Source organism: Neofelis nebulosa, chromosome 2 (genome assembly GCF_028018385.1).
Source record: "Neofelis nebulosa isolate mNeoNeb1 chromosome 2, mNeoNeb1.pri, whole genome shotgun sequence".
NCBI classification, from domain to species: domain Eukaryota; kingdom Metazoa; phylum Chordata; class Mammalia; order Carnivora; family Felidae; genus Neofelis; species Neofelis nebulosa.
In genome coordinates this window covers 129458725-129602903 of record NC_080783.1, presented here as the reverse complement: position 1 = coordinate 129602903, position 144179 = coordinate 129458725, and the positions used below count along the sequence as shown (strand labels likewise).

At 39.3% G+C, this 144179-nt stretch overlaps 1 protein-coding gene across 2 annotated transcripts; it reads left to right on the top strand.

The window, feature by feature from the left end:
- Positions 1–36247: 36247 nt before the first annotated feature.
- On the top strand, positions 36248–138805 carry EEIG2 (EEIG family member 2). Of its 2 annotated transcripts, XR_009257892.1 has the most exons (12): positions 36248–36716; positions 87166–87286; positions 98005–98034; positions 103878–103994; positions 108158–108204; positions 117282–117385; positions 126289–126384; positions 126525–126714; positions 126813–126940; positions 128117–128186; positions 134600–135019; positions 136255–138805. XR_009257892.1 is itself a non-coding variant. In XM_058716344.1 (11 exons), the coding sequence occupies exons 1-11, from the start codon at positions 36580–36582 to the stop codon at positions 134640–134642; spliced, it is 1083 nt and encodes a 360-aa protein (XP_058572327.1). In that variant the 5' UTR covers positions 36248–36579; the 3' UTR covers positions 134643–138805. The 2 variants fall into 2 exon arrangements, 1 of the variants encoding a protein (XP_058572327.1); XM_058716344.1 differs by having other exon boundaries at positions 134600–138805.
- Positions 138806–144179: the final 5374 nt, after the last annotated feature.

The following is a 144179-nucleotide window of genomic DNA, read 5'->3' as shown; positions in this document are numbered from 1 at the left end:
CCCAGATTAAATCACAATCAAGATGACTATGAACATGGGATTGAAACTGTTAAAAACATACAGAAGTTAAAGTAGCTTCAGCATTTTATATGAAACCAATATATTCAAAATATGTTTCACTGTTACATAAATCCACATAGTAACTATATTTATGAGACAAAGAACTTTACAAAGTAATGAAAAATAAAGACTACTATAATTGCAAAAATTGCCTCAACATTTTATTTATCCTACTGTGCTAAGCAGTAGGCTGGCTGCTAGAGAAACAAATATAAGTAAGTGTCTAACTTTTACTGAGGAGCTTGCTGACTAATAGTAGAGAGAAACATAAACATATCATTTGCACATACTTATTTTCAGTATGATTTTTTAAAATTCATCATCAGATTTTGTAGATTTAGCAAATAAACAAAAATACATTTTTTGGTCTTCAAACAAGAATCCTCTTTGGCCAAGGAAAACAGCTGAATGTAATTTGGCTCACTGATCAGTAGAGGGTGATAGAACATCAGAATGATAGCTTAAGAATGCCTTTATGAACCATGTTGTAAGCATTTTTCTATAGTTCATTCAATTAATATTTTCCCCCAGACTCAGTGACATATTTAACTGTGAATATACAAAGTATATAAATCCATTCTGGATAAAATTCATTCATCACCTGGAAACACTTGGGTGAGAAAAACAAACAATTTTCACCATTCCTCTTTTATTTATCATTCCTTTTTACATTTTTTCTCTATGTCCTACAATAAAAAGTTCATCAATCAAGGAAATATATCACATCATTTTTTTTCTCATAAGTGTTGCAAATATAGTTTGTCTTATCAATATCTTTCTAAGAGTGGTCAAATTAATGAAACCCAATGTAATGGGTGAACTGAGCCACCTGTGGTGGTAACAGAAGGTAAATGATAAAATCTTTATGTTATCTGTGGGTAACATCATTCTGAAGCATGAAATTTGATCCCCTTCATTTATGTCTGTTTCTTTGACTATAATTCATATTATATAATATTAACGAGATCAAAATTTTCAAAATGCAATTGTAGTAGGCATTTTATATTAAACTATAGTGTTTTTGAAAGAAAGAAAGAGAAAAAGAGGCTTTTCTGCATCATAAAGTGTTTTGTTTAAAATTTTGTACAAGTGCCTCTCTTGTTCAGTTATTATAGTCTTAATTAATTTTCCCTTATGAAGGATATCAACTGGCAGTTATTTATGGAGTACCAACTAGATGCTCAATTTGTGTTTTCAATAATTAACAAATTACCAAAATCTGGGTGGCTTAATACAACAGAAATTCACAGGATTTACACATCCTGTAATTGTACAAATGATATGTTTATTTACATATCATTTGTACATACTTATTTTCAGTATCACTTTTTAAAATCATTTAAAAATACTGTGAATTTACACAATTCAAGACAGAGTCTGAAGTCAAGATGTAAAGAGGGTCAGCTTCTCCTGGAGGTTCTGAAAGGGAATCTTTTCCTTGTCTCTTTCTCAGTTTCTAGTAGTATCTAGCAATCCTTGGCTTCTAGCTGCACCATTTCAATCTCTGCCTCCATCATCACATGGCTTTCTATGTGTCTTTCTGTGTCTTTACAGGTTTTTTTTTTTAAGATTTATTTTATTTTTAGAGAGAGAGAGAGCAAGCAGGGGACATGGGCAGTGGGGGAGAGAAACAGAGACAGAAACAGAGACAGTATCCTAAACAGATCCCACGCTCTGCATGGAGCCCTACACAAGGCCTGGTCCCACAACCCTGGGATCGTGACCTGCACCAAAATCAAGCATCAGACACTCATCCAATGGAGCCACCCAGGAACCCCTATTGGCTTTCTTAAAAAGATACCAGTTATTGGATTTAGGGCCAACTAGTATGGGCCCTAGTATGCCCTCATCTTAACTAATTACATGTGTAAAGACCCTACTTCCAAATAAGATCATCTTCTGAGGTTCTAGGTAGCCATAAATTTCAGAGTACTACCCAGTACATGTAGTAATGTTATTTCATATATCTTCAAAGAAATCTTAAAAGAGAAAAAATAAGATGGTTCTCTTTTATGGAAATAATATGGAAACTGAATATATTATATTCAGAATAGACAAATCCCATTCAAATAAGTCTTTATTTTACTTTATTTTCACATTCATGTGTATATAACTTGCCTTGTTCTATAATAGCTTTGAGGTATCTTATAATAAAAACACTTAGTACAGTGCACAATATAAAATGTGTGTAGCTCACTAATAAATAGTATATACTTTTTGTTGAGACCCAATAGAATTAGAGATTTAGTAATAAAGGAAGATAAAAATCCTCTCTATAAATGCAATCCCTAAAATTCCATCACATGAAATTCATAGTCACATTATTGCAGTGTAAAAGGAAACAACCCTTTTCAATTAATCTTCCAATTACCATGTGTTTAATTTATTTGTTTTCATTTATGAGATGTGTAAGAAACAGACCAATTATTACAAAATGTGCATCATACACTGAATTGAGAAGGCCCCAAATAATCACAAAGTCATTTTCTGACACTTTACCCTGCAGGAGATAATACCATTAACTGGTTCCTGGTTAAAAATTGTGGCCAGGTGAAGGATGGGAGCCACTTGCCAATTCAGTTCTATCTGAATTCACATTTTGTCAAAGACATTATCACAATTTTAAGATATAGTGGAAAGTCAAGACCAGAGAATGATAAAAACATAGATAAGGGGAAACACAAGCTGTTCCACAATTCTCATTATCAGACAGGAAAGAACACATCAGCTCCATGGGAGAGACATGGAACTAAAGTTTTATGTAGCAATGAGTTGTTCAAAAAATGTCTCACTGAGTGATGAAGGAAAAGATAAGGTCCTTTAAAAATTCCTAAAGTAATTGCAATAAGAGATGCTGATTCTCATCAGCAGTTTGTTAAAGTGGAAGCCATAATGCTAAAACACACTTAGCAAAGGCAGTTTTGAGAATGGCTAAGATAACACAATTCCAGTAATTGTGTCAGCTTATTCCAAGGACAGAAATTAAAGTAACTGGAAGAATGAGGTGCCTGGGTGGCTCAGTTGGTCGAGTTTCTGATCAGGTTATAATCTCACGTTCATGAGTTCAAGCCCCACATCGGGCTCTGTACTGACAGCTCAGAGCCTGGAGCCTGCTTGGATTCTGTGTCTCCCCCTTCTCTCTCTGCCCCTCCCCACTCATTCTCTGTCTCTCTGTCTCTCTCAAAAATAAATAAACATTTTTAAAAAATTAACTGGAAGAGTAACTGAAACAAATATCCTTCAAACACACCTCCCCAAATATTACTCCCCAACCTGGCCTTGGGGAGGTGTTGAGTGGAAGACTCTGCCACCTTGTGCTCACTGATGAGAATCCAGAAACCTAATATCTGAGATGCTAGATCTAGACATTCTTTAAAAACAAGTAAGCAGAGAACTTCTGGGAAAGATGGCAGAGTTGGAGAATTTTAAGCTCACCTATTGCCACAGATACAACTAGATAACACCACATCCACATAAATAACCCAGAAAATGACCCAAACACTGGCAGAACAGGCTTCCCACAGCTAAATATAGACAAGAAGCCACAGTGAACAGGGTAGGAAGGGCAGAGACATGTTTGGGGGTCAAACAAACATGTGGGACTGCCCATGGGGGAGAGGGACATAGCAGGCACAGAAAAGGGAGAGGACCAGACCCCACAAAAGGCATCCCAGGTACAGGGTATCTGCAGAGGGAAGAAAAAACCCTGTAACATCTGGCTCTGAAAAACAGAGGGGCCTAACAATCAGTGCAGCTTAATACCTGGAAATTTCTTGGAGAGCCAAGAGGGTAGAGTTCCTACCCATAAAGAGACAGCATAATAAACAGCCCTTCTGAGATACAGCATAGAAGCAGCAGTTTGAAAAAAACGTGAAATACATCAGAAAACTTACTTACTAATCTCAGAGCATGTGCTGGAGGGACAGAGATCTTTGGGAGACTTCTCCAAGAATAAAAGCTGACAGGCACCACTCCCCTCCTCTGCCTCCCAGCATAGATACATGGACATGTGCAGGAACCAGTGTAGCACCAACACTCTCCACCTAGCTTGCTAAATAACAATGGGCCCTGCCCCCATGAGCTTCAGTGATCTGTCCCCTCCATCCATGCCTGAGCAGGGATTTTCCCAGGCAGCTGCATGTCACTTTCTGCAGTGGACCAGTGCAGACCTTAGCACCTTGTGCCCCACCCCCCACAGACCTCTCTACAGACCTGCCCCACCAATATTTTCTTGGTCTGAGCCCATCCAAAGTGATGCCACACACCTGGCCGTGTGAAAGCAGTCCTAACAGGGTCCAGCACTACTCCACAATGACTACTGTCCCAGGGATAGGGGAAAGTAACCATACATACTAGTTCAACTATGGCCCCACCAGTGAGCTGGGGGCAGGCATCTGGTCTGACTACAGGCCCTGCCCACAAACAAAAGCTTTTCAGGGGAAAATACAAGGAAAGCACCCTGGAATTCGGTGCTACTACATCTCTGGCAAATACCAGGTATGACTCAACTCAAGTACAAGGTGGCACCAGACTGGCCCACTAACAACACAAAGACCAAACCCTAACCACAAGAGGCAAAGTGAACTATTACAGATGACTGGACTGAAAGGAAAGGTGGCTCAGCCACAATAGCAAGTCACACACAACACATATGGAAGATACACCTGGAGCACCAGGCTCTGACAAACAGGAGACATTGCACTGCAGGGCACTACAGCTCCTTTTCTTCATAAGGCCACTATTTTCAAGAGCAGGAGATGTAGCTGACAGTCCTCTTTTTTTAATGTTTATTTGTTTTGGGGAGAGAAAGAGAGAACACAAGCAGGGGAGGGACAGAGAGAAAGAGGGAGATAGAGACTCCCAAGTAGGCTCTGTACTCAGCACAGAGCCTGATGTGGGACTCAATCCCATGAACAATGAGATCCTGACTTGAGCCAAAATCAAGAGTCAGATGCTTAACTGATTCCACCACCCAGGTGCTCCCAATGTAGCTAACATTCCTAACACATACAAACACAGAGGTAGACAAAATGAGGAAACAGAGAAACATGTTGCAAATGAAAAAATGGAAAAAAATCACAGCAAAAGAGCTAAATGAAACAGAGATAAGTAATATGCCTGATAGAGAATGCAAAGTAATGTTCATAGAGATACTCCATGAACTTCAGAAAAGAGTGGAGGACAGCAGTGAGACCATTGACAAAGAGATAGAAAACACAACAAAGAGATAGAAAACAAAAAAGAACCAATCAGAGATCAAGAAATCAGTTAAAACTATACTGGATAGAATAAATAGTACACTAGAGGAAGCAGAAGAACAGATCAGCAACCTGAAGGACAAAGTAATAGAAAGCAATCATGCTGGACAGGAGAGAGAATAATAACAAAAAACAAAAAAAGACTAAGAGAACTTAGCAACACTATCAAGCATAATAACATTCACATTATAGGGATACACAGAAGAAGAGAGAGAAAAGGGGGCAGAAAATTTACTTGAAGAACTAATAGCTGAAAACTTCCTGAATCTGGGGAAGGAAACAGAAATCCAGAACCAGGAGGCAGGAGCCCCTCAAAAAATCATCCAAGGAGGTCCACATAAAGACACACAGTAATTAAAACAGCAAAAAGTAGTGATAAGGAATTTTAAAAGCAACAAGAGAGGGGCATCTGGGTGACTCAGTCAGTTAGCGTCCAACTTCAGCTCTGGTCATGAGCTTGTGGTTTGTGGGTTTGGGCCCCACATCAGACTCTGTGCTGACAGCTGAGAGCCTGGAACCTGCTTCAGATTCTCTCTCTCTCTCTCTCTCTCTCTCTCTCTCTCTGCCCCTCCCCTGCTCACACTCTGTCTCTGTCTCTCTTTCAAAAATAAACATTAAAAAAAAATTTGAGTAACAAGAGAAAAGAAAATAGTTACATACAAAGGAAACCCCATAACTCTATCCCCTGATTTTTCAGAAATCAGAAACTGATTCTGCAGGCAGAAGGGAGTGGCATGATACATTCAAAGTGCTGAAAGAAAAAACCTGCAAATAAGAATGCTCTCTCCAGCAAGGTGCAAGACTCCTTCAAAATAGGAGGAGAGATAGTTTCCCAGACAAACAAAAGTTAAGGAATTTATCACCACTAATGCAGCCTTACAAGAAATGTTAAAGTGGACTCTTTGAGTGGAAAGGAAAGACCATAAGTAGGAGTAAGAAAAATAGGAAGCACAGAAGCAGTAAAATTAAGTATAGCTATAAAAACCAGTCAAGGGATTCACATAAGAGGATGTAATAAGAATAAGAGGATGTAAACTATGACACCATGTATCTAAAATATGCAGGGAGAAGAGTAAAGAATGAATTCAAACTTAAGCAACCATCAATTTAGTATAGACTATCGTATGCAGAAGATGTTACATACAGACCTAATGGTAACCACAAATCAAAAGCCAGTAATAGATATGCAACAAGTAAAAAGAAAGGAATCTAAGTATATCACTAAAGAAACCAAACAAAACCATGAGAGAAGAGACCACAAGAAGGAACAGAGAAGAACTGCAAAAACAAGCATAGAACAGGTAACAAAATGACAATAAATTCTTTCCTATCAATAATTAATTTGAATGTAAATGGACTAAACACTCTAATTAAAAGACATAGGATGATGGAATAGATTTTTTAAAAAAGAAGACTCATCTATATGCTGCTTACAAGAGACTCATTTTAGACCTAAAGACACATGCAGATTGAAAGTAAAGGGATGAGAAAACATTTATCATGCAAATGGAAGTAAAAGAAAGCCAGGGTAGCAATACTTATATTGGACAAAATAGACATTAAAGACTATAACAAGGGACAAAGAAGCACACTATAGAGGCACCTCTGTGGCTCAATCAGTTAAGTGTCCAACTTCAGCTCAGGTCATGATCTCACAGCTCTAGAGTTCAAGCCCCGCACTGGGCTCTGTGCTGACAGCTCAGAGCCTGGAGCCTCAGATTCTGTCTCTGTCTCTCTCTTCCCCTCCCTGCTCCTGCTCTGTCTCTGTCTGTCTCTCTCTCTCAAAAATAAACATTTTTAAAAAGGACACTATATAATAATAAGGGGAACATCCAACAAGATGTTTGGAAACATCCAAATACGTGCAAAATTGTACCTATTTATGCACCCAACATGGAAGAACCCAAATACATAAAGCAGCTAATAACAAACATAAAGGAAGTAATAAATAGTAATACAATAATACAGGGGACTTTAGCACCCACTTACATCAATGGATAGATCATCTGAACAGAAAATCAACAAGGAAACAGTGGCTTTGAACAACACATTGGACCAGATGGATCTAACAGATATATTCAGAACATTCCATTCTAAAACAGCAGAATACACATTCTTTTCAAGTGCACATAAAAACATTCTCCAAAACATATTAAGCCCCAAACAAGGCTCAACAAATTCAAAATTATCGGAGACATACCATACATATTTTTTTAACCATAACACTATGAAACTAGAAATCAATCACAAGAAAAAAATCTGGACAGAATGCAAATATATGGAAGTTAAATAACATGGTACTAAACAATGAGTGGGTCAACCAAGAAATCCAGAGAAAATCAAAAAATACATGGAGACAAATGAAAATGAAAACACAACATCCAAAATCTTTGGGATGCAGCAAAAGCTGTTCTAAGAGGGAATTTTATAAATATACAGGCCTACCTCAAGAGGCAAGAAAAATCTCAAATAAACAACCTAACCTTATACCTATGGGAGCTAGAAAAAGAACAACAAATAAAACCCAAAACCTGTAGAAAGAAGGAAATAATACAGATTAGAACAGAAATAAACAAAATAGAAACTAAAGAAATAATGGAACAAATCAATGAAACCAGGAACTGGTCCTTTGAAAAAATCAGCAGAATTGATGAAACCTTTACCCAGACTCAGAAAAAAAAATGGAAGGAGAGCTCAAATAAAAAAATCAGGGGGCACCTGGGTGGCTCAGTCAGTTGAGCATCCGACTTCAGCTCAGGTCATGATCTCACAGTTCGTGAGTTCAAGCCCCACATTGGGCTCTGTGTTGATAGCTCAGAGCCTGGTGCCTGCTTCAGATTCTGTGTCTCCCTCTTTCTCTGCCCCTCCCCACATATGAACTCTGTCTCTGTCTCTCAAAAATGAATAATTATTAAAATAAATCAGAAATGAAAAATAAATAACAACCAACACCACAGAAATACAAAGGATTATAAGAGAATATTATAAAAAATATATGCCAAAAAATTAGACAACTAGAAGAAATGGATAAATTCCTAGAAACATATAACCTCCCAAAACTGAATCAGCAGAAAATAGAAAATTGAACAGAGTAATTATCAGCAAGGAAATTGAATCAGTAATCCAAAAAGTCCCAACAAACAGAAGTCCAGGACCAGAGGGCTTCACACATGAATTCTACCAAACATTTAAAGAATTACTATCTATTCTTCTCAAACTATTCCAAATAATATTAAAGAAAACTTCCAAATTAATTATGTGGGCCTACATTACCATGTTACCAAAACCAGACAAAAATACCATAAAAGAGAACTATAGGCCAACATCTCTAATGAACATAGACGCAAATTCCTCAACTAAATATTAGCAACCTGAATCCAACAATACATAAAAAAAATCATTCATGATCAAGTGGGATTTATTCCTGCGATGTAAACATGATTCAATATTCATAAATCAATGTGACATCACATCAACAAGGGAAAGGATAAAAACCATATGATCATTTCAATAGATGCAGAAGAAGTATTCTACAAAGTACAACATCCATTCATGATAAAAGCTCTCAACAAAGTAGGTTTAGAGGGAATATACCTTAAAATAATAAAGGCCATATGTGAAAATTACACTAAAATTATACTCAATGGTGAAAAACTGAGGGCTTTTCTTCTAAGGTCAGGAACAACACAAGGATGCCCACTCTCACCACTTTTACTCAACATAGTCTTGGAAGTCCTAGCCACAGCAATCAAATAAGAAAAAGAAATAAAAGGCATCAAAATTGTTAAGGAAGAGTAAAACTGACACTATTTGCAGATGAGAAGGTACCATGTGTAGAAACCATAAAAATGCCACCAAAAAACTGCTAGAACTGATAAATGAATTCAGTAACATCTCAAGATACAAAATCAATGTACAGAAATCTGTTGCTTTTCTACACACTAATAATGAAGCAGCAGAAAGAGGAATTAAGAAAACAATCCCATTTACAATTGCACCAAGAATAATAAAATACCTAGGAATAAACTTAACCAAGGAGAGGAAAGACCTGTACTCTGGGGCACCTGGGTGGCTCAGCCATTTAAGTGCTTGACTTGATTTCAGCTCAGATCATGATCTCACGGTTCATGGGATTGAGCCCTGCATCTAGCTCTGTGCTGATGTTACGGAGCCTGCTTGAGATTCTCTCTATCCCTCTTTCTCTCTGCCCCTCCTCCACTTGCTTGCACTCTCTCAAAATAAGTAAATAAACATTTTTTTTTAAAAAAGAAAGAGCTGTACTCTGAAAACTATAAAACATTGATGAAAGAAATTGAAAATGATACAAAACAAATGGAAAGATATTCTGTGCTCATGGATTAGAGAAAAAATACTAAAATGCCCACGCCACCCAAAGCAGTTAATAGATTTAATACAATCCCTATCAAAATACCAACAGCATTTTTCATAGACCTAGAACAAATAATCCTAAAATTTGTATGGAACCACAGAACACTGTAACTAGACAAAGTAATCTTGAAAAGAAGAACAATACTAGAGGTATTATAGTCCCAGATATCAAGATATACTACAAAGCAACAGTAATCAGAATAGTATTATACTAGCACAAAAATAGACACATAGATCAATAGAATAGAATACAGAGCCCAGAAATAAACCCACAATTATATGGTCAATTAATCTTCAACAAAGGAGGCAAGAATATGCAAAGGGAAAAAGACAGTCTCTTCAACAAATGGTGTTGGGAAAATTGGAGAGCTACGTAGAAAGAATGAAACTGGATCACTTTCTTACACCATTCAAAAAATAAACTCAAAATGGATTAAAGATCTGAATGTGAGACCTGAACCATAAAAATCCTACAAGAAAGCATAGACAGTAATTTCTCTGACATCAACTGCAGCAACATTTTTCTAGATAGGTCTCCTGAAGCAAGAGAAACAAAAGCAAATATAAACTATTGGGACTAAATCAAAATAAAAAGCTTCTGCATGGGGTGCCTGGGTGACTCAGTCGGTTGAGTTTCAACTCTTGATTTTGGCCAGGTCATGATCCCAGGGTTGTGGGATCAAGTTCCAAGTTGAACTCCACACTGAGCATGTCGACTGATTGGGATTCTCTCCCTCTCTCCCTCTGCCCTTCTCCCCAGCTCACTCTGTCTCTCTCTAAAAAAAAAAAAAAAAAAAAAAAAAAAAAAAAAAAAAAAATTAAAAATTAAAAAAAAATCTTCTGCACAGCAAAGGAAACAATCAACAAAATGAAAAGACAGCCTACTGAATGGGAGAAGATATTTGCACATGATATATCCAATTAGAGGTTAGTAGTCAAAATATATAAAGAACATAAAAAGATGCTCAAATCACTCATCATCAAGGAAATGCAAATCAAAACTACAATGAAAGTGTGCCTGGTTGGCTCAGTCAGAAGAATATGCAACTCCTGATCTTGTGGTCATGAGTTCAAGCCCCACATTGGGGGTAGAGAATATTTAAATAAATATTTTTTTAAAACTACATCTGTCAGAATGGCTAAAATCAAAAACACAAGAAACAAGTGTTGATGAGGATATGGAGAAAAAAACCCTCATGTGCTATTGGCAAGAATGCAAAACTTGTGTAGCCACTGTGTAAGTATGGAGTATGGAGTCTCCTCAAAAAAATTAAAAAAAGAACTACTATATGACACGGTAATTCCACTACTGGGTATTTACCTAAAGAATACAAAAACACTAATTTGAAAAGATATACACACTCCTATGTGTTTGCAGCATTATTTACAATAGCCAAATTATGGAAGCAACCCAAGTGTCCAAAGACAGATGAATGGATAAAGAAGTGGTGTATATGAATGTTACTCAGCCATAAAAAAGAATGAAATCTTGCCATTTTGCAATAATACGGATTGATCTAGAGGGTATAATGCTAAGTGAAATAAATCAGAGAAAGACAAATACCATATGATTTAACTCATAAGTGGAATCTAAGAAACCAAACAAACAAAGGAAAAAAAGAGACAAACCAAAAAACAGACTCTTAACTGTAGAGAACAAACTGATGGTTACCAGAGGGAAGGTGGGTGGGAGAATGGGGGAAATAGGTGAAAGGGATTAAAGAGTACACTTATTGTGATGAGCACTGGATGATGTATGAAATTGTTGAATCACTATATTGTACATTGAATCATTATATTGAAACTAATATAATATTGTATGTTAACTATCCCGGAATTTAAAAAAAAAACCAAGTAAGCAGATAGTAAAGTTATATTCTTAAGAAAGTTAAAGAATCTAAATAGAACTGTGGACAAATACTCAAATGGTCCCTGCAAGAAAACTCAGGACTTTCCTCAAGAAACAGTTCTGGGGCCTCAGTTCAATACACTATATTTCAAGAAAAAAAAAGTTCTATCTTCCCTACCTTCCTACCTTCTGAGACCTAATGATAACACAGGAACAAATGCAGAACAGTAAAGAGAACACAAGGAGAGTTGTCAGTGTGTGAGAGACTAAAGCCAATATGTGGAAAATGGAAAAAGACTAAAAACCTGTGGTTAGATAAGAGAGAATAGGCACTCCAGAATATGCAGGAAGGACATTCAGAGTAGGAGAGGGTGAATCTCCATGGAAGAAACCCACAGAAGCTTCAGACAGAGTTGGCAGGTGCCTCAGAGGGCAGGAGGCACAGGGGAGGCAAAAACAGAGGGATTATTTGAAATTGTGTCTAATACATGACTGCATCGGACACCAACTAACATTCCCCACCCTCCTTTCCCATTTCTAAATACACGGAATACTAACTAGCATCTACTCCTACCCATTGCCCCTGCCAAAAGTTGCCATTAAAAAGCTGAATAAACTGAGGAGAAACAGGAATGCTAAGGCTGGATGCCAGTGTCCCAGGTAAAGCTCTCTCTAGTCTTGCATTTTGGAGTGCCAAATATCCCCCCTAAAACAAAAAGACTCCAGAACTCTTACCCTAAAATGAAGACAACCAGTGGTTAAGTCTATTTATAGAAGCAATGGCTGACTCTGCACCAAAAATTTGTGCTCCTCATTTCTTAGTGTGACATACTTCTTCTGGGAAATAGGTACCCAGCCAGGGACTTCATTTTTCAGTTTTCTTATACCCAGGTGTAGTTCTCTAAGTAGTAAAAGGTAAGTAGAAGGGATGTATGACACTTTTCGCTTTCTTATTAACCCCTCTGACAGCTGGAACAAAAGGCACCAAGGCTCAAGGAGATGCTAGTGGAAAGATTCGGGGCCTCTGAATTATCACATGCAAGATAGCCACCTACCGGTCAGAGACATTTGCTTTGTACTGTGACACAGATGAGAAACAAACCTATTGTGTAAAGCCATTGTAATTTGGAGGTTTACCTGGGTGACTGGAATTCCCATAATCAATGATCCCTCCCATGTACACAGAGCCATCCCACAGGAAGACAGACCTATATATACTACAGCAGTAAACTCCTAAAAGCTATCTAGAACAGTCCCATTCTTAAACCTGATGGGCAACTCAAGATGCCTAGAGAGAAAACAATAAAACAATAAAAGAGAAAGACTGAGATAAATAGTACATGTACTGATCCTAGGGAAAGATTATTGGAAGAGAAAAATAAGCTTTAAAATTTTTAAATTAGCATTTTCAAAGAAATGTGAAAACATATTACTTCCACAAAGTTCAAACTAGATGCTCCTTTCTCACATCCTGACCTTGAGTTATATATATATATATATATATATATATATATATATATATATATATATATATATCCATCCCGTGAGGAAAGACATAAGTATTCCCAATAAAGGAGATAAAAGGAGTGCCAAGTCAAGCAAAATGAATGGAAAAAGATCATCTAGACATAACTTCAGAAAAATTTTAAATACCACATATTAAGAAATTTTTTTTTCTTTCTTTCTTTTTTATTTGAAAGGGAGGGGGGCACCTGCATGGTTGAGTTGGTTAAGCATCCAACTTTGGCTCAGGTCATGATCTCATGGCTCAGGAGTTCAAGCCCCGCCTCGGGCTCTGTGCTGACAGCTCAGAACTGGAGCCTGCTTCAGATTCTGTGTCTCCCTCTCTCTCTGCCCCTCCCCTGCTCATGCTCTATCACTCTCTCTCAAAAATAAATAAACATTTTTAAAAATTAAAAAAGAGAGAGAAAGAGAGGATGCACAGGGGAAGGGCAGAGAGAAAAGGAGAGAGAATCTTAAGCTGGCCACACTGCCCAGTGCAGAGCCTGTCAAGGGCCTTCATCTCATGACCCTGAGATCATGCCCTGAGTCAAAATCAAGAGCTAGACATTCAACCAACTGAGCCACACAAGCATCCCAAGAGATTTTTTAAATTAACTTTTTTATCATGGTAAGAACATATAACATGAGATCTCTTAGCAAAAATTTTAATGTACAATGGAATATTGTTAACTATAGGCACAATGTTTTAAAACAGATCTCTAGAGTTTGTTCATCTTGCATAATTGAAACCTTATACTTGTTGGAAATCAACTCCCAATTTTTCTCTCCTTCCAGCCTCTGGTAACCACCATTCTCTCTGCTTCTATGAATTTGACTATTTTAGATACCTAATAGAAGTATAATCATGCAGTATCTGTCCTTCTATGACTGACTTACTTCCCTTAACATAATATCCTCAGTATTCATCCATCTTGTCACATATGTCAGGATTTCCTTTTTTTTTTAATGGCTGAATAATGTTCCATTGTATGTCTTTTGGTTTTTTTAGGGTTTTTGAATCCATTCATCCATTCATTAGTGGACATTTAGGTTGTTTCCACATCTTGGCTATTGTGAATAATGCTGCAATGAAAATGAGAAGAGAAAATCTTTTAAAGCCTTTAGATAAGAAGAGCAAAAAAGTTCACTTACCAAGGAACAATAATAAACTAACATCAAACTTCTCATCAGCAATTCTCATGCTAGAAGATAGTAGAACAAAACCTTCACAGTTCTGAGGGGAATAAAATGTTTGAATACAGAATTCTGTGCTTTGCCAAACTATAAATCAATGGAAGAGCATACTAAAAACATGTTCAGATTTACAGGTACTCAGAAATTTCATCTATTTGTGTTTTCTGATGAAAATTTGTTTAATATATTCCAGACAAATGAGGTAGAAACCAACAAAGAGGAAGATAATGGAATATAAAAAAGGTGAAACTAACCCAAGAGTCTAATGAAAAACAATTCCAGAGTGAAGCTTTGCACAGGGTTTACAATCTAAATCAGAAGAGGAAGTCAGTGGGCCGCGACTAGAATGTCTTCAAGAAGAAAAAAGAAATGTAGTCTGTGCAGAAGATATAATGACTATAGAAATGGATGGTATCAGCTATATGGTAAAGAAAACATATTTTTTTTCTCAAAAAGATACAAAAAAGACAATTGGAAATTCTAGGGGGAGAAAATAAGAATTACATTTTTAAATGATTCATGATTTTTTAAAAAAAAGGAAGGCAGCTAAAATGTAGGATAATTTTAAGCAACTTTTGAAATTATAAAAGAAAATTTATTTAATTTGGACACTGGAACATTCTTCTTCAAGGAGCCCAGAGGCCATGATCTTGGATGTATTTATGTTTAAATGTAATTTTTCCATATTATTTGGCTATGCAATAAACAATAATTAAATAGGAAAGGGTTGATTGTTAACTTTCAGGATCAACCTATAAAGAACACATGAAAGATTACAATAACGAATGAACTTGGCATTAACCTTGAAAATGTAAAAACAAAAGTATGATTGACAGAATATGGTAGAAGAGTATATAAAATGGAAGAAAGGGGAAAAGAGCTGATAGTCTCATCAAAGTATATCCAGAATGTGACTACCTCTCACCAACTCCACAAGCACTCCCTACTCAGAACCACCTTTATTTCTATGTGGATTACTGCAGTAGCCTCCCAACTAACCCCTGTTTCCACCAACACCTTCCTATACTTATTCTCAACATGGAAGCTATACAAATCCTTCTAAATACAAGTCAGACCATGTCACTTCTCTGCTCAAAACCTTCCAATGGCTTTCCAGTGAACCCAGAGTAAAAGTGAAAAGTCCTTCTATTGGTCCATATGGCACAATGTCATGTCACCTTCTGTTATCTCTCTGACCTCAGTGTCCACCACAGGGCTCTTTGCTCACTCCATTCCAGCCATACTAGCCTCCTTGCCAATCCTTGAACGTGCCACCACACTCCTGCTTTGAGGCCTTTGCTGGTTTCCTCTGCCTGAACTCTCTTCCCTAAGATATTCACATGGATAACTCCCTGCCTGCCTTTAAGTCTTTGCTCAAACATCACTTCTCATTGAGGCCAAATCTGACCATCCAGCCTAAAATTGTTACTCCCACCTCCCTACCTCCTGATTCCTCTTACCTTATTCTCCTTTTTTTTCCCCATTAAACTTGTCAATGTCTGCTATATAATTTATGTGTCTCAACACCCCCTCCCCGACTAGAATGTACAGGCCAGTGGGGCTAGGATCTTTCTGTTAATGACTGAGCATGTGGAATAGTGCCTATCATCACAGTAGATACTCAATAAATAATTGTTAAATGAATAAATATAGCTTAAGAATCAAGAAATATTATATAAGGCTGTTGAGACAAAACCCAGAGCCTGAAGCATATTATTTAGAAACATAAAAGCAACTGATAATAAAACTGTAATATCTATAATATCTATCAAAATTCAAGAAAGTATAGCTAAATCCTTATTTTTCTTATAGGCAGTGAATAGATAATGTCTTTTAAATTGAAAAGTCAAGAAATGGCACCAACAGCACATAATTGAAAGTTGAAAAAGAAAAGAAAGTTGAGAGGTAATTAATGGACTACTAAAAATAAAAAGTTATTAAAAGTAGCTGCTACTACTATGTGTGTATATGTTTGTTATAAGCATAGAAACAAAGACTTGAAGGATACAGACCAGATTACTGCCAGTTGTAACTTCTTAGATAGTTTACAGGAATAAAAGAGTAAAAATCAGTAATTATTAAAAATAATTTGAATCTTTATACCAAATAAAGGAAGGTTGTTTGCCTTTGGAAAGTGGTACTGAGTAGTAGATGGTAGTGGTACTGAGAGAGATGTTGTTTTTCAGTATAAATTCCTCAGTTCTGTTTTATTTTTGCCATGTGCATGTATTACTTTGACAAAAATCGAAGAAGGGAAACAAATTTTGAAAAAAAATTAATTTTTATTTTTGAGAGAGAGACAGAGCATGAGCAGGGGAGGGGCAGAGAGAGAGGGAGACACAGAATCTGAGACAGGCTCTAGGCTCTGAGCTGTCAGCACAGAGCCCGATGCAGGGCTCAAACTCAGTAACTGTGAGATCATGACTCGAGCTGAAATCAGAAGCTTAACCGACTGAGCCACCCAGGCTCCCCGAAGGAAAATAAATTTGAAAGAATAAAAAGCATAAAAAGATCTAGTTTTACTCTAGCACAGAAACAAATATCCCATAGGTTCCCAAAGCACCATATCATCAAGACCAATATCATGCCAACCTTGGGAATTTTCAAAGCAGGTGTTTCCAGTTGATCACCATGACTATAAAAAATAAAATGAGGTGAAATAACATTAACATTTGGTTTTACTTTAACTTCCTGGTATATTCCTGGTATGGATTTCAAAATGTTCCTTTATTATCTAAAATAGTCTCTATTTGAAAGCAAAGGACTCCCCTCATATCCACCTGCTAGAGAATTAGTCTAGTATTTTAACATTTGACTTTATTTTCTCCTTTCTAGATCATGTGAGTCAGCTTTACCTCTTTATGAATTTGCCAAAAGCAAAACTAAAATGCCAAACTAAACATCTGTCACTAAACAGGAGATTTAGTACTTTTACCCATAGGAATGTTTGTTATAACAGGAATACCATAATCATTAAACCAAGATGAGGCCCCAGCCCTGGCAGATAGTATAACCTTAGACACCAAAGGCTTAGGGAACAACCTGCTTCTTCTGACTCTTACAGAGTCCTGAAGGACAGAGCATCTTCTTCTGCAATACTGTTAAGAACTGGGAGGAAAGTTCTGATAATGAGAGTCTATGCATATCTACACAGGGTTCTACAAAATGCGAGGGCTCAGACTAAAAGCCCTTAGCCACTTATTCATTGGTCAGCCCTAGCGTCTTATACCAATGTTCTTCTAATCCCTAGCAAGTCTGAAGGGGTTGATAAAGACAGCTATCAGCAAGACTTCAAGCAGAAGAAAAATTCTGGTTCTCAACACTGACTGCACCACCAAAGGGTGGAGAAGAACACAGTACCAGTTAATACCAAAGAACAAAAGTTTCCTTTATCTCCACAGCATATCTATAGTATGGGAAAGCCATTACTTTATTTACAAAGATCAACTTAACTAAAGCAAAGATAAGGTGACACACCATTAAAGGCATTTAAACTAATAAGTGCTAAAATTTTATCTGTGCATTTATGTGTGTGTGCTTTTGAAAAAAAAAAAAAAAGATCTGAATGCTATATTGAAGCCCCCACTGGATAAGTTTATTTTGTAGTTTATTGAGTGTATTAAACAAAGGACAACTAAATTTTGGAGTACACCAATCAAAGATAACAATGTTAGTTTTAGAACTGTTAATATTATGCCATTTTTTTCTGACGTTTATTTTACAAAGATTGATTACCCGTTGAGGTCATTCTTGGTTCTTGAAAGAAAAACTGTGTTATCACACAATCACCTACTCACCATGCCCTCATTTTTTAAAATGATGAGGGCAAAGGGTCAGAAGGTGATTTTGTTTTAGAGCACTTTCAATTTCAGAAAAACTACTCCTGTGGTGCCCAAATCTTTCAATGCTATTAAAATGAATACTTTAAAAGCATCAGCACCCATGAATCTTTATTAAGCCTGAACACAATCCCTGTCTTCCTAAATCTCAATAATCTCAATTCCACCCAAATGTCCAAGCTAGAAATCTGGGAGCCATTCTTGCCCTCTCCCTCTACCTTATTCTCCTCATATCTGATCATCCCCTACAAACTCCTATTGTCTATAATTTTAAAATACAGCATGAACTTTTTCATGCTTTCTAGTTATAGATATTCCAAGTCACCACTGTCTTTCATTTGGGCTGCTACAATAATAATGTTTAAAGTAAAAACAGCAACAAATACATATTTACTTTGGGTCAGGCACTGCTTTAAGTACTTTACATGTTAGCTCATTTATTCCTCTCAACAACCCCGTTAAGGTTTTTTAGTACATTTCTGCACTAAGACAAGGAAACTGATGCACAGAGGAGTTCTGTGACTTGTTCAAAGTCACACAACTAAGGAGGTGGAGAAGCCAGCAATCACCTCCTTATGCTCCCTCTGCACTCACACCCATCATCCTCTGATCTGATATCCACTCAGCAGCCAATGTGATTCTTTAAAGCAAGTATCCTTTACCCAGACCCGGAAACTCTCTTAAGGTGAGAACAGAAAACAGATTTATTCTTTTTTTCCCCAAAGCCTGATAAAATCAGCTCTGCAGAAAGGCTCTTTCCTAATGCCAAAAAGTCCCTTGACTTTTTTGGTACTCTCAGTTAATCAAAATTCTTCCCGTTAATCACAAAGTAGTTCCAGTTCAATAATAAAAATGCCCAGTACAGCGTGTTGGTCAAAATTCTGAACTTTATTGCAGTTAATGCTTCCTACTGCTAGTTAATGCTAGAGCCTTTGCAGTGAGGATCAACAAATTTTCATTCTCTCAGCTGGCCCTTGGCCAATCAAGGGTGGAGGGGCCAGAGCAGGAAGAGCAGTAAGGGCTGGGTCTTGTTTGACAGGCACAAATGTAATCTAGCACTGGTATACTCTGGCCGTGGCAGGTATTTAAAATTGACTCCTGTTCTCAGGGTTGGTTTTATGAGCACCTTGGATATTCTGCTGTGAGTTCCCTTGTCTAGAGCTTCCTTGAAGTAGGCAAAATCTCTACCTGAACCAAACACTCATGCAGGAACCCGAGCCCCAGCCTCACCTTCAGCCTCTGATGGTGCATCTGCAGCTTCTTTCTGATAAGGTTGTCTGGTTTAGGCAGAAGGCCTCTTGGCATGATCCCATTTTCAGTAACCCAGGTACATAGTCCTACCAAGGATTTCATACCTTTAAGATGCTAATGGAGGGATCATAGTTACTTCCCAAAGGCATTTCTTTGGTGTCATGCCAGTAAACTATTTTCCACGTATTTCTGTGTTCCATGGAATCCAGGGGATACAAGTCAAACTCTCCACCTTGTCACCTTAAACCTTCCTCACCAGGCCTGAGGTGAAGTAAAAACACCCGTACCACCAGTCCCCATGGGTATAGGGAAGACTCACAACGCACTGAAAATTTTTTCCAAGGGAAGCTTCTAAATCTTGACTAGTTTCTCAGCTCCTTCAGTTTTAGCCCTTTTATAGCCTTAAGATAGGCAGGGGAGTAAGGATCCACAGAACTGGCTTTTAGCACCTTCTCTGTAATTCTGCCATTAATGATCTGACTCTAACACTTCACTTGGGAACGTGGGGGTAATTGAAAGAGTCAGCTGAGTCAGTGAGTCAGAAAGAATCCCATTTTAACATCCTGTTAGAAATACTAAAATATGATATCTTTCCATTGCTATTAGGATTTAATGTAAACTCTTTATTTTTTTAAAGTTTATTTATTTATTCTGAGAGAGAGAGAAAGAAAGTAGGGGAGAGGCAGAGAGAGAGAGAGAGAGGGAGAGAGAGAGAGAATCCTAAGCAGGCTCCGCACCACCAGCACAGAGCCCAACACAGGGCTCAAACCCATGAACTGTAAGATCACAACCTGAGACAAGGTTGGAGGCTCAACCCAACAGGCCACACAGGCGCCCCAAATGGGAACTCTTTAATATGTTCTATGGAGCGCTGCATGATGTGGCCCTTGCCTACATCTCCAGCTTTGTCTCATGCCACTCTTTCCTGGGCTCAGCCATGCTGGTCTTGCAACTCCTTAGGTTATCTAAGCTCCTTCTGACCTCAGAGCCTTCATACATGCCTAGAATGTTCTTTCTTGTACCACTCTTTTTCTTCTCATTTCTCAGGTCTCAATTTAAATATTATCTTATTATTACAAAGAAATTTCCTGAAATAGCTCCCCACCTCCACTCCATTATTCTCACTCATACATGCTATTTTATTTTACAGAATTTATCACAAGTTACGTAATGTTATGTTTACTAGTTTGTAGTCATATGGCAGAAACTGCTTAACTATTTACCAAAGCATTTCCATTTTCCTCCTAGGTACACTATTGGACTACATTTCCCAGCCTCCCTTGCAGTTAGTGCAGCCATATAACTAAGTTCTAGCTACTGGAATAGAGGCAGAAAAAGACCACTCCCAGATATAAAGCCTTCTAAATTTGACTTAATTACAGTTGTGGACCTCATTTAGGAGACCCAGATATAGGGGGGTTCTACACTGATTGTGTAACCTTGAGAGAGTGACTTAATCTCTATATGCTTCAGTTCCTTTACCTGTAAAAGGAAAGAATAATATTACCTCACTGAATGGTGAGATTTGAACAAATGAATACACGAAGGTGCTTCGACTAAAACAATGCCTACAACATAGTAAGTGCTCAATGAACGCCGGTATTATTCCTGTTATTATGGAATAATAATACCGGCAAATACATGGAATAACAGAAATACAGATTTGCAAAGTTTAAATTAATATGGTAGAAGAAACAGACATTTTTCACTTACAAAGGAATTTAAAAATCATAACCAATAGGGGCACCTGGGTGGTTCAGCCTAAGCTTCGGACTCTTGATCTCGGCTCAGGTCGTGATCTCAGGGTTTGTGAGTTCGAGCCCCACATTCGGCTCTGCACTGACAGTGTGGAGCCTGCTTGAGATTCCATCTTTCCCTCTCTCTACCCCTTTCCCACTTGCTCTCTCTCTCTCTTTCTCTCTTTCTCTCAAAACAAATAAGTAAACTTTAAAAAATAAAAAATAAAAATAAAAGTAATAACCAATAAACATGTGTTCAGATTGACAAAGCAGGGCTTAACTAAATGAGAGGTAAGAAATAGCAGAGAAATTTAGAATTAAAGTCTTAGAAACCTCTGCCAGTTAAAGATCAATCAGAAATGAAAATAAAGGAATTCCAGAAATAAGGCATAGACATTCAGATTTGATTAACAACAACAAAAGAATCAGTTTATACACAACTCTTCAGGAACACGTCTACAGTGTTAAGTCAAAGCACATCTGTATCCTTCAATACCAAATGTCACTCTAATCAACAAAGACAGATGGGAACCCTTTCCTTGTGCTATTATCCCTTTTGTACCACATAACCACTGTATCCTCCTTTTACTAACAACTTCTATCTGGGAGACAGCAACATCACCCTTGTTCTAGCTCAGGTTTATCACACTAGTACAAGGCCCCAGAAAAGATTTCCATAAATGAATATATTTGATTAACTAAAATACGTGCTAAGCAATCAAGCCTACACTGAAAATAAAGCCAAAAATTGACAAACCACTGGATGATTTCAATAAAACTTGCTTTTAAATTAGTTTATGAATTTATCTCAGTTTTCTTTCCTACATGTCACTGGAAAAAATTTTTTTCTTTTAGTGTTTTTTATCATCCACATTATTATTTTGTTTTTTTCTTGCTTCATAGTAAAACCATCAGGATGAGATTATGCTACAGCCTCCTTTGGCCAAACTGACCTGCCAAGCATGTGGCAATCTTCTTGTTCCCACAAAGCAACCACCCATCTTTTCTTAGCTGGGATTCTGAAGCATGCCAAAGAGAGGAAATGATACAGGGTATCTCAACATACCTTAAGTCTTGGCCCTCCTCTCCCTCAAACAACAACAACAACAATAGCATTTTATAAAGATAGCTCTTAAGAGTCAAAGGAGAACTTAAAATGAATAAAGTTAAATATGGCATTAAAGGTATCAGAATAAATAGTAGCTTTATTGTACATTCCTACTGTAATTCTTTTCATATTGAAAATTAAAAACCACAGATTTTCTAAGTAAGGTCCTACTTAGAACGTTTGTGTTATAAATGGGCTCACTTTAACAGATTCATCCCTATCTACCTAGTTAGAAAGTACTCTAGTAAAATAATCACTAAACCCTTAAAAAATATTTTTTTATCTTGACCAATTCTACAGAAACCTGAAGATTCTTTCTCAGATCATACAAATGAAAATTATGCTTTCCAACTGGGAAATTATATTTGATTGCGTTAGTCATGATAACGACAGTAACCTGTCTCTAGGCTGTTTATTTGAACTACATTAACCACACCAGATTTAATCTAGAAAGCCCAAGTTTAAGTGTTCAAAGAACATGTAAGCTAAAAGCTTAAATCAAGTCCATCCATGGATGGGCACTTCTGTTGTTGTTGCTGTTGTTAAAGATAAAGATCTGTGCTATTTTAAGAATCTCCTTGGTTAAAGATTTTGAATGCAGTTAAAAAAAAATCTATATACCTCAGACACTTGGCTAACGAAGAAGGTCAGGCTAAGGTTACAAGAGGCGGTTCTTCAATTTATCAGTCTGAGAACATAAATATACTTAAGTAATGAAGGGGACAACACTGAGTATAAGTAATGTGGACACTCATTATCACAGTGCAAAATTTAAGATGTCCCCCAATCATTTCATACTTTCATCACTGATATCAGTTCAATCTTCAATTGAATATATATATTTCCAGCATAGAATATGAACATATTTCTTCCTTACAAGAGCATATTTTGCATATCAACCTTAATCCATTTCTCCTCCTGCATTCCTTAAATTAGCTTGAAGTACCACCACCCTTTTCGTCATGGAGACTCATAATAGTGAAGTCATTTTTTTTTTTTTACTTGTTCCCCTTATTCCATCACTATATGTAATAGGTTGCCAGGACCTATGGATGCTACTTTTACAGTAACCTCTCATGCGTCCTCTGTCTCTAATTCTCCTGCTAGTATCCCAATTCAGAGCCTATTTCTGCACTCTTGTAATAACTAGCTTTCTGACTGGCCCCTGCATTAGCCTCTCCCTAGACTAACTTATCTTAAATACTGTCAGAGCAATGTTCCTAATGAACATCTCTGATTTTTCATTCCCTTGCTCAAATGCCTCACAATCTACAAAATAAGGTCGACACTACCCAGCCTAACATTTAAAACCAGGTTCTGGCCACAATCTATGTTTCCAAACCTGGTTTTCCTCTACTTCTTTTCATAGCTATTTTTTCCTTTGTTTCAACTCAGACTCTTTTCCTCCCTAACTTCATGCTTTCCTGCCTCTCTGCCCTGGCTCAAGACGGAAGTGACCTTTCCTTCCTTCTCTACATTGGCAGAACCTACGCTTCCTTCAAGGCTCAAGGTCTAGCTCAATGCCACATCCTCCACAAAACCTTCTCTTAATGTCTCATCTGGAAGTAATTGCTTCCTCCCCTGAAGTATTCTGGTAGTTATGTAAATACGTCTTTCTCAACTTTCTTCTGTTTTTTCCCCCTATCCTCAACTTTTCTAGAAGTTTCAACTCTTACATGCTTTTGTATTCTCTAATTGAATACAAAATAATAGGGATTTAAGGCAAGTAAACATTTTATATCAAAAAAGACATAATCTAATGCATAAAAAAATATTGGACTTAGGGCACCTGGGTGGCCCAGTCAGTTAGGCATCCAACTTTCGGCTCAGATCATGACCTCATTGTTCATGAGTTCGAGCCCTGCATTAGGCTCTTTGTTGTCATCAAAAGAGCCCACTTCAGATCCTCTGTCCCCCTCTCTCTCTGCTCCTACCCCACTCACGATTTCTCTCTCTCTCTCAAAATTAAATAAAACTTAAAAAAATAAAAATAAAAATAAAAATACTGGACTTGATAATATAGCTAGACAGCAGTAAAAAAGAAGAAAGAACATTACGATAAGGAATGAGTACTTATATTTATATAACAAAGTAAAATACTCTTTTCTAAGGAATATGTCCTCAAATTATTTATTCTGCTATATTCTACTGCAAAACTTATGAGTACTTTTTAATAGACAAACATGCCTAATCCTTTCATTTCCACCTTTTTTGTTATTAACACTAGTCAATGCTGCTGACCTATCTCTAAGTAGTTGAAATAACATTTGAAACACTATCAATTCATTGCTTCTCAGCCTTTTGGCTAAGATCAAGTGAAACACTATCAATTCAAACTATGATCTGAGAGGTGATTTGAGATCACCTTTAAAACATCATCGAATTCATTTTTTTCACAGATGTCTAGCAAAGTGCTTGGTACATAAAGAAATACTAAATATTGAGTGAATTAATCTACAAAATAAGAGTTTTGATAGTATTCATTAGCTACTATCTCTGAGTGATAATGCTGTACTCAGAAATCAAGCCAAGAATGAGCTGGACAGAAAATAGGTGCTCAGTAAATACTTCTTGAGTTTCGTTTATATAATTTTAGAACTGGAGAGGATGTTAGAGATGATTTGCCTTCTGGTAATTGCTTTCTCTTCTATGCTTTTTGCATATGTTTACTGAGGCACATGTATTAGCAAGTATTTATTTCGCTTTTCCCCATGTTAACTCCTTGAATGCAAAGATACTATGATGACCCCCAGGGAAGCCTGATGCTTGGCAAAGTAAAGGCACTCAAATGTTTTCTGAGTGAGAGTGAGACTAGAACACTGCTGTGCAACATGGTAGCCATTAACCACATGTGGCTATTTAAGTTAATTAGAATTAAATATAATTTAAAATTTAATTCTTTAGTCACACCAGCCACATCTGATGTGTTTGATAACCACATGCGGCTAACATCTACCATACTGAACAGAGTAGAGACTATTTCCATCAGTGTAGAAAGTTCTATTGGACAGTGCTGGTCTAGACTATTTCCCTCATTTTGCAGAACAAAATGAGCTCAGGGAAAGTGTCGCTTGCTCCAAATCAAACCTCAAAAGCAGAACTAGGATTAAAACTTGGAACTTCTAAATCAATGTCCGTCATTGTTAAATCATAACTAATTTAACATAACTCATTTCAGAGCTCCAATTGTATGTAGCCATAACTTAGAGCTGGTGATATTATGAGAGGCATGATATTTGTCTTAGGATTGCCATAGAGGATATTTTATTTTTGTATTGTAATTGATCAATGTACATATTTTAGAAACAGGAAATATATGACAGATAAAAAATGTACCTAGAAGTTCTGTACTTCTGGTGTAAAAGTAGAAAATAATGCTATTTTTAAAAATGCTTTCCAGCTGCCTAGCTAAACAAAATAGGATTCTGGCCTTCTGCCAATTTAATTAGAAAATGCATAGAATAGGTTCTGGTTTAATGGTTGCTTTTTTAGTTTGGTTTCTTTAAAGATTCCTCTTTGGTTTACTAATTGAAAAAAGAATATTTGGATCAAAGTCAACAACTTAATCAGGTTTATTCAGATTTGGGACTCAAGATTGATTTGGTGTGAATTCTTTTTTTTTTTTTAATTTTTTTAATCTTTATTTATTTTTGAGAGAGAGACAGCACGTGAACAGGGGAGCAGAGAGAGAGAGACACACAGAATGTGAAGCAGGCTCCAGGCTCCGAGCTGTCAGCACAGAGCCTGACGTGGGGCTCCAACTCACAAACACTGAGATCATGACCTGAGCCGAACTCAAACACTCACCTGACTGAGCCACCCAGGCACCCCTGGTGTGAATTCTTAAAAGATTTTCTCAGCTTTTTTTTTTTTTTTTTTTGAGAGCATCTGTAATTTCTAAAATGCTTTTAGAGAAATAGCCATATTTTCTATGATTTCCATAATGTATTTGCTTATGAATTTATTATCTACTATTCTCTAGAAAGAGAAATCTAGTTCTGCCTGATATGAATAATTATAAAGAAATGAAGAAGTGATCATTCCCATAGCTACCTTAATATTAGACCATGAAGGAGGCAAGAGAAGAAAGGACCAAATCAGGGTTTAAGGATCCCAGAAAAGGTTTCAGCCTAGGGTTTCTCAGGTTTCTTAGGTTATCACACTTGAACAGCTAAAGAACCCACTGTAATCCACTGCAATTATTCCCTGACTGGAAAGAGTTGTTAACTAAACATGGTGGTTTCTGATAGAAAAGTGTACAATCCAGTGTTTGTCTTTTTAAGAGCCGCAAAGGCAATTTGCCATCTTTCCACAGAAATTTGAAAAAAGGTAAAAAGAATTAGTGATGAAAGAAATCAAGTTTTCAAATTACTGGAGACACCTCAGAAAGTAACCTAGTTCTTTCTTTGAAAGCTTTTATTCTTCTATCAGGCAAACTGATATTTAAGACACCTAAATATCAGTATTTAGGTATCAGTAATATCCCTATTTAACCACAGAACCCAAGAAAGAAGGAGTGTTTTTACTGCCATGTTTCCTTTGATGTGAAATTAAAAAGCTTTTGCTTGGCTAGGAATGTTTTATTCAAACTTCTATTTCATTCTCCTACAATCATTCCTGAATAACTCTAGTTTGGTTTCAGGCAATGGAAAATTAAGGCAAGTATTTGAATTAACACTTTTAGAATATATGCTTTTTCCAAACTCAATATAGCAGTATTTCCCATGAAATGAACAATGTACAGGGGAAAAATATGTTATGGACTCCCAATGTTAATTTAAATTATTGTAATTATAAGGTTTCCTAAATTACATTCAACATAAAATCGGGGGGCACCTGGGTGGCTCAGTCAGTTGAGCGTCTGACTCTTGCTTTTGGCTCAGGTCACAATCTCACAGTGGTTTGTGAGATCAAGCCTTGCATTGGGTTCTGCATTAACAGTGTGGAGCCTGCTTGGGATTCTCTCCCTGTCTCTCTCTGTCTCTCTCTCTCAAAATAAATAAATAAACTTAAAAATAATTTCATAAAAAAATAAAAATCACACACAAAATTAAATGCTAATTTCTCAGACACCTCACAAACCAGTATTCTGGTCAAGGGTTTGGGAGAGTGAGTGAGGGGCTCTGCTATAAGTTGCTGATAGAAAGACCTGGGCTGGGGAGCCTGGCTGGCTCAGTCAGTAGAGCGTTTGACTCTTGATCTTGGGGTTGTGAGTTTGAGCCCCACATTGGGTGTAGACATTACTTAAAAATATAAAATCTTAAAAAAATTAAAAAATGAGAAAGACCTAGGCTGATGGAGGCTTTCTCATCTTTAGCACCTGGCTTCCAAGGCCAGCTTGGCATCAACATGCAGACATTAGATGGAGAAAGAGCAAAAGAATTGCATGCGGGAGGTGTGGAGACATTTTTTACTGTCACAACTAGGAAGGAGGGTCATCTAGGGGGTAGAGGCCAGGGATGCTGCCAAACATTGTATAATGCACAGGACAGCCCCACACAACACAGAACTGTCTGGTTCAATGTGTAAATAGTGCCAAGGGTGAGAAGCTCGTTGTGACCTATATAATCTAATAAGGTATCTTCCCCAATCACATCCAATAAATAATTATGAAGCAAATGTATTGCAGCAAATACTTCCAGGTGGGAAAGAGGAGAAAGGGAAAGACTGACCCACTGCAAAGATGAAATTCTGCATGGAGGCATCATGATGACCCTGAAGTGCGAGAGGTTCCTTGCTTCTACATTCTGCAATGACCCCTCTTGTTTATTGTTCTCTGTGGTCACTGGCTCTACCCTCTGAAAGCTTTTCCTCTAAGCCCGCATGTGAAAGAGGTGTGGAGAAACGTGAATTCCTTGTAAAAAGTACAGCTTTTAATATAGGCAAATGGTTTCTTTAGCAATATATTCCCTCAAAAACTGAAAGACTTCTGATCTATTTGCATCCAGTCAGTTCCATTTGCCAGTAACACTAAAGTTCTTTCCTAGAAATAATTCTCAACCTAATTTATTTCTTTGCTTTTTCACCCCTATGCTTCTCTTCTTCCCAAAGTGCTATCAGATTTAAATATGAAGGCCACACCCTAAATCTAATCTTTGCTGCAGGGCTGAATTTTAATGGACCTTTGTTGCTCAAAAGCTTTTTCAATCCTATTTCCTATTCTTTGAAGTACAGAGCAGTTTTTCCAATCCCTTGAGGCTTCAAATTTCTGTACTTTCTATATTCCTTTTCATTTATGCTTGCAAACCTGCTTATTATTGCATGAGCTCATCTCATTTTTCTATTTTTTCTATCTTTTTTATTCTAGAGAAAGAGAGAAAGAGTGTGTGAGTGGGGGAGAGGGGCAGAGGGAAAGAGTGAGAATCTCGAGCAGGCTCCACACTCAGCACGGAACCCAACACAGGCCTCAATCCCACAACCCTGGGATTATGATGCAAACTGAAATTAAGAGTTGGACGCTCAACCGATTGAGCAACCCAGGCACCCCTCATTTTTCTAATATCTTGCTAAATGTAGCATTAAACTTAACCTACTAACATTTCATTTTCCAACCTCTTCTAGAGCTATGGACTTTGTAGTCACCTTATTAGCCTTCTCAAATACTGCACGGAACTTTTTTTACCCAATGTCTTGCCGTGGGTTTCCATTTTCAAGCTCCTAATAATAGTTTTCTTGTTGTCTACTGCCTGCCTAATTTTAGATTTGCACTCTACTTCTGTAACAATTTCTGTATTAAGGTAATGCTAGCTGCTGAGGAAAACATACCTCAAAAAGTCACAGTAAAATCTGTGTCTTGCTCCCATAACAGTTCAGTATAAGTGTTCCTGGTCAGGGTTGGAGGAACAAAAGAATAACCCTTTGTCACACAGTCACCTAGGGCCCCGGGCGTATGGAGGCTCTATCATCTTCAGCCAGTAACTTCAAATTTTTCCCTTTACACCAAATTCCAACCAGCAGATGCCAGAAGAGAGGGAGGATTATGTGTAGGAGGTTTCTGTGAGCCAGGCCTGGAATTGGTGCCATTATTTCTGTTCACATTGCGCTGGACGTTAGAATTGAAGCAAAAGTGGAGTGTGCATCTTTCAGGAAGTATTCTTGAAGGAAGGAACATATCTTTGTTCCTTCAAGCTTCTTGCTGGCTGGAATGGACAAATGGCGCTAAAGCTTAAGCAACCACCTTAGACCACAGGATGAAAAGCACATGTTAAGGATGATGGAGAAACAGAGTTTGGGTCCCTGGTAATCATAGAGCTCTCATTCAAGTTTTGGACTCTTTACCTCCTGACCTTAATTAAGAGAGAAATAAACTTCTGTCATATTTAAGCCACTGTTGTTTTGAGTTTTTTGTTTTTAAGTTGTGGCTTACTCTAACTTTAACTTATATAGTTATTCTCTAATTGTTTGCTATGGTTACTTTTTCTTTTGCCCACTCCTTTTGGTTGAAGACCTTTAATACTTTCTTCTCATGGTAGAGGGGACCATAAGAACTACCAAATCTCTGACACAAGTAGTCTCAGCTCATGTCGAGAGCATCTTTATTGTTTTACCTGAGAGGTAAAACACTTAGGATTGGCCCATAAATTCAGATCATTTCAAGAAACACTATTGAATACCCACTAATGTCAGATACTGGGTGAATTACAAGAGATACAAAGGTGATTACAAACCATCCCTGCCTTTGGGAACTTTATTATAGGCTGTAGGGTAAATACTTAGATCTGCTGCCTCAACTTCCAGTCTATCACTCTATTTGAAGAACTTGGAAAGCTAAAAATTATATTTCTCAGACTCCCTTGCCACCCAAATTCTAGGTACAAATAAGGTCTGCCAAATAGATGCACTTATGGGGGAAAAAAAATAACAGGTGAAATGTTCCTGCTGCAGTAGCCATGCACAAGCAAGATGTGACAATGTGTTTACAGCATCCAGCCTCTTCACATGGGCTTCATGGTGGTGGTGGCAGCAGAAACAGGGTCCCATTGTCAGCTTCCCAGCCCAGCTACATTGTATAGTGTACGAGATATAGCCTATAGTCAGAATAGGCTAGTAACATGCTGTAGTAACAAGCAATCCCCAAAATCACAGTGGCTTAATGCCACAAATTTTTTCTCAGTGACAAAAAAAAAAAAAAAAAAAAAGTTTACTGCATGCACAGCAAAGGAGACCATCGACAAAATGAAAAAAGCAACATATAAAGAATCATACAACTCATAGCAAAAGAACCCCCAAAAAATCCAATTAAAAAATGGGCAGAGGAAATGAATAGACATTTTTTCCAGAGAAGACATACAGATGACCAATGAGTACATAAATGCTCAACGTGACTAATGATCAGGGAAATACAAACCAAACCACAATGAGATATCACCTCACACCTGTTAGAATGGCTATTATCAAAAACATCGGAAATAACAAGTGCTTGGAAGGATGTGAAGAAGAGGAAACACCTGTTCACTTGTTGGTGAAATGAAAATTGGTGCTGCCACTATGGAAAACAGTATGGAGGTTCCTCAAAAAATTAAATGTTGAGCTACTATATGATCCAGAAATACCATTTCTGGGTATATATCTGAAGGAAACAAAAATCACAGTCCCCCAAAAATATCTGCCCTCCTGGGGTGCCTGGGTGGCTCAGTCAGTTAAGCATCTCTTGATTTTGGTTCAGGTAAAAATCTCACATTTCATGAGATGGAGCCTCATGTCAGGCTGCATGCTGACAGGGTAGAGCCTGCTTGGGATTCTCTCTCACTACCTCTTTGTCCCTCCCCTGCTGGTGTGTGCTCTGTCTCTTCTCTCTCTCTCTCTCTCTCAATAGATAAACATTAAAATATATATCTGCCCTGGGGCGCCTGGGTGGCTCAGTCGGTTAAGCGTCCGACTTCAGCTCAGGTCACGATCTCACGGTCTGTGAGTTCGAGCCCCGCGTCGGGCTCTGGGCTGATGATGGCCCAGAGCCTGGAGCCTGCTTCCGATTCTGTGTCTCCCTCTCTCTCTGACCCTCCCCCGTTCATGCTCTGCCTCTCTCTGTCTCAAAAATAAATAAACGTTAAAAAAATATTAAAAAAAAAAATATATATATATATATATCTGCCCTCCCATGTTCACGATAATTATTTATAATAACCAACTCATGGAAATAAATTTAAGTGTCCATCAATAGCTGAAAATATAAAAAAAATGTGGTATGTTTATACAATGACGTCTTATTTAGCCATAAAAAAGAAAGACACCCTGCCACTTGGAACAATATGGATGGACCTTGAGGACACTATGCTAAGTGAAATAAGTCAGACACAGGAAGACAAATGCTGCATGATCTCACTTATATATGGAATCTAAAAAACAAACAACAACAACAGCAAAACCAAATTCATAGACACAGAGAACAGACTGCCAGAAGTGTGGGGAGAGGGGAAGGCAAAACAGGTGTAGGGGGTCAAAGTTATAAGATAAATAAGTTCTGAGATGTAACATATACCATAGTGACTGTAGTTAATACTGTACTGTGTATTTTATTTTTTTTTAATTTTTTTTAACGTTAATTTATTTTTGAGACAGAGACAGAGCATGAACGGGGGAGGGTCAGAGAGAGGGAGACACAGAATCCGAAACAGGCTCCAGGCTCTGAGCTGTCAGCACAGAGCCCGACGCGGGGCTCGAACTCACGGACCGCGAGATCATGACCGGAGCTGAAGTCGGCCGCCCAACCGACTGAGCCACCCAGGCGCCCCTGTACTGTGTATTTTAAAGTTGTTAAGAGTAGATCTTGGAGTTCTCATCACAAGAAAACAAATTTGAAACTATGTGAGGTGATTGATATTAACTAAACTTAGGGTAATCACTTCATAATTATACCTATATCACATCATTATATTGTACATCTTGGACTAATCTAATGTTATATGTCAATTATATCTCAACAAAACTGGGGGGTGCAGAACTTTACTATGGGTGTGGTTAGTTGTTCTTCATGTGCTGACTCAGTGGTCTGGGCTCCTTCGATCTTGTGTCTACTACATTTTAACCCAATATTTCCTCTATGACTATTGTGGCAAGGAAGAGAACGTCTAGAAAACTTTTCAAAGGCTTTTCACTGCCTCATTCTTGAAGTGACACATTACTTCTCACGTTTGATTGGCTAGAGCTAGTCACGTGGCCCCACCTAACTGCAAGAGGATCAGGAAAGGTAATCTTCCATAGGCCCAGGCAACAAAGGAGATATTAGTGAACACTAGTAATGTTTACTATAAATGATGTGACCTTGAATTCAATAGTCTGTTGACTTCCATTCCTCCAGCCCTTTCAGGGGTTTGAAGCACTGAATTGCCTGATATAGTTTTGTTTTTTGAAATATGTAGAGTGGTTTCAGGTCCTGATGGTGAACCTGACTGAATCAGGTATGGGCTGGTAGCTTTCTGTCTCCTTACCTTTAACTTCTCTCTACCCCTCTGTGCCTTACTCTGGGTTCCAGAAGGCCATCCTCTATGAACTGCATCTTCCAGGTTCCTTTGCCCTCTGCCTTTGGATCATGGGAGGTACCAGCAGGAGCTCAGAGGCAGGAAGTGAGAGAGGTCAGGATATTTATCCCCCCTCATTTCAACTCCCCACCAAACTGTGGGTCTCTTACCCTGCCCTCAGTAAAGAGTCCTTTTATTAAACTTTCCTCATGTAAAAATTTTGAGTATGATATCTGTTTTTTGCCTGGACTTTGATTCATAAAAGGTGTTTAATAATCACACCATGGATCAAAAAGAGAGTGCTACTAACTCTCTCCCTCCTCCAGCTGAAGGTCTTTATAAAATACAAATCAAAATATATCATTCCTCTGTGTTAAAACATCTAAGGCTGGCTATTATATCCTTGTCACCACACCCCACTCTAAGTTGTGGCCAGACTAAACTACTTTCAGTTCCTCTTGCAACATGGTCTCTCTTCCTCTGAGCCTTTGCACATGCAGTACCTTCTTCCTGGAAACTGCTCCCTACCCCCCACTCTCATCATTCAGACATCAGCGTAAATGTCACTTACCCCAGAAACTCTTCCATAAGAGTTAGAGGTTATTATATGTTCTCAAGGAAACCTCTATTTACCAGCACATATAGATAGAACTCGAAGTTACATCGTACTGCAACTGCCTGGGGACTTACCTGTGTCCTCTGGTAGACTGTAGCATATAAAACTGGGACAGCAACTCAGATCTCTAGGGCCTATTAAGCTGCTTGGTATATAACAGGCTCTCAACAAATCTTAGATAGTACCCAAATGTTATTGAAAAAGCCTGAAGCCTCCTCCTCTACCTACTGTCCTATCTCTTCTCATTCACTGACAAAAATCATAAAAAAATTTTAGTCACCCAGTTCTCATTACTACCTTTAATTTACTTCCCGGACCATTTGAATCTTAATTGGCCACCACCTTTTAAGGGGACTTCTCTTGCCAATGGTACCAATGACCTCCTAGATCTTCAAATAGATTCTTTTTAGTCTAAATCCTCCAGGAATGCTCTGCAGGCTTTCTGGAAACTCCCTCCTCTGTTCTCCAGGGACCATGGCGCGTGCGCACACGCTCTCTCTCTCTCTCTCTCTCTCTCTCAATGTTCTGTTTGCGTATCTATGCTATCCTCCATTCATTTATAAGCCCCTCTTTGTCTTGTTCATTCCTATCTCTAGTACTGAGTATAGTGCCTGGCACACAGTAGGTCTTAATAACTATAAATTTCAAATGATTAAAACTCTTGGTTTTCAGGTCATCTCTCTTGATCTCCTCTTTCTTTGACTGTCTCAGGCACCTTCATAGGCTCCTCTTCTCCCATCTACCCATGAAATGTTGTTCAAAGTAACTCATTTTTATCCACCTCTGGGGCTTCAGCCATCAGAGAAAATACTCTAAATTCCACATGTTTTCAATCTTAACCTTTCACCTGAGCTAAGGCTGCCCTCCTCACCCTGTATATCTCACAGGCAATTCAAATAAAGACTCATTATCTCGGGGCGCCTGGGTGGCGCAGTCGGTTAAGCGTCCGACTTCAGCCAGGTCACGATCTCACGGTCTGTGAGTTCGAGCCCCGCGTCAGGCTCTGGGCTGATGGCTCAGAGCCTGGAGCCTGTTTCCGATTCTGTGTCTCCCTCTCTCTCTGCCCCTCCCCCGTTCATGCTCTGTCTCTCTCTGTCCCAAAAATAAATTAAAAAGGTTGAAAAAAAAAAAAAAAAGACTCATTATCTCTTCCATTCCCAGCCTGCCCTCCTCCTGCTTCCAAAACTCAACCAATGGAATTAACATGCATCTAATTGTCCAAATTACATACCCCAAAGTCCCCTTAACTCTTCCCACTGCCTTTCCTCCCTGTCCTGTTGGGCAGCCAACTTTATCCACTACCAAACCCCCAGCCCCAAACTCCTGTACTCTGCCTCTGGGTCTTCTATTTCTTCCACCCTGAACACGGGAAAATCCTATTCATCCTTATCCAGAAAGTGTCAACTTCACTTAATTGTTTCCTCTTCTGAGTTCTAGACAAATTGCTTCTTCATTCTGAACAAACACAACTTGATGCTAGATTTAGTTTTTAATGACTGCTTTATATATGTCTCTCACTAAGTTGTAAAATTCTTGAGGGCAGGTTTTTGGTTTTTGATCACTGGGTCTAGCCAATGACTGACATTTTAGGAAATTAAAAACTATTTTATATAAATGAATGCATGAATAAAAGAGTGAACTGAGAATGAGAAGCTCTTCAATTACAGCTTTCAGAGATTAGTGGGAGGGAATATTTGACTTGAAAGGACAATTCAGTTTGAAAACACTAACTTTATGTATCCAAGTAGGCAAATATATTGTAATAACATATGCATGCCTATGGAAAGAAGGTAATTGCTATGCATCTAAGGAGGCTTTATTTTCAGGCTTTTCAGTTCTTTGCTATCAACAGCCACAATTTAAAAGGGAAAGTATTCTTTTAACCCTTCCTATAGTCTTTTATTCTAGGGATAGGAATTAAAGTATAAATAAGACAGGGCACCTGGGTGGCTCAGTTGGTTGAGCGTCTGACTTCGCCTAACGTCATGATCTAACAGTTCCTGAGTTCCAGCCCCATGTCTGGCTGTGCTGACAGCTTGGAGCCTGGAGCCTGCTTCTGATTCTGTGTCTCTCCCTCTTCCTCCACCCGTCCCCCCCCCCCCCCCCCCCCGACTTGTGTTCTCTGTCTCTTCCTCTCTCTTTCAAAAATAAATAAATAACTTCACATACATACATACATACACATAAAGGAGAAAATGTGTCCACAGCAGTTGAGTGCCTGTGCACTTGGTAGGCCCTCCACACATTTTAATCCCTTTCCTTTTTCCTACCTCGTCCTAATATTAGAAACCTCCTGGGGCGCCTGGGTGGCGCAGTTGGTTAAGCGTCCGACTTCAGCCAGGTCACGATCTCGCGGTCCGTGAGTTCGAGCCCCGCGTCAGGCTCTGGGCTGATGGCTCGGAGCCTGGAGCCTGTTTCCGATTCTGTGTCTCCCTCTCTCTCTGCCCCTCCCCCGTTCATGCTCTGTCTCTCTCTGTCCCAAAAATAAATAAAAAAACATTGAAAAAAAAATTAAAAAAAAAAAAAAAAAGAAACCTCCTGACTTCAGAATACCTAAAGGAAATCTTAGTTATAGGATTTCAATTTGACGAAAGTAACGTCGTGGAGATTCTGATTAACCCTATTAACCCATGACTCTCAAACTCAAGAGGGGTGGAAAAAATCACTGGAGGGGGAAGGGAGAAAGGAGGCGAAGCAAAAACTGAAAGAAGGCTGGGGGGAAGCTGTAGAAGGAAGCTCCATTTTGGTTGGGTTTTGTCTTTTTTTAACCCCAGAGAGGCGTGACGCTCTAACTGCCCTCGTGGGTCAATTTCCCGGCGAAGCGCCCGCCCGCCCCGAATTTCCTCGCCCGCCCTCCCGCTTCCGCCCCGCGGTGCGCTGCTGGCCGCCGCCGCTGGGGGCGCCTCTGGCCCCGCTGGCGCTGAGGAGGCGGCGGCAACGGCAGTCTTCAAGTCTTCGCCTCTCTGGGCTCTCAGACGCGCGGCGGCGGCGGCGAGCTGCACACCGAAAAGGCTCCCACCGCCCAGGCGAGCTGCAGCACGATCGCTCTTCGCGGGCGGGCGGGGTCCTCGCCGCCGCGCCCCGGCCCGGGCTGCCGCGAGAGGCGGCGGCGGAGGCGGCGGCGGCCCCTGCCCCGGCTCTAGCCGGCCCGCGGCGCCCCCCGGCCGCGCCCCCGCGCGCAGCTCGCGGCCCTGGCCCTGGCCCTGGCCCTGGGGCTGCGCGGACCCGGGTCTCCGGCGAGCTGAGGCGGCGGCGCCGGTCCGCGCGCCCCTTGGGGCCGCCCCCGCATCCCGCTCGCCGGCGTCTGGCTCTCACGATGATGAAGAAGAAGAAGTTTAAGTTTAAGGTGGACTTTGAGCTCGAGGAGCTCTCCTCGGTGCCCTTCGTCAATGGGGTCCTCTTCTGCAAGATGCGGCTGCTGGACGGCGGCAGCTTCACCGCGGAGTCCCCCAGGTAACTCGCCCTCGGCGCCTCCCGAGCCGTTCCGCCTGCCCCGAAGGGGTTTGTTTCATGGGCAGCTTGTCTTTCCTTGGCCCGTTTACTTCAGGGGGAAGGCCAGCCTCGTGAGCTCCTCGTCCTCTAGGGACCCAGTCTGAAATCAGTCAGGAGTTTATTGATCTGCACAAAGTGCTTCGCAAATGGGTCCATCCCAGCTGGGCTTGGCTCCTGCTCTCCTGATTCCAGATGGTTCCTGGTATCTACTCTTCCCTCCTAAATTCTCTAGGAATGGGTGCAGTGGCCAGAAGGGAGAGAATGCTTCTGGTTTCTCTTAAGACATTTACGTATTTGTGAAATGCAAAGTGGAAATTGAACTGTTATTGAAACAGAAACAAAAATAACCCAAACCGCTTGCGTTCCAAGAGCCCTCGCTCTGAACAGAAACCTGTGCTTAGCATTAACTCCTTTTCTTTTGTTTATTACGGGGGGCGGGGGGGGTACTCAGAAGCCCAGGATGTGGCCAGGGTAGGCCTGATCAGGCTTGTCTTGACTTCAGTCAAGTGTTCCCTGGCAGATGAGACAACAGTCTGTGCCTCATCGGAGAGCTGCGTCTCCAGTTACGCGCTCAACACTCACTGAATTACCAGCCTTGAGGTGGCCACTAGTGGCTCTCAGTATAAAGGACTTGGAACCAGAAGGAGAGCCCAGACCTGCGCTCATTTTGAAATGAACCCCAAGGCACTCTCAGGGAGAGTCGTTGGCAGATTGCGGACTGAAGTCAAGGGTGATAGTGTTCCTTAAGTAATTTAAGGTCTATTGGGTAGGTTGACAGATTTGCCCTAAGGTAAGTGTTCTTTAAGAAAATAGGAAATTTACATAATTTTTAAAAATGAACTTTTAAGTTCCTGAGATCAAGAAAGGAGATTAACAATTAATACTTATTTTGCCTAAATTTACTGTTCATGAACTTTATTTTTACCCTAAAAAATATTCTGCTTTCTTTTGATCTGTCATCCCTATTAATGTAAAGAGAATAAGATAAATAGGTTGTGAAATTGGGGCCAGAAGATTGTCTACAGTGGCAACACTGAAGCCTGTAGAAGCCAGAAAATGTAATGGCTAGTTGGCTGAAGCCAAGGATTTATAAAACATTATTGACTCTCAGAATTAAAAAACAGTTAGCCAAGGATACTTTTAAAAATTAAACTGATGACAAATCTTTTGTGGCTATTCAGCTAATTAATTACACTGCAATCATTTTAACACACTGGTAGGAGAACAGTGTAACTTAAAATGGTGCACCAACTATTGTACCAGCTCCTAAAGTGTTGAAAAACCAAAGCCAATTCTTGAATGTCCTGTAGGTACAAATGACTGCCTTATCATGGATCTTACCCTGTTTGCTGCAGGGTCACATGCCCCACTAATGGCTGTTAGGCCAGCTCTTCTGGGCCAGTGATGACACCTGGTGGTCAGGGCACTACTTCTCTCTTAACTCTTTCCTCCCTCAGATTACTGATTTGGCTTGCTACTGACAAATCCGTTATTTCAGTGTTGCAGGTAATCATTTATTCAGCAAATACATGTAAGTTGGGTCCTTTAAGCTTATTACCTTATTTCATTCTCACAGAAAACCTGTGAGGTAGGGATTCACATTTTATGAATGAATAAACTGAGACTCAGGTTAACTTTCCCAAGGCATCCACATGTGGTAAGTGAAATGCCAAGATCTTGATATGGGTCTGTCTGATTTCAGATTGATGCCAGATGAAGGAGAAAAGTGTGCTGTGCTGAGTAGGGAGCTTCCTAATGGTTTTAACAAGCAAGGGGTATAATTTGATTTCTAATTTGCAAGAGTTGGAAAGGAAAAAGCAGAGTATCCTGGGTTAAATTTACCCCCTTCGCTTCCAACAAAAATGTGACCTTAATGAAAATCAGTAGGGTTGAGAATAGTGCTCTATGTGGCCAAATAAAAACCCCTGTAGTTTTGAGGGAAATGATTCATAAGGAGCCTGTGCCTTGTTAGGGAGAGGTAGTTTGTGTAAAGCTAAGAGCAAGGACTTAGGATAAGGCAGATCTGAGCCTAAATCCTGACTCCACCGTGGTAAACCTGGGTAGGTTACTCAGCCTCTCAAAGATTGCATCTACAAAATAGAAACCATCACTGGCATATGGGGTTGTTGTGAGGATTTAGTAAGTTGATGTACCAAAAACAGATATCACAGTGCTCTAGCACCCAATTGACATTTAAAGAGAAGACGTCTGAGAGGGTTTGCTTCCTTTAGATGTTGATACTTAACTCCTTTATCCTGACAATTACAAAAGTGTTGGTTTGAAAACGATACCTTAGGGGCGCCTGGGTGGCTCAAATAGTTAAGTGTCGGACTTCGGCTCAGGTCATGATTTCGCGGTCTGTGAGTTCAAGCCCCACGTCAGGCTCTGTGCTGACAGCTCAGAGCCTGGAGCCTGCTTCAGATTCTGTGTCTCCCTCTATCTCTCTGCCCTTCCCCCACTCACGCTCTGTCTCTCTCAAAAATAAATAAACATTAAAAAAATTGAAAAATGTACCTTATTCTACAAGGGGAGAAAAAAACCTGAAATATCTAAAGGATGTGAATTATTTTTAAATCACCTAATTTTTAATTATTGGGTACCAGACTAGGCATTGCATCTGTAATTAAATGCTAGAATTTAATTTTTTTAAATAACTTTATGTGCCTCCTATAAATCAAATATGGCTAACACTATAACATTTCTCCCATAAAAAATATGAAATTGGGGCACCTGGGTGACTCAGTTGGTTGGGCATCCAACTTCAGCTCAGGTCATGATTCATAGTTCCTGAGTTCGAGCCCTGATTGGGCTCTGTGCTGACAGCTCAGAGCCTGGAGTCTGCTTCCAATTCTGTGTCTCCCTCTCTTTGGCCCTCCCCTGTTCACGCTCTGTCTCACTCTCTCAAAAATAAATAAACATTTAAAAAATATATATGAAATTAACTTCATAGAAAAGGGTTAACATAGCAGGCCCAAGACTAATTTCTTAAAAAGGCCTGCTTACAATGTTTTTGCTGGCATCAGGGAACTTGAATGGTCACCAGTTCCCTACACTGATGTAAAACTTTAGAGTGTCTCACTGTGCCTAGACTACAAACAATGTGATTTATGCTGAATACTTTCTAGGAGTCTGGAATTTTGGTCTGTGCCAGGGGAAGGGTGGCTATATGACCAGTCACCAAATGAGCTTCCTTGGTAGACGACAGGTGTTGCCACAATTTGATGCCAGAGAAACTGTGTTCTGGGTGACTCCACTGGGAAGACTTAGAAACTTGCCCATGGTTTCCAAGGACTTTGGTCCATGAACCTTTTCCCTTTACTGATTCTGCTTTGTGTCCTTTCACTATAATAAATCTTAGAAATGAGTATGACTATATGCTGAGTCTTATGAGTCTTCCCAGTGGATCACTCAACCTGGGGATATTCTTGGACACCCCTGATGCATGAATGTACATAAAATAATAATTCATTTTTTTAGAGAAAAGCCTTAGAGGTACATATCAAATTATAAATATATTTAGCTTTATACAGAAATTAAAGATGCAGATCATTCATTGCTCACCAAATATTAATTGAGCATTTACCAGGTTTCTAACTGTGTATCAGGGGCTCTGAGAAGGACAACAAATAAAAATGCCCATAAATGAATTAGCTCTACTTAATGAAATTAGATCATAGATGTATAATTGCTTACCAGTAGGAGACAGTATGATTTAGTGGCTAATCAATGGGTGAGACAGTATATGAGTGTTGTTGAAATTCTGTAGGTAGAGAATTTATTTGCAGCTGAAATGGTTACTGAAAACCATATTGGCTTTTCAGCTGAGCATGCCAGGAGGATGAATTTGCATTGACAAGGAAGTGAGGGTGAGAGGGCAGCTTGAGCAGGTTATCAGTAGGAGCTGGTGACAGATCAGCCTGATTGCAGAGAGAGTTCACACCGAACAGAAGCAAAGATAAAGACTTTGAAACCATTACAAAGAGTTTGCTTTCCACTGCTCATTGGATAAAAGTCAATTTGAGATTCTTGCACTAAGGTGTAATGTGATTAAAATGGTATTGAAGATGGCTAGCGGGCTGATGTTTGTCAGATTCAAGTGGGGATAGACTAGAAGTGGGGAGACAAAGTAGGAGTCTGTTAAAATAACCCAGGAAGGAGCTAATAAGAACCTGAGCTTGGAGGTTGTTCTATATAAGTAACTGATAAAATGATAATGCTATGACAAATGCCCTTATGACATGACAAAGAAGTCCAGAAGAATCTTTGTTTCATTTTGTTTTGTTGAGGTATATCGTGGTGTATTTGAGGTGTATTTGTTGATAGAATACTGTGGGGGGAGGATATGAAGAGGTAGGTTTTATGTTTAACACACAACATTGAGATGACAGTGAGCCTGATAAGCACTTAGAGACATTTATTGTAGATTTCTTAGGTTCTGTTCTATTGCAAATAAGGCTGCTTACTAAACTTTTCATCTAGAATTTCCTTATACTGTTTTGCCTTTTTAAAGATTAGTAGTGAAAATTAATTTTAGAAGGATCCAGTTTCTCCTGGGAAAGTGTGCTTAGTGAAGGGGTTAGAAATAATATAAAGACCAGAATGTGTTTATTTGTGATAAATGTTATTAAAATTGTCAGATTTTTCATATCATAATAAATAAAACATTCAGATAACACTTTGTATGATTACAGTAATCTAATAAACTGAAACCCAATTATTGCCTAATAAAATATTTTTGAACCTTTCAAAAAGACAGAAAATTACATTATTTAAATCTTTTAAGAGCATGCTTTCTTTGTAAAAGCATTTAAATCTCTTGAGGTTTCTTAAGACTGTGAGAAGAAGTTTCATTTCTGTCTGCTTTAATAAAGGAATAAGAAGAAAATTTTCCTGCATTTTTAGGATTCCCAAGTTTGCCATATTTTGTTCAGCTTTTTCTGTGATCATCGCTAAATACTTCTCTAAGTTTCACATGAGCCTGTGGCAAAAACCATGTGAATTCAGGGAGTGTCTGGGAAACTAATGAGCACATCTGTGTGTTGGATCTTTTACTCTGTAAACAAGCTGAAGGGATTTCTTCTTTTTGGCCAGAGTATGTCTTCATGTTTTCAAGATTTTAGTTCACTGCGCATTGTGTACTTATTTTTAGTAATTTTTTTCCATATTGCAAAAGTGAGAGATTCTTATGAAAAATTTAGAAAATAGACGGGTACCTGGGTGGCTCAGTAGGTTGAATGTCCGACTTCAGCTCAGGTCATGATCTCATGGTTGGGTTTGTGGATTCAAGCCCCACATGGGGTTTTGCAATGACAGTGCAGAACCTGCTTTGGATTCTATCTCCCTCTAAAAAAATAAACAAACATTAAAAAAAATTTTTTTTTAATTTAGGAAATAGAAAAGCAAAAAGAAAGAACAAAAGTTGCATATAAAGGACCAACTAGAAAGTATCGCTATTATATTTTGGTATATAACATGGGAATCTTTATTGATACACACCCCCAGATCACATCACATCACATACTTTTTTAAAATCCAAAATAGTATCATAATGTACTTAATATGTTTTTCCCTTAATGTATCTTCCCATATCATTACATATTCAATTACAAAATATTTTTTAATAGGTTGTTATCATTCATTCCATTGTATGGATCTCCATGGTTAATTGAACCATGCCTCTTTTGAAATAGTCTTTATTCTATGCTACCTTTTTTTTTTTTTAAGCTTATTTATTTATCTTGAGAAAGTGCCCAGGAGTGGGGCGGGGCTGGGGGGGTGAGGGGCGCAGAGAGAAAATCCCAGGCAGGCTCCGCACCATTAGCACAGAGCCCCTTATGGGGCTCAAAACCACAAACCGTGAGATCATTACCTGAGCTGAAACCAAGAGTCAGATGCTTAACCGACTGAGCCACCCAGGTGCCCCTCTCTGCTATCTTTTTAATTAATACTTTTATGAACACACTACAGTGAGCATCATTAAAACCAAATTTTGTGCACATCCATTATTATTTTTTAGGACTAATACTTAGAAATGGAATTACTGAATCAAAGTGAATGCAGATTTCTAATGCCCTTGATGAATTATCAACTTGCCCTTCAGTACATTAAGTTGACTTTTTAAGGTAAAAAATATTAATGATTAGCAAATATGAAAAATAACCAGTATTAGAAATGCTGTTTGGCCATATGGCACAGAATTCTATTTTTTCATAATTCACATATATATCATATTAGTTTCAGGTGTACAACATAGGGATTTGACATTTGTATACATTGCAAAGTGGTCACCACAATAAGTCTAATTACCATTTGTCACCTTACAAAGTTAATACTCTATTATTGACTGTATTTCCCACGCTGTATACTACATCCCCATGATTTATTTATTTTATAACTGGAAGTTTGTACTTCTGAATACCCATCACTCATTTCGCATCCTCCCAACCCTTTCTCTCTAACAACCACCAGTCTGTTCCCTATATCTATGAGTCTGGGTTTTATTTAAAAAAATTTTTTTTTACCATTTTCATTTATTTTTGAGAGACAGAGACAGAGTGTGAGCAGGGGAGAGGCAGAGAGAGAGAGGGATACATAGAATCCAAAGCAGGTTCCAGGCTCTGAGCTGTCAGCATAGAGCCTGACACAAGGCTGGACCCCACGAACTATGAGATCATGACCTGAGCTGAAGTTGGATGCGCAACGAACTAAGCCACCCAGGTGTCCCTTGTTTTGTTTTTTAGTTTCAATATGTAAGTTAAATCATACAGTATTTGTCTTTCTTTGTCAGATTTATTTCTTTTATTATAATACAAGATCCATCCATTGTGCCATTGCCACAAATGGCAAGAAATCATTCTTCTTTATGACTGAATAATATTCCATTATATATGTATACCATATCTTTATCCATTCATCCATCAATGGACACATCAATAGACACATGTTTCTATTATCTTGGCTATAGTAAATAATGCTGTAGTGAACATAGGGTGAGTATATCTTTTTGAATTAATATTTTTTTCTTCAGATAGATAGCCAGTAGTGAAATTGCTGGATCATATGGTAGCTCTATTTTTAATTTTTTGAGGAATCTCCATACTGATTTCTATAGTGGCCGCACCAATTTACATTCCCACCAGTAGGGTTCCCTTTTCTTCACATCCTCCCTAATACTTGTTATTTCTTGTCTTTTTGATAATAGTTATTCTTAAAGGTGTAACATATTTCGTTGTGGTTTTGATTTGCATTTCCCTGATGATTCGTGATGTTGAGCATCTTTTCATGTGCCTGTTAGCTATCTGTATGTCTTCTTTAGAAAAACATCTATTTAAATCCTCTGCCTATTTTTTTTAGTTTTTATTTGAATTCCAGTTAGATAACATATAGTGCATTATTGGTTTCAGGTGTACAACAAAGTGATTCTGCACTTCCATACAACACTTGGTGCTTATCAAAACAAGTGTGCTTCTTAATCCCCATCACCTATTAAACACATCCCCCCACCCACCTTCCCTCTGGTAACCATCAGTTGGTTCTCTGTATTAAGAGTCTGTTCTTGGTTTGCCTCTCTTTTTTTTCTCTTTGCTCATTTATTTTGTTTCTTAAATTACACATATGAGTGAAATCATATGGTAATGTCTTTCTCTGACTTATTTTGCTTAGCACAATACTCTCTAGCTCCATCCATGTCCTCACAAATGACAAGATTTCATTGTAGATATGTCTCTTGAAGCAAAGGAAACAAAAGCAAAAATAAACTATTGGGACTTCATCAAGATAAAAAGCTTCTGCACAGCGAAGGAAACAATCAGCAAGACTAAAAGGCAGCCTACAGAATGGGAGAAGATACATGCAAATGACATATCTGATGAAGGGCTAGTGTCCAGAATATATAAAGAACTTATGAAACTCAACCCCCGAAAGACAAATAATCCAATTAAAAAATGGGCAGAAGACATGAACAGACATTTCTCCAAAGAAGACATGCAGATTGGGGCGCCTGGGTGGCTTGGTCGGTTAAGCGTCCGACTTCGGCTCAGGTCATGATCTCATGGCCCGTGAGTTCGAGCCCCGCGTCGGGCTCTGTGCTGAGCGCTCAGAGCCTGCAGCCTGTTTCAGATTCTGTGTCTTCCTCTGTCTCTGCCCCTCCCCTGTTCATGCTCTGTCTCTCTCTGTCTCAAAAATAAATAAACGTTGAAAAAAAATTAAAAAAAAAAAAGACATGCAGATGGCTAACAGACACATGAAAAGATGCTCAACATCACTAATCATCAGGGATATACAAATCAAAACTACAATAAGATATCACCACACACCTATAAGAATGGCTAAAATCAACAACACAAGAAACAACAGGTGGTGGTGAGGATGTGGTGAATGGGGAACCTTCTTGCACTGTTGGTGGGAATGCAAACAGGTATGGCCATTTTGGAAACAGTATGGAGGTTCCTCAAAAAATTAAAAACAGAACTACCCTACAATCCAGCAGTTGAACTATCAGGTATTTACCCAAGGAATACAAAAATACCAATTCAAAGGGGTACATGCACCCTGATGTTTATAGCAGCATTGTCTATAATAGCCAAATTATGGAAACAGCCCAAGTGTCCATTGACTGATGAATGGATAAAAAAAGATGTGTGTCTACACACACACACACACACACACACACACAGGAATATTACTCAGCCATGAATAAAATGAAATACGTGCCTATTTTTTTAATCTTCAAAAAAATTTTAATGTTTATTTATTTTTGAGAGAGAGCACAGGGAGGGGCAGAGAGAGAGAGAGAGGGACAGAGGATCTAAGCCAGCTCTGTGCTAACAGCAGAGAGCCTGATATGGGGCTTGAAATCATGAACCATGAGATCATGACCTGAGCCAAAGTCGAACACTTAATCAACTGAGCCACCCAGGCACCCCTCTCTATTTTTTTTTTCAACGTTTTTTTTTTTTTAATTTATTTTTGGGACAGAGAGAGACAGAGCATGAACGGGGGAGGGGCAGAGAGAGAGGGAGACACAGAATCGGAAACAGGCTCCAGGCTCCGAGCCATCAGCCCAGAGCCTGACGCGGGGCTCGAACTCAGGGACCGCGAGATCGTGACCTGGCTGAAGTCGGACGCTTAACCGACTGCGCCACCCAGGCGCCCCACCCCTCTATTTTTAATTTGATTGTTTGTCTATTTATTATTGAGTTGTATGAATCCTTTATATGTGGGATATTAATCTCTTTATTGGATATATGACTTGCAAATATCTTTTCCCATTCAGTAGGTTGCATTTTCATTTTGTTGGTTTCCTTTGCTGTGCAGAAGCTTTTTAGTTAAGATTGTCCCATTTGTTTATTTTTGCTTTGTTTCTTTTGCTTTTGGAGTCAGATCAAAAAACATCACTTGGACCAATGTAAAGAAGTTTACCACTTATGTTTTCTTCTAGGAGTTTTATGATTTCAGGTTTAACATTCAAGTCTTTAGTCCATTTTGAGTTGATTTTTATGTATGGTATAAGATAGAGGTTCAGTTCATTTTTTTGCAGGTGGCTGTCCAGTTTTCCAAACACCATTTATTGAAGTGACTGTCCTTTCCCCATTGTATATTCTTGCCTCCTTTGTCCTAATATTTTTTATTTATTTATTTAGAGAGTGCATTTGGGGGAGGGAGAGAGAATCCCAAGCAGGCTCTGCACTGTCAGCGCAGAGCCCAATATGGGGCTTGAACTCACAAACCGGGAGATCATGACCTGAGCCAAAGTCAAGACGCTTAACTGACTGAACCATCTAGGTAGTCCTCCTTTGTTCTAAATTAATTGAATATATATGCATGGGTTTATTTCTGGGCTCTCTATTCTTTTTCACTCATCTGTGTGTCAGTTTTATGTCAGTGTCATAGTGTTCTGATTACCATAGCTTTGTAGTATAGTTTGAAATCAAGTAGTGTGATACCTTTGGCTTTGTTCTTCTTTGTCAATGTTATTTTTGCTATTCAGGATCTTTTGTGGTTCCATACAAATTTTATTTTATTTATTTATTTTTTTTTAATACCCTTTTTTTTTTTTTTAATTTTTTTTTTAAACGTTTTTTATTTATTTTTGGGACAGAGAGAGACAGAGCATGAACGGGGGAGGGGCAGAGAGAGAGGGAGACACAGAATCGGAAACAGGCTCCAGGCTCTGAGCCATCAGCCCAGAGCCCGACGCGGGACTCGAACTCACGGACCGCGAGATCGTGACCTGGCTGAAGTCGGACGCCCAACCGACTGCGCCACCCAGGCGCCCCTCCATACAAATTTTAGAAATACTGGTTTCAGTTCTGTGAAAAATGTATTTGGAATTTAATAGGGATTACATTGAATCTGTGGATTGCTTTGAGTAGTATGGACATTTAAACAGTATTAATCCAGAGGTGCCTGGGTGGCTCAGTTAAGCATCCAACTTCAGCTCAGGTCATGATCTCACAGTTCCTGGATTTGAGCCCCGCATCAGGCTCTGTGCTGACTGCTTGCTCAGAGCTTGGAGGCTGCTTCAGATTCTGTGTCTCCTACTCTCTCTGTTCCTTCCCACTTGCACTCTGTCTCACTCTCTCAAAAATAATAAAATAAATGTAAAAAAAATTTTTTTAATTTAAACAATATTAATCTAGTCCATGAGCCTAGAATATCTTTACACTTTTTTATGTCATCTTCAGTTTCTTTCATCAATGTCTTATACTTTTCAGTTTTTAGGTCTCTTGCTTCTTGGTTAAATTTATTTCTAGGTAACTTACTCTTTTTCCTAAAATTTATTTATTTTTTTTAGAGAGAGAGAGAGAGAGAGTGCATAAAGGGGGATGGGGGCAGCAGAGAGGGAGAGAGAAGGAGAATCCCAAGAAAGCCCCACGCTCAGCATGGAGTCCAGCATGGGGCTCCATCCCACAACCCTGGGATCATGACCTGAGCTGAAATCAAGAGTTGTACACTCAACTGACTGAGCTAGCTAGGCACCCCTATTTTATTCTTTTTTATAGAATTGTAAATGGGATTATTCTCTTGATTTCTCTTTCTGCTACTTTGTTGTTGGTGTATGGAAATGCAACAGATTTTTGTGTATTAATTTTGCATCCTGCAGCTTTACTGAATTCGTTTATTAGTACTGTCTTTTGGTACAATCTTTAATGCTTTCTATATGTAGTATCATGTCATCCGCAAATAGTGTCATCTGCAAATGTGACAATTTCACTTCATTTCCAAATTATATGCCTTTTATTTCATTTTCTTGCATAATTTTTGTGGCTAAGCCTGCCAATGCTGTGTTGAATAAAAGTAGGGATAGTGGGCATCCTTGTCTTGTTCCTGATCCTAAAGGAAAAGCTTTTAGATTTTCACTGTCTAGTGTGACATTAGCTGTGATTTTGTCAGTTATGGTCTTTATTATGTTGAGGTACATTCCCTTTATACCCAATTTGTTGAGAGTTTTTATCTTGAGTGAATGTTGCATTTTGTCAAATGCTTTTTCTGCATTTATTGAGATGATTGTATGCTTTTTATCTTTTATTTTGTTAATGTGGTACATAATGTTGATTGATTTACAGGTATTTAACCATCCATGCATCCCTGAAATAAATCCCATTTATTTGATCTTGGTATATGATCCGTTTAATGTATTGTTGAATTCAGTTTGCTAGTATTTTGTGAGTATAGTGCAGCTATGATCATCAGGAATATTGGCCTGTAATTCTATTTTTGTGTGCAGTATCATTATGTCATTTTGATATCAGAGTAGTGCTGGCCTCATAAAATGAGTTTAGGAGCTTTCCCTCTTCAGTGTTTTTTGTTTGTTTTGTTTTTAAGAGTTTGGGAAGGGGGCGCCTGAGTGGCTCAGTTGGTTAAGCATCCCACTCTTGATTTCAGCTCAGGTCATGATCTCATGGTTCATGGGATCAAGCCCCGCATTGGGTTCCTTGCTGATAGCAGAAGCCTGCTTGGGATTCTCTCTCTCCCTCTCTCTGCCCTTCCCCTGCTTGTGTGCTCTCCCCCTGCCCTTCTCCAAAAATAAATAAACTTTTAAAAAATAGTGTTTAAAGAGTCTGGGAAAGATAGGTATTCAATCTTTGAATTTTTGGTAGAATGCTCCAGTGAAACCATCTGGTCCTGGACTTCTGTTTGTTGAGAGATTTTTGATTATTGATTTGATCTCTTTAGTAGTAATCAGTATGTTCAGAGTTTCTATTTCTTCATGATTCAGTCTTGGAAGATTGTAAACTTCTAGGAATTTATCCATTTCTTCTGCGCTGTCCAATTTGTTGTCATATAATTGTTCTTAGTATCCTCTTGTGATCTTTCGTATTTCTGAGAAGTTGTAACTTCTCCCCTTTAATTTCTGAATTGATTTGAGCCATCTTTCTTTTTTCTCTTGGGGAATCTAGCTAAAGGTTTGTCAATTTTATTTACCTTTTCAAAGAACCAGCTCTTAGTTTCATTGACCATTTGTCTTTTTAAGTCTCTCTTTTATTTATCCACTCTGATCTTTATTATTTCCTTCTTTCTCCTAACTTTGGGCTTCATGTGTTCTTCTTTGTCTTGTTTCTTTAGGTGTAAAGTTAAAGTGTTTATTTGATATTTCTCTTATTTCTTGAGGTATTGCTATGAAATTTGTCTCTTAGAACCTTTTTTGCTGTATCACATAGATTTTGGTATATTTCTGCTTTCATTAGTCTTTAGATATTTTGTTATTTCTCCTTTGATTTCTTCAGTGACTTAGTAGTTGTTCAGTAATATGTTGTTTAATCTCCATGTACCTGTAGTTGTTCCAGTTTTCTTCTTGTGACTTCTAGTTTTATACCATTGTGGTCAGGAAAGATGAGTGATATTATTTCAGTCCTATTGACTTTATTGAGATTTGTTATGTGGCCTACAATGTGATTTGATCCCGGAGAATGTTTCCTAGGTACTTGAGAAGAATGTGTATTCAGATGCTTTTGGATGGAATATTCTGTATATATCTATTAAGTCCATCTTGTCTAACATGTCATTTAAAGCTAATATTTCCGGGGCGCCTGGGTGGCTCAGTCGGTTGAGCGTCCGACTTCGGCTCAGGTCACGATCTCGCGGTCCGTGAGTTCGAGCCCCGCGTCAGGCTCTGGGCTGATGGCTCAGAGCCTGGAGCGTGCTTCTGATTCTGTGTCTCCCTCTCTCTCTGCCCCTCCCCCGTTCATGCTTTGTCTCTCTCTGTCTCAAAAATAAATAAACATTAAAAAAAAAAATTAAAGCTAATATTTCCTTATGGTTTTCTACGTAGGTAATCTATCCATTGATGTAATTGGGGTGTTAAAATTCCATATTATTATTATGTTGCTATCAATTGGCCCTTTAGGTCTTTTAATATTTGCTTTAGATATTTTGGTGCTTTTATGTTGGGTGTATTTATATTTATAAATGTTGTATCTTTTTGCTGGTTTGTGATCTTAATCATTTTTGCTTTAAACAGAATATTCTGAAGTCTATTTTGTCCAATATGAGTATAACTACACCAGCTTTCTTTTTGTTTTCATTTGCATGGAACATCTTTTTTCATCCCTTCGCTTTCAGTCTATGTGTGCCCTTCTAAAGTGAGTGTCTTGTAGGTGGTATATAGATGTGTCTTGTTTCTTAATCCATTCATCTAATCTACATCTCTTGATTGGACAACTTAGTCCAATTTACATTTAAAGCAATTATTGGTAGATATGTACTTGTTGCAATTTTGTTAAGTGTTTTCTGGTTGTTTTTGTAGTTCCTCTCTTCCTTTCTTGTTCTTTCTCTTTTCCCTTGTGGCTTGATGACTTTCTTTAGTGTTGTGTTCAGATTCCTTCCTCCTTTTGTTTTGTGTATTTGCTATAAGTTCTTGCTTTGTGGTTACCATGAGGCTCACATATATCATCCTATGTATATAGCAGTCTACTTTAAGTTGAAAGCAACTTAAATTTGAACACATTCCAAAACTCTACATTTTTTATTCTCCCCTGACACATTTTATGCTTTTGGTGTCACTTTTTACATCTTTTTGTTTTATGTATCCCTTAGCTAATTATTATAGTTTTTAATTTTACTACTTTTGTCTTTTAGCCTTTTAGTAGCCTTATAAGTTATTAGTCCACTACCTTTACTATATATTTATCTTTTCCAGTGAGATTTTTACTTTCATATGTTTTCTTGTTATTAATTAATGCCATTTCTTTTCAGCTTAAAGAAGTCTCTTTAATATTTCTTATAAGACCATTTTAATAGTGATGGACTTCTGTAGCTTTTGCTTATCTGGAAAACTCTTTCTCTCTCCTTCAAATCTAAATGATAACCTTGCTGGGTAGAGTATTCTTGGTTTGAAGTTTTTTCCTTTCAGCACTTTGATACTTTATGCTACTCCCTTTTGACCTGCAGAGTTTCTGCTGATAGCCTCATGGGGTTTCCTTTGTACATAACAATTTGTTTTTCTCTTCCTGCTTTTAAGATTCTCTCTTTAACTTTTGACATTTTAATCATAATGTGTCTTGGTAGCATCTTTGGGTTCATTTTATTTGGAATTGTCTGGGCATCCTGGACCTGGACATTGGTTTCCTTTCCTAGGTTAGGGAATTTTTCAGCCATATTTCTTCAGGTAAGTTTTCTGCCCCTTACTCTCTTTCTTCTCTCTATAAGACCCCAGAAATGCAAATGTTATTCCACTTGATGTTGTCCTAGATATTCCTTAAACTATCTTTATATTTTAAATTCTTATTTCTGTTTGCTCTTCTGTTTGGGTGAGTTTCATTGCTTTATCTTCCTCCTCACTGATCAATAGTTCTACTTCACCAAGTCTACTGTTGAATTCCTCTTGTATATTTTTCAGTTCACCTGTTGTATTCTCCACCTCTGTGACTTCTGTTTGGTACTTTTTAAATATATTTTCTATCTCTTTGTTGAAGTTCTCACTGTGTTCATTCTTCTGAGTTTGGTGAGTGTCTTTATGACGATTACTCTGAATTTTTTATCAGGTACATTACTTATCCCTGTATCATTTAGGCCTTTTTCTGAGGTTTTGCCTTGTTTTTTTATTTGGAACGTGTTTCTTTGACTCCTTATTTTACTTGACTCTCTGTGTTTGTTTATGTGTATTAGGTGACACAGCTCCCTCTCTGTCTTTTTTTTTTTTTTTTTTTAATTTTTTTTTTAACGTTTATTTATTTTTGAGACAGAGAGAGACAGAGCATGAACGGGGGAGGGGCAGAGAGAGAGGGAGACACAGAATCGGAAACAGGCTCCAGGCTCTGAGTGGTCAGCACAGAGCCTGACGCGGGGCTTGAACTCACAGACCGCGAGATCATGACCTGAGCCGAAGTCGGAGGCTTAACCGACTGAGCCACCCAGGTGCCCCTCCCTCTCTGTCTTGAAGGAGTGGCCTTGTGTAGGTGATAATCCTTGTCATTCAACTTTGCCCTAACTCTTGACTATCTCTCAAACCTTTGTGATTGTCTAAGCCACCTGATTTATTATTCTTGATATTCCCATGTTGAGGTTGTGCCAATACCTGTTAGTGATCCAAGGGGAGGAATCTCATTTAGCATCTAGTTTCAGACTGGAAGCCAGACCCTCAGGCAGGAGCTTTTAAAGTTTGCAAATATATACAATCTTATGGAGCCACAGTCATAATCTATATTAGCCTCCAGACCAGGAGATCTTGAGGTATTCCCTGGGCAACAGTTGCAAAAATCTGGGAAGGCTCGTTGAGCCGTAGCAAGGTGAGTGGCATGCACAAGGATGGTATTTTCCTGCTTACATTCCCTGATAGGCCTCGTTAGCCTCTAGATGTATGGGAAACCTGAAGCCTATGCCTTGAGCTGAAGCTCCAGGCTAAGTAAATAGGCCTTTTTCACAGGAAGACTAGAGTTGTGTTTCAGTCTGCTGTCTTTGTAGTCCCCAGGTCATGATGGCCTGCCAAAAGCTGTCTTTTGGACTGTTACAGTCCCATGGAGCTCTGGAACACCAGTCCTCTTGACCAGCAGGGTCAGATAATCAACAGACATCCCCTATATGGATTGCACATGCCCCCTGGCTTTAGTAAAGGAGCTGGAAAATCTAGGGGGTAGGACATGCTCCCCAGTGTTAGAAAAGCAACAGGAAAATGTCTTAACCTCATGTATTCATATGATTCAGCAGTGTAGCAAGTGAGTGAGTGCCTGGTCCATGCACATACACAGGCTTTAGGCTTGGGAGTAGGAGGATGCCCCAACTACTCGCACTTTCCAGCCCCAGCTGGGGGGCGGGGGGTTGGAACAGCCGGTGCTGGCATACTGTACCTAGGGAGTGGGAGAACTCCACAACTGTATGTGCTCTCTGGTCTCAGCAGGTGAGAAGTAAGCATGACTGCTTATCCAACCCATCCTAGCAAAGCAGTTCTACATCTAAGGTCACCCACCTGTGCTAGTAGTCTATGTGGAGAGTGCCACAGTGGTTTCTGCCAGTGCCTTCATATCTAGGAAGCATCTAAACTAGCCTCTGTTCCTCCACCCAGTGCCCCCAGATCAGCAAATGAATCTCCTTCACACAAAACCTCAGTTCTTTTCAAACTGCTGTTTTTCACTGGGTCTCAGGGTGAGTAAGGATGTACATGGGCTCTCCAGGAGGGGAGTCATAGTATCCTACAGCACTTTGGGACCCCCAGACATCAGTCCTGTTGGTTTTACAAGCCAGACATTTTGGGTCTTGTCTTCATGGTTCATATTCCAGGGGCTGCAGAGCCCATTGTGGAGTACCAACCCCTGACACCTCCAGAAGAGTGCCTATCTGGTGAGATCCCTCTCTCTTATGTGTCACCACACCAGGGGTGGGTTTTTTTGTGAGACTGTGTCTCTGCCTCTCCTACCCATCTTGATGTGGTCCTCTTTTCCTTTGTTGTGGAGAGTACTTCATCTTGTTTTCAGATCTTTATCAGAGAGAAATGATCCATATGTAGCTATAGATGTGATGTTTCTGTGGGAAGAGGTGAGTTTGGGATCTTCCTATGCTGCCATCTTGGACAACCCCCCCCCCCCCAACCCCCGCATCACAGAGGGGTTTTTTTTATTAATTTATTTTTTAATTCCAGTACAATCGACATACAGTGTTAGTTTTATGTGTACAATATAGTGATTCACCCATTCTATACGCAGCTCAGTGCTCATTATAAGTGTACTCTTCATCCCGTTCACCTGTTTCACTTGTCCCCCCCCACCCACCTCCCCTCTAGTAACCACCAGTATGTTCTCTATAGTTAAGACTGTTTTTTTTGTCTTTTTTTCTTCGTTTTCTTTCTTAAATTCCACATAGTTAAATCATATAGTATTCCTCCAGTCATTCACTGACTTATTTCCCTTATTTCACATTATACTCTCTAGAACCATCCATGATTTCATTCTTTTTTATAGCTGAATAATATTCCATCTTCTTTATGCATTTCATCACATCTTTATCCCCCACGTCTTCTTTTGTCAATCAGTGGACCCTTGAGCTGCTTCTGTAATTTGGCTATTGTAAATAATGCTGCAGTAAACCTAATGGTGCATGTATCTTTTTGAATTAGTGTTCTCATATTCTTTGGGTAAATACCCAGCAGTGCAATAACTGGACATAGTTCTATTTTTAATTTTTTGAGGAACCTCTATGTTGTTTTCTGTAGTGGCTGTACCAGTTTGCATTCTCACCAGCAATGCAAACACTAGGGTTCCTTTTTATCCATATCCTTACCAATATTTGTTTCTTGTGGTTTTTTTTATTTTAGCCATTCTGACAGGTGTGAGGTGATCTCTCATTGTGATTTTGATTTGCATTTCCCTGATAAGTGATACTGAGCATCTTTTCATGTGTCTTTTGGCCATCTGTGTGTCTTCTTTGGAAAAATGTCTTTTCATGTCCTCTGCCTATTTTTATTGGATTATTTGGGGAAGGGGTATTGAGTTGTATAAGTTATTTATACATTCTGGATACTAGCCCCTTATCAGATACATCATTTGCAAATATCTTCTTCCATTCAGTACACTGTCTTTTGTTTGGTTGATTTTTTTCCTTTGCTGTGAAGAAGTTTTATTTTGATGTAATGCCAATAGTTTATTTTTGGTTTTGTTTCCTTTGCCTTAGGAGACATGTCTAGAAAAATGTTGCTACAATCAATGTCAGGAAAATTACTGCCTGTGCTCTCTTCTAGGAGTTTTATGGTTTCAGGTCTCACATTTGGGTTTTTAATCCATTTTGAGTTTATTTTTGTGTATGATGTAAGGAAGTAGTTCAATTTCATTCTTTTGCATGTAGCTGTCCAGTTTTCCCAACACCATTAGTTGAAGAGTCTACCTTTTTCCCATTGCATGTTCTTGTCTCTGTCAAAGATTAATTGACATTAATTAATTAATCATGGGTTTACTTTTGGGTCCTCTATTCTGTTCCATTGATTTGTCTGTTTTTGTGCCAATACCATACAGTTTTGATTACTACTGCTTTATAGTATATCTTGATATCTGGGATTGTGATTCCTCCAGTTTTGTTCTTCCTTTCCAGATTACTTTGGCTACTCACAGTATTTTGTGGTTCCATACAAATTTTAGGATTATTTTTTCTAGTTCTGTGAAAAATGTTGTTGGTATTTTGGTAGGGATTGCATTAAATCTGTAGATTGCTTTGTATAGCTGGGACATTTTAACAATGTTTTTTCTCCTGATCGATGAGCATGGAATATATTTCCATTTGTGTCATTTTCAATTTCTTCCATCTGTGTTTTATAATTTTTAAAGTACAAGTCTTTTAAAGTACAAGTCCTTAGTTAAGTTTATTACTAGGTACTTTATTTTGTTGGGTACAATTGTAAATGTGATTGTTTTCTTAATTTCTTTTCTGGTTCATTATCAGTGTATAAAAATGCAACAGATTTCTGTGTATTGATTTTATATCCTGCAACTTTAGTGAATTCATTTATCAGTTCTAGTAGTTTTTGGTGGAATCTTTAGGATTTTCTATGTAAAGTATCATGTCATCTGCAAATGGTGACATTTTACTTCTTCCTTACCAATTTAGATACCTTTTATTTCTTTTTCTTGCCGCATTGCTATGGCTAGGACTTTCAGTACTATGTTGAATAAAAGTGGTGAAAGTGGACATCCTTGTCTTGTTGCTCATCTTAGGAAAGCTTCCCGCTTTTCACCATTGAGTATGTGTCACAAAATTCTTTATACCCTGCCAGAAATGGGGTCATCTATTCACATTATTAGAATATCTCACATTATTACAATGCTATATTGTAATAATGATAGCTAACATTTTTTAGTGCTTTTCCCATGTGCCAGAAACTTTTCTAAGCCTTTATATCCTCAAAATACCCCTAGTAGGAAGGTACTATTATTACATTATTACTGTTGTTACTTTTGCTTATACCTGAGAAAACAGAACTGCAAAGAGGCACTGGAAGTTATAGTTAATAAGCAATAGAGCTAGGAGGTAGTTTGGTTCTAGGGTACACTCTTGATCACTAAATTTTGCTGCCTTTCAAGTTTTATGTTTTCTCATTTTTATATTCTAACAAAATTGTAGGTAAATATATATAGTATGACTTTTTCTGAATGCTAGTCTCAGAAAACTGGTTCCAATATGTGACACCACTAAACAGGTCACTGGACCTGGCCCCTCTAAATTTGCCCTAAGATTATTGTATATCAGACATAAGAAACATAGTACTAATACATATGTTTTTTTTTTCAAGGTGTGGTTTTCTAGTACGAAGTCCTCAAAATTCAGTCTCATTACTGGATAGTTGTGCCTTATAACAACATTATTAATATCATTTTAACCAGTAAGTTGATATTCACTGTTGCATCACTAAGTCTTGCACAGTAAACAGTTCATAAATATTTATCAAGAGAATGCAGATATTTAGAGAAAGCATCTGTCATATCTTTGCTAAGGATGACAAATACACAGAGACCCCCAAATTAAATATATAGGGAAGTCATTTAGGGAAGTATACGCTGTCCTATGTACATGGCTTATAAAAAATTAGTGTTCAGTTTGGGGTGTCAGCCTTTGAGGGATACTATGTGAGATCCAAAGAAATTTGTTAAGATTCTGAGGAATCTTGAATTATGTTAACAATGGGGGACTAGGGTGAGACTCGAGAGAAAATGATAGTCTTCAAATACTAAAACAAAAAAAGTGTGTATGTGAGTGTGTGTATGTGTGTGTGTATTTTACATTCTTAATTTTATTTAATTCTGATAAAATCCCTTTTATAGAGATGCTGCCTCCTATTGGGTTTGGGTATACATTAGATGCTATAACATATATATTGAAAAATAATAAGTGGTTTAAAACATATAGACATTTGTTTTTCTCTCATATAAATTCCAAGCTGATGTGGTGGCTCTGCTCTGTCAAGTTGTCAGGGGCCCTGACTTTATCTTGTTGCTCTGTCATACCCAGGGTATTGTTCTCATCCACAGGGTCTAAGTTGGTTCACCCCACATCCGAATTCTAGCCACTAGGAAAAAGGAAAGGGGAAGAGGAGGTCCCTGTTGCTCATAGCCCATTGACCAGAACTTAAGCAGAAAGCCACATCTAGCCCCAAGAAAGGTTGAGAAATATAGTCTTTCTTGAGTGTCCGTGTACTCAGAAAAAGATTCAATTATGGTAAAGAGAAGGGAGGACAGATATCAGGGTACAGCTAGCCTCTGTCACACCACTTTTTTAGAAATGAGAAAGTCGATCCTCAGAAAAAGCAACATAATTTGTTCAAGGTCACAAATCACTTAAATGAGAGACATTTGAAAGACTATCTCATAAAGAGGGAATAGACTTATGCTGGGTACATCAGAGGACAGAACGTAGGACCAATGGAGACGTGTTAAAGAAAGCATCTCTCTATCCAGTATGATATTAGAAAAGTAATCTCTAACATTTAGAAGAATATAGTAGTAAATAGGCTACCTCAGTCTCTGGTCCATTTGTCAGGGATATTGTCCTTCATTGGAAGGATTGGTGACCTAGACGGTTCTCACAGCCCTTTCTAACTCCAGGATTGTGTGACAGGGCTTTCTGATTTCTGATTTTTTATCAGTATTTCCTGATACTGCTCTTCGCAAGTCTCCCATTTTAGCCAAGACTGTTCAGCTTATATTAGCCAAATGTCTGTGGGTTTCTGTCTCCTTGGTACTCTCTCCTTTGGCCACCTCTTCACCGTTCTTTCAGTTGATTCACATTCCAACCATTCTTCAAGAGCTAAGTCAAATGTCTCATCACCTTTATGCCCATACCTGTCCCAACCTACAGTCCACCCACTGCTTTCCTGTAATGTTTACTACACATACTGTGTCCTTAATTAATGGTGGTTGTCTGTTGAATGAATGAAATCTTACCTCACTGTCCCACTCCAGTTTTACCTCACACTCAATTCCTATAGTTCTTGTTTCTACCCCAAACTTGTTCTTTTAATTGCCTTTATGAAAAATTTCCACATAGTATAAAATTTACAGTAGTAATAATAAATAAAGGAAAAAGTAGGAAGAAGTGTTTAACTGTTTGGGGGAGGAGAGTAGAGCAGGGAAAGTGTCATGGAAGAGAATTCCTTAGCAAGATTTTGAAAAAAGTCTAGCTGAAAGAGCATGCAGGAACAGCAGCATGGTATGTACAGGGAACACTGTGAAGACGGGTTTATCACACTATCCAAAAGATTATGAACTCTTTGAAGGAGAGAGTAACTCCCGCCCCTTTCCAAACGCTCACGTTACACCACTTCACATTTAGGAAAGATCTCCTTTCGTGTGGTAACAACTTTTCTCATAAAAGCAGAAATGCTCTGGGGCGCCTGGGTGGCGCAGTCGGTTGAGCGTCCGACTTCGGCCAGGTCACGATCTCGCGGTCCGTGAGTTCGAGCCCCGTGTCAGGCTCTGGGCTGATGGCTCGGAGCCTGGAGCCTGCTTCCGATTCTGTGTCTCCCTCTCTCTCTGCCCCTCCCCCGTTCATGCTCTGTCTCTCTCTCTCTGTCCCAAAAATAAATTAAAAACGTTGAAAAAAAAAATTAAAAAAAAAAAAAAAAAAAAAAAGCAGAAATGCTCTTCAGATTTCTTTCAGTTAGCAAAACCAGGCGCTAATGTAGGTCTTTCCTAAACGTGAAGTGGCGTGACACAAACTTTCAGAAAGTGAGGGATACCTGTGTGTGGTATTCCCCTCCCTTATTTGTGGTTTTGGTTTCTGAGGCTTCAGTTACCAGAGGTCAACTGTGGTCAGGAAGCAGATGATCCTCCTAATGAATGGTCAGAAGGTCAGCAGTAGCCTAAGGCTGTGTCACAGTGCCTACATTATTCACCTCACTCATCACAGACCTTTTATCATCTCATATCCTCATAAGAGGAAGGGTAAGTACAGTACAGTAAGATATTTTGAGGGAGAGACCACATTCACATAACTTTTGTTACGGTATATTGTAGCTGTTCGGTTTTATCGTTACTTATTGTTGCTAATCTGTAATCTTACAGTGCTTAATTTATAAATTAAACTTTATCACAGGTACGTATGTATAGATAGGAAAAAACGTTCGCATAGAGTTCAGTACCATCCATGGTTTCAGGCATCCACTGGGAGTCTTGGAACATCCCCCCCTCTTCCCCACCGGTCATGGGGGCACTACTATAATTGTGTATTACTGCTGACACATAAAGAAAGGGAGAGAGAGTGGTCTCTATAAGGATTTTGGACTTAACTTTGATACTGTAGGGCCTATGGAGCCAAAAGCAGAGGAGTGTGTGATTTATGCCAAGTTAGTAGGTTGGCTTAAGGCTGGCATTTAAGAGAATTCTCATCTGACGACCTTAGCTTTCTCAGTAGCAACTGTGAAAGGATGAATAAGGAACATGAGGATAACGTAAAAGATCAGAAAAGCTTTTGTAAGTGATGGGAGAGGAAGCTGACCAAAGACAAATCCAAAAGGCCCAAGTGGAATTTAAAACATGAATTTTAGTGATGGCAATGTACATGTTAATGCATTTTTCTTCAGCAGTGCTCATAGGTTTGAGATAGTGAGATAGGAAGACATGGTTAGAAGGTTTGATTCAGGTTTAGATGTTTGTTAGGTATGTGGAAAGACTAAGGAGGCAAGGGAATTAAGAGTGTTGGTGAGAAAGGAATTTAAGCAGTCACTCATGGGATCTGCACTTCATAAGGAGAGAAACCACGCCAGAAAGATAAATCAGGAAAACATAAAATGGTTAGAAGATGCAGGCCTGGGTGATTGTATGTATGGAAGGAATGAGGCTGTGACAGATTTGGTGGAATAAGAGATGTGCTCAGAGAGTGGGATACGGAAGCTTGAGTTTCCTTCCTTCTAGAGCAGTCAGGAGGGTTGGCAAGGTCCAGGGTGCAGGTGTTACTAAAGTGATGTAAGAATAGGCATAGGGCAAAGAACTCTGGGTCTAGGGTGTTACGTCATGTGCATGATGTTAAATAGTGACTGTGATTGCAGGTGTGGGGGTGAAGAGAGAAAGATCAAAAAAGATGTGCTTCAGTGTGACATTAACTAGGAGAAGAGTGTAGGCTGATACTATAGCCTGACATTGTGTGCCTCAAACTTGGAAGTAGAACTACAGCCTACAAATGACATTGAGGAGTTAGGGAAATTCTAGTGCCGCCTTCTGTGGAAGATGGGGGTGGAGAATAAACATCACCTATGCCACAGGGCTTCAGTACAAGTAGTGTCCCCCTGAGATAGTTGGTTTCAGTTAGGCAGTGAGCAGAGTGTTCTTATATGAAGAGGTTCAGGCTATATCAGTTTACTTACCCCTCCGGAACCAGGGTTTCAGGCAACATGGTCAAACGAGTTGAGAAGGAGAGCAGCAACAGGAGAATGAATCAGAGCAAGGAGGGATAGAACAGTGGGAAAGAGCCAGCTGGGGATTCAGGCAGGCTGGGCGACTAGGATCTGCGTCATAGTCTTTTCCTGTGAATTACAGGGATGAGAGGTATATAGAGAAATGAATGGCCTGAAGACTTCCAATATGGACATGAAATAATTTAGCGTTCTAAGGCCCAGGTAATACAAGACATTTGCTCCAGCTGTCTCTACTACTTCACCTCTTGGAGTACAAAAATAAGGTCACGCGCATCTTTCCTTCCACTTCCTAGGAGGCCTTCTCCTTGATTGTCTGTCTCTCAGTCCCCTACCTACAGACGTGATCTTCACCCTCACTAACCTTGTCACCCTGTTTCAGAGGATAAATGTTCTTCCTTCTGTTCAGTGCTCATTTTTTTTGAGTATCTTTGACGCCACCTGCATCTAACTTCCCTCTCCCTCTGCACAATTCTGATCCAAACTTCATGAAACAGTAATCCACATTTGCTGCCTCTTAAGTGTTCCTCCTCCCTGCTCAACCCTATACTCTGATTTCCACCCCACCACTCAGTGGAGACTGTCGTTGCTGACATCATCAGCCATCTCTACCACATCTAGTCAATATTTTCTTATTCCTTTGTTTGTGCTCTATTCAAAATTATCTGGTAAATTTACCTCTTTCTTGAAACTTGACTATCTTGGCTTTCATGAATTTTATTCTCCACTTTAACCTCCCACTTCTGATTCTTCTGAGGTCACTTCTCACCTTCTTTGTTTTTGGTTTGTTTGTTTGTTTGTTTGTTTACAGACTTAACTTTTAGAGCATTATTATGTTCCGGGAAAAATTGAGAGTTCCCATGTACCCCTTGCCCCACACATGCACAGCTTCCTGGACTATCAGCATCACCCACCAGAGGGTACATTTGTTACAACTGATGAGCCTACATTCACACATCATTATCACCCAAAGTCCATGGTTGTCATTCAGGTTCACTCTTGGTGTCCCATGGGCTTTTTGTGACAGATGTGTTCTGACACGTATCCATCTTAATAGTATCATATAGAATAGTTTCAGTGCCCTAAGAATCTTCTGTATTACCTATTTATCCCTTCTTTTCCCTAATCCCAGGCTCCATAGATTGCCTTTTCCAGAATGTCATATAGTTGGAATTATACAGTAGCTAACCTTATTCAGATTGGCTTCTTTCACTCAGTAATAACGCATTTAAGTTTCTTCCATGTCTTCACAGCTTGATAGCTGTATTCTGTAGTCTGAATTACCACAAATAATATGTTCACCTACCATTCACTGTGTGTGTGTGTGTGTGTGTGTGTGTGTGTGTGTGTGTGTGTGTAAATTCCACTTATGTGAGTTACCTAGGGTAGTCAAATTCATAGAGACAGGAAGGAGAATGGTTGTTGCCAGGACCTGGGGAGAAAGAGGAATGGGAAGTTATTTAATGGGTACAAAGTTTCACTTTTACAAGATGGAAAGACTTCTTAAAGATTTGGTACAATATGAATGTATTTAAGACTCCTGAACTGTACAGTTAAAAATGGTTAAGATAGTAAGTTTTCTGTTATGTGTATTTTACCACAGTTTCTAAATAAGTATTTAAGTCCCCCTCCCCCAATTTTTATTAGGTCAAGCCAATTGTTTACATATTAGTATATTTAAAGTTGATTAGTATCAAGAAGAAAGTTTCTCCTTTTAAAACTTCATAAAAAAGGAATATTTTTGCCATGAATTTTCTGAAATAGCATTGATGAGTCCATTCAGTCATTCTACAAACAATATGATTTAATAAAACTAAGATGTATCAGTTTATGTAGTAATTAATTTTTGTATAACAATTTTAGGCAGGTCCCTCTTTTTCCTACTTGTATTTGTGCTTATATAAGCTATTTTTTTAACAGTATCAGTCACTGATTTTTTTTTAATGTTTATTTATTTGAGAGAGAGGGAGAGTGAGCACAAAGCAGGGTATATAAGCTATTTTTTCTTGTTTCATAAGTCTTAAGATATTTGTCATTCACCAGCAAATAGCATTTATTGATAATATTATTTCAGGTTTATCTTTTATTAAATGTATTACCTTAATAAATTTGTTATGTGAAATTACTGTATATGACATTTATTTTTGTCTTTTGCATGAGTCTTTTTCATCATCTCAAATGGTATATCCTTCATAATAACAATATTATAAATATATTAAAATAATATATATTAATATAATATATAATAGCATAATATAGTAATAATTACTGTAAACATAGGTATAAAACAATTTTCATCATCAAGAAACCTGCAGTTTCATGAGAGATACTGACACATATGTTGTTAAATGCAATATAGGGCAGAGTGACCAAGTCTACAGTATATGTACAAATTGGCAGTTCAGAGGGGGAACAGAGCTGTTAATCCTGACTGAGAAAATAGGAAAGACTCCTTAGAAAAGGTGGTATGTGAGCTACACTTTGAAAGATTAGTAGGATTTATCCAGTAGGGGGTAAATGGGATGGTAGAATGTCAGACATTTTGATTCTAATAACTTTTTGAATTGTGTTTATAATTAAAAACCATTTTAAGGAGCAGTACATTAATAGTGAAGTTAGTGTTTTCATTTGTTTTTATTTTGTTGTGTTTTGTTGTGTTTTTGATAAATACCCAACAATGAAATTGCTGGATTGTATGGTAGTTTTATTTTTAATTTTTTGAGGGTCCTCCATACTGTTTTCCATAGTGGCTGCACCAATTTACATTGCCAACAGTGTATGAGGGTTCCCCCTTTTTTCCACATCCTTACCAGTACTTGTTATTTCTTATCTTTTTGATTCTATCCTTTCTTACAGATGTGAAGTGATATTGTGGCTTTGATTTGCATTGTCCTGATGATTACTGATGTTGAATACGTTTTCCTATACCTGTTAGCAATCTGTATGTCTTCTTTGGAAAAATCTCTACTCATTTCCTCTGCCCATTTTTTTTAATCAGCAGATTTTTTTGCTATTGAGTTGTATGGGTTCTTTATATATTTTGGATATCGACCCCTTGTTAGATATATAAGTTGCAAATATTTCTCCTTTTCAGTAGGTTGATGGTTTCCTTTGCTGTGCAGAAGTTCCTTGGTTTGATGTAGTCCCACTTGCTTATATTTGCTTTTGTTGTTTTTGCTTTTGGTGTCAAGCCCCAAAAATCATTGTCAAAACCTATGTCAAGGAGCTTACCACTTATGTTTTCTTCTGGGAGGTTTATGTTTTCAGGTCTTATGTTCAAGTCTTTAATCCAATTTGAGTTAATTTTTGTGTATGGTGTTAGATAGTGGTCTAGTTTCATTCTTTTTTTTTTTTTTTTTTTTCCAACGTTTTTTTTTTTTTTTTTTTTTTTATTTTTGGGACAGAGAGAGACAGAGCATGAACGGGGGAGGAGCAGAGAGAGAGGGAGACACAGAATCGGAAACAGGCTCCAGGCTCCGAGCCATCAGCCCAGAGCCCGACGCGGGGCTCGAACTCACGGACCGCGAGATCGTGACCTGGCTGAAGTCGGACGCTTAACCGACTGCGCCACCCAGGCGCCCCTAGTTTCATTCTTTTGCATGTTGTTGTCCACTGGTGAACTTCAGAGAGTAGTTTCATTGGAATCATAGGAGCAGAAATCAGGTTTCAAGGGGTTAAGGAGTGAACAGGTGGTAAAGCAGCAGAAGCATGGAGTGTAATTGTTCTTTGGGGAAGTTTGTTAATGAAGAGAAGGAGAAAAGTGGAATTTGGTAAAGGGGGGAAACACAGGAAAAAAACAACAGTTTTACATATTTATGTTTAGGATAGAGACCTGAAGAAACAATGTAAGAGGAAATAGGCATACAGATATTTTAAACAAACCCATGATTGAATACCTTTCCATAATCTCAAAGAAAAAAGAATTTCCTGCCCTGACATTGGTTTCAGAAGAAATTCTCAGGCTTTTCCTAATCAAATGCTATTTTCAAACATTGTGACTTAGATACTAGCTTACACCCAAGTCTTAGTTTATCTTAATGAATGAGGAAGTACCCAGAGTATTGATTTTGGACGTTACATGTTTGCTTCATTTCATTTTAGTGAGTCATCATTAGCATAGCATTGGAACTCATTTGGTGACATTTTCTTTCTAGTTAAAATTTTATTTATTTCCTTGTTCACAGACTGCAACCACATTTCAATAGCAATTCCTGAGAATTCTCTAGTGCTGGTGTCTAAACATGAAGTTGTTAACATTTTGAGGCCATTTCAGGGTCCCGTAAAGCTTTTTGTTTTGTTTTGTTTTTAAGTATCACCTCTGTGCACCATCTTGAAGGTCTCCACATTTTGGTCATTTCTTTAAGGAATGACTTCAGAAAGCTCAAATGAATATCTTCCTTGGAGTGTTCTGTAGACATCACTATTTTCTCTGTTTCCGAGGCAGAGACAATTACAGAAATAACAACCCCAGGAACATAGTTCGAAAGATTGTTTATAGTTCCTGCAAAAGAAAATAATTGGTTCCAAACTTTTGCTTGTCGTCTAAATTAGTAAAGAACATTTTAAAAAAAATTTTTTTTTCAACGTTTTTTATTTATTTTTGGGACAGAGAGAGACAGAGCATGAACGGGGGAGGGGCAGAGAGAGAGGGAGACACAGAATCGGAAACAGGCTCCAGGCTCCAAGCCATCAGCCCAGAGCCCGACGCGGGGCTCGAACTCACGGACCGCGAGATCGTGACCTGGCTGAAGTCGGACGCTTAACCGACTGCGCCACCCAGGCGCCCCAGTAAAGAACATTTTATAAGCAGCCATAAATTACCTTTATAATATCTATTAATGCATTTCTATTCATGGAAAAGTTAATTCAATCATTAAATTAGTAATACAGATGATAAACATTTGTAATTACATACAACTGAGAACTGTAAACTCTTTCATTATACTAATAAAGTATAAGCTTTCCTGAAGCTACCAGGAATTCGGTAGTAACTGCCATATCAACACTTGCCGTTTCCTCATTTGAGAGACTGTACGTTAGTGCCAACTGTGATAGTAAGCCAAAATGAATCTGACAGTTATTTTTACTAAGGTCATCTATATAAAACCAACATACAAAAAAAAAAAAAAAAAAAAGTTGAGAAGCTATTTTAAGTATTCATTGCAGTTTTCTTAACTCACCTGCTCTGCTCCCCCTGGAGTTTCCTTCTATGTGAAGAATGGTATCAGATGTGTCAGGCAATGCAGTGTGATGCCTAAGCACAAAGCTTACACTGACTGTTCTCACAGTCGGCAAGAGATACCACAGTGGGTCTCTGCCACTTAAGAAATATCCCAACCCTTGGGGTGCCCGGGTGGTTCAGTCAGTTAAGCATCCAACTTCAGCTGAGGTCATGATCTCACAATTCGTGAATTCTAGCCCCACATTGGGCTCTGGGCCCGAGGCTTGCTTCGGATTGTGTGTTTCCCTCTCTCTGCGCCCCTCCCCTGCTCACACTCTTTCTCTCTCTAAAAAATAAATAAACATTAAAAAAATAAAAAAAATTAAAAAAAAAGAGAAATATCCCAACCCACATACCAGGACAGGCCTTTTCTGCACAACTCCTGTAACCTTATGTTTTCAGCACTGCCCAGATCTCTTCCCTCTTCTGTCTAGTACCCAGACCTCCCTTCAAAGTAGCACTCCAATAAAAACAAAAACAAAAACCACTCGACTGTCTTGCTGTGACTTTATTTTAATTTACTTCTTTTGCATGAGTTTTTCCTCACTATTGTATCATTATCATTATTTTAAGAATTACCAAGACAGCCAGAGTAGAGCCTTTATAGTTTTCCTGCTGTTTTGTCACATTCCAACTGTGTCACTGGCTCATTTCACTCCTGATCTCAAGAATGTAAGCATTCTGCATTCTTCTTTTCCTTATCTGTATCTCCAAATCAGTCCTCATGGCCTGTGCATGTTCTTTTGAATTCACTACTTAATATCACTGTATCAGAAAACCTCCTCTCATACTATAGAGTTCCCTTTCAATAATGGTGCTTGTGAAAATACCAAAGGGGGAGTACTCTCATAACATGCAGCAAAACTTCACTGAAGTCCCATTTTCCTTGTTCTCAGTATCTTTCATTTGCAAGGCAGCTCCAGACACACTTGTACAATGTCCCAGGATGGGCGTGTTGGTAGCTCAGTTGTTTAAGCGTCTGACTCTTGATTTCGGCTCAGGTCATGATCCTACAGTTTGTGAGTTCGAGCCCCGTACCCAGCTCTGCGCTGGCAGCATAAAGCCTGCTTGGGATTCTCTCTCTCCTTTTCTCTGCCCCTCCCCCATTTGTATGCATGCCAACATGTTCTCTTTGTCTCTCTCTCAAAAATATTTTAAAAATAAAATGAAATAAATTTTAAAAATAAACTGTCCCAGGAATTTATCAAAACAAGAGAATAATTTTACTCAGGGACTCAGAAAGTGTATTATAGAAAAAGCTTTTGGGGCACCTGAGTGATTCTGTCAATTGAGCGTCTGACTCTTGATTTTGCCTCAGGTCATGATCCCAGGGCTATGGGATGAAGCTCTGCACTGGGCTCCGTGCTGAGCGTGGAGCCTGCTTGAGATTCTCTCTCCTTCTGCCCCTCTCCTCCCTTGCACATGCTCTCTCTCTCTCTAAAATAAAAAGCTTTTGAGTGAATTCTGGATTCATAACATTTTGTTATTATCCAGTGGTGTGTGTGTGTGTGTGTGTGTGTGTGTGTGTGTGTGTGTGTGTATAATTTTTCAAACTACCCTGTGAAGTAAGTTTTTATACCATTTTATAGATTTAGGCAACATATGTTTATCAATTTGTAGCTAATTACAAAACATTTCATAAAAGGGGGAAGCTTAGGATATAGAGGAAAGTAAATTGTTCCACATCTTTCAGTGTTCAAATTAGACTTGAGCCCAGATCTTCTGAGTCTGAACTTTGCTCCCTCTCCATTAGACTGTGTGCCTGAGGTTGGATGGTAGGCAAAGGACAGCGCGCATTGGGGAGGCACCCCAAGGGAAAGAGCAGCATGAAGGCAGAGACAAGGAGCCTGCCTAGAGAATAACAGATATTCAGTTTAGTGAAGAGTCAGTGAAGGTAAATCATTGGGGATCAAATTTGAGAGTTTAAGGGCAGCCATGGAGGGATGAATATGTAGTTGAAGAATTTGTTGTTTATAGACAAAATGGAGCCGTACATTTCTTGATCTAGAAACTGGCTAATTGACTACGTGATGGAAGAAGCTGTTTACAGCTGTTAAACATGTTTTTAGACTACTCAGAAAGAACAAGAAAGTCCTTTTGTTCAAAAGTAAAGTACTTTTGAGAGAACAGGTAACTTACTGACTTGGTTCTTGCCTTTTTTTGATTCTTATAATCTAACTTTTAATTCATTTTTCTTATTCTTACACAGCTCTTCAAGTGTTGTATTTATAAAGGGTACCTGGGTGATAGCTTTTTGCTTTGCTTTGTTGTTGTTATTGTTTTGGGGTTTTTTAATCCTTGCATGTCTGACAGAGTATCCTTCTTTTTCCTTCGTACACAATGCATAGTTTGAGCTAGGTATAGATTCCACAATTCACATCTGCTTATGAGTTCTGAAAAATCAATCCCTGTCCCTTTGCTTTTAAGAGTTGTGGAGAACATACTTTCATTCCTATGCACATAACCTGATACATAAAATTTTTTTAAGTTTATTTAGTTATTTTGAGAAAGAGAAAGAGACAGCGTGAGTGGGGGAGGGTCAGAGAGAGGGGAGAGAGAGAATCCCAAGCAGGCTCTGAGCTGTCAGCACAGAGTCCGATGCAGGGCTTGAACTCAAGGAACCGTGAGATCATGACCTGAGTTGAAACCAAAAGTTGGATACTTAACCGACTGAGCCACCCAGGCACCCCTCACATAACCTGATTTTAAGTACATATATTCATGAAGGATTTTACCTTATTAAAATTGGGAAGTTTTGTGTAGTTTTCATTAAATTTTCCTAGATTATCCTGTGTATTCTTAAATTTGTAGTATAAAGTCTTTCCTTAGATTGGCATGGGTTTTTTCTCTTATTTTTTATTGTGTTTTCATCTGTACTGTCCTTTCTAAAAAGTAGGGAAGCAATGCTATGTAGAATGTCTATATTTACAGCAAAATAGATTATTAATTTTCTTGGATGATAAAATATTCTTGTCAAAAATATTATTTTGATACATGGAATCATGAAATTTTAGCTTCTAGTTTAACACTTGTTTCTAAATGAAGAAGTTGAGGCCCCATCAGGTTAAATGACTAGTCACTTACCTAGTTTATAATAGAAAACATCTTTGTTCTCTGTCCTTTGCTCTTTCCATTATTATCCTGCTTTTCTTTGGCTGTTAAGCTGAAAAGTTATGAATAGAAAAACTATATGTTCACTGGCAGGTGAACTGGGTGCTGGTCCTCCTTTTTTATATTACTCTGATTGTTTCTATTAAATGTGATCAAAAGTATGTAGAAAGAATCTGTAACTAGATATGAGGGAACTTAAGAAATATGTCTCTTTAAGTAAACATAAAATTTGTATTCTACTCATAAAAACAACTACTCAATTATTATAGTATAAAATTGGCATAATTTTGCATACTTTTTAAAATATTTTTATATGTTTATTTTTTGATGGCGGGGGGGGGGGCGAGCGCAGAGAGGGAGGGAGACACAGAATCCAAAGCAGCTCCAGGCTCTGGGCTGTCAGCACAGAGCCCAACATGGGGCTCGAGCCCATGAACCATGAGATCATGACCTGAGTCGAAGTCGGACACTTAACTGACTGAGCCTCTCAGGTGCCCCACTGCATACTTTTTTTTTTAATGTTTATTTATTTTTGAGAGTGAGAGCATGAGCTGGGCAGGGGCAGAGAGAAGGAGAGAACAGAGGATCCTAAGTGGGCTCTGCACTGACAGCAACAAGCCCGATGCAGGGCTCAAACTCATGAACCATGAGATCGTGACCTGAGCCAAAGCCAGACACTCAACCAACTGAGCCACCAAGGTGCCCCTGCATACTTTTTTTTTTTTTTTTTTAATGACATTGCTCGTTAGGATATCTGTTAAGTCACTGCTAACTCACAGTCTTTCTTGTATGAGGCTACAAAAATTGGTTTTCATGTATTCGGCAGATTATTAATAAACAAGTATTCAACAAACATTTATCTGGTGACCTACTATATGCCAAGTAGTAGTGTGCGTGTTTATATGAAGTTTCTCATCAGAACAGTTCTGGGAAGTGAACAGTGATCTGCTGACAAACCTGCCTGCATTAGAGCTTGTTCTTTTCTTTTTCCCTCCTCATGATGAAAGAGGAGCCCCTTCTTTCGTCAAGGGCCAGTTCCTCCAATTATTGCCTGGTTCCCATCCCCTGTGACATTTTCAGGGATGGTTCCTCCCTGGTGCTGTCATTCATACACCCTCAAATCTTTGACCTTTTCTCTTTAGTAGTTCTTTCCTATCAGTACTAAAACATGTTTGCCTAAGTCTCTTGCATATTAACTGAAATCCTCTTTCTACCCCCACCCTCATTTCTCTACTTTATTACTACGGTCTCTACTTCCTATAGTTTTCTGCCTTTCACCCTCACCTTTGCACTGAAACCACACTCTCCAGTGTTATCAGTGACTTCATTGTTGCTTCTTTTTCATCATACTGTTATCTGAACTGTCTGCCACATTGGATATTCTTGAGCAGTTCCTTATTAAAAATCTTTCTCTTGGTTTCAGTGACATGATTTCCTTTGCTTCTCCATTTACCCTATGGTTTCCTTTACCTGCCCCCTTCTACTCCTATACCTTATGTATCTGTGTTCCCTAGAGTTCCAGCCTCTGTTCTCTTCCTTTCCTACTCTACTCACTCTCCTTCAGTGACCTTATCCATTCCCATGATCTCAATGACCATTCACATGCTGACGACTTAACATTTGTGTTTTCAGCTCTGTCCTCTTTTTGGAGTTCTAGGTCTCTATATCTACCCACCTACTGAACATTTCCAAATGAGGGACTCTCAGGCTCCTCAACCTCAAAATGTCCAAACTGGATCATCATTTCCCTCACTGTCTAACACTACCATCAGAATGAATAAATGAATGAATGAGTGAATGAATGAACGTACTACTTAAATCCTTAATAATAACAACTTCTAATATTTATTATTGAGATCCACTATAAGCCAGGCATTGTTCAAACACTGTGTGTAATAATTCACATTCACTGAGTTTCCAAAAATTCCCTTGAGGTGTGGGAATTGTTACCACCCCTGTTTCATGGAGGAGAAAATGGAAAATGCAGAGAGGTTAAGGAAAATGCAGAGAGGTTAATGTCCAGTGTGACACCTGGCAAGTAGCAGAGGCAGGATTTGAACCCAAGCAGACTGGCTCTGGATACAAGCTCTTAACCTCCCGGCAATAACGTTGTCTGGAAAAACAGCTTGCATTCCTCATAGCAGTTTTTTTTTTATCACTGCTTCTAAAAGTTAAAAATACTTCGAATTATCAGGACGTGGCATAATTTTAAATATAAGTGTAGAGTATACATATGCAAGTTATTCTTAGAATATTAAGTAATGCAGTTTCTTGGTACAGTAACAAAGTCACAAGGATCCATAATGTTCACTTTATTTTATGTTAATTTTTAAAAGACTTTTTAGATTTTTTTGACTATTGAAGCATAAACAATGTCCATAGCAACATTTATCTTCTTTTAAGTCCTTGTGTATTGCACAATCAGCAACTTTATCATTTATCTTGGAAATACTTGACTCTCCACAGTTTCAACACAAATCCTATTCTCTTTCTTTGTTTCTTGAAAGTGGGTAAGCAACCATATAAAACTCATAGGAAGTTAATGACTCACATAACGGAAAACATTACTAATGTGACTTTTGTCTCAGTTGCCAAGTAGTCTGAGTTTGTTTCCATGGTAACCCATCAGTATAACAAACTGTCACGAACTAGCTTTGCCACTTATTTTTTGTTTGTATAGTTTGGACAGCTTTCTGGCAGCTGTGTGTATGTGCATGTATATTCGTATGTGTGTATACACACTGAAGATTATCACAAAAAAATTCTGAATAATTGTCTTGAGCACACAATTTTTTTTTTAATTTAGAGAAATTGTTTAATACTCCAGGGCTATTACTCTGATGTTATAAAATCAAAAAAGATTAAGTTGTCATATCTATTTCTACTTGAATTCCTATTAAGAAAGGGCAAAGACAGCTATTTTTTAAGCTTACAAATTTTTAAAATTAATTTAAAATATTGGTTCATTTGAAATATATGTAATCATGGGAGCATCTGCCAGAAACAAGGCAGAGAAAAAAGGAAAGGAAAGGACCATGTCCTGGGAGATGAGGACTGAATGGAATGATGGAGAAAGCCAACTCTGCCAGTTCTTGCCCACTCCTTCCCTGGGTGGCAGTCCTCTAGGACACCGAGTGGTTCCCTGAGGTATACAGGGAACTAGGGCAAACCACGCCATACATGACACCAAGCTTTCACCTGAAGGCTGAGTTGGGGAAGGATTCCTAGATCAGGTAATGACTGAGTAAGAATTAAACTGGTAAATGTCAGAGTTGAAAGGGAGAGTGGATGGCATACAAAGGAAAGGAAACATGAACAAGGCATACAAATGAGAAATAGTGTGAAGCAAATGGGGAACAATAAGTAGTAGGAGACAGAAAGGGTCAAGAGACTAAAGGTAAGCAAGGACCTCCTCATGGCCATGTTAAGGAGATTGGAGCTGATCCTCTAAGATACGGCAAAGCGGTGAAGGATTTTAAACAGGAATGACATTATCAAATTTGTGTTTTAGAGGGAGCTCTCTGGTAGCAATGAGGAAGGTAGATTTGAGTAAGGACCATGTAGGAGGCTGTTGCCATATTTCAAGAAAGAGCTGTTGAGGGACTGAATTAGGGTAGTTGTGCTAGATTCAGGAAAGGGATTGGTTTAAGAATAACTGTGAAGTAATTGTGTGTTTATTTGTGACTGATTAATGACATTTACTCATTTAGTCAATAAATATTTATCGAGCGTTTACTGTGGTTGGCAGTGTATTGTCAAGAGTATAGTTAGGCTGGGCTCTTATTTTCTGTCTTCAGCTTTCTGAATTTTTCCTCCAATAAGGATTCTTTATTGTGTGACATTATGAGTTAATTAATGATCAGGCACACTTTTCATAGCCCTCATTCGTGCAAACCTGATCTCTTAGCTCACTAAACTTTCTTACTTTCACATAAGAACCTATTCCAGAGTCCTAACATATATATCAGTCTACTACTTGGGAGACAGTATTCACATGTCTGGATAGTGCCTTAATTCCCAGCAAGTGGATTGTGGATCTGAGTTTGTTTGTGGCTTCATTGGGTAGGGCTACACGGGTAATGAAAAATATGTACAATATGTGTAAAAATATAAAAGCATTTCATCCATAATTTTAATTTTTATCTTTATTGAAGTGTAATTGACAAATTAATTACATATGCTTAAGAGGTACAACTTGATGTTTTGATTTATGTATACATTATAAAATGACCACCACAAACAAGCTAATTAGCATATCTATCACCTCACATAATTGCCTGTTTTTTTCTGGTGAGAACATTTAAGATTTACTCGTTTAGCAAATTTGAAGTATGCAATACAGCATTGTTAACTGTGGTCACCATGCTGTACATTAGATCTCCAGAACTTATTCATCTTGCCTAACTGAATTTTGTACGCTTTGACCAACATCGTCCCCATTTCCCCACTTTCCAACTCCTGGATACCACCATCCTATTCTGAGTTCCTATGAGTTCCACTATTTTAGATTCCATATATAAGTGAGGTCAAGTAGTATTTGTCTATGTCTGACTTATTTCATTTAGCAGCATGTCCTCTACCCTCCCCTGTGTTACTACATTTACTTCTTTTTTACGGCTGAATATTTGTGCATGGGTGTGTAGGGGTGTGTGTGTGTGTGTGTGTGTGTGTGTGTGTGTGTGTGTGTGATATTTTCTTTATTCATACCTCAACAGACACTTAGGTTGTTTCCATGCCTAAGCTATTGGGAACAGTGCTGCAATGAACATGGAAGCACAGGTATCTCAAGATGCCAATTTCATTTCCTTTGGATATATATACCCAGAAGTGGGATTGCTGGATCTGATGGTAATTCTATATTTAATTTTTAAGGAAACTCCATACCATTTTTCATAATTGCTATACCAACTTATATTCCCATCAACCATGTAGGAGGAGTCTTTTGTCTCCACATTCTCACCAACACTTATTTTTTGTCTTTTAGATAATAGCCACTCTAACAGACATGAGGTGATATCTAATTGTGGTTTTGATTTGCATTTCCCTGATGATTAGTGATTACAAGCACCTTCTCATATATCATATCTTCACTTAAGAAATGTCTATTCAGGGGGCGCCTGGGTGGCTGAGTTGGTTAAGCATCTGGCTTCGGCTCAGGTCGTGATCCCGCAGTTCATGAGTTCAAGCCCCGCATCAGGCTCTGTGCTGACAGGTTGGAGCCTGGTGCCTGCTGCAGATTCTGTGTCTCCCTCTCTCTTTGTCCCTCCCCCTCACCCCCCCAACCCCTGTCAAAATAAATAAACATTAAAAAAAAACCTTAAGGCTCCTAGCCTGCTTTAGATTCTATGTCTCCCTCTCTCTCTGCCCTTCCCCTGCTCATACTCTGTCTCTCTGTCTCAAAAATAAATAAACATTTTAAAAAAAGAAATGTCTATTCACATCTTTTGCTCGTTTATTAATTGTTGTATGGGTGGGTGTTTATTTTTGCCACTGAGTTGGAGTTTCTGATATATTTTAGATATTAACCTCTTATCAGATACATGGTTGGAAAATATTTTCTCCATTCCATAAGTTTCCTTTTCATTCTATTGATATTTCCTTTGCTCTGCAGAAACTTTTTAGCTTGATGCAATCACACTTGTCTATTTTTGCTTTTGTTGCCTGTGCTTTTGGTGTCATACCCCAAAACTCATTGCCCAGACCAATGTCAAAATGCTTTTTCTCGGGGTGCCTGGGTGGCACAGTTCATGGGTTCAAGCCCCATGTTGGGCTGTGTGCACTGACAGCTCCCAGCCTGCTTCAGATTCTGTCTCCCTCTCTCTCTGCCCCTTCCCCACTCGCTCTCCCTCTCTCTCTCTCAAAAGTAAATAAACATTTAAAAAAAAAAAAAAAAAGCTTGGGGGGCACCTGGGTGGTTCAGTCAGTTTTGAGCATCCAACTTCGGCTCAGGTCATGATCTCATGGTTCGTGGGTTTGAGCCCAGCCTCAGTTTCTGTGCTGACAGCTCAGAGCCTGGAGCCTGCTTCAGATTCTGTCTCCTTCTCTCTATGCACCTACCCCTCTTGTGCTCTGTCTCTCTCTCTCTCTCAAAAATAAATAAATATTTTTGGGGCACCTGGGTGGCTCAGTCGGTTAAACGGCCAACTTCGGCTCAGGTCATGATCTTACAGTTCGTGAGTTCGGGCCCCACATCGAGCTCTGTGCTGACAGCCTGGAGCCTGCTTAGGATTCTGTGTGTGTGTCTCTCTCTCTGCCCTTCCCCCACTCGTGCTCTGTCTCTCTCTCAAAAATAAATAAACATTAAAAAAAATTTTTAAATAAACATTTTTAAAAATTCTTTTAATTAAAAAAAAAGGAAAAAGGCTTGGGGCGCTTAGGTGGCTCATTTGGCCATCTGACTTCGGCTCAGGTCATGATCTCGTGCTCCATGGGTTCAAGCCCTGCATCTGGCTCTGTGCTGACAGCTTGGAGCCTGGAGCCTGCTTCAGATTCTGTATCTCCCTCTTTCTTCCCCTCCCCCATGGGTGTGTGTGCGCGCGTGCGCTCTGTCTCTGTCAAAAATAAACATTAAAGGGGCGCCTGGGTGGCGCAGTCGGTTAAGCGTCCGACTTCAGCCAGGTCACGATCTCGCGGTCCGTGAGTTCGAGCCCCGCGTCAGGCTCTGGGCTGATGGCTCGGAGCCTGGAGCCTGTTTCCGATTCTGTGTCTCCCTCTCTCTCTGCCCCTCCCCCGTTCATGCTCTGTCTCTCTCTGTCCCAAAAATAAATAAAAAATGTTGAAAAAAAAAAATATTAAAAAAAAGTTCTAAGGTTTTTTCTCTGCTTTTTATTCTGATAGTTTTACTATTTTGTGTCTTATGTTAAAGACCTAAGAATCCATTTTCAGTTGATTTTTGTATACGGTGTGAGATAATGTTCCAATTTCATTCTTCTAATGTGAATAACCAGTTTTCCCAATATTGCTGACCTTTTTCCATTGTGTTTCCTTGACACCCTTGTCAAAGATCAGTTGAGTGTTAGTGGGTGGATTTATTCCTGGGATGTCTATTTTGTTCCACTGGTCTATATTTCTAGTTTTTTGTTTTTTGTTTTTTGTTTTTTTTTAATTTTTTTTTTAACGTTTATTTATTTTTGAGACAGAGAGAGACACAGCATGAACAGGGGAGGGGCAGAGAGAGAGGGAGACACAGAATTGGAAGCAGGCTCCAGGCTCTGAGCCATCAGCCCAGAGCCTGACGCGGGGCTCGAACTCGCGGACCGCAAGATCGTGACCTGAGCTGAAGTCGGACGCTTAACCGACTGAGCCACCCAGGCGCCCCTCTAGTTTTGTTTTGTTTTGTTTTGTTTTCATAATACCATACTGTTGATTGCTGTGGCTTTATAATACATTTTGAAATCAGGAAGTTTGATACCTCCAGCCTTGTTCTTCTTCAAGATTGCTTTGGCTATTTGGGGGTCTTTTATGGTTACATAGGAATTTTAGGGTTGTTTTTTTCTACTTCAGTAAAGAATCCCATTGAGATTCTTGAATAGGATACGTTGAATCTGTAAATCACTTTGGGTAGAATGGACCTTTTAACAATATTAATTCTTCTCATCTAGGAACACAGGATGTCTTTCTATTTATTTGTGTCTTCATTAATTTTCTTCATCAGTGTTTTATAATTTTCAATGTACAAGTCTTTTACCACTTTGGTTAAATTTATTTCTGGATATTTTATTCTTTTTGTTGCTATTGTGAATAGGATTATTTCCTTAATTTCCTTTTCAGGTAGTTTGCTGATTTTTTTTTTCTTATTTAGATTTTGTATCCTGCAAATTTACTAAATCTGTTTATTTCTTCTAACAGTTTTTTTCTTGAGTCTTTAGGGTATTCTCTATACATGATCATGTCATCTGCAAATAGAGCTGATGTTACTTCTTTCTTTCTGATTTGGATGCCTTTTATTTCTTTTCTTCCCTAGTTGCTCTGGCTAGGATTTCCAGTACTATATTGAATAGAAGTGGTGAGAGAGGGCATCCTTGTATCCTACTAGATCTGAGAGTAAGAGCTTTCAGTTTTTCCTCATTGATTATGATGTTAGCTGTGGGCTTTTCATATATGGTCTTTTTTTTTTTTCTTAATGTTTATTTTTGAGAGAGAGAAAGAGTGGGAGACAGAGCCTGAGTGGGGGAGGGCAGAGAGAGAGGAAGACACAGATCTGAAGCAGGCTCCAGGCTCTGAGCTTGGGGGTCAAACCCTGGAATCATGAGATCATGACCTGAGCCAAAGTCAGACACTTAAATGACTGAACCTCCCAGGCGTCCCTTTATATGGTCTTTATTGAGGTAAGTTCCTACTCTACTAATTTTGTTGAAAGTCTTTATCATGAGTGGATGTTGAATTTTGTGATGGTTTCTCTGCATCTACTCAGATGATCATGTGGTTTTTCATCTTTCACTCTTTTACTATTGTTTATCACAGTAATTTGCATAGATTGATCCTTGTAATGTGTTGTTAATTCAGTTTGCTAGTATTTTATTGGGAATTTTTGCATCTGTACTCATCAGGGATATTGGCCTTTAGCTTTCTCTTTTTGTGGTGTCTTTGGCTTTGGTATCAGATGATGCTGGCTTCAAAATGAATTTCAAAGTGATCTCTCTTCTATTTTTTTTGGAAGAGTTTAAGAAGGATTGTATTAATTCTCCTTTGAAAGTTTGGTAGAATTCACCCAAGAAGCTGTCTGGTCCTGGTCTTTTTGTTGTTGTGTTCAAAAGTTTTTGATTCATGATTCAGTCTCCTTATTTATTATTGGTCTCTTCAAGTTTTCTGTTTCTTCTTGATTCAGGTTTAGTAAATTGATGCTTTTAGGACTTTATTGAGTTCTAGGGTACCCAGCTTGTTAGTATATAATTGTTCATTATAGTCCCTTGTTTCTTTTTATTTCTGAAATATCTGTTGTAATGTTTCCTTTTTCATTTCTGATTTTATTTGACTTTTTTTTTCTTAGTCTAGCTATGGGTTCTTTGATTTTGTTTACTTTTTTCAAAAAGTCACCTCTTATTTTTGTTGATTTTTTTCTGTTCTTTGATTTATGTTTGATTTATGTTATATTTATCTTTATTATTTTCTCCTTTCTACTAACTTTGGGCTTAGCTTGTTCTTTTTCTAGTTTGGAGGTGTAAAGTTAGGTTGTTTAAGATCTTTCTTCTTTCTTAAAGTATTTATTGCTATAAACCTCCCTATTAGTACTGCATGGATTGCTACAATCCATAAGTTATGGTATGTTGTGTTTTAGTTTACATTTGTCTTGAGATTGTTTTTAAATTCTCTTTCAATTTCCTCTTTGACTCAGGGTCATTGTTTAGTTTTCATGTATGAATTAATTTTCCCACTTTTTTTTTCTTTTAGTTTATTTATTTAAATTCAAGTTGGTTAACATATAGTATAGTATTGGTTTCACAAGTAGAACCCAGTGATTCATCATTTACATATAACACCCAGTGCTCATCCCAACAAGTGCCCTCCTTAATGCCCGTCACCCATTTAGCCCATTCCCCCACCCACCTTCTCTCCAGCAACCCTCAATTTGTTCTCTGTATTTAAGAATATTTTATGGTTTGGGGCACCTGGGTGGCTCAGTTGGTTAAGTGTCTGACTTCAGCTCAGGTCTTGATCTCACAGTTCATGAGTTCAAGCCCCACATCAGGCTCTGTGCTAACAACTCAGAGCCTGGAACCTGCCTCACATTCTGTGTCTCCCGCTCTCTCTCTGCCTCTCCCCCGCTCATGTGTTGTGTGTGTGTCTCAAAAATAAATAAACATTAAAAAAAAATTTTAAAGAATCTTTTATGGTTTGCCTCCCTCTCTGTTTTTATTTTTCCTTCCCTTCCCCATGTGTTCATCTGTTTTGTTTTGTTTTGTTTTTGTTTGTTAATTTTGAGAGAGAGTGTGTGATTAGGGGAGGGGCAGAGAGAGAGAGAGAATCCCAAGCAAGCCCCACACCCAGCACAGAACCCAGTGTGGGGCTTGATTCCATGATTGTGAGATCATGACCTGAACAGAAATCAAGAGTTGGATGCTTAACTGACTGAGCCACCCAAGTGTCCTTCATCTGTTTTGTTTGTTAAATTCCACATATGAGTGAAATAATATGATACTTGTCTTTCTCTGACTGACTTATTTTACTTAGCATAACACACTCTAGTTTCACACACATTGTTATACATGGCAAAAGTTCATTCTTTTTGATCACCACGTAGTATTCCATTGTGTATATATATACCACATCTTCTTTATCAATTCATCTGTCAGTGGACATTTGGGCTCTTTCCATAATTTGGCTATTGTTGCTAGCACTGCTGTAAACATTGGGGTGCATGTGTCCCTTTGAGTCAGCATTTTTGCATCCTTTGAATAAATACCTAGTATTGCAATTGCTGGGTAGTAGGGTAATTCTATTTTTAATCTTTTGAAGAACCTCCATACTATTTTCCAGAGTGACTGCGCAAGTGTGCATTCTCACCAACAGTGCAAAAGCGTTCCCCTTTCTCATCCTTGCCAACATCTGTTGTCTCCTGAATTTTAATTTTAGCCATTCTGACAGGTGTGAGGTAGTATCTCATTGTGGTTTTGATTTGTATTTCTCTGATGATGAGTGATGTTGAACATCTTTTCATGTGTGTGTTAGCCATCTGCATGTTTTCTTTGGAAAAGTGTCTATGTTTAATTTTCATGTATTAATGAATTTTCCCATCTTATTGTTACTGATTTCTAGTTTCATTCCTTATGGTTGGAAAATATTTTTTTTAATGGTTATTTATTTTTGAGAGACAGAGTGCAAGTGAGGGAGGGGCAGAGAGAGAGGGAGACACAGAATCCGAAGCAGGCTCCAGGCTCTGAGCTGTCAGCACAGAGCTCGATGTGGGGTTCAAACTCACAGACTGCAAGATCATGTCCTGAGCTGAAGTTGGATGCTTAACTGACTGAGCCACCTAGGCGCCCCTGGAGAAGATATTTGTAATGATTTAGATCTTCTTAAAATTTGTTTACTTATTTTGTGACCTAACATGTAATCTGCTCTAAAGAATGTTCCATGTACACTTGAGGAAAAAAAAATATATTCTTCTGCTGATGGGTAAAAAGTTCTGTATATGTCTTTAAGGTCCATTTGGTCTATGGTGTTGTTCAGTTCTGCTGTTTCCTTACTGATTTTCTGTCTGGATGATCTATTTATTATAGGTCCCCGTATAGAGTGGAGTATTGAAATCTCCTGCTATTATTATATTGTTTATTTTTCCCTTCAGATCTGTCAATATTTACTTTATATATTGAGGTGCTTTGATGTTGGGTGCATTTACATTTATAATTGTTATATCTTCCTGCTGAATTGACTCTGTTATCATTAAATAATGACCTCATCTTTGTTTTTGACTTAAAGTCTATTTTGTCTGATATAAATATAGCCACCTCTGCTGTCTTTTGGCTACCATTTGCATAGGATATCTTTCTCTACCTTTTCACTTTCAGTCCATGTGTATACTTAAATCTAAAGTGAGTCTCTTATAGCCAGCATACAGTTGGGTCTTGTTTGGGGTTTTGTTTTTGTATTACCTATGCAGCCATTCTGTACCTTTTGGGGAGTTTAGTTCATTTACATTTAAAGTAATTATTAATAAGTAAAGACTTACTATGGCCATTTGGTTCATTGTTTTCTGTTTTTATGGTTATTTTCTCTCTTGCTGTCTTCCTATATGACTTGCTGATTTTTTGGTAGTGATATACTTTGATTCTTTATCTTTTTTGTATTTGCTGTAGATTTTTTTCTTTGTGGTTACCATGAGGCTTGCATAAAACTTCTCATAACAGTCTGTTCTTTAAGTTCAATTGCCTACCAAAACTTGACACTTCTATGTCCCCCCAACAGATTTTGTTACTGATGTCAGAATTTACTTTTTTTTACCGTATGTATCTATTAACAAATTTTTGTGGTTGTAGTTATTCTTAATATTTTTCATCATTTAACTTTTATACTAGTGTTAAAAGTGACTTATGCACCATTATTACAATATTATATTATTCTGAATTTGTTGATATTTACCTTTACCAGTGAGATTTATACTTCCATATAGTTTCTTGTTGTTGTTTAGTGTCATTTGATTTCAATTTGAAAAACTGTTTTGCGCTTGTTGTAAGGCAAGTCTAATGGTGACAAACTTACTCAGTTTTATATAAGAAGGTCTTTATTTCTCTTTCATTTTTAAAGGACAGTTTTTCCAGGTATAGTATTCTTGGTCGGCAGTTTTGTATTTCAGTCCTTTGACTATATCATCTCACTCTTTCCTGACCTGCAAAGTTTCTGCTGAGAAATCCTCCTTAGTTTTATGAGGGTTCCCTTGTATATGACAAGTTGGTTTTTTCTTGCTGCCTCCAAAATTCTCTCTGTCTTTAACTTTTGATAATTTAATTATCATGTGTCTTGCTGTAGAACTCTTCATGTTCAATGTATTTGAGGTCTTTTAGGCTTCATGAATCTGGATATTTATTTACCCAGATTTAGGGAATTTTCAGCCATTATTTATTTTTTAAAATTCTTTTTAATGTTTATGTTTGAGAGAGAGAGAGACAGAGTATGAGTGGAGGAGGGGCAGAGAGAGAGAGAGACACAGAATCCAAAGCAGGCTCCAGGCTCTGAGCTGTCAGCACAGAGCCCGATGCAGGGCTTGAACTCACAGACTGTGAGAGCATGACCTGAGCTGAAGTTGGATGCCCAACCGACTGAGCCACCCAGGCGCCCTCATTATTTCTTTAAATAAGTTTTCTGCCCCTTTGTCTTTCTCTTCTCCTTCTAGAACTCCCGTAATGCATATGTTGGTTCTTTTGATGCTTTCCTGTAAGTCTCAGAGGTTCTCTTCACTTTCTTGTTCTTTTCTTTTTGTTCCTCCAAATAGGTACTTTCAACGGACCTGTGTTCAAGCTCACTGATTCTTTCTTTTGCTTGATCAAATATACTATTGAAGCTCACTGTTGAATTTTTCAGTTCAGACCTTACGTGCGTCAGCTCCAGACTTTCTCTTTTTTATAGTTTCTCTTCATTGAACTTCTCCTTTTGTTCATGTATTACTGTCCTGATTTTGTTTTCATTGTCTGTCAGTGTTGTCTTGCAGCTCATTGAACTGCTTTAAGATGATTATTTTGAATTCTTTGTCAAGCAGTCTTTGGGTCTCCATTTCTTCAGATTTGGTTACTGGAGCTTTATTAATTAGTTTCCTTTGGAGAAATGAAACCAATTATATTAGTTTCTATTGTTTTTGAGAGGATATAGTCTGGGTACCTCATTTTCCACTGTCTCACTCTACAGAATAATTTTATTTTTTTAGGAGTTTTTTTTTTTTAAGTTTACTTTGAGAGAGACAAACAGTGCAAGTGCAGGAGGGGCAGGGAGAGAGGGAAAGAGAAAAAATCTCAAGCAGGCTCTGTGCTGCCAATGCAGAGCCCGGTGTGGGGCTCAAACCCACAAAGTCACACGATCATGACCTGAGCCAAAAGCAAGAGTCAGATGCTTAACCGACTGAGCCACCTAGGTGCCCCCAGAATAATTTTAAATGAGGGGCAAGGGTGTCTGGGTGGCTCAGTCAGTTAAGTGTCTAGCTCTTGATCTCTGATTACAGTTCATGGAATCAAGCCCACCTCAAGCTCTGTGTTGATAGCTGGATCCTGCTTGGGATTCTCTCTCCCTCCTTCTCTCTCTGCCCCTCTCCTACTTGTTCTTCCTAAATAAATAAGTAAACATTAAATGAAGAGAACAGGACTCTGGGATTCCTGAGCACCTACCACAATGTGTAACATTTGAACTCTGCAGATTCTGTTATTTGGACATGATTGGTCGTAGGCTCTATTAGGATTTAGTTAGCCGTATATAACAAAGTCCAAAGTAAGCACTTTAAATAATAAAACTTAAGAACTTTGAAGGGAGACCATCCAGGGCACATGATTATTTGGACCCATTTTCCTTTGTCTCTGTGTACCACTGTCACATGGCTTTTCCTTCAGGTAGCCTTGTGGCCCAATATGGCTATTGACATTCTTACCATCATCATGACATTTTCCAGGCAGAGGAAGGAAAGAGGCGTAAAAAGACACAAAGCAATTACCTTTCCTGTGCCTTTACAGAAGTCATATCAGATAACCTTCAGTTATATCTTATTGGCTTGTAATAACTACATCTCTAGCTGTAAGAGAAATGGGAAGGTGCAGTCTTTTAAATGGACACATTGCCATTCTAAATAAAATCATGTTTCTGTTTTTAAGGAAGAGAAGAGACTGCATATTGAATAAGCAACTGGCAGTCCCTGTCACATATGCACCTGGGCAAACCATTTTACTAGTTTAACTAGTCACACTGATGGACAACCATCCTGTTGGACAAAGGTCAAAGGCCTAAAGCTTTACCTAGAGACTAGAAGTACTAGGTGGAAATTGCCAGTGAGTAGGTAGATATATGAATCCAAGGACTAAAGGCAAAGACTTTAGGTTTGTATGTTCTTAGTATACACATAGTAATTAAGGCCATAAGAGTGAAAAGAAAAGAAAGCTAAGAATGTAGAAACTTAGTGAACATCAATATTTTAAGGAGGCAGAAGTAGAAAGTGAAAAGAAATAATCACAGAAATAGAAAGGGACTAGAGTATTTCAAGAATGTATAAGAGGAGTCAACTACTATGCTAAAAACAAGAGCCAATTAGATTTAGCAACTAGCTGCTCACTAGTAAGTGGTTTCAGTAGAGTTCTGGAGGATAGAGGCCTTCTTAAGGGAGATTGAAAAGTAACTGAGAAATGACGAAATGGAAAATGTCTGCACTATAGGCAGTTCTTCAAATTCTAGTTCCAACCCTTTTTAGCTGAGTGACCTTGGACAATCATTTAATTACCCCTTATCCTCATTCTTTTATCTGTAAAATGGACCTTATGGTACCTTCCTCATAAGTTGTTTTGAGGATTAAATGACTTAATACATGTGAGGTATTTGCAACAATGCCTGGTGTGTAACAAGCACTCATAAATGTTGTCATTGTTGTCATCATCGTCATTAGTATCATCTTCAAGGAGCTTGGATCTGAAGGGAAAGAGTGGTAGTAAGTAGGTGGGAACAGAGGGTTATGGAGGTGTATTTTTTCCTTTAAGATTCAATGTCACATATTTTATGAAAACATATTCTCCATCTCTGTTCTACACCATAACTTCAGTTATCTGCCCAAATTTATGATGCTCTACTGTTTTTTAATCTCTCCCCAGACCCACAAGACTTCATGTGGCCTTCCTCTAATCTCTAGATAAACTAGATCTGTATTTCTTGTAAATATTCCCTTCCTGCTTGTTTGTTTTTTAAGACAAACACTCACAGAGTTCACTTGACTTCTTTTATTTATTATTTATTTATTTATTTATTTATTTATTTATTTATTTATTTTGAGAGAGAGAGTGAGCAAGTGTGTGTAGGAGGCAGAAAGAGAGGGAGAAGAGACTCCCTCTCAAGCAGACTCCATACTGCCAGCACAGAGTCCAATGTGGGGATCGAACTCATAAACCATGAGATCATGACCTGAGCCAACACCAAGAGTCAGACACTTAACTGACTGAGCCACCCAGGTGCCCTGACTTCCTTTATTTTTATTACTCAGGCTAAAACTGCCCATTTGTGTAACTGATAGCATATACTATTTGGTATGTAAAGTCTGCTGCCTTATAAGGTGTTTTAAACTAGATAAAGATCTAAAGATGTGTTTCTGTAATTAGTATTGTTGAGGAATTATTATTATTTCATAAACAAATGAAAAGTAGAACATAAACAAAGTTTTAGAGTTTTGCAGTTAGTATTAATGGACTTTTTGTACATATGACATAATTTCTAGAATAACTGTCTGAATAACACCTTAAGATACCTTCAGTTTTGGTTTTTTTAGGCAGTTAGGGGAAAAATAGCTTGCAGTGTTACATACTCTTGTTCTCATTTTCAGATTTTCCAGTACTTGACACTGTGGGTTTTTTTAAGTTTGTTTATTTTGAGAGAGAGAGTGCACTTGTGCACAAGTGGGGGAGGGACAGAGAGAGAGGCAGAGAGAGATGGAGAGAGAGAATCCCAAGCAGGCTCCGTACTGTCAACGTGAAGCCTGATGTGGGGCTCCAACTCATGAACTGTGAGATCATGGCCAGAGACAAAATCAAGAGTCAGACACTTAAACAACTGAACCACCCAGGCACTTGATTGACAGTGTTTCTTAATTTGTTGATTTGGTTTTTATTTTAACAAAGTTATAAATGCATATAGTTTAGAGTCTAACTTCTGTGGACAGAAAGTCCACTGTAGAAAACTGCAATCCCTAATCATTTACCCATTTCCCACATGGTCTGACAGGGAAAGAGCCAGTGGAATAAACATGCCACCTTCTGTCTCCTACCCTCTATCCTGGTGTTTGTCCCTTCACTACATTCAGTGACAGAGTGCAAGTGAGCCTGGTTGATGTAGTCCCTAAAGACCAGGATCCTGGGCCACAGAGAAGAGTAGAGTGGATATGGAATGACAAATAGAATATTAAGCACAATAGTTTTGATTTCCATGAGTAGTTTTTAGCTCTCTATATACCCTGCTTTATAGCATCCTATTCTTTTATGGTAGATGCAGTTTCTGTCTCTCTGAGACTCTTTTTTCTTCTTCCAGTATAGATTTGGTTGCCTTTTTGCTATTCATTTTGGTCTCAGTTTGTTCATATTAAGAGTCTTTCCTCAAGTGCTTGCTCATATTTAACTATGAGGCAGCAAAAGTTGCTCAGCAGCTTTGTATATGTGGAGAGTGTTCATTGACTCAGGTATTTACTGTAGATTGAGCAGACAGAGCAATTTTGTCACCATCAACATACATCTCATTAGAGCTTTTCTTTGGGGCTGGTTGTAATTCCCCAGAGATTGTTCTTCCTATATCTTATTAAAGAATATATTCTGGGGGTGCCTGAGTGGCTCAGTCGGTTGAGCGCCGACTTCGGCTCAGGTCACGATCTCGCAGTCCGTGAGTTCGAGCCCCGCATCGTGCCCCTGTGCTGACAGCTCAGAGCCCGGAGCCTGTTTCAGATACTGTGTCTCCCTCTCTCTGAGCCTCCCCCGTTCATGCTCTGTCTCTCTCTGTCTCAAAAATAAATAAAACGTTAAAGAATATATTCTGAGGAGCCAGGTTAGGGGACAAAGGTTGGAAGTCTCAGCATTCAGTAAGTTATCTTTCATCTTGTGTATCTCCCCACCAACCCCCCACTCAATATGATCATGTTGTGGTGCCATTTTCAATACCTGCCCTCAAGTCAGGTAGTACAAAGATCCCCCTGTTTTACCTCATCAGGAAAATAAATCTGTCTTCTGTAGGAGTCAGGAAGATCTGAGGGTCTCTTTCTAAAACACCTTTCAGTCAGTTCTTCTGCCATTTGTCTCTCCTTCATTCTACTTCATCACAAGCCTAAGATACCTGCTCTTGGCTTCACTATTAACTAGCTTAATGTTCAGCTTTCTTGGATTTGCTAAATCACTATCACTTCCTCATCCCTGGTCGTTTATTTTTGTCTCCTTTCTGATTCTCTTTGTCCCTGCTAAATGATGCCTTAAAAATTAACATAGAATGTTTTGGAGAGGGAACAGAGGTTGATACATGCCCTCAACTTGAAATCTGTAAAAGTTTTTATGTAATTTTTTTTTAAGTTAAATACAGGGATTTTTTTTTTTTTTAATATTGCCTCTGATTCCTGATATGTTAATGATCTCAGTGACAGGAACAACCAAGTTCCTTGAAGCACAACATATTCCTTTACAGGAGTAAAACTGTAACAGCAGTTTATTTCAGAATAACTATTTGTTTATATTTCTGTCTCTCATACTGTCAACTATAAGCCCTCCAAGGTTAGGAATGTGGTCATTCTCATCTTCATATTTCAAACACCTAGCACATGGCCAGCACACCTAAAATAGGCATGTATTATGTGCTGAATGAATGAGTAGTGAAGTTTCAATTTATATTGATTAAATTGATAAGTAATTCCACTTTTAAGTTTCTGTGGATAATTAAAACTAGAGATTTTCAGATCACATTGTTAAGATTTGTTTTCTTCATGTTTCCAAATACGGTCTTTTACTTTACCACTTCTGCATTACAGACCTGAGTGAAAGAGTGTGTGCGCTTTTTTTAATCTGTCATCAATAGTAATTTCTTGTGTGTTTTTTTTTTTTTTGTTCCCTCAGGGAAGTGGTGCAGGCAAACTGTGTTCACTGGAGAAAGAAGTTCTCATTTATGTGCAAAATGAGTGCAAGTGCCACCACAGGCATCCTGGATCCTTGTATCTACAGAGTATCTGTGAGGAAGGTATAAAAATAGCCTATTACGTCTCCCCTTTCAGAAACCATAATTAGTTCCATAGTCAGCTCTACTTTATTCAGCTCTACTTTATTGTTGGAACTGCTCTATGTAATTTCACTTCACACTTGCAGCAGTAATTTAAATTAGTGTGACAAATACGATTTTTAAAATCTGAAGTTATAAATTATTATACAGGAACCTTATCTCACCATCATTATACATTTAAGTGTTAACCCTATTTGAATATTTGCAGGGGGTGGCTATATATATATATTTATATTCCCATTCATTGAATTTCTCTTTGTTAGGCATTGTTTTTAGGGACTTTACATATATTATGTCTAAGAATAACCCTGAAAATGGGTGTCATTTTTTTCCACTTTCAGCAAAACTGAGGCTCAGAAAGGCTGTCAATTGCCCAAATTCACACAGCTAGTAAATGGCAAACTGAGGACTCAAACACACATCTTTCTAATTCCAAGGCCATGTTTTATTTTTTACATCATTTCCTTTCCGCATATTAGGTTGAGACATGTTACAAATAATCTACAAAGATGATAATCTCAGATGGTTCAACCTAATATATATAAAAACATGTGATCCTACTTTTTTGGGGTGAAAAGAGGGAATCCATTTGTCACCACTACGGGTGAATTAAACTGCTGGCTTTAAAACATAACCTTTATGGGGCACCTGGGTGGCTCAGTCAGTTAAGCGTCCGACTTCGGCTCAGGTCATGACCTCACAGTCTGTGAGTTTGAGCCCCGCGTCAGGCTCTGTGCTGACAGCTCAGAGCCTGGAACCTGCTTCAGGTTCTGTGTCTTCCTTTTTTTCTCTGCCCCTCCCCTGTTCGCGCGCGAGCGCTCTCTCTCTTTTTCAAAAATAAGTAAACATTAAAAAATAATAACCTTTATGTTCCACTTTATATAAATTGTTTAAATTACCAAAATAATACATATACATGTTCAAAAATTAGAGAAGGCCTTGGAATGAAAAGCAAGAGTCCCTTGCCTTGTTCTTTTCCACCCCAGTCTTGTGTTCTCCTTTATCAAATAAAAAGTTGTACTTTTAACCTTATTCTGCTTTTTGAATGAACTGATAGCACTATGTTTTGTGTGGCTATGTTTTAAATTCTTATATTGCTTAATCTACTCATTTATGATATAACAAAAATACATGTATACATTTGTAGATTTTAAGCCTTTACTGAAAACAGATCTCAAACAGTCTGACTTGGAGCACAATAATTGCACAGAGGCTTCCCTAAAGGAAGTATAGTTCAGTGACAGGATGTGTGTCATCATAGTGATCTAGGTTTGAATCCCAGATATGCCACTTACTCACTGTGAGACCTTAGGCAGTTTTCCTGACTTACTAAAAATCAGTTTCCTCATCCAAATTAAGGGTATAATTTCTTTGTCTAGAAGTTACAGGGGTTAACCAAGATGTAATTAAGCATCCTACCATCTTCTCTTTCTACTTTAATTATTGCTGTGGCTCTTATATTGAAACCTTTCCTAAATGGGTTCTAGTCATGATTTTTGAAAGGTGACCAGTTAATCTTTCAATTTTAATAAAAAGAAAACATATAACCAGTTTAGAGTAAAGCATAACTGCTAATTAAAAACACTCAAAGTCTATTACCAAAACACTTTTTTTTTTTTTTTTTGGTAATTTGAGGTAAAACTTGTTCATCTGAAATCGGTTCCTCAGATTATGATGGTTTGGTGTAGGGGTGCCTGAGTGGCTCAGTCAGTTAAGTGTCTGACTCTTGATTTCAGCTCAGGTCATGATCTCACCACTCGTGGGTTCAAGCAGGGTGTTGGGCTCTGCGCTGAGCATGAAGCCTGCTTGGGGTTCTGTCTCTTCCTCTTTCTCTGCCCCTCTTCCACTGGCATGCACTCGCTCTCTCTCAAATATTTTTTTAATGATGTTTAGTGTATCACGGTACGTATGTTAAGCTGCTGAAGCAGAAAGCCAACTACACAATAACTTAGACAAGATAGAAATGTATGTCTGTCTTGGGTCATAGCCAAGGGGTCCAGGACTACCAGAGTAGCTCTGCCATCTTCACCACATGGTGCCCATTTTTAGATCCAAGGGAATCACTCCAGTCTCGTTGTCTTTCATCCAGTGAAAAAAAGAGAAGAAGCCACATGAGAATTAAAGTAAGAACCCATAAAGAAAAATTAGTAAACTCATCTATATGAACATTTTCTGCATTGCAAAAAATACCTTAAGGGGGAAAAAAAAAAGCTTAGGGGCGTCTGGGTGGCTCAGTCAGTTGAGTATCCGACTTTGGCTCAGGTCATGATCCTACTGTTTGTGGGTTAGAGCCCCATGTTGGGCTCTGTGCTGACAGCTCAGAGCCTGGAGCCTGCTTCCGGTTCTGTGTCTCCTGGGGCGCCTGGGTGGCTCAGTCAGTTGAGCTACTGTGGCTCAGGTCATGATCTCACAGTTTGTGAGTTCGAGCCCCGCATCAAGCTCTGTGCTGACAGCTCAGAGCCTGGAGCCTGCTTCTGATTCTGTGTCTCCCTCTCTCTCTCTGCCCCTCTCCCACTCATGCTGTGCCTCTCTCTGTCTCAGAAATAAATAAACATTAAAAAAATTTTTTTGAAATATTCTGTGTCTCCTTCTCTCTCTGACCCACCCCCACTCACACTCTGTCTCTCTCCTTCAAAAATAAATAAACATTAAAAAAAAAAATACATACATTACATACATACATAAGTAGGGGGCGCCTGGATGGTTCAGTCAGTTAAGTGTCCAACTTTTAGTTTTGGCTCAGGTCATGATCTCACAGTTCGTGGGATCAAGCCCCTAGCCAGGCTCCATGCTGGCAATACAAGGCCTGCCTGGGATTCTGTCTCTCCCTCTCTCTCTGCCCCTCCCCTGCTCATGTGCTCTCTTTCCCTCTCTCTCTCTCAAATAAGTAAACATTTTAAAAATACCTTAAGCAAAGTCATAAATTAGGGGAAAACGTCCAAACCATGTCAGAGGACTAATTTCCTTGGTATGGAAAGAGTTCCTTCAAATAAATCAAAAATAAAAGATCAATAATCCTTTAGAAAAACAGGCAAGAGGAGGAAAATATATTTCACAAAAAAGGAAAATATAAATAGCTTTCAAACATATAAAAAATTACTCAATCTCACTCATATAGTAAAGCTACAAATAAAGCATCCTTTTTTACCTATAAATTTAACAACAACCCAAAAGGTTGATAATGCTCTCTGCTGCCTAGGACACAGCGAAGCCATCCATCACCTGTCAACAAATATGTGAGTTCCTACAAAGTGTCAGGTACTATTCTAGGCACTTAAAGGACCGTAGTGAACTGGAATGAGTTCCTGCCCTCAAGGACTCTATTTTCTGGTTGGAGCTGGGGGGAAGAGTGGTAGGAAAGACAGAGTAAACATGTAACCAAATAAGATTGTTTGAGATGGTGATAAGTGTTGTATATAAAATACAATTAAGAGGGGCGCCTGGGTGGCTCAGTCGGTTAGGCGGCCGACTTCGGCTCAGGTCATGATCTCACGGTCCGTGAGTTTGAGCCCCGCATCAGGCTCTGTGCTGACAGCTCAGAGCCTGGAGCCTGTTTCGGATTCTGTGTCTCCCTCTCTCTGACCCTCCCCTGTTCATGCTGTGTCTCTCTCTGTCTCAAAAATAAACATTAAAAAAACATTTAAAAAAAATACAGTAAGATAATAGAGAATAACTCAGAGAAGATCATTTTAGAAAATTAGGCGAAGGGTCAGACTTTTCTGAAAGGTAACATTTGAAGAGGAGGCACCTTTGTAAAGATTTAGGGAAAGACCAGTCTAAAGGAGTAGGACCTGGGGGGCGCTGGGTAGCTCAGTCAGTTAAGCATCCAACTCTTAATTTCAGCTCAGGTCACGAGCCCATGGTTCATGGGATCAAACCCAGCGTTGGGCTCTGTGCTGACAGCATGGAGTCTGCTTTGGATTCTCTCTCTCTCTCTCTCTCTCTCTCTCTCTCTGCCCATCCCTTGCTCATGCTCTCTCTCTCTCTCTCTCTCAAAATAAATAAACATGTTTTTTAAAAAATAGAGGAGTAGAGCCTTGTATTAGTCAAGGTTCTCCAGAGAAACAGAATCAATAGAGTCAAGATATAGGTATATAGATAAAGATTTATTATAAGGAATTGGCTTACACAGTTATGGAGGCTGAGAACTCCCACAATATGCCATCTGCAAGCTGGAGACCCTAGAATGTTGGTGGCATGGTTCCAGTCTGAGTCCAAAGCCCTCAGAACCATGGAACCAGTGGTGTGAGTTCAAGTCAAAGCCTGAGAACCAGGAGTGCTAATGGTGTTAAGTCCTAGTCTGAGGGCAGGAGAAGACCAGTGTCCCAATTCAGACAGGTAGAGAGAGAAAGACTATAACCTTCCTCTTCCTCTTTCTTCTATTCAAGCCCTCAACAGATTGGATGGTGCCCACCCACACTAAGGAAAGCAGATTGCTTTCTTCAGTTGGCTGATTAAAATGTTAATCTCATCCAGAAACACTCATAGACATAGCCAGAAATAGTGTTTAACCATATATCTGGGCACCCCATGACCCAGCAAGTTGGCACATGAAAGTAACCATTGCATACCTTCAAGTAAAGAGGCCCTGTGTTAGTTTCCTAGAGCTGGTATATCAAAATACCACAAATTGGGTACCTTAAAACAACACAGATGTACCGTCTCATAGTTCTGGAGGTCAGAAGTGAAAATCAGTAGGGCCTTGCTCTAAAGCTTCCAGAAAAGAAACTGTTCCATGTCTTTCTCCTACCTTTTGGTAGCCTCAGGCATTCCTTGGCTTGTAGATGCATCACTCCAGTTACGTGGCTGCTTTCTCCCTTTGTGTCTCCACATCATCTTTCCTCTGTACCTATATCTACATTCAAATCTCTCTTTTTTTTTTTTTTAATAAGGGCACCAGTCTTATTGGATTAGGACCTCATTCTAACTAGATTACACAGAATACTGTGTATTTCCAAATAATATCACATTCCAAAGTATTGAGGGTTAGAACTTCAAAATATTTTAGGGGTTTGGGGGAGAAACGCACAATGCGATCTGTAACAGGCCCTAAGATTATAATAAGGCTGGAGACTTATGGTTCTGAAATTAATGGACCAGCTTATTAAAGACCTCCTGTCCCTCTGAGAACAACCAGAAAAACGAGGCAGAATGTAAAAAACAGCTTCTTGAAGGTATCAGAAGCTGCCATGGCAGTAATGCCTTAAGAAGCTTAGAATCATAGACAAGGGAAGTATAAAGAGATGAGCCTGACATTTGGCATTGCTTTTTCCCTCAGAGCATTTAAGTTGTAAGCAGTGGTTAATAAGCTGAGCTGAAAGCAGTGATCTAGAGGCTAAGGAGCTAGCTGAGATCACAGCAATTTTACAGGACTAAAGGCACAAAAACTGGAGTCCAGGACCCATCATCATGAAGGGCCTTGGTAAATACCCTGAGCTTTTCATTGAGATTCTCTATGAGTTTCAACCTAGAAGCTGTGTAGTGGATATAGATCAGCCTGTAAAAAGAATGAAACTCAGCTTCTAATCATCTTAATCCCTGTTTGGATGAAGGTGATCTGCCTTATAAGAACTTGCCAGAAGCAAATGTGTATCTTCTCTGAAGGAAAATAACATTACTCCAAACCTCACATTACTTCTTCAAGTGATCATGCACAAAACTTATCAAGCATACCAAGAGATGTGATTGCATGACCAAAATCAAAAGGAAAATAGATAATAAAAACAGATTAAAATTTAAATAAACAGATCCATGGAAGATACAGGTCTTGGGAGGATCAGAGACAAACTTCTACAGTAACTATGATAAGTGAATGATATGGGGAATTTTATTAGAGAACTAGAAACCATAAAGAAGCAAATTGAATTCTAGAACTGAAAAATAACTAAAATTTAAAGCTAAATAGATGAAAATAAATCTCAACAGATGGATTTAACAGCAGGTTTATCAGAAGTGAAAAGAGGTTTGGTAAAACTGGAAAATAAGACAAAAGAAGATATATAGACAAAATCACAGAGCAAAAAAAGAGTAGAAAATACGGAAAAGAATATGAGACATGGGAAATAGTATAAATGTCTAATATATATATAATTGGAGCCCTAGAAAGAGAGGAAAGAAGTTGTGGTGGAGAATCTTCTAAAACTGATGAAAAATATCAGGCCACAGATTCAAAAGTACTGTGAACCCCATTTAGGATAAACTACAAATCTGGGCATGTTTAAATGTCAGAAGACCAGCCAGGCTGGAAGATGGTAACACAGAGAGGGAAAGCTCTTGTCAGTGAGGTTGGAGGCAGTAGATTAGGTAATGAGTTTGGATTTTATTCTAATTATAACTGGAATCCATTTGAGGATTTTAGTAAGGAGAGATATATGATCTTCTAAGATGACTTTTCTGTTGTGTGGAGGATGCATTGCAGATAGACCACACAGGTAGTGGGGATGGTTCAGGTGAGCAATGCTTGCATTGGTATGGCATTATTGGTATGGCATACCATACAGAGATGGTATGATTCAGGATGGATTCTGCAAGGTAGATTCCTCCACTAATGGATTGGATGTGGTAAATGAGGGGGAAAGAATTGAGGATAACTTAGACCTTTGCCTGAGCATATAGATAGGTAATTGTGCTATTTATTAAAACGGTAAAGGCTCACAGTGAAATAATTTGGGGGACCAATAAGCAGAGATCAGCAGGCCTGTTTTTGGCCGTGTTAAATTGGAGGTGTCTATGAGATTCCAAGAAAGGATGTCCAGTACTCATTTAAAGATACTGGTCTGGGTACCTAGGTGGCTCAGTCGGTTGAGTGTCCAACTCTTGATTTCAGCTCAGGTCATGATCTCATCATTCATGGGATTGAGCCCTGCATCAGGCTCTGTGCTGACAGCATGGAACCTGCTTGGTATTCTCTCCACCCCTCCCTCTCTGCCCCTTCCTAGTTCATGCATGCTTACTTGCTCTCTCAAAATAAATAAACTTTAAAAAATAAAAAATTGAAGATACTGATCTGGTACTCAGGAGAAGTCAGAATAAAGACAGAGACATGAGAGCTACCAGCATACAGTTTTTATTTAAAGCAACAGACCTGAATGGGCTCACCCAGGAGGATAATATAGACAGAAGACAAGAGACCCTGAACCAAATCCTAGATCAGTCTAACACTCAGAGGAAGTATAAATTACTGTTAGCAGAAGAGGAGCAAGAATTCCTATATATCACATATTACATCCTTTTGGCCAGATCTTAATCATACTGCCACAGCACAAAAGGAAGGTAGAAAATGTTGTCATTACTTTATTTTGGGTAACCAGACACCCATCTAAAAATGCAGGTTTCTGTTACTTTGTAGAGCAGGGAAATGGATAATTGGAGTACAACTAGCATTTTTTCTACAGAGGTTAAAACAGGAGTAGGTCCAGCAAAGGAGAGTGAGAAGAAGGAGCCATTGAGGTAGGAGTAAAACCAGGCCATTGCAACACCGCAGAAGGTTAGAGAAAAAAATGACGTAGGAAAGGAAGTGGAGAGGCCCATCTTGTCAGATGCTGTTGAGGGGTTAAGTAAGATGAAGACAGAGACTTTGGCTTTTACAAAAATGAGTATCATTGATAACATTAAGAGCAATTGCAGAAGGAAGATGAGGACAAAAACATATTTGAAATAGACTGAATTTAAGTGGGATACAGCAAATTGAGAAGTCTTGAGGAGTTTGGCTGTAGAGGGGAGCAAAGAATTAGCTAGAAGAGACAGGGATCATCTAGGTAAAGTTTTATTTAGTGCAAGGTGCTATTAAGGGATATAACAATAACCTAAGAAAGAAGAATAATTTGATAATTCATAATAGGGGTAGATTTAAGGGAATGGCCATGCCTGACATCAATGGGACAGGAAAGGGGAAGGGCAGCAAATATTCATGATAATAGAGTTTACCATAGATTGCTTCTCATATTATTTAAATTCACCACTTTTGCGGGGGTGCTGAATATGGTATACCTTTTAAAAAAAATTTTTTTTAATTTATTCATTTTTTGAGAGACAGAGCATGAGCAATGGAGGGGCAGAGAGAGAGGAAGACACAGAATCCGAAGCAGGCTCCAAGGCTCTGAGCTGTCAGCACAGAGCCCAACACGAGGCTCAGTCTCACAAACTGTGAGATCCTGACCTGAGCCAAAGTCAGATGCTTAACCATCTAACCATCTGCTGGTTCAGGGGGCTCTTAACTCCTTGAAGGCCGTAAGGTCCACCACCCAGTTGCTGTAGCCAAATTCATTTGCCATACCAGGAAATGAGCTTGCAAGACTGGTCATTGAGAGCAATGCCAGCCCCAGCATTAAAGGTGGAAGAGTGGGGTGTCACTGTTAAAGTCACAGGAGACAACCTGGTCCTCAGTGTAGCCCAAGATGCCTTTGAGGGGGCCTTCTGATGCCTGCTTCACCACCTTCTTGATTCATCATATTTGGTAGCTTTCTCCAGATGGCAGGTCAGATCCACAGCTGACATGTTAGGAGTGGGGATACAGAAGGCCATGCAAGTGAGCTTCCCATTCAGTTCAGAGGTGACCTTTCCTACAGCTTTGGCAGTGCCAGTAGAAGAACAGATGATGTTATGGGCAGCCTTTTGGCCACCACACCACAGCTTTTAAGGGGGACTGTCCATGGTCTTCTGGGTGGCAGTGATGGCACAGAATCATGAGTGGCCATCCGTGATGCCAAAGTTGTCAAGGATGACCTTAGCCAGAGAGGCCAAGCAGTTAGTGGTCCAGGACTCACTGCTGACAATCCTGAGGGAGTTGTCATACTTCTCATGGTTCATGCCCATCACAAACATATGGGCATCTGCAGAAGGGGCAGAGATGATGACCCTTTTGGCCCCACCCTTCAAGTGAGCCCCAGCCTTCTCCATGGTGATTAAGACCCCAGAAGACTCCACAACATACCTACCACCAGCATCAACCCATTTGTTGGTGGTGGGATCTCACTCCTGGAAGATGGAGATGGGCTTTCTGTTGATGAAAAGTTTCCTGTTCTCAGATTTGACTGTGCCATTGAATGTGCCATGGGTGGACTCATAATGGAACATGTAGTTCATGTAATTGAGGTCAGTGAAGGGGTCATTGATGGTGACAATATCCACTTTGCTGGAGTTAAAGGCAGCCCTGATATCCAGGTGCCCAGTATGGCTAAATCTGTTTCCTCTGACCTTCACCATCGTGTCTCAGGGACGCGGCTGGTACTGCACCAAAAGACACAGCTGTCCATTGAAAGGGGAGGAGCAGAGAACCTAAATTTACCACCTCAAGGATGGAAATGGTATAAAAAAGAATGAAATCTTGGTATTCAGAACAACGTGGGTGGACCTAAAGGGTATTGTTATGCTAAGTGAAATGTCAGAGAAAGACAAATACCATATGATTTCATTTATAGGTGGAATCTAAAACACAAAACAAATTATCAAAACCCAGAAACAGACTCATAAGTACAGAGAACAAACTCCTGCTTGCCAAAGGGAGGGGTATGAAGGGATGGCAGAAATCAGTGGTTAAGAAGTACAAACTTCCAATTATAAAATAAGTCACAGACATGAAAAGTACAGCATAAGGGAATATAGTTACTAATATTATAATAGTGCTGTATGGTGACAGATGGTGATGACACTTACCATTGTGAGCACTGTGTGATGTTTAGAATTGTCAAGTCACTGTGTTGTGTGCCTAAAACTAATATAATGTTGTATGTCAACTATACTTCAATAATAAAAAGATGGAAATGGTATATAATGCATTATATCTCATTTATGCAAGAAAGATGAGATAACTCCATTCAACAAACACATTTTTAAAAGTAGGTCGGGAGAGGAGAGTTTGACCCTCGTATATCGAGGGTCATTACATGACCCTCATGTAATGGCAAACACGATACAACAGAGTATAAGGGCTTTGTTCTAAGTGTTTTACATTTAATTCACACATATGCGTGGTGTCCTAAATCCAGAGATTTGACAAATTAGTGTAGTTATAGATTTCAAATTGAAATTAAAATGTTAAGGTATCTATATATTAGGTTTTTGTTACTTTCCACTTTTGCCAGTCTTGGTCACATTAGTTAAGAGGGCTTCTATACTAACATGGAACAATATTTATGTTATGGGAGGTGTGTGTGTGTGTGTGTGTGTGTGTGTATAAGGTCTAGAACAGTGAGTGTAGTATGGTTATATTTGAATAAAAGGGGAATACATAACATCTTTTGGACTGTTCCTAAAAATTGGTAATAATGGTTATCTCTGGGGTGGGGGCTTCAACTCTTATGAAAATCTACAGTGTTACTAATGTGCTTACCAAGGAATTTTTTTGATAACTAATTTCACTTTTCTTTGGTGATTCAATTTCTTACAGTGTGTCTATGACACTTTAGTGGTTTCTTCTTCAGGGTAGATTAAATATTAGTTTGTCTTCTTACCATTTGTCTCTTTCAGATTTAAGTTAAATTCTAAAATAAAATTCTGGTAATTTGGGGGGTGGGGTGGGATGGTCATCCAAATAATTGAATTCAAGGTCATCAGAAATTTACTATCAATATTTTCCAGCATGTAAATATGTAAATATCTACTTCAGGATTATTTGACATATATTTAATTTTATATCTTTAATCATATGATATCCTTACAGTGTTTTTTATCTTTGACAGGAATTAAAAGGTGGAAAAGCTTATGCAAAGGTAAGTGGATGTTTTTTAACTCTTTTAGAACTTATAATATGACTCTTGCTGTTTATAAGCTTAAAAATCAAATGGTTTGCTCTTCTTTTTTTAATGTTTATTTTCACAGAGCATGCACACGCGAGCAGAGTAGGGGCAGAGAGAGAGGGAAAGAGAGAATCCCAAGCAGGCTCCACACTCAACACACAGCCCAACATGGGGCCCAATCTCATGACCACGAGATCACAACTGCAAGATCATGACCTGAGCCACTACCAAGAGTTAGACATTTAACCGACTGAGTCACCCAGGTGCCCCTCAAATGGTTTTCTTTTCTTATTGCTGTTCAAGTTGGCTGTTTTTAAATATGGATTTCAAATTGAAATAAAAATTGGAGGCGCACCTGGATTGCTCAGTTGGTTGAACATCTGACTCTTGATTTCGGTTCAGGTTATGATCCCAGGTTTGTGGGACTGAGACCCACGCTCAGTGTGGAGCCTGCTTGGGATTCACTCTCCATCTGCCCCTCTCCCCAGCTCATGATCTCTCAGATAGATAGATAGATAGATAGATAGATAAATAAATAAATAAATAAATAAATAAATAAATAAATAAATAAATAAATAAAATAAAGCAACTTGGAGATTGAACAATTGGACCCAACAATAAATTATAGACCTACTCTTTCTAAATGCTGATTATGGGATGTTATTCTTACATTTCAGCTTCCCTACTAGAAGATGATCTCTGGTTTCCATTAAGCAATAGGATCTATTAATTCAGTCTGTCCTGGAAAGTATTCCCAATCCCACCTCCCCCACCTCCAGGGTTTTAGGACCTCTCCTCTGTGCTCTCTTAGCACTCTATATACATGTTCACTAATCTCCTTTATACTTTCACTAGCTAAATGGAATTACTAATGAGTGTGCTCACCTCTTTGCTGAAGAGAAGGAGTTAGTAATTAGTAATACTACCAGAAACCCACATACTCCTCTTTTATTTTCAGTCTCTGATGGTATCTCCATCAGTTCAGTCATCAGAGCCAAGGATGGGGCACTAGCTTCAGCCATCAAATCTGCCTAACTCCTTAAAACTCCTTGGTTGCAGTGTCAGTTAGGATGCTCTTTGCTATAAGCACCAGAATACCCTTCTCACCTAGAGATTTGAATGTCACAAAACAAGTAGGTATGAAATAGAGTTGAGATATGAGATAGAGCTGCTTCAGGATTAGTTAATCCACTAAGTGAAGAACATCATCAAGAACCCATGTTACTTTTCTCTTTTCATTCTTCCATTCTCTGTGTGATGACTTTGTCCTTGGCTAGCTGTTCTCATGGTCACCAGGTAGCTCGAGTTTTAGTTCACACATTCACATATGACAAAATCCAGCTGTTTCTCTATGTATGGCTTTGAGTGAGAAAACTTTTCCTAGTTGGACTTCAGAGAATTTCCCCCATAGCTTTCATTAGCCACAACTAGATGATATCCCCACTCCTAAACCAGTCATGGACAGTAGGAATGGATTGCCATGGCTAGCTTGTGATTAGTCTCACAGTTTAACAATGAGCTAGGGATTGGGTTACTTTTCTTTTGCACATAGATGAGCTAAGAGTGGACACTTGAATAAAGTCAGTGTTCTGCTAACAAGGAATATCAGAACATTGAATAATGGTGGGTAGGCAAAAAAAAAAAAGGATCTGCTGTGATTGACAAATCCTGTGACTTCCCCCTTCTAATTTAAAAACCATCCCTTTTTTGCACTCCCAAGGCCAGTGCCTTAGGTTATACCTTCATTATTTCTTATTTAAAACCTGCACTGGCCTCCTATCTTTTGTTCTCTGCCTCTGATGTTTCCCTCTATCCATCCTCTACATTACTGCCAGAGTGATCATTCTGAAATTCAAACACAATCATTCTCACCCTTTTAATTCTTCAACAGCTATCTATTGCCTGGAAGGGAAAACGAAATGAAAAGTCTTCAACCCAACATTTAGATCCATCTTGGTTTACAAATCATCTGTCTGTACATGCATATACTCACTCCTTTTTTAAAAAATTATTTTCCAGAGTTTCTTTTTTTTAAGTTTATTTATTTTGAGAGAGAGAGAGAGAGAGAGTGAGAGAGAGAGAGAGAGAGTATGTGGGTGTGAGCAGGGAAGGGGGAGGGGCAGAGAGAAAGAAAGAATCCCAAGCAGGCTCCATGCCATCAGCACAGAGCCTGACACTGGGTTCAATCCCATGAACCTGGGATCATGACCTGAGCCAAGATCAAGAGTCGGACAGTTATCCAACTGAGCCACTAAGGTGCCCCACTCACTCACTTATTCTTATGCTTCAGACATACTGCGCTCAGAAAATTCCTGGAGTGTGCCATGCTCTTTTAGCCTCTTTGCCTTGTGACTTGATGTTTTCCCTGCCATGTATGTGCTTCCCCCTTCCCTTGTCCTGTCACCTCTTAGAACATTAAACACTCAGTTTAGTTGTCCTTTCCCCTGAGAAATTCTCTTTTCCTTTCTGTCTTGTAATTGTGCCTTCCTCTGTCACAGCACTTAAACTTTTTTTTTTTTAACGTTTATTTATTTTTGAGACAGAGAGAGACAGAGCATGAACGGGGGAGGGTCAGAGAGAGGGAGACACAGAATCTGAAACAGGCTCCAGGCTCTGAGCTATCAGCACAGAGCCCGACGCGGGGCTCGAACTCACGGACCGCGAGATCATGACCTGAGCCGAAGTCGGCTGCTTAACTGACTGAGCCACCCAGGCGCCCCAGCACTTACACTTTTTATAAGAATTTGTTTTCTTTCTTTCTTCCCTCACTAAACCATGAGCTCCTTGAGGATAGGAATGATTTACATTCCTGATGCCTAGTGTTACCTGAAGTGTAGATGCTCAAAATTGTTTGCCAAATGAAGTAATATCTACCACAGATATAGCTAGTGTCTATGTACACTTGCCATTTTAATGAGACAGTTATCTCAGTGAAGCCAGAGACAATCCTAAGGAAATGTGGACTATCTTGTGCCTCACTAGAATGTAAGGTCTTTCAAGACAGTCCTTATCTGTCCTGTTCATCACTGTTTTGTGGGGTCCCCAACAGGGCCTAGCACATAAAAGGTGCTCAGTAAGTGTTGACCTGCAGCCTAAAACATCACGTTGACATACCCCACCTTTTAATATGCTTTCTTAGTGATGACAGACCAGATACCTTTTTTTTTACTTGAATTATGCATAGTGACACTATAATACCAGCATTCTAATAGTGGATAGTGGGCCAGTGGGCTGGTATTTGTTCAACAGATATGTATTAACTCCTACCATATGGCCGGCATTGTTCTTGACACTATTCTGAGTACTGTGGACATAGCAGTAAACAAAACAGACCCAAATTCCTGCCTTTATGGAGCTTATATTCTCATGGAAGGTTGGAGGGAATGGACAGTAAACAAAATAAATATGAAATATGTATGTATGTGATATGGTAACAACTACTAAAGAGAAGAACAAGGCAGGTAAGGGGTAAAGAGAGACAACTACAGGGTTAGAGAGGGAGGAAGGAGCCAAGGCATTTAGAATGATCATGGAAAGCCCCTTAGATGACATTTGAACGTAGACCTGAACGGAGTGAGGAAGAAAGCTACAAGATCTAAGAATGTTTCAGGCAAAAGAACAGTTAGTGTTAAAGGCCTTGAGGTGGACTTGGCATTTGCAAGTAAAAGGACATTGTGTCCAGAAGAAATAAGAAATAAATAATAAATAAATAAGATAAATATAAATAAATAAGAAAGGGGGGAAGTGAAGCTGACAAGGTAGTGGCCAAGGATGAAGGGACCAGAGACAGTCAACATAGATGACTCTTTCAAGGAGCTTTGCTATAAAAGGGAGCAGAAAAATAGTCCAACAGACTGGACAGAGATGTGAGATGAGGTTTTCTTTTGTTCATTCAGATGGCAAAAACTCCAGCGGGTCCACGTGGTGGAATGGGAATGGTTCAGTAGAGAAGGGAAACTTGAGAATGCAGAAGAGAGGGAGGAATTCCTGAAGCAGTGAACTTGAGTAGGCCGGAGGACAGTGGGTGGCCTCAGATCGGAGCACAGCCAGTTCACTTATAATAAGCAGGCCTAGCTGCAGGCAGGTGAGTAGATGTGGCTGGCAGTAAGAGCTTGTGGAAGTTAAGCGCTCTTTTGATTGCTTTTATCTTCTGAGTGAATTAAAAAGCAAGGCATCACCAGAGAGTTTGGATGGAAAGGAGGTGCTGGAGATTTAAAGAAAAAGGATAATGTATGAAATAGAGCCTTTGGATAATGTGCAATCACATAGCCACGTGAATCTTCACATGCTCATTTGGATGTGGCTTTGCCCTGGATGCATCCAGGCTATTCTTCTGAACCCCTAAAAGGTATTAAGGCCAGAGTAGCCATGTGAAAATTAAGTAGATGTCACCTGTAGCCTGATGTGTTCTGACTTACTGCATTGGGAAATTGTGGCCCTTTAATTGGTCTCAAAGTTCTTACTCTTCATTCTTTTTGTACCAGTTAAAAGCTACTAGGGGCACCTGGGTGGCTCAGTCGGCTAAGCATCCAACTCTGGCTCAGGTCATGATCTCACGGTTCATGGGTTCGAGCCCCTTATTGGGCTCTGTGCTCACATTCAGAACCTGGAGCCTGCTTCGAATTCTGGGTCTCTCTCTCTCTCTGCCCCTTCTCAGTTCATGCTCTGTCTCTTTGTCTCACTCTCAAAAATAAATAAACATTTAAAAAAATTAGTAAAAGCTACTAAATTAATGCTCCAGCCTGTAGTTAAAATCTTCATCTTGAATGCCATTCATATGTGTCCAGTATGTGTTTTTAAATCTTAAAACAGGCAGCTTAAAATCATAGCAGTGTTTGAAATGGCTAATACTCTTCATTAGGTATTCAGGGAGATGTGCTTAACTACAAATTCAAAACATTTTTTGTTGTTTTTAATAAAAGATTCCATATACATTTAGTCATGTAGAACACACTTAGTTTGTAAAAAAAAAAAAAAAAGGGGGTGGGGTGGGGCATATTTCTTTACTGCTTGGAAACGGGAAATAGAAGTTGAACAACATCAGAGGGAAGAGTGCAGGACAATCATTGGTAACTTCAGAAAATGGAGAAGAACCTGGGTCATAATGAGAGGGAGGAACAGCTTTCAGCTGAACTTCTGGATAGCAGCATAGAGCGTTGTTGTGGGGTGCAGCTTTGGGGAAGGGGAAAAGAAAGGTAAAGAGAGATCAGCAAGGCAAATGTGAAAGGTGGTGAAGGAGAAGGGGCTTATACCAAAGAAAATGTCTGATACATTTAAATCATTCTATTTCTTGCATTTAAAGTAAGAATTTAATAACCTGCCACTGTCTTCAGTCACCAGTGGTTAACTGGGAAAGGAGCCAGAACCAGAATGGGGAAAAGAAAGTCTGGTCAGTTTTCTATATGAATATGCAGGTGATCATGCATGACTGGTCAGCTGCCGTTTCCCACAGTGTTGGATGAGTACTGCTGCTACTTGGAATGATTTTAATTGTTTGATAAACATTATTTTTACTTCAACAGTTATATATTTCAGTGTGTACAGGAAAAAATATATATTTAGTTCATCAAGTCTGTGATTTCAGAAATCATATTGCTTAAGAGTAGAAAAGGTGATATATTTTAACAAAAAGGTGAGCCAATCTTAAGATACACATTAAGCAAATAATGGGGCAGATATTGTTAAGATGGCCACACTTGCAAATGACCGTTGTTTGAGAAAACTTGTCTAGAGCATGGGTTGAATGTTTATTTTAAGGAGAATATGATAGAAGCCTAGTAGATATTCTATTAATATAATTCCCTTTCTTTTCATAGCTGGGCTTTGCAGATCTAAACCTGGCAGAGTTTGCTGGATCAGGAAATACCACTCGTCGCTGTTTACTGGAAGGCTATGATACCAAAAATACAAGACAGGATAATTCCATTCTTAAAGTAAGCATGTTTTGAGATTTACATGTCAACAAATGAGAATCTCTGCCTTTAAATAAGCATAGGTATACACAGTCAAGGGCAAGATGGGAATCAGTACTGAGATCATAAGCTGACCACACCACACTGAAATATTCACCTTCAAGGGAAAAAGGCTACCCATATCACAGAAGCAGCAAAAAGTAACAAATGTTCACCTTCATGATCCTAAGGTGTTTCTGAGGCTGTGAACATTCAGGGAATAGTACATACAACTGCTGTAGCAACAGCATCAGGCTTATTGACAGTAAGGAGCATGATGAATGAATGCCTTAAAACATGTATCACTCCCGAAAAGTGACTTCCCAAGCAGCTATGGTGGGCACATAGAAGTCACTGGGTTCTCTGGTAACTAGTAAAGTGACAGGTGGAACTCACTTTGGGCATCTGCGATATTGTTTCCAAGTAGCATCAGCAGCCCCATAGTGTGGTGGCCACAGAGAACACATACGGTTGGTGGGAGTATTAAATGAGACCAGTGCAGAATATGTTTGTAAAGTGTCTTGTACCTAGTAAGCCTCACCAGACAGACCTTTTGCTATATTTTAGTTAGTTTACCCCTTGATGGTAAGTTATCTAATGATAAGAAAGGAAAATAATTCCTAATAAAAACTGTATGGTCAGAAGTTAGTGGAGCAAAGAATTACCCTATACCTACACTTTTCAAACTTTGTTTTCAATAAATATAACTGAAAAAAATTTCAAAGCACTTGCATATACCTGTGTAAGATAAACAGTGTTCTTCAGATGGGGATAGATTCTCTCCATTTTACAGATGAAGAAGCTGAGACTCAGAAGGTTAAGTGTCTCACTAAAGTCATCAGTCATCAGTAGCAGAGCAGAGACCAGAATGCATCTCTACCATTATGTAGTCAGTGGTCTTTTCATGTTGCCATGCTGTCTAAGCATCAGACTCCAAAGAAACAGGCTGCCCTATTCCTTCTTAGACTGATCCCAAACAAGCTGAACAAGCCGCTAAGTTTCTTCATATTTGTAGTGTAAGAAGAAAGATAATCCTTCTCTGAATAGTGTTTTCATTAGGAATTGAAACGACTTTCTTTTTTTTATTTTTTTTTAAGAAAGAGAAGGCACGTGTACACGCATGCATTCAAGCAGGGGAGGAGCAGAGGAAAAGAGAGAATCTTTTTTTTTTTTTAATGTTTATTTATCTAGAGAGGGAGAGAGAGAGCATGAGCACGGGAAGGGCAGAGAGAGGGAGAGAGAGAATCCCAAGCAGACTCCACACTTTCAGCACAGAGCCTGAAGCAAGACTTGATCTCACAAATCATGAGATCATGACCGAAGCCAAAATCAAGAGTCAGGCTCTTAAGCTACTGAGCCACCCAGGCACCCCAAGAGAGAGAATCTTAAGCAGGCTCCACACCCAGTGTGGAGCCCAACATGGGGTTTGATCTCACGAACTGAACCGTGAGATCATGACCTGAGCCAAAATCGAGTCCCACACTTAACCGATTGAGCCACCCAGGTGTTCTGGGAATTGAAATAACCTTCTAATTTTAAATTCCATCCCCTGCTATTCCTTAGGGCCAGCTCCTGGAGTAGTTTCCTTTTGGCTCTCCATTGATCCTTTCATACCATTTCTCCCACTTGGCCCTACAAAGAAATTACTCTTTTATAGATCATACCACTCTGTATCACACACGCTGTCTCCCTGCCTGAGCTGTCATCTCCTGGTCACCTAGTTACCTTCTCTCTCCTACTTATGATGACTTAGCTCCTGGCTCACAGTTTTTCTTTCCATCCCTTCTGTCGTCATTTTTTGATGGCTCCACCATCTGGTGGGTGATCTGTCCTTGCAGACTGTCTTTTCTGTGCATTCTCTCCTTCTAGCTAATCTCTCATGTGCCTGGGACCTCTCCTTTCCTCAAACTACCCTTCTCCAGGAACTTTTTCCTTTTCTTCACCTCCATTCCACACCCCATGGTCACAGTCTAGACTTAGCTCTAGAAATTCCACCACCTCCAGAATTTTAGTTCCAAGTATCCCCTGCCCCCATCTATTATGTTTCCAGTCCTCTTGGTCTACTGTTCACTTGGCTATTCTTAACCTGACCGCTCTCACTGTCTACCAGCCTCCACTTGTTTCCACTTCCCTCTTTATCCAGCTTCGATTCTGGTATCCATGGTTATCCTATGCTCAGAAATATTCCTCGCTCCTTTGCCCCTGTCTCCCTCATTGCTGTCCCCTGAGTAATCCCCGACCCCAGTCAGACTCAACTGTCCTCTCTGGACTTGCGTCCTAGTTGCCGAATGTTGCTGGAGAACATCATACAACCATCCAGCTGCCATTCCTTCAGTCTTGCTCCCTGCCATCAAGCAACTGTACTTCCTTTGAAAGCATCCTTTCCCGTTTTTCTAGAGACTCTATTATATACCTTCTTTCCCCTTGGATCTCTATACACCACTCTTACTCTCAACTGATGGTCTTTCTTTATCCTTTATTGAGAAAACAGAAGCCATTAAACCAAATGCCCTCATCGTCCCATTGCTGAATTTATGATTCTTCCTGTCTGTCCAGCCCTGTTATCCTTTTTGCCCTGGTTACAATGAAGGAAATGCCCCTCTCCCTGTCAGAAGTCAATCCCTTCCCTTGGGTTGAAGAATCCAGAGCTTGCCTAATCCAGAGCAGTGCCACTTGGATTATCCCTTCTCCTGATGTTCTCTGTCTCTAATGAATCATTCTCATTAACATATGGAGAAACAGCTCTAGTATCTGCTGTGTTTAAAACAAAAACCGCTTCTCACCTCCTCCAACCACTATCCTACTCTCTCTGTTCTGCTTCCCCACACAATTTCTTAAGAGCTGCATGTGCCATCTCCCTCCCTCCTCAGACATTAAAGATACTCAAGAGTGCTGTTTTGACAGAGTTAGAAACCAGACTGTGGTGGAAGGGATAAGGCTACCAGCGCAGCAGGCCCAGACGCACACATTTAGTAAGTGTAGTGCTCAAAGGGGAAAAGAACAGTAGTGGAGACACTGGGGTGAAGAAATAAGAAAGAAATGAGGTTGGTTATATTAGGATACATGTCAGCCACTATATCTCTTCCTCTTCGTAAAGACCGTGGGTTTTAGTATTGTGCAGTCCTAGCTTCAGATCTCAGCTCTGCCCTTTATTAGCTACCTGATCTTGAAAATACTAATGTATCTCCTGAACTTAAAATGAAAGTATCCATCTCTCATAGGAGTGTTGAAGATCCAGTGAAATCTTGCATTATAAAACACAGCTTATGCCTGGCACATAATTAATTCTCAAATCATGATTGCTGTTAATGTTGTTGTTATTACTACCATTATCATTATTACTCCCAGAAGAAGGAAACAAGGTCCTATGGCTGAGTCTTTTTTTTTTTTTAATGTTTATTTGTTTATTTTGAAAAAGAGCTCCAGTGAGTCCGGGGGAGGAGCAGAGGGAGAGAGAGAGATAATGAATGAATCCCAAGCAGGCTCCACACTCTGCACAGGGACTGACTCGGGGCTCCATCTCACCACAACCACAAGATCATGACCTGAGCTGAAATTAAGAGTCCAACACTTAACCAACTGAGCCACCCAGTCGCCTCCTCCCCCCCACCCCCCGCCCGCTGTGGTTGAGTCTTAAAAGACAGTCACAACTAGAGAATAGCAGCATTTCAGAAAGCATTAGCAAAGGTTTAAATTCTGATCTAAAGCTGCAACATGGGCCAGAAGCATTGTGCTCTTGCAAGCCACTTCAGGCAGCCCATGAGGCAACAATATGGCAAGTTGGAGGGAAACATTCCAGACACTTGGGCACCACAGGAATTGGGGAGGAAAGACAGATAAACTAGACCAGCACAGCACACACCCACAGAACTGTTATTAGGGCAGCACTTGCTCTTTGTTTCCATCTTTTCCACTCTGATTTTTGCAGTTACAGAGTTTTGAATGTTAAAAAGTGGTTTTAAATCTATGTCTGTATAAAGCAGCAACTTAATACTGGATGTAACCCAATTAAGCAATCATTTTATTTAATACTTTCTAAACAGAAAATATTGGCCTAGATTCTGTGGCGGATGCATAGATGAGCGGAATGTGGCTTCTCCTCTCAAGGAAACTTTTATAATCACATTTCTTTTCCTAATATTCAGGTTTTGATCAGTATGCAGCTGATGTCTGGAGACCCATGTTTTAAAACGTAAGTTGAAACTCTGTAAATGAATTATTTATCTGAAAGTATAAAAGTGGTTTCTTTTTGTTTGTCTGTTTAAATTTTTGCATTCATATTTCATAATATTTACTAGTGAAGAGACTGTTCTCTTCCTAGGAGACTGACCTGACCCACATAGAAGTTACTGTTACCTTTTACCAAACAAGCTCCCCACAGCCTAAAATTATTTAAGCTATAGGTCTTTCATCATCTTCAAGTTTTGGGTGAAACTATACAAATTAAATATTTTAATTTGACCTCCGCAGACTTACTCATTTCTTCAACAAATACCTCTTAAGTGCCTTACCATGTGCTAGGCCCTATTCTAGACACTAGAGAAACAGCAGTGAAAAAAAAAATAGACCAAGTCCCTGACCTCTTGGAGCATGTATTCTAAGAGGAAAACAAATAACGAGCTAATAAATACATGTATAATTTAAAAAGAGCAATGAGTGCTTTGGAGAAAAATAATGCAGGGTAGGAAGGCATGGTGGGGAGAAACGTTGCTGTTTTAGAGTGTAGTCAAGAAAGTCCTCCCTGGCAAAGCTGATATTTGAGCAGAGACCTAAAGGAGGTGGGAAGCACACCATGCAGACATTTGGGGAAAGAGCATTTGAGGTAGAGGAACAGGGACAAAGGTCTTGAGGGAGGAGTGTGTTTGTCATGTCCCAGGAACTGCCAGGAGACCAGTATGTCTAGAACAGAGAGAATGAGGAGTAGGGGGATTGGAGATAGCATCAGATGATGAAGAGTCTCGTCGGCCACTTATAACCTGAGTGAGACAATAAGCTCCTGGAGGGTTTAGAGCAAGGGAATAAAATTATCAGACTTATGGCTGCTAGGTAGAGAGTAGACAATTTGGGGGAGCAACGACAGGAGGAATGGCAGAAATGGGTAAAGGGGTAGGAAGCTGTTTCAGTAGTCCAAGGTTTAGGGCCTGAGTAACTAGAGAAATGGTTTTTCCACTTATTGAAATAGCAGAGCCTCTAAGAAAAACAGGTTGGGGGTTGGGAGCTTGGATGTTAGGCATGTCACATTTGAGATCCTTATTTAACATCCAGCCAGGCACATCATGTGGGCAGTTGGACATAACACTAAGAGTTCAGTGGGGAGGCCCGAGCTGAAGATACAATTTTGGAAATCATGACGTCATCAGCGCATACAGAGCAGTTAAAGCCATGCAATTTGGTTAAATGACCTAGAGGGAATGACTATAAATAAAGAAAAGAACCACAGACTGAGGGGTGGGACACTCCAGTGTTAGAAGTTGGGGAGATGGGGAAGAACCAGCAAAGGAACAACCTGTGAAAGAAAAGGAATGAACCAAAGGGGAAGACTGTCCTGAAAAACCAAGCGTGAGACGTGTTTCGAAAAGGAAAAGGTATTGGCTGTGTCCCACATTGTGGAAGTAGATCATGGAAGACGAGGACTGGAAACTGACCTTTGGATTTGCTGTCCAGAAACCACCAGTGCCTTTGACAAGCATTTTGATAGATTGCTGGGAGCCTGTAACCTTTTTGGAGTGGGTTAAAGAGGGCTTGAGAGGAGAAAAATTGGAGACAGCATAAACAATTTTGCTGCAAAAAAAGGAACAGAAAATCAAGTTACAAATAAAAAGAGGATACAGGGTCAAGAGCAGGTCTTTGGGTTTGTTTGTTTTTTAAGATGGGAGATAGTATTTGTGTACAGATCTGAATGGTTCAGTAGGGAGAGAGGGGACACAGAAGAGAAAAAGGACAGTTACTAGACGGTGTCCTTGGATTGTCAAGAGCAATGAATGCAGAGAATATGGCTTTAGATGCAGTTATATGAGAAATGGAAGCATATAGAAGTTATTTTCAATTTTCTCCTTATTTCCTAGTGAAATAGGAAATGAGATGATCATTGAAGAGTGCGGACGGGAAAGATGGAGATGGGTTTGAGGAAAGAGGAAAGATGTGGAAGAGTCCTGTCAGAGTGTGAGAGAGTGAGCTGAATGGGGAGAGGCTTGCTTGTTAGCAATACTGAAGACACTCAATTACAAAAGAAAATTAATTATATATCACTTGAATATCTGAGAAAAATATATTTAGTAAAGGAAAGAAAACCTTAATTTTTCCCTGTGCACCAACTTCCATGTTTTTAATAGTAGCATCCATATAGTTCCCTATTTACAGTGTTTTTTAAAGTTGAAAATACATATTTAATAAAAAATCAATTGATTAAACTATGCATTTTACTATAACTTACCTTTCCTGTGTTGTCATCTCTTGAACCGTAATTTCCTGGCTTCTTTCTTTATATCCTGCTCTCTTGAGACTAAACAATTTTTGCTATGCTACATTTGGCTTCTTAGGTAACAGTGTTTTTCTAGTGGAATCAGTTTAAGGCAAAATGACAAAATGAGCAGCAAAACAAAGTGGAAGGAAAGGAATTCATCATTCCTTCTCATGAACTTACTTTTCCCTTTCTGGCCCTTTCTCTACCATTTTATCTCTCCACTTGTGCAACTCAAATACTGAAGAGTTCAAAAATAGATCACCTTATGTTCTGTATTATCTCTGGGAATGTAATTCTGAGAGTCTAGAATTTATATTTATAGGAAAGATGTTTATAACTCATTAGAATAAACAGACCTCACCTAACCCCAAGATACATAAAAATATTTCTCAGGAGAACCAAACTCCCAATAGTTATTTTCTCTTTTCTCTGAATCTGAAATTGTACAACTGTCAGTGGAAAAGGAGCAACTCTGACCCATCCATGCACTTATGCATACTGAGTATGGACCAAATAGAAAAATGGTGAGGGGCGCCTGGGTAGCTCAGTTGGTTGAGCATCCGATTCTTGGTTTTTCAGCTCAGGTCCTGATCTCACAGGAGCCCATAATATCGAGCCCAGAGTTGGGCTCTGCTTGGGATTCTCTCTCTCCCTCGCTGTCTCTGCCCCTCCCCTATGCACGTGTGTGCACACATGCTCTCTCCCTCTCTCTCAAAATAAATAAACTTTAAAAAAAAATGTTTAAACTACTGATGTAAAAAGTAAATTATTTGGAGGGCACCTGAGTGGCTCAGTCAGTTGAGCATCCAACTCTTGATTTCAACTCAGGTCATGATCCTAGGGTCATGGAATTGAGCCCCACATTGGGCTCCATGCTCAGCATGGATTAGGATTCTCTCTCTCCTGCTGCCCCTCTCCCCCACTCGCTTGCATGCATGCTCTCTGTCTCTAAAATAAATAAGATTCTGTCTCTCCTTCTGCCCCTCTCCCCTGCTCGCACTTTTTCTCTATAACAGAAAAAAAGCGGGGGGTAGGGGGGACCTGGGTGGCTCAGTTGGTTGAGCATCTGACTTCGGCCCAGGTCATGTTCCCGTACTTCATGGGTTCCAGTCCCATATCAGGCTCTGTACTGACAGCTCAGAACCTAGAGCCTGCTTCCGATTCTGTATCTCCCTCTCTCTCTGCCCCTCCCCCGCTTTGTCTCTCTGTCTCCCAAAAATAAATAAACATTTAAAAAAAAAACTTTTTTAAGATAAAAAGTAAATTGTTTTTATTATATTGTATTTCAGTATATGTCAAATATGTAAAATCACAATACTTTAGAGCTGAAAAGAGTGTTGGAATTTGTCCAGGCCAGTGATTTTTTTCAGAATATTTAGCCACAAAATCTTTGTGTTCAAATGTATTATAAATCTCAATATATAAGTTTTTTCTATTGAAAAAGATATAGAACCTTACTACCCCTAAAGTCTCTAAGGGAGGAGCTTCATCAAGCCAGTTTAAAAGTATTATAAAATCCAAGTTCTCATTTTACAGATGGGGAAACTAAGGCAAAAACAACTGAGTCACATGACTGAATATTTCTAAGACATAGATGTAAGTAACTGCTGGAGAGGTTCATCCTACTATTCTTTCTGCTTTTATCTGTCTTTGAATTTTTCAGGATATAAAGTTTTTAAAAACCTCGGGGCACCTGAGTGGCTCAGTTGGTTAAGCAGCCAACTTCGGCTCAGGTCATGATCTCGCGGTCCGTGAGTTCGAGCCCCGCGTCGGGCTCTGTGCTGACAGCTCAGAGCCTGGAGCCTGTTTCAGATTCTGTGTCTCTCTCTCTCTGACCCTCCCCCGTTCATGCTCTGTCTCTCTCTGTCTCAAAAATAAATAAACGGGGGCGCCTGGGTGGCGCAGTCGGTTAAGCGTCCGACTTCAGCCAGGTCACGATCTCGCGGTCCGTGAGTTCGAGCCCCGCGTCAGGCTCTGAGCTGATGGCTCGGAGCCTGGAGCCTGTTTCCGATTCTGTGTCTCCCTCTCTCTCTGCCCCTCCCCCGTTCATGCTCTGTCTCTCTCTGTCCCAAAAATAAATAAAAAATGTTGACAAAAAAATAAATAAATAAATAAATAAATAAATAAATAAACGTTAAAAAAAAAAAAATTAAAAACCTAGAGAAACTAAAAAAAAAAAAAAACCTAGAGAAACTAACAAGAATACAGCAGACCTTCAGCATTCTCACCTTTAAATTCTAGTTTTGACATTTTATGAGCATAGGATCTTTACCATAATTTGTATCATTTTCTGAAAGATAAATTTCATACCATAAGGCCTGTATTTATGAATAAGACAGCTGGTAAGTCACCCTCTACCTACCTGCCCTGGACTCTGTTTTGTAGTTCTCTGCAAATCATCAAATATCCGACTCTTGTAAAAGAATGAAACTGGCTAAAAAAAAAAAAAGCCAACCACTAGTGCTAATAAAGAAAAAGGATAGGGGCCCCTGGCTGGCTCAATTGGTGGAACATGCAGCTCTTGATCTCAGGATTGTGAGTTCGAGCCCCACGCTGGGTGAGGAGATGACTTACAAAAATAAAAATCTTTTTAAGAATTTTAAGAGAGGGGCTCCTGGGTGGCTCAGTTGGTTGGGCATCTGACTTCGGCTTAGGTCATGATCTCATGAATGTGAGTTCAAGCCCCATGTTGGTCTCTCTGGCAGCTCAGAGCCTGGAACCAGCTTCAGATTCTGGTCTCCCTCTCTCTCTGTTCCTCCCCCGCTCGCACTCTGTCTCTCTCTATCTCTCAAAAATAAAGATTAAAAAAAAAAATTTTTTTTAAGAATTTTAAGAGAAAAAGGATATCTTCAGAGAAAAAATACATGCTACACTGACATCTGACAATATGGTGGTTAAGTAGATCTAGGGATGATAATCCTCTTGAATAGCTAGGGTTCTGGAGCATTCATATTCTAGAAGGAAGGAGAGTACTATTTGTCAAAATGATTTAGTAAATATTACTGTCTTCCAATTTAAATGTTGAAACAACTCTGTGATACAGTATCTATATTTTTTAAGTGAGGACCCTGAGGCTCCGAGGTTAAGGAACTAATTTGTCCAGAGTCCCAGGATTCACTCATTTATTCTGTCCATGTGCATTGATTGTCTGCCATGTGCTAACATTTACCAAACTAAAGTAAGGCCAGCCCCTGTTCTGAAAAATTTACTCCTTCTGTGGGAGACAGACACAGAACATATGATGCTACTGAGGCATGGATGGTAGAGTCCCTAACTACTTTTTCTTGAAATGCAGGGAAGTGTTCACTGAGGGAGTGATACTGAGCTAATTTTTAGAGGATGAATAGGAAATTATCAAGCAGAGGAGGTGGGTAGGACATTCCAGGAATAGAAAACGTCTTGCATGAGTTTATGGCATTGTTACAGGGCATGAATATCAAGTACATAATTTTGTCACTTCAGGTCATTTCTCACATACTCTTAACGTTGCTGTGACATTAAAATAAAATCTCATCTCTTCATTCTGTAATTGAGCTATATTAAACAAGTTCTTATAAGGGATACAAAAACATTTTCAGAACAAAAAGGGATAATAGAATAAAAACTGACACACGTTAAGCACAGTGATTATTCAACACGACTGAGTTGTGTAGGGAGACTTAGGAGAGCTGCCAAGGCCCCACTAAGATTTTAGATCATAATTAATATCAGTCCCCATGGACTGATTCAATAATTCAAAATTATTGAATTGAATTTTCTCTGTAATGCTTAGTTACCCCAGTTAACTAAGTTAGTGAAGGAAGGCTCAAATTATCAAGGGTTGGGGTTCTTCAAGTGTTTTGAGACCTCAGAACAAGCGATGCCAAACTGAAGGTATTGCTAAAAGTATTGTGGCCCTGAAGTCAGGCTGAACAGAAAAGACTGGAGCCAGAGGGAGACAGGGAGAAAGGGAAGAGGCCACAGGCTGGGAGCACTGAAAGTTGGAAAACAGGTCTAAGAGGTAGAGGGATGGAGACACTGGAATCAGGCCACCTGTGAAAGGAAGAACAAAGGACTTGGCATTAAAAAAATAGGACAGGCAGGCATGAGTCACCATCAGTGATTAATGACTGGGACTGTAGACTCCATTCTTTGTAAGTGTATTTGTTTTGCATGTTACTTTTTCTTATGGAATATTGAATGCAGGGCTTTTTAGGCCACTATTATTTCACACTATTTAAAAATGCAGCCTTTGGTAACTGAAGAAGTAGGTCTAGGCCAGACTACAAAGGGCCTTATAAAGAGTTTGTGCTTTATCTGGAAGGAGCTATTGACATGCTTTTAATCAGAGAATAACATGTTCATAACAAGCTCCTAGCTAGGAGACTCTTGTGGTCTTAAGGTACAAAGACCAAACTAAAGTAATTACTGGAGGCAGAGAAAAGATGACAAATAGGAAAAACATGGGAGAATCTGTGGGATTTGGAAACTGTTTGGGTGTGGAGAAATGTGAGTAGGAAGGACCCAGAGGCAGTATCTAGGACTGTAGTTTCAGTGACTTTGTGGACTACGATGACATTCACAGAATTGGAGAATACAAGAAGAAAGCAGATTTAGGAAGAGAAGATGGCCTTAGCTGGGCATATATTGACTTCAATATACTTGCAAGACAAATACTTGAAAATATCCTAACAGGATATGCAATTTTGGAATTTAGGAGACCTTATGATAAAAATAATTTATAAATAGTTTTCAGGGCACCAGGGTGGCTGAGTCGGTTGAGCATCCGACTCTTGATTTTGGCTCAGGTTGTGATCTCATGGTTTGTGAGATCAAGTCTTATGTCCCTGCTTGGGATTCCTTCTCTGCCCCTCCCCACATTCATTCATTCATTCATTCTCTCTCTCTCTCTCTCTCAAAATAAATAAACACAAAAAGAAAAAAGAAAGAAAGAATCTCGAAATAGGTTTGATGACGGTCTTAAATGTCTGTATCTTCAAGGACCTAAATAGCCAGAGGATTCTACTGACATAATATAATAAGAATTTAAGAATTACCACACAATATATGTACACACACAATATATACACATACACATGTGTACACATGTATAGTTTTATATATACATATATGAACGTATGCATACAAATAACCACTACTTATACTGTTGTACAATGGGTTTTATATTGCATTACATTTTTTTTGTTACTATTGCATCTGGCCAGTTTAATGTTTTACATAGATAAAAAAGATAAATTCTGTATTAAGGCAACTGAATGACAATTACTGAACTGTCATAAAAATATTAAACTGTAGTATATTAATGTGTGTAGACTAATGTCCCCAGCACCACCAAAGATGTCTACACCTAATCCTTAGAACCTGTGAATATGTTGAGTTAAATGGCCAAGGAGAATGAGGTGGCAGGTGGAATTAAAGTAGTAATCTAACTTCAAAATAGGGAAATTGTTCTGGGTTCTCCACGTGGACCCACTATAATCCCAAGGGTCCTTAAAGGGAAGAGGTATAATCCAAGAGAAAAGGTAATTGGCAGCATGTCAGGATTAGAGGGAAATTCGAAATACAGAACAGTCAGAGAGAGATGCAGCCTTTCTGGCTTTGAAGATGAAGGAAGGAGCCTGAGCCAAGGAATGCAGGCAGTCTCTGGAGGTTGGAAAAGGCAAGGAAACAGGTTCTCCCCTAAAGCCTCCAGGAAGGAATGTGGTCCTGCCAACACCTTGGTTTTGGTCCAGTGGAACCTATGTCAGACCTCTAACAGAAACTGTAAGATAATGAATTTATGTTAAGTCTCTAAGTTTGTGGTAATGTGTTCCAGCAACAACATAACTAATATACTCAGGCTAACTAATTTTTGGTCATCTGTATTTTGGAAATACTTTTCTAGTTTATTTTAGCAATCTTTATTTTAGAGGTACTTTGCTAGTATGTTTTGAATTTCAGTAAATACAAAATAACAAAAACAAAAAAGGAATTGCCACGTAGTGGGTCAGCTTCACCCACTATCCCTTCAGCCACCTCCCTATTTTACCTCAGGTCACCAAGGGATAGTCTCTAGGAAGATGTGGTTTTCCTCCAGACTGTCAACCTCAAAAGTTAGGGATGTTTTATTGAAAAGAAAAAAAAAATCTTCTTAGAACTCAGATTTGCCCCAACCTGCTACACATCTTCCACATGGAGATAGGAGCCTTGAATTAGCCAATGAAAAGCTATCCATCACCTACCCCTAGAGAACCCAGCCCAAAAAACAATCTAAACAACTGGGGCTCTTTACAGATTCCCCCTAGGGTAAGTAAGCCGTTGACAGAGAAGAAGGTAGAAGTTAAAACCGTGAGTACCATTTAAGAAGTTAGTAGGCCAACAAGAGAGCTCAGGCCCTGGAGTGGAAAGCATGACGTATTCCCCTCCGACCTCAGATACAAAGGGTCTTGATACCACCTTCTCTGCCTCAGGTAACCTCCCTGCCTTGTCTGAGAGTTGACAGTTGAAGCATCCTTCACAGATGGTGCCGGGGACACACAACCAGAGCCCCTCTTTTCCAGACTCTGTGGAGGCAATCCCCTTTCTGGTCTCAACATTTTTTGTTGAGTAAAAATCTTTTGTTTTCCCCATGAAGTGTATTCCAGTTTTGAGGCAGCTCATACAGTATGTGTTGATTTTTATGACGTTCACCCTCAAAGAGGTACCGTTAAGCAGGCACCTTACTAAAGTGGTGCACTGACTCCACAACCATTCTTTAACATTATCTCAAGCTTTCTGATTCACCCATCATTAATCAAGTTCTGATCCTTTGAAATACTTATTTACAGGCCTCCTTCTACATCAATGTCTCTACCAATTGCTGGTGAATCTGAATCTCTGGAAGAAGATAGAAAAGGTGGAGAGACTCTCAAAATCCATCTTGGAATAGCAGGTACGGGTGTGTAGTTTACTGTTTTTTTTAATCTGTGAGAAATGGCACCACTTGACATCATGAAAGATTCCCAAAGTCCCACCCAGATTTCAAATTCTGTGCGTAAAGGAGGTGGGTAGGTGAATAGAGGGATGGGCTGAAACATGGTGGGCACTAAGTAGGGCACTTGTGATGAGCACTGGGTGTTATATGTAAGTGATGAATCACTAAATTCTCATGAAACCAATACTATACTGTATGTTAACTAACTGGAGTTTAAATAAGATCTCGGAGGGGCGCCTGGGTGGCTCAGTCGGTTAAGCGGCCGACTTCGGCTCAGGTCATGATCTCACGGTCCGTGGGTTCGAGCCCCGCGTCAGGCTCTGTGCTGACAGCTCAGAGCCTGGAGCCTGTTTCAGATTCTGTGTCTCCCTCTCTCTGACCCTCCCCCGTTCATGCTCTCTCTCTGTCTCAAAAATAAATAAACATTAAAAAAATTTTTTAATAAGATCTTGGAAAGAAAAATAAAAAATTCTGTGGGTACATGGCTTGAAATGGGCCAAGAATTTATCAGCAGAGTTTTAATTATGCAATTTTGGGGTGAGCCAGTGCTTTGTTTCGTCTGAAATGTCAGGCTCTGGTAGATTAACAACTCAATGTTGTATTGACACACACCCCCTTGGTGTACTTCTCCCCACAGATGGAACGGGACACTACAGGAGTGTGCCTAGCAACTTCTGCCAGCCACCTGTCAGGTGTTGCTTCTCCCCCACCGAACACTCTCCTCTGTTGGTGGTTCCAAACATGAGTGTCCATCAGAGTCCCCTGGTGGGCTTGTTAAACCATAGGTTGCTGACACTGCAGCCAGAGGTTTTTGATTGGGTAGATCGGGGTTGGAGCCTGAAAATTGTATTCCTGGGTTCCAAGGTGACACTGATGCTGCCGGGCCCCGGGCCACACCTTGAGAGCCACCTCCCCAGGCAAACTGCCAGCCACACTCAGATCTGCTCCAATAGTTAAAAGCCTAAAATGTTCAGTTGCCTGAAGAAAAAGGAGTTAGGAGCTTTCTTTTTTCTCTCATGTGATTGAGCAGGGTTATTATTTGAAAGAATGAAAAGAAAGGTGTAGTGATGCGATTAACAAATTAGTCCTAGGGGCGCCTGGGTGCCTCAGTCGGTTAAACATCCAACCTCAGCTCAGGTCATGATCTCACAGTTGGTGCGTTCAAGCCTCACATTGGGCTCTGTGCTGACAGCTTAGAGCCTGGAGCCTGCTTTAGATTCTGTGTCTCCCTCTCTCTCTGCCCTTCCCCTGTGCATGCTGTCTCACTTTTTCTCTCAAAAATAAACATTAAAAAAATATTTTAATAAGAAAAAAAACAGTCCTATGTCATTTTTTTAAGATTTTATTTTTTTATGTTTGTAATGTTTGTTTATTTTTGAGACAGAGTACAAGTGGGGGGGGGGGGGGGGGGACAGACAAAGAGGGAGACAGAATCCAAAGCAGGCTCCAGGCTCTGAGCTGTCAGCACAGAACAGTGGGATGATGACCTAAGCCAAAGTCAGACCTCAACCAAATGAGCCATCCAAGCACCCTGGTCCTATATAATTCTTGATATGAACCACCTCTTTGGGTTTAGATCTTCATATAGATCAGCTCTGCATTTAGGACCACTATAAAGTGGACTAGGGATGCTGGTTTGGAGTTTGTATCTTATAGCCTGCCCAGAAGTGAGAAACCTTTGCAGAAGGGCCAGGCTGCTCCAGTAGCTTACTCATTTGGCAGCATTGCTTGGTCCAGCAACATCCAGTATCATTTATAGAACTGCTGCTGTAATTGCTGTGTTACTCAGTTGGTTTCCTTTTGCCTCTAAGTGAAAAGCAGTTCTAGTTTTCAAATAGTTCATGCTAATGAAAATGGCCACAGTTTTGCATTCTGTGAAACCTGGGTCTGGAAATACATAATTGGCATCTGGAATATGCACATTATGAGGGAACTGCTAGAAATGGCTTTGACACTGTTTTTTTGTACATTTACTTGGAAACTGAATACTATAATCAATTCTTAAGAACTTTTATTCTCACTGCTACATTGCATGCTGTGTTGATTTAAACCACAGACATTTGCCCAAATTATAGCCTAACCCTAGCAACACTAATATTAAAGTAACAACGTGCTCTTTAGTTTACTGCTGTGATGGATTTTTGAGAGCAGGATTTTCTCAAAAAGCACACAATTTTGTGAGTATTTATAAGAATACATCTGACTCATTTTTATTAGAGAAATACTGAACATAAAAACTGAAATGCTTTTTGTTTTTACGTTTGTTTATTTATTTATTAATTTATTTAGAGAGAGAGAGAGAGAGAGAGAGAGAGAGAGAGAATCCCAAGCAGGCTCTGATGTGTCAGCACAAAGCCCAAGGTGGGGCTCAAACACACTGTGAGATCATGACCTAGGCCGAAGTCCGCAGTCAGACACTTAACCAACTGAGCCACCCAGGCACCCTGAAATGGTTTTATTTAAGAGTGCTGTTAAATCTTATGAAAAAAAATATTTTTTTAAGTTTATTTATATTGAGAGGGAGCAGTGAGAGCAAGAATCCCAAGCAGGCTCTGCACTGTCAGCACAGAGCCCAATACAGGGCTCAGTCCTATGAACCATGACATCATGACCTGAGCCAAAGTCCAGAGTCAGATACTTAACCATCTGAGCCTCCCAGGCACCCGAAACTATATTTCTTCAATAAACCATGGTATTTAAGTTTTTTAGATTTCACTACAATGCAATTGTTTACCTTGTACCAATTTATTTTTATTTTTATTTTTATTTTTATTTTTTTTCAATATATGAAGTTTATTGTCAAATTGGTTTCCATACAACATCCAGTGCTCATCCCAAAAGGTGCCCTCCTCAATACCCATCACCCACCCTCCCCTCCCTCCCACCCCCCATCAACCCTCAGTTTGTTCTCAGTTTTTAACAGTCTCTTATGCTTTTGCTCTCTCCCACTCTAACCTCTTTTTTTTTTTTTTCCTTCCCCTTCCCCATGGGTTTCTGTTAAGTTTCTCAGGATCCACATAAGAGTGAAACCATATGGTATCTGTCTTTCTCGGTATGGCTTATTTCACTTAGCATCACACTCTCCAGTTCCATCCACGTTGCTACAAAAGGCCATATTTCATTCTTTCTCATTGCCACGTAGTATTCCATTGTGTATATAAACCACAATTTCTTTATCCATTCATCAGTTGATGGACATTTAGGCTCTTTCCATAATTTGGCTATTGTTGAGAGTGCTGCCATAAACATTGGGGTACAAGTGCCCCTATGCATCAGTACTCCTGTATCCCTTGGGTAAATTCCTAGCAGTGCTATTGCTGGGTCAGAGAGTAGGTCTATTTTTAATTTTCTGAGGAACCTCCACACTGCTTTCCAGAGCAGCTGGACCAATTTGCATTCCCACCAACAGTGCAAGAGGGTTCCCGTTTCTCCACATCCTCTCCAGCATCTATAGTCTCCTGATGTGTTCATTTTGGCCACTCTGACTGGCGTGAGGTGATATCTGAGTGTGGTTTTGATTTGTATTTCCCTGATAAGGAGCGACGTTGAACATCTTTGTATGTGCCTGTTGGCCATCCGGATGTCTTCTTTAGAGAAGTGTCTATTCATGTTTTCTGCCCATTTCTTCACTGGGTTATTTGTTTTCTGGTATGGAGTTTGGTGAGCTCTTTATAGATTTTGGATACTAGCCCTTTGTCCGATATGTCATTTGCAAATATCTTTTCCCATTCCGTTGGTTGCCTTTTAGTTTTGTTGGTTGTTTCCTTTGCTGTGCAGAAGCTTTTGATCTTCATAAGGTCCCAGTAATTCATTTTTGCTTTTAATTCCCTTGCCTTTGGGGATGTGCCGAGCAAGAGATTGCTACGGCTGAGGTCAGAGAGGTCTTTTCCTGCTTTCTCCTCTAGGGTTTTGATGGTTTCCTGTCTCACATTCAGGTCCTTTATCCATTTTGAGTTTATTTTTGTGAATGGTGTGAGAAAGTGGTCTAGTTTCAACCTTCTGCATGTTGTTATCCAGTTCTCCCAGCACCATTTGTTAAAGAGACTGTCTTTTTTCCATTGGATGTTCTTTCCTGCTTTGTCACAGATGACTTGGCCATACGTTTGTGGGTCTAGTTCTGGGGTTTCTATTCTATTCCATTGGTCTATGTGTCTGTTTTTGTGCCAATACCATGCTGTCTTGATGATGACAGCTTTGTAGTAGAGACTAAAGTCTGGGATTGTGATGCCTCCTGCTTTGGTCTTCTTCTTCAAAATTACTTTGGCTATTCGGGGCCTTTTGTGGTTCCATATGAATTTTATGATTGCTTGTTCTAGTTTCGAGAAGAATGCTGGTGCAATTTTGATTGGGATTGCATTGAATGTGTAGATAGCTTTGGGTAGTATTGACATTTTGACAATATTTATTCTTCCAATCCATGAGCAGGGAATGTCTTTCCATTTCTTTATATCTTCTTCAATTACCTTCATAAGCTTTCTATAGTTTTCAGCATACAGATCTTTTACATCTTTGGTTAGATTTATTCCTAGGTATTTTATGCTTCTTGGTGCAATTGTGAATGGGATCAGTTTCTTTATTTGTCTTTCTGTTGCTTCATTATTAGTGTATAAGAATGCAACTGATTTCTGTACATTGATTTTGTATCCTGCAACTTTGCTGAATTCATGTATCAGTTCTAGCAGACTTTTGGTGGAGTCTGTCGGATTTTCCATGTATAATATCATGTCATCTGCAAAAAGCGAAAGCTTGACTTCATCTTTGCCAATTTTGATGCCTTTGATTTCCTTTTGTTGTCTGATTGCTGATGCTAGAACTTCCAGCACTGTGTTAAACAACAGTGGTGAGAGTGGGCATCCCTGTCGTGTTCCTGATCTCATGGAAAAAGCTCTCAGTTTTTCCCCATTGAGGATGATGTTAGCTGTGGGCTTTTCATAAATGGCTTTTATGATCTTTAAGTATGTTCCTTCTATCCCGACTTTCTCAAGGGTTTTTATTAAGAAACGGTGCTGGATTTCGTCAGAGGCCTTTTCTGCATCGATTGACAGGATCATATGGTTCTTCTCTTTTTTTTTTGTTAATGTGATGTATCACGTTGATTGATTTGCGAATGTTGAACCAGTCCTGCATCCCAGGAATGAATCCCACTTGATCATGGTGAATAATTCTTTTTATATGCTGTTGAATTCGATTTGCTAGTATCTTATTGAGAATTTTTGCATCCATATTCATCAGGGATATTGGCCTGTAGTTCTCTTTTTTTACTGGGTCTCTGTCTGGTTTAGGAATCAAAGTAATACTGGCTTCATAGAATGAGTCTGGAAGTTTTCCTTCCCTTTCTATTTCTTGGAATAGCTTGAGAAGGATAGGTATTATCTCTGCTTTAAACATCTGGTAGAACTCCCCTGGGAAGCCATCTGGTCCTGGACTCTTATTTGTTGGGAGATTTTTGATAACCGATTCAATTTCTTCGCTGGCTATGGGTCTGTTCAAGCTTTCTATTTCCTCCTGATTGAGTTTTGGAAGAGTGTGGGTGTTTAGGAATTTGTCCATTTCTTCCAGGTTGTCCAATTTGTTGGCATATAATTTTTCATAGTATTCCCTGATAATTGTTTGTATCTCTGAGGGATTGGTTGTAATAATTCCATTTTCATTCATGATTTTATCTATTTGGGTCATCTCCCTTTTCTTTTTGAGAAGCCTGGCTAGAGGTTTGTCAATTTTATTTTTTCAAAAAACCAACTCTTGGTTTCGTTGATCTGCTCTACCGTTTTTTTAGATTCTATATTGTTTACTTCTGCTCTGATCTTTATTATTTCTCTTCTTCTGCTGGGTTTAGGCTGCCTTTGCTGTTCTGCTTCTATTTCCTTTAAGTGTGCTGTTAGATTTTGTATTTGGGATTTTTTCTTGTTTCTTGAGATAGGCCTCGATTGCAATGTATTTTCCTCTCAGGACTGCCTTCGCTGCGTCCCAAAGCATTTGGATTGTTGTATTTTCATTTTCGTTTGTTTCCATATATTTTTTAATTTCTTCTCTAATTGCCTGGTTGACCCACTCATTCTTTAGTAGGGTGTTCTTTAACCTCCATGCTTTTGGAGGTTTTCCAGACTTTTTCCTGTGGTTGATTTCAAGCTTCATAGCATTGTGGTCTGAAAGTATGCATGGTATAATTTCAATTCTTGTAAACTTATGAAGGTCTGTTTTGTGACCCAGTATATGATCTATCTTGGAGAATGTTCCATGTGCACTCGAGAAGAAAGTATATTCTGTTGCTTTGGGATGCAGAGTTCTAAATATATCTGTCAAGTCCATCTGATCCAATGTATCATTCAGGGCCCTTGTTTCTTTATTGACCGTGTGTCTAGATGATCTATCCATTTCTGTAAGTGGAGTGTTAAAGTCCCCTGCAATGACCACATTCTTATCAATAAGGTTGCTTATGTTTATGAGTAATTGTTTTATATATTTGGGGGTTCTGGTATTCGGCGCATAGACATTTATAATTGTTAGCTCTTCCTGATGGATAGACCCTGTAATTATTATATAATGCCCTTCTTCATCTCTTGTTACAGCCTTTAATTTAAAGTCTAGTTTGTCTGATATAAGTATGGCTACTCCAGCTTTCTTTTGGCTTCCAGTAGCATGATAAATAGTTCTCCATCCCCTCACTCTCAATCTAAAGGTGTCCTCAGATCTAAAATGAGTCTCTTGTAGACAGCAAATAGATGGGTCTTGTTTTTTTATCCATTCTGATACCCTATGTCTTTTGGTTGGCGCATTTAATCCATTTACATTCAGTGTTATTATAGAAAGATACGGGTTTAGAGTCATTGTGATGTCTGTATGTTTTATGCTTGTAGTGATGTCTCTGGTACTTTGTCTCACAGGATCCCCCTTAGGATCTTTTGTAGGGCTGGTTTAGTGGTAACAAATTCCTTCAGTTTTTGTTTGTTTGGGAAGACCTTTATCTCTCCTTCTATTCTAAATGACAGACTTGCTGGATAAAGGATTCTCGGCTGCATATTTTTTCTGTTTAGCACACTGAAGATCTCGTGCCAATCCTTTCTGGCCTGCCAAGTTTCAAAAGAGAGATCAGTCACGAGTCTTATAGGTCTCCCCTTATATGTGAGGGCATGTTTATCCCTTGCTGCTTTCAGAATTTTCTCTTTATCCTTGTATTTTGCCAGTTTCACTATGATATGTCTTGCAGAAGATCGATTCAAGTTACGTCTGAAGGGAGTTCTCTGTGCCTCTTGGATTTCAATGCCTTTTTCCTTCCCCAGTTCAGGGAAGTTCTCAGCTATTATTTCTTCAAGTACCCCTTCAGTACCTTTCCCTCTCTCTTCCTCCTCTGGGATACCAATTATGCGTATATTATTTCTTTTTAGTGTATCACTTAGTTCTCTAATTTTCCCCTCATACTCCTGGATTTTTTTATCTCTCTTTTTCTCAGCTTCCTCTTTTTCCATAACTTTATCTTCTAGTTCACCTATTCTCTCCTCTGCCTCTTCAATCTGAGCCGTCGTTGTTTTCATTTTGTTTTGCATTTCGTTTAAAGCGTTTTTCAGCTCCTCATGACTGTTCCTTAGTCCCTTGATCTCTGTGGCAAGAGATTCTCTGCTGTCCTCTATACTGTTTTCAAGCCCAGCGAATAATTTTATGACTATTATTCTAAATTCACTTTCTGTTATATTATTTAAATCCTTTTTGATCAGTTCATTAGCTGTTGTTATTTCCTGGAGATTCTTCTGAGGGGAATTCTTCCGTTTGGTCATTTTGGATAGTCCCTGGAGCGGTGAGGACCTGCAGGGCACTTCCCCTGTGCTGTGGTGTATAACTGGAGTTGGTGGGCGGGGCCGCTGTCTGACCTGATGTCTGCCCCCAGCCCACCGCTGGGGCCACAGTCAGACTGGTGTGTGCCTTCTCTTCCCCTCTCCTAGGGGCGGGATTCACTGTGGGGTGGTGTGGCCCGTCTGGGCTACTTGCACACTGCCAGGATTGTGGTGCTGGGGATCTGGCGTATTAGCTGGGGTGGGTAGGCAAGGTGCACGGGGGCAGGAGGGGCAGGCTTAGCTCGCTTCTCCTTAGGTGATCCACTTCAGGAGGGGTCCTGTGGCAGCAGGAGGGAGTCAGATCCGCTCCCAGAGGTTTGGCTCCGCAGAAGCACAGAGTTGGGTGTTTGCGCGGAGGAGGAGCGAGCAAGTTCCCTGGCAGGAACTGGTTCCCTTTAGAATTTTGGCTGGGGGATGGGCGAGGGAGATGGTGCTGGCGAGCGCCTTTGTTCCCCACCAAACTGAGCTCTGTCGTCCGGGGGCTCAGCAGCTCTCCCTGCCTTTGTCCTCCAGCCTTCCCGCTTTCTGAGCAGAGCTGTTAACTTATGACCTCCCAGACGCTAAGTCGCGCTTGCTGTCGGAACACAGTCCGTCCGGCCCCTCCGCTTTTGCCAGCCAGACTCGGGGGCTCTGCTTGGCCGGCGAGCCGCCCCTCCGCCCCGGCTCCCTCCCGCCAGTCCATGGAGCGCGCACCGCCTCGCCGCCCTTCCTACCCTCTTCCGTGGGCCTCTCGTCTGCGCCTGGCTCTGGAGACTCCGTTCTGCTAATCCTCTGGCGGTTTTCTGGGTTATTTAGGCAGGTGTAGGTGGAATCTAAGTGATCAGCAGGACGCGCGGTAAGCCCAGCGTCCTCCTATGCCGCCATCTTCCAACTGCCCCCTACCTTGTACCAATTTAAAAGGATCTCTTTTCACTTTGCAACTAATTTTTCTTGATAATGAACTTAGCAGTTAATAAAATCTGCAGACAAGAATACAAATTGACCATTGACTTCTTGGCAGTAATGGTAACATCATGTTATGACTTATTGCAGATCTTTCAGCAAAGAGTGCCTCTGTTCCAGATGAACTTGGTGCCTGTGGACATTCTAGAACATCAAGCTATGCAAGCCAGCAGTCAAAAGTATCAGGTAGAGGCTGACGGTGAAGTTGAATTCCTTAGATATTTATTGTTCTAAAGTATTACTTGTAACTGCCAGGGTGTGGGAGAACGTTTACGTGCAGTGTGTTTGGTGTTAGTATTTTACCCAAAGCAATTTTTCTCTAACAGGGTATAGCTCGTGCCACTCCCGGTCATCTAGCTTCTCTGACCTCTGCCACAGGAGAAATACCTCAGTGGGAAGCACATCAACAGGAATTGAAAGTATTCTAGAGCCCTGTGATGAAATTGAGCAAAAAATAGTTGAACCAAATCTTGATACAGCTGGCAAAGAAGATACCGCTTCAGAACCGTTCAACAGGTATTTTTCCAGTCTCTGTTTAAATGGAGAGGAAAAAAACAACTTTGTTCTCGTAACATAATAAAAACAAGGGAAAATTTTTTTAATTATTTTCAAAGATGCCCAGTGAAGCAAGATTCTGTAGAATCTCAGCTGAAGCGAGTTGATGACACCAGAGTGGATGCAGATGATATTGTAGAGAAAATACTGCAGAGTCAAGACTTCAGCCTAGATTCCAGTGCAGAAGGTATGTGGATTAAGTAGGCTGCATGCCCAGCGTGGGGCTTGAACTCATCACCCTGAGATCAAGACCTGAACTGAGACCAGTAGTCAGATGCTGGGGCACCTGGGTGGCTCAGTCGGTTGAGTGTCCGACTTCGGCTCAGGTCATGATCTCACAGCTCGTGAGTTCGAGCCCCACGTCAGGCTCTGTGCTGACAGCTCAGAGCCTGGAGCCTGCTTCTGCTTCTGTGTCTCCCTCTCTCTCTGCCCCTAACCCACTCGTGTTCTGTCTCTCTCTCTCTCAAAAATAAATATACATTAAAAAAAATTAAAAAAAAAAAATAGATGCTGAACTGACTTAACCCCCCACTCAGATGCCTCTAAAAACATTCAATTTTAAAGAAGCCTTTTATTGTGTATGCATCAACGTCTACCGTGTTTATGTACCTTACAGCAGATGTCTGTATCTGCTTTATCATAACTGGACACAACAACTGTGTAATTTTCAGGGTTGGATAGTGATCTTGAGATGATAGTGAATCACAGAATCCTTTATTCCCTCCTCAGCATTTTCACTGAGGCAAAATTTACATGCCACCAATTTGAAAGGTGTAATTATTCACGCCGGCATGAATAGAGAGCAGTTAGCAATGGACTTAGTTTCATTATGTAACTGGTTGTAAAGAGAAGTAATTAAACCTTACTTATGGAAATTTGTAGGAAGAGAAATCTTTTTTACTCAGTTTTAAAGAAAAACAACTTTAGGGAAGTTAATGAGAAATAACTATTAGGATATCTTTTAGGGGCGCCTGGCTGACTCAGTACAGCATGTGACTCTTGATCTCAGGGTTGTGAGTTTAAGCCCCACATTGGACATGGAGCCTACTTTAAAAAAAAAAAAAAAAAAAAAAAAAAAGCATATCTTTTAAATTGCCTGTTTTTAAAATATATGTGTAGCTTTCTAAAAGTTGATTTCTTGGGGCTGTTTCAGTCAGTACAGTGTGCAATTCTTGCTCTCTGAGTTGTGAGCTCAAGCCCCATGTTGGGTGTAGAAATTACTTAAAAATAAAATCTAAAAATAAAAAATAAAAATGTATTTAATAAAACTTAAATGTAAATTATGAATTTAATATGATAGGAATATAATTTGACAATAATGTAATACGTGTGCCTATAACAAATATTTTAATGTGAATTGCAGAAGAAGGACTGAGGTTATTTGTGGGTCCCGGGGGAAGTACGACCTTCGGCAGCCATCATCTTCCAAATAGGTACGTAGTCCAGATAGCATCGTATTAAATAAAGAATATGTTCTTGAGTAGAAGGTGAAAGTTACAAAGTTTGTATTAGACTGAGGCTAGAAAATACATATAATGCATCCATGAGAAGAATTACAGCTCTTAGCTTTCCTTATCTTGAGTATGTTTGAAATTATATTTAGTAAGTTTTATTTGTTGGTTTTCTTAAATGTGTTTTTAGAACATATTAGTAGAGGACCAGAAGAGCATTGGGCAAGATGCAATGAAAAAGGATGTTTAGAAAAGAGTTCTTAGTCTGATATTTTAAAAAGAGCAAAGCAAAATTACATTTCAGTCAGTGATCTTGTCTGTTATGAGCAGTTACATGACCACTCAGCAGCATACACTTGGTATTAACCTTTTTTGTACTCCCCTTTCTCCACCCTACAAGAGTCTAACATACATACTAAGAAAAGTTCAGAATACCAAACATCATTCTGGTAGTTATTCAGATTCAGATGAAGAAAAGGCACCTGCCAGACTTACTTCTGATTTCCAGTACTGCAGCAAATAGTACTGAGCACAGATGGCTTGGGACAGTTAAGGAATTCTGACCCCTGCCCTTATGTGCATCCCTTATACTCAGTATTTCCATGTAATATTTATTTAGAGTTCCAGAATAAGTCACAGTTGTACTGGGGAGCCCCCATGTCCAAAACAGTTATTTTGTTCTCTAATGCTCAAAACCTGAAGGAATTTCTAATTCATTTGTTCCACCAATACTGCTTTTATTGAGTTCCTCCTCCGTGTCCAGCATGTTGCAGAGTCCAAAAGTTACAAAGGATATAGCAGAGAACCTACATCAGCAACTAACTGCAATCAGTTGTGATAGGTAGGTAAGAGAGAGACATATAAAGAGGCCATGAGGAAGTAGTTAATTTGAACTAGGGTTTATAGAGGATGTAAATGCAATTTATAGTTTTCATTAACTCTCACTGAGTTATCCACTCATTAAATTCAGTAGCTATTTATTGGGCCAAGTCGTGGGTAAGGATGCAAGATAGAAAGACCCAGTTCACCCTCAGCTAGCCTATGTGTCTAGCATATGGGGTTGGGAAATTACAGCCTGTGAGCCAAATTGGCCCACTACCTGTTTTTGTAAAAATATTTTTTTAGAATACAGAAACTCTTGTTTATGTATTATCTATGGCTGCCTTGATGGTACAGCAGCAGAATTGAATAGTATAATAGAGACCATAATGGCTCACCAAGCCTAAAATATTTATTATCTGACTCTTTCTAGCAGGTGAGATAGACAAACTAAAATTTATAGTAGTGTAATAAGCACTATAATATAGAGAAGTAGAGGAGACTCTGAGAGAACAGAGATGGGACCTCACTCAGAGAAAACTTTCTAGAAATTTGACACCTGAAGAGAGAGCTGGGAAGAATTAAAAGTAAGTGTGGGGGGTTAACAGGTGGATGTGAGGAAGACAGATATTCCTGGTAGTAGATTCAAAGAGAATTAATGTATAGGCATAACAGTTATAATATCTAGTTATATAATAGTAAATATATAATATAACACTGAGCATTTACTCGTATGTGCTAGGCACGTATATATGCTTCATTCAATTCTTACGTTATCTCTTTCAGTACTCACGATGTACTATTATTAGTCTTTAAAAAGACAAAACAAAGAGGTTAAATAATTTTCCCAAGGCCTTAAAACTAATAACTGATAAAACCAAGATTCAGACTCCTGTCTCTTTGAGCCCAGAGCACATTCGTTGTACCTAACCGCCATACCTTACTGGCTTATGAATAATATAACCCACTTTGGGAGTTGCCAGTGAACAGGTACTCTGAGGAGGGGGCATGTGAAGGCTGCCTGTGGGACATGAAGTTGGTAAGAATCTCAAAGCCAGGTTATAAACAGCCTCTGTTGCCATAACAAAGAACGTATCCTTTTCTGTCATGTGCACAGTTTGGTCGTTCTTTGGCAGGAAAATGATCTATGATACTGGCATGTTAGAAAACTAAGTGGCCATAATTTGATGGGGGTGGGGAGGTTGCAACAAGGAGAAACTAGTAGCAAGGAACAGGTAGAAAATGACATTTATGAAGACAGTAATACATATTATATGGTAGAGAGACCATGTGTTTTGAGTTAAAGAGGCTTGAGTTCATATCTGAGCCAGACCACTTGGGGCCTCAGTAAATCATTTAACTTCAATGGAACTTTAGTTACCTCCATTGAAAAGCAGGGATAATCATGGGATTGTTGTAAAGAGCAAATGACCTAATATACTCAGTAAGCTCTAGTGTTTATTAATTTAGGTACAGGAACAGCAAACAATAGAAGTTCCAACCAAAAGGAACCAAAATAGTGAATGTTCAAAAGCAACAGCTATCTGTACTCTCATTTCAGACTGCTCAGGGTCCAAGTCAGAGTCCCTCCCCTATTGACTTCACTGATACTATTAACCTCTGTCAGCCTTACTCTCCTCACCTGAAAAATGGGAGTGACCAATAATGCCTAGTTGATAGGATTTTACTGATTAAATTAGATAACTTATGTAAAATACTTAGCGTAGTGCTTAATACACAGAAGGCTGTCAGTATATGCTAGCTGTTTATATTGTTGTTATTAAGAGGAAAGAAGGTTAATTTTCTATTTGAGAAATAACCTAGGCTCTAAAGGCATTTAGAATTCTGGCTCCCACTCCTTTTCCAAATGAATGTTAGAATAATCATCACCTAACATAAGGGAAGGGAAACAAAAACAATATAAAAACAGGGAGGGGAACAAAACATAAGAGACTCTGAAACATGGAGAAGAAACAGAAGGTTATTGGAGAGGTTGTGGAAGGGGGGATGGGCTAAGTGGGTAAGGGGCATTAAGGAATCTACTCCTGAAATCACTGTTGCCCTATATGCTAACTAATTTGGATGTAAATTTTTAAAAAAAATTTGTTTTAATCTACATTTAAAAAAAAAAGAATAATCATCACCTAATGCATGAAAGCCTAAAATGATAATTAAGGGTTGAAGTAGATGATTAATGTTACATGCCACTGAAAGCCTGAGGAATGTTAGAGACAGTGTATCATGGTGAAAAGAGAATGGGCCATGAAGTCTGACATGGATTTCATTCCTGGCTTAACCATCATGACCCAGCTTAGCTTAGTTTTGCTATGATCCTGACAAATTACATCTCTTACTTACCACCAAAAAGACAACCATTATCACTGGGGTTAACAACACAGGCTCTGGAGTTGGGCTACATGGGTTCAGTCCCAAGCCCTCCTGTGTATCAGCCGTGCATCTTTGATAAGTTACTTCACTTCTCTCTGCCTGTCTCCTCACCTACGAAATAGTGACAGTAACAGAACCCACCTCGTAAGAGTTACAAGGCCTAAATTAAGTGAGGTAAGACATATAAGTGACTAAAACATAATCTGGTATGCAGTACTCCATATACACTAATTAAAGGTCTCTCTCGCAGGATTATTGAGATCGAGCTATTTGCAGTGTCCAGCACAATACCTGTGCACATAGACTCTCCATAACTAGCTGGTGTGTCTCAGAGAAACTAATGTGTTAGCATTAGATCTATTCTGAGAGAGAAACTGGCAGCACAAGATGAAACTAGAGTCATTTACTCAGGCACTGAAGAGGCACAAGAACCATATGTGGTTAAGAAAGTAAACCCATGAAAATGAAGAGAACAGAGCAGAGTAGTAGAGACTTGGGGGAGCAGTATCCCCAGTCATACACTTAAAGTCTAGTGGACACAGCCCAACCGGCCTGGGAGTGCTTGCACAGGCTGCTCCTTGCTTGCCTTTGAGACAATAGTTTCTGACAAAAAAGTCTGCTTTCATTTCGGTTTTTATTCTTCCATGTGATTTTTTTTTCATCTCTGGCTACTTTTTTAAGATTTTATCACTGGTTCTTAGCAATTTGGTTATGATGTGCCTGGGTTTTTCTTTGTGTTTATTCCACTTGGGGTTCATTGAGCTTCTTGGGTCTGTGGGTTTACAGTTGTCATCAAATTTGGAAATTCTCCAGCCGTTATTTTCCCCTACCCCTCCTTCTGTTATCCTAACCCACAAATTCCAGCCCGCAGCCTCCCTGTGCTCTGACCTGTGACTCCCACACTCAGAAAGATCACCTGGCTGGGGCATCCGGATGGCTTAGTTGATTAAGCGTCCGACTCTCTATCTCAGCTCAGATCTTGACCTCAGGGTTGTGAGTTCAAGCTCCACATTGGGTTCTACACTGAGCATGGAGCCTGCTTAGAAAGTAAAATATAAATAAATACATACATACATACATACATAAATACCACCTGGCTATGTTTGGGTTCTGTCTTCCTGCAGTGAAGGCTGGGAGGACCCTGAAGGAAACTGTCTTAGACTTTTCTTCATTGATTTCCCTTCTCTCAGGACCAGTCCTGTGCTGCTTGTTGTCCAGTATATGAACTGTTGTTTTATATGTTCTATAAAATATTATAGCTGTTTACAACAGGAGGGAAAGTCTGGTTCCTATTACTACATTATTGCTAGAGTAGAACAGTTTTAGGGCATCTAACAGCCAGGGTGCAGTGGGGCTCACCAAGACTCCTTCAAATTCCAATATCTGTAATTGTGAATGGGTGTTCACTGGTGTTCCGTTAAGGATGTTCCTGTTTCTTCTGCAGAATGAATCTGTAAGAACAGGAGCCTCTAAGCAGTCAACTGAGAATTCCAAGTCAGTACACAGTGGCCTGGTAACCACTGCATTACTCCCACTTTTTTAGGATTTCCTCTTAAAATTTCATTATGGGAAGAGACCAACCATGTTGTTTGCTTTTGGTCTTACTGGTCTCTGGAATTCTCAGAGTGAAATGTCAGGTTGTGTGGCCCCTGGCATCCTGACACATGAGGAGATAGGTACTGGTGAAAACTGAAAGCAGTAATACTCTCCCCTCCATGCAACACCACCACTCAGCTCCCTGCCTGATTGCTCGAGGGGTCAAAAGTCCTCATCTAAAAATAAATCCAGCTACCATCAAAAAGACACTGTGCTTTTACAGACTTGTAGAAAACCTGTATCCTCCCAGGTGAAGAAACAATAGAGGGAACATGTGTGTTCCATTATAACATAGGGCCAAGGTTCTGGGTACATCAACAGTAACAAACCTTTTGTTGATGAGGCCATTACTTCATTTAAACACCTGTTTTATTCACAGAGTTTGCTAATTTTAAATTTTTAGTATTCTCCATATTTTATTGATAGAGGTCAGTTAGCACCTGGAATATCAAGGCAGAGCAGCTTTGCGGCAAAGCTGCTATCACAGATACGTATAATGAAAATACAGTGGCCAGGCTGTTAGGACAGAGAGTTTTGCCGTAAAAGGTGATTCATGGATGCACGTGCCCTCCATTTTGCCCTTCACCATCCTCCCTACCTGTTGTCAAACTTGGATTGCTACCAGTCCAAGGCAAGCAATTGCTCTTTAAGCAAGTGAGACAAAGTTGACACATCCCCATTCATGTTCCATGGCATGAAACAGTCACATGGCAACACCTATCAACAAGGCGTTTAGGAAATGTGGCCTCTAGCTGAGCAGCCTGGACAGCCTGTTGCCAGCTAAAACTGCGAAGAAGGAGAAGATAGATTCAGAGGGACAACCAGCAGCCTGCCAAACCAAGGTAGTGAAGAAATAAACCTCTCTTCAAGATCACTTCACTTCAAATCTGTATTACACGGGTATAATTTACATTACTGACTACATATAAAAACATTGGCATGTTGACTAAAAAAAATTCTCACACTTTCCAGGAAGATGCATTAAGACCTCACACTGTAGGGGTGCCTGAGTGGCTCAGTTGCGCATCCAAGCGTCAGCCCAGGTCATGATCTCACAATTCGTGGGTTCAAGCCCCACATGGGGCTCTGCGCTGACAGTGTAGAGCCTGCTTGGGATTCTCTTTCTCCCTCTCTCTCTCTCTCTCTCTGCCCCTCCCAAACTTGTGCTGTCTCTCACAAAATAAATAAAACAAACAAAAAAGACATCACACTATAATTGCAACTAAAAACTATCACCCATAACTCTGCAAGGCCTGGGTAAATTGCCAGTCAGTATATGCCCTAGGATAAGACTGATTTTAAGATTTATGTATAAACATGTTTAAAGAAAAGATTTCTTGCCACAGGTCAAGATTTAGGAACAGTACTAGATTATTGTAGGAATAAGTGTGTCTAGACTAATCCAATGTACTAATCCTAAACATTTAATATTTCAAGTGTTTTCTATCTGTGATGTCTTTAAACCTTGTGGAAATCAAATCTAGTAGAAAATGCCTAATGCACCTAACTCTTTGAGTGCAAGGTTAATTAGAACAATTTCAAACATTACAGTTCAAGATTTTGAAGGGTTTTTTTTCTTCCTCTGGTTGTAGGGTGGGGTCTGGAGCTTATGAACAAGTTGTGATCAAACGCTAGAAGTCAAGCTGGTGAACTGAAGCTTCTTCCCTGGGGGTTTGAGACATGCGCAATCAAGCTGTCAAGGCACTTCATTCAAGCACTTATGAGAAAATGAACATATTTGAAACATGAAGCACGTTCCTCTATCAAGAGGAAAGCCAACACTGATTCCTTCTGTGAAAGTGTACGCCACCATCCTGTCCCACCCACCAAAAGGGAACATCAGAACAGTAGTATCCAGGTGCTGTGCCACGTGTGTTTAGAGGCACACAGCTTCTGTGGTCACTGCACATGATAGTGAAAGCCTGCTCTTTCTTTTGAAACAGCCAGGTGGGGAAAACAACATTCTACGTCTGAGTATAGCTCAGTCCTGAAGTGTAAAACCTGTAGTAGAGGTAGGTGCTCAACAGGTTTGGGCTCTAATTATTTAATTTTAATGTTTGGGAGATAGTAAGTGAATGTCTTGAACCCTATAAATTCTGTCAAGATAGTTACAATCTCTTAAGGATATCTTCCATAATATTATATACTACCTATGGTGTTGTACTAGGTTTATTAACTCTTCTTGGTTAAATAATTGATAGAAAGTTTGGGTGTTCATCCTTCGGGGAAATGCTATACTACAGTCAAAGCGTGGAGAATGCTTAATTCTAAACGTATCCGTCACAAGTGGAATAAGCGTGTTTAAGTCTGAGATGTGTGAATGAGTGTAACGCCATTATTATGCAGCATGCATTGTTACTTGTTAATGTTAGATGAGCTGCACAACTCCCGCTAGCACTATATATGAGTTTCAAGCTAAGTTTAATATTCAATATGGTAGGCTCCCATGAGGCACCTTAAGGGCTGTTCTGTTATTCACTGAATAATATCTGCTGGTTTCAGGAGTCAAAATTCAGAACAGGAGAAAAACCTTAGCATCAAAAACCAAGCAGCCTTTTCTGTGTAAGTTCAGACTTATCTGAAACTGAAAATTGTTCCAAGGAGGTGGCAGATAAGACAGGGGACAGCTGCTTGACATTACTGACATAGACTCGTGATTTTCTATTTTAACTCCCCACTATGGGATAGTATGTTTTTTCCTTTACTATAACAGTTGTTGTTTTGAGACAATAAAATATAACATAATCCAATGCAGCTTTTCAAGTATTATCTGATCTGGATCCAGTTTAACAAGCTCGAAAGATAGATCATCTTTTTATCAGGTGGGAAGAGTTTTTCTGGTCTTACATGACGAGTTTTAATTTTCTTGGAGTCATTCAGTCACTGAAGAAAAATGTAGATTCTTTAGAACCAGTAATTCCCAGTCCTTACTTTCAAAACCATGTCAAAAAAAATGTGGTATGTTTGAATAATTTTGGTCTAGGTATTTTTGTTTTGGCAAAGCAAAGGGAAAACATATTAAAATATTTCAATACCCAAATTTAAAGGTTTAGAAAAATTTGAGTAGTTCCTGTTACAGTTTTCGGTTTTTTAACAATTTAAGGATTAGGTATTCCAAATTAATCCAGTACTACTGTTGCACCTAGATATTTTTTAAAAGGTTAAATTCCATTTTAGAATATTTTGAATGTTGAGAGATAAGGTTTTCTGAGTCGTTACTAATACTTTTGTTGTTTTGTTTTGAAAGGAAAAAATGTGACCTGAACATTTTAGTCTAACCAAGGAAAATGTTAGCTGAAGTGGTAAAGACTTGCTTGCTCTCTGTGATTAACAAGTGAGTTGATCCGTCCATTATATATTATGGGGGTGTTGCGGGGGTGGGGGGGTGTCAAAGTATTTAACAGAGATAAGAAGGTAGTGTTGGAGATATTTATGATGTATTAAAAACATATTTTTCTATTTTCAAAATATTATTTCTAGACTATATTTTTCATTGGCACTAATGCAAATAATTTTGCAGTTTTGAAAATAAGAACTATAGATTGTAAGCAAGGTTCAGGGAAGACATTCTTCAGATATGTAAAACATGCTGTAATCCAGGCATTGTCCATCTTGCCTGCGCTCAGCCTGATACCTTTATACAAGACTGACTCGCAGTATTTAAAATGATACAGAATTATTTTTTAAAAACAAAATGTGGAAATCTTGAAATGCATAAATATCATGGCTTTATAATTTTAGCCACCAGATACATCTTGATTTATGTAGTAGAAAATCATTTTATTTTTTAATGTTTATTTTTGAGAGAGAGTGTGTGCACTCGCGCACACACATGTACTGTGCAAGTAGGGGAGGGGCAGAAAGAAAGGGAGAGAAAGAGAATCCCAAGCAGGCTCTGCACTGTCAGCACACAGCCAGATGCAGGGGCTCAAACTCATAGGGGCTCGAACTCACAAACTGTGAGACGATGACCTGAGCCGAAATCAAGAGTCCGACACTTAACCGAATGAGCCACCCAGGCACCCCAGAAATCATTTTAATAAATAGAAAAATTGATTAGGGAAAGATCAGTGCAAGTCTGGTTTCATATTATTTTGTGTTGCATTGGGATACTTTGCAATCACATTTCATTACAGTCCTCTGAAAATATTTGTTAAAGTTCACTTAAGTGTCTGCCTTACTTTTCTGGTTTTTCTTAGAACATGTAACCATGTAACTACTGAAAAAAATTGCCTTTTAAATACCAAGTGCACTTTTGGTTCCATTTGGAGTTTAGAAAATTGGATTTGAAAAAATGGATTTTAATAAATTGATTTTTAATATTAAAATCAAATTTCAAATCACCCAGTCTTAGAGAATTTGCAGATATATAACCTTGTCTTTCTAATCCTATCCTAGAGAAACATAATGGCATATTAAAGCTATATATTTGTGGTTAGATACAGAAATCTTAAATACCTTGTTTGGGGGAAGTACAGAAGCTGGTCAGGAGCCCACTTCCCATGACTTGAGCTGGTAACTGAGACCAGAGCGGATGTGAAGGGGGCAGGCAGAGCAGCCCTAGGCCATCAGTTTGCATTCTGATGGTTGACTCCCCTTTGTGGTGTTGAAGGCTTCCATATACAAGCAACCGATATGGATTAGTACTTAAAATCTGAGAAAGTCTTGACCAAAAATCCTGAAGTCCATCATCCCATTCCAGGAAATACCATGAGAGTAATGTTATCCAAACTAGATTCTTCTGTTTTGTTTTGCTTTTCATGAAAACTGTGAGCCATCAAGATCCACCACCTTAGCCCATTTGTTTCTAGAAAGAAAACAGATCCTCAACGAACCACCAACCAAAACATAAAACATCCAGAAGTAATTTTAGACTGAGATTTCTATGCCAACTAGACCACTTTGCAAGCTCAAGCTGGCAGTATTAAATACTTCATTTAAAAAAAATAAAAATTAAAAAAATACTTCATTTAAGTACTCTGAACTGTTAGGCTTCCTAAGACTTTTATAATATGCTTGAAAGAAACTGGGCTCATATGATGGGGTTGCATTTTGTTTTAACAGGTCAAACTGGGACAGTTCAGAAATTATACTTGGTCAATTCTTAGATGGTACGTCATGTGAATATAGTCAAGTACTGTAACTGAAATTGTTATGCCGCTTTCTGTGTTGGCTTAGGTACTATGCATAATTTTAATAGCCAAGATGTTTAAGAATATGAACTCTAAAAATATAAAGGATGAAATTAAGCCTGTTAACCTTATTTTAAGACTACTCTGGAAACAAAGGCCTTATTATTACCTTATATGTGATTTTTCGTAAGATAATATATACATAGTATATTTTAATCATGTGAGTGGTCTCTAGCTACTCCCTGTATGACAAAGCTGGCAAAATTTTTTATTTACACAGACAGCATAGTCTGCATTTACAAATGTTTATGTTCATCTTATATATATATATAACAAAATTCTCTTGCTGATATTCATTGACCAAATCCCATGCAGAGAAAGACTTAGGATATATTGTTTGATTGCTTTTTGGAAATATGTCTTATTCTGGAAGTTGGTATACTTGTGGGTGATCATGTAAATATTTACCGGAAAAAAAATTGTTATGGAAGTGATTCCATTAGTATTGTTCTAATACTTGGAAAATGACCTTCATATTTATGTATTTCTTTGTTTTACTGTACAACTATAATTCCAGGAAATTTTTTTACCAAAAAAAAAAAACCCTTTTATTGTATTTGTAATAATGTTAAGGTGAATCTTCAATAAAAATCATCTTAAACTTTACAGTATTTATACTTTAAAATGTCAGTTAAGATTCTGCCAGAAATCCATCAGATCCTTGCCAAGGTAAGAAAACAGAAGTAAAACAGTGTAACTTTTTCCTGAGAGGTTCCCCTCATTTATTAGCAGATGTTATAGCACAGACTTGAATCTTCTGGTGAAAGATCCTTCTTTGAACTCTGAGGTTCACCCTGCAGTGGTGTGAACATGGGCTCTAGAGTAAGACAGACCTGAGACTGAATCCAAGCCCCCTTCTGAACCTGTTTTCTAATCTAGGATGGAGATAATACTACCACTAACTCTTCTGTGTTGTGAGCAAGAGCCCATGAAGTGTGAAGAACATGTCACACTATTATCAAGCCAAAATTTGCCTTTGTGCAGCAGCTACGTACAGAGCTTAATTCTAGTGTGAGACACATAGATGGTCAATAAATGTGCCACTATTAGGTTAAGACCCTCACTTAAATGATACTCAGTGTCACCACTGTACAGACTGTTCTTCCCTTTGACTAGGTCCTCACAGATGAAAAACAATGCCATGACATTCCCTTTGCTGTCATTCAAATTACAATAGCAATTTAAATAAAGAGCAATGGTTCAGGAACGCCTGGGTGGCCCAGTGGCTTAAGCGTCCAACTCTTGGTTTCTGTTCAGGTCATGATCTCACGGTTCAGTTCATGAGACTGAGCCCCACCTGGGGCTCTGCTTTGACAGAGTGGAGCCTGCTTGGGATTCCCTCCCTCTCACTTTGCCCCTCCCCTGTGTGCATGTGTGCATGCACTCTCTCTCTTTCTCTCTCTCTCTCTCTCCCTCTCTCTCTCTCTCTCTGTCTCTCTCTCTCTCTGCAGATTGCCACGGCTTTCCTGGACAGTGCAGGTTATGGGAGGTAATGTGCATTAAGGAGAAAGATCCTGCTTGCTGGCCTAAGTGGGATGGGGATAACTTTGTGCCAGATCACAGCAGAACCTGGCAGGGCCCTCTGCTCTGCCCTCATACTACTTTGCCCACACCTGAAGCATGGAGTTCCCAGGCCCAGCCTGCTTGACTTATCCCACCTTTCCTCAACACCAGTGTTTTTATCTCCCTTATTCCACCTCATTACATTTTACTCCTTCCTTCCTGTACCTACATCTCACATACCTGGTGTGGACACATGTAAGGAAATGAAATCTTTTACATTTGCATGATAGGAAATCATTAGTGGAGTTAATCCATCCCACATTACACAAAATGTAACAAAAACTCAGGAAAAATAAAAGATTTAACTATGGACATTCCTCAAATCAATGACATCTACTCCATATGGGCCCACCAGACAAGGAAATGTTAGAGACCTTCCTGCATGAATTACTTTAGACCCCATTCCTATGTACTTTTAACTCCTAGTTCTCCTTAACCATTTTTTTAAATTTTGAAAAATATTTGTTTATTTTTGAGAGAGAGAGAGAGAGACAGAGCATGAGCAGGGGAGGGGCAGAGAGAGAGGGAGACACAGAATCCAAAGCAGGCTTTAGACTCTGAGCTGTCAGCACAGAATGGAGCCACCCAGGCACCCCTCTCCTTAACCATTTCTTAAACTGACTTCACCACTACATCTTTAAACCATTTAGCAGTGATTTCCAAGTATCATTGCAAAAAACTTCAAGTTATTTTATAGCGTATTTATATTGGGGAGCTCTTGAGTGCAGTTACTTTTAAATGGGAAAAGTGTGCCACCTTGTGGTATTTAAATTCAGTGATTCAGTTCAATTCTCCCAAAGTGACCCTGTGTCTGCCCTTCTTTCCCAATACAACATGGAATTAAGACAAAGAAAAACTACACTAAATTTTTTCAGTACTAACTTTTTAAAAATTTTTTTAACGTTTATTTATTTTTGAGACAGAGAGAGACAGAGCATGAACAGGGGAGGGGCAGAGAGAGAGGGAGACACAGAATCTGAAACAGGCTCCAGGCTCTGAGCTGTCAGCACAGAGCCCGACGCAGGGCTCGAACTCACAGACCGTGAGATCATGACCTGAGCTGAAGTCGGATGCTTAACCGACCAAGCCACCCAGGCGCCCCACTACTAACTTTTTTTTAATGTTTGTTTATTTTTTGAGAAAGAGCGCAAGCAGGGGAAGGGGAGAGAAAGAGGGAAACACAGAATCCAAAGCAGGCTCCAGGCTGTCTGTCAGCACAGAGCCCAACACGGGGCTTGAATTCATGAACCAAGTGATCATGACCCAAGCTGAAGTCGAATATTTGACCAACTGAGCCACCAGGCGCCCCCACTACTAATTTTTAAGTATTCTCTCCATTCAACACGGGGCTTAAACTTACAACCCCTGAGATCAAACAACTGAGCCAGGCAGCTGCCCCTTTTCAGTATGAATTTTACATAATGTGATATACTTGCAAAAAAATAAGCATTACAGACTTTGCTTAAATTGGGTAAAATTACTTTCCTTCAGTTTGGAATTAAAAGATTCTGTCAGCTCAGTTCATGAGGATTCCTACCAAAAAGGAGTGGATGGTCAGCATGATAAATGGCTTCCAGAGGGATGAGGCTAGACAAAGATAGTGGAATAACAGCCTATCCAACAAAAGCAAAATTTCTGATTGGATCGAAGCCAAGGTGTGGAAGTAGGAATTCAGTGTTTCTGGAAAAGCCAATAAAAGGATCAGACCCTAATTTGACTACTTCCAGCTAGGGTCCTGACAGGAGGATGAGAAGCAGAGAGAAGTGCAGTGATGCAGGAGTATGCACAGTTTCACAGGCACAGGGAGAACCCAACAAATGGGCATAGAGCGCTGACAGGTAACTTTCAAAACATGTATAAAAGGTGTGTTAACTTGGGAATGCAAGCTGGTGCAGTCACTCTGGAAAACAGTGTGGAGGTTCCTCAAAAAACTAAAAATGGAACTACCCTACGACCCAGCAGTTGCAATACTAGGCATTTATCCACGGGATACAGGTGTGCTGTTTCGAAGGGACACATGCACCCCAGTGTTTATAGCAGCACTATCAACAATAGCCCAAGTATGGAAAGAGCCCAAATGTCCATTGATGGATGAATGGATAAAGAAGACGTGGATATATATACAGTGGAGTATTACTCAGCAATCAAAAAGAATGAAATCTTGCTATCTGCAACTATGTGGATGGAACTGGAGGATATTAAGCTAAGTGAAATTAGTCCGAGAAAGACAAAAATCATATGACTTCACTCTTATGAGGACTTTAAGAGACAAAACAGATGAACATAAGGGAAGGGAAACAAAAATAATATAAAAACAGGGAGGGGGACAAAACAAAAGAGACTCATAAAAATGGAGAACAAACAGGGTTGCTGGAGGGGTTGTGGGAGGGGGGAAGGGCTAAATGGGTAAAGGGCATTAAGGAATCTACTCCTGAAATCATTGTTGCACTACATGCTAACTAACTTGGATGTAAATTAAAATATAAATTTTTAAAAATTTTAAAAAGTATATTAACTTGCATGCTTCATACAGTCTTCAAAAAGTAGTTGCACAAGAGGTGAAACTAACATTTATCATACAGACTTAGACTTCTGACTCCTACCAGCTTGTTTTGCTAGATCAACAATACCCGTAAGTGTTCCCTGTTTTGGGATATCCCCAAAGATGTGTAGCCTATAGATAATAAAGGATGTCAGTCATAGTTAACATCTGGCATCCTTGAACTTCGTACCTTGCACCATGCTCCTCCCTGATCTGTCAGCCCCTAAATGCACAGGACCCATGTAACAAGGTGCTTTTGTTGTCATCTAGCTGAAGAAATTACATTTGGAATTATTCCTTGATAGGGGTACCTGGGTGGCTCAGTAGGTTAGGCATCTGACTTTGCTCAGGTCATGATCTCACAGTTCATGAGTTCAAGTCTCACATTGGGTAAGCTCAAGTCCAGCATCGGGTGAGCCCACTTCTTTCCCTCCCTCCCTCTCTCTCTCTGTCTCTCAAAAAACAACAACAACAACAACAACAACAACAACAAACCTCTAGGAATTTATTCCTTGACAATCAGCAACAGAACTGAGAGCCCAAGAGGCTGACAGAAGTACTTCAAAGAGAGCTCAAGTGCAGGATATGATGTACCTGAGACTGGAAGTGAGAGAACAGAGGAGGGTGGGGAGCAGCGGGGGGCAGCATGTGAGCTGAGCCTCAAGGAGCTGCACACTTTTATATCTCAACTGCATGGAAATAGAATGCATGGAAACCAAACTTGAAGACAGAGTGCCGTGAGAACTTACGCTTTTAGACCATGAAAAGAAAAATTGGAGACAAACCTTCACTCAGATCAAGGGCCAGGGTGTCCTAATACTTTGTAACCCATTTCACACCTACTCTGGGAGGTGAACTGTGGTCTTGACAACTCTCCCTCTTAAGAAAAAGATCTGCGGGGCGCCTGGGTGGCGCAGTCGGTTAAGCGTCCGACTTCAGCCAGGTCACGATCTCGCGGTCCGTGAGTTCGAGCCCCGCGTCAGGCTCTGGGCTGATGGCTCAGAGCCTGGAGCCTGTTTCCGATTCTGTGTCTCCCTCTCTCTCTGCCCCTCCCCCGTTCATGCTCTGTCTCTCTCTGTCCCAAAAATAAATAAAAAACGTTGAAAAAAAAAAAATTTTTTTAAAAAAAAAAGAAAAAAGAAAAAGATCTGCAGATAAAATGGTCTCCAGCAGAACCACATTTTTTATTGCCATTCAGTGCAGTGAAATTCCTTGGAGCAAAGTCATCTGAAATGTTGCGAGGCCTGTATATTTACAAAACCCTGGGGTCCATTCAAAGGGTTTTCCTAGAAAAAGGAACAACCATTCCCACAAAAAAAGTCACTGGTTCTTGCAACACTGGAATCTGTGTGTATTCTCAGTTAATTGAAGAAACCTAAGAACTTTTGATAGTTGTCCCTAGGGAGTGAAATGTGGGGGGGGCGGTATGCAAACTGTTGAGAGACATTTTTTTTGTCCTCATAATCAGTCTAGATTTTTTTAGCATGAGCTTGCATTACTGTTCATGTTTTGTACCATCTATGTGTATTCATTCTTTTTAATGAATTTATAAAATACATTGCTAATGATAAAAGAAGCTGCATCAAAAAAATAGTTATTACCATTTACATACGGGGGGCACCTGGGTGGCTCAGTTGGTTATGCGTCTGACAAGATCTCATGGTTCATGAGATCAGAGCCCCAAGTTGGGCTCCAGGCTGATGGTGCACACCCTACTTGGGATTCTCTCTCTCTCTCTGCCCCTCCCCCACAATAAACTTAAAAAAGGGGAGGGGGGTGGCAGCTAATACACAGCTCACCAAATGAGAAAAAAGCCATTCATAGCAAGACATGCTTCTTATGTAAAGAGACATTTTTAGACAAAAATTTTAAAAT

Bases quoted from the DNA above. Each gene is read 5' to 3' on its own strand.
- EEIG2 (XM_058716344.1), top strand. From the start codon at position 36,580: ATGATGAAGAAGAAGAAGTTTAAGTTTAAGGTGGACTTTGAGCTCGAG. The intron at 117,386-126,288 runs GTACGGGTGTGT...GACTTATTGCAG, and splicing joins AATCCATCTTGGAATAGCAG to ATCTTTCAGCAAAGAGTGCC. The intron at 126,715-126,812 runs GTATTTTTCCAG...TTATTTTCAAAG, and splicing joins GCTTCAGAACCGTTCAACAG to ATGCCCAGTGAAGCAAGATT.